Below are 144,179 nucleotides of genomic sequence, written 5' to 3' on the forward strand. Positions count from 1 at the left end.
TGTAAGGCTGTCAGCAACAATTAACATCACTGTCCTCAGGGCCTTGCCTCACATCCCTCTGCTGCCACAATTGTAATAGACCAAACTGAAACTTAACAAATTAATCACTGGTCTGGCCGGGATTTGAACTCAGCCCCTCACGTTCATACGCGCGCACGTTACCACTGAGCCAAAGAGCGGGTCCTTCGTTTTGCCTCTAAGCAACGTGGACATTTATAAACCCATTTCACGTAGTGCACAGCAGGAGTTGTACGTGTCCAGGTAGGGGGCAAAGGGTCAGTAGGGATGGGAGTGACAAGATCAGCACGGTACTGACGGGATCTCAACAAGAAAGCTGGAGAGGACAATTGAGTGCCGAACGAATTCTTTTTAGCCAGGATGCCAGGCCTGGCACGTGAGTATGCCGGACCCAATCTAGGTGAGTGGAATTTGAGAGAATGTCAACCAGTCGGGAGGAAAAGGATGAAGCAGGAGACGTAAATGTGGTCAGACACTGTGTGGCAAAGCAGACTCCAAGCATATGAATGCGATCGATGATGGGACACAGACTGAGTTCATGGAGCATGTTGACTACTCTGGCAGACCTGGGGCAGCGGAGGATGAGACGCATCACCCGATTTTGTACCACTTCAAGTGGTCGGAGCTGTGCTGGGGGTACAAGGGAGAGAGGGATGGCATGATAATCAAGAAATGAGAGAAAATGTAACAGGTAAAATGATAGAGCGACGAAGATGCTAACACTATGCGAATCACAAGTGAGCGTGCCAAGGAGTTTAAGTCTGCGGTGAAGGCGGGTGCAGATAGTGGAGACATAGTGGGAGTGGTTAAAGAGGGAAGAAAGGGGAATTCCGAGATATGTATAATTCTGCACTACCTCAAGATGAGAGTCGAGGAGGGTTATGGTTGTGCAAGCAAGCCTATGAGTGAGGGATCGTGTAAACAGTTTGGTTTTGGCAGTGTTGATAATCAGCCCACAAGCAGATGCAGCTTGGCCGAACTTAACTAGGAAATGTTGAAGAGTGACAGGAGAAGGGGAGTGGATGCAGATATCATCAGCATAGGTTACGATCAGTGAAGAGTCAGGTATAGGACCTAAAAGACGGAGGAGTCTATTCATGAGGAGATAGAAGAGAAAGAGGCTAAGTACCTCACCCAACAGTACGTGCAAGCAATACGTGCTAGCCTGTTTCCGCTAGCAGCCGAGAGGCGAGCCTTGATGGGGAGAAGGCAGGGAAGTCAGCTGAGATTGGGTGGACCATTTGTCAACTATAAGGATGTGGTGGAGAGGAGGGGAAGGGGACTGGCGTAACTGAACAGTTCTGTTAACAAGCCGTCAAGCCTTAGATCGAGGAGTGTGTGCTTTAATATGCTGGAGAAAGTCATGCCAATACTCTTGGCGAACACTGTTTGAGGTAACGGGAGGACCTGGGTGCGGTGAGATAGCAGTGGAGGTTGTCAGCGGTGCGGTCAGAGCGGTACACAACCGGCGCTCGCCGCACGTCCTCCTCACTGTCATGTAGACGACGATCCCATATACCCACTACCCAGCCTGGTAGGCAGAGGATTTCGTGTGGTTGACTTGCAGCTCACAATGATCATAGAAGGTTTGTACTACGGTAACAAGGGAGGTGTAAAGTTCAGTTGATGTGGTGAACGAATGACTGGCAAACCAGGTGGTTAGCATGTCCTTGAAAGTGGGATATTAATCTTTTTCCTGACATGGCGATGCTGGAAGTGTAGTATGGGAATGGAATATGTGGCAAGGATGGCACTGTGGTCGGAGATAAGAGTAGGGACAATGTCAACAGTGACAGCATGTTGTACCACGCTGCTACCAAGGACGAGATCGAGATAGCCTCCCCCTACATGAGCAGGATGAGGAGTGGGGAATGTATACAGATGATGGTTATTGACAAAGTCATGGAGACGATGACCAACAGGAGAAACACAGGAAACGCCAAATGACAGATGAGAGGCATTAAAATCGCCCAGGTAAAAGATAAATGAGTGGAGCGTAGGTAAAGTGGTGCGGTCAAACCCAGTTGCACTGAGATAGACGTTACATATATACACTGTTACATAGCCTATGATTTCATCATCCTTTGTGTAATTTTAACGCACAGTTGCTGCATGTTTGATCACGAGCGTGTTCTGCCTCAGTCCCCCCCTTCTACCGTTATAGTAGAGTAAGTCGTTCTCTCTGTTATTCAGAGCGGGATTTTCAGCTTTTTGTCCCCATGGCTTCATTTGCGCGTCCTTCTTACAAGTTGTATCAAGCTCTCCTGGCCCCTATATAATGAGCTCAGTCTCTGCATCATTGCCACTTAGATCTGCTCCTCATTTTGTTCACATCTCTGTCCTCCCCTGTACAGATATTATTATTGTGAGTGCTCAAGAAATCTCCAAACATCTAGCAGCTGTGTGTAATTTGAGTATGAGTGTTATTGCATTTTTTCTTGTACTGTGTAGCATGGGGTTGGTTCTTGGGCCTAGTGAGGTTTTTGATTGATGTTGGGTTTTATGTCAGTCATTTTTGATAATAGTTTGTATCTGTAATAATTTATCTGGCATTCACTGAGTATTATCTGGTATCTCATTTTATCAGGGCTGACTTAGATAAATTTACTCTTGCTAATTTCGTGTTAATAGAGGCTATTGCAGTTAACCATATATTTAACCTGTTTATTTGCCATTACATTATCCTTATGAGTCCTGAATGTTTTGTTGTTAGTTTGAGCATTAAACTTTAACTTGTAATTTTACCTAACTCTTTTGTTTTGAACCTGGAACTTTACGGGACAGTAGTGATTTTTAGTATTCCCACTTAAAGTGTACATTATCTTTCTCTGTTCCGTAACATAAATTTGGCGACCTCTTATCAGGATATTCAGGATATTATCATAAGGATATTGCTTGATATTTTGTGACTGTTACTTATTCATGATGTCTACTATTACTACACTTGATGAAGCCAAAGATTTTTTGTCAAATGTGCAAACAGTGTGTGATATAGAAAACAGAACAAAGAATGAACTTAAGCTCGTTGCTCAACAATTGGGAATTGCTGTTCGCTCTCATCATTCTAAAGATCAAATTGTTGACAAGATTAATGAAAGCTTGTTTAATGTAACTCCTCCAAATGAGCAAACGCAGATTGAATTAGCTAAGTTACAGCTAGCCCTGCAGGAGGCTAAGGCTAAGGAGGCGGAGGCTCGTGTTAATGAGGCAAATGCTCGTATTCAAGAGGCACAGGTACAGGCTCAGGCACAAATTGAACTTGCTAGGATTCAGGCAGACCATGAGTATCGCATGAAACAAGGTGGAACTGGATCATCTAGCTCTGATGATTTTGATGTGGCTAAAAATGTTAAACTTGTCCCTCCTTTTAATGAATCTGATTTAACAAAGTATTTTCAGTTGTTTGAGAGGGTAGCTACAGGTTTTAGTTGGCCCAAGGAGTATTGGCCAGTACTCCTTCAAACTGTTCTCACCGGTAAAGCTCAAGTAACTTATGCATCTTTGCCTCAGGATCAATCTGATAATTATGATGTAGTTAAGAGCTTGATTCTTAAGGCCTATGAGCTTGTTCCTGAAGCCTATAGAGTAAAATTTAGGACAACTTACAAGCAAGATAAGCAAGCCCATGTTGAGTATGGAAAAATCAAAGAAGATCTGTTAGAGCAGTGGTTAAATTCTAAGAATGTGGGTTCTGATTTTGACAAATTTAAGCAGATGATTTTGCTGGAGGACTTCAAGAGGTGTATTTATAAAGATGTAAGCCTATATCTTGATGAGAAAAGAATAGATAATTTGTCTGATGCTGCAGTTTTAGCTGATGAATATGTTCTCACTCACAAGAGATATTCTAAAGAAAAAGGGAAAGCTGAGAGTAAGTACGTTGCCTCTACTCAGAGTACAGGTAACAGGAAAGAGAATAAAGATGATGTTTCTCAGGAAGTAAATACCAGCTTCACCTCTAGATTTCAGAAAAGTAAATGTACTTATTGTAGTAAGCTTGGTCATACTACGGAGAAATGTTTCAGGAGACAGCGTGATGTGAACAAAAAGGAGTCTTTAAATATTCAGTCAATTGGTCTAGTGTCCACTCTTGAGAGTTCCCAGAATTCTTTAACTGAGTTAACTGAACCTGCTTTGAGGGGTAACTTAAATTCTCATGATGGAGCTCCTCTTTTGAGTAGTAACGTGGGTGACACTCTCAAGAGTTCATGTGCTAATTTTCTGTCTGATGGTTTTGTCAGTCCTGTGGACAGTAATGACAGGAAATCAGTTAAAATATATCGTGATACAGGTGCTTGCCAATCCCTTATGCTGACCAGTGTTCTAGGCTCTAATGTTAATTCCTCTGATGAAACTGTAATCTTACAAGGTGTAGGGAATAATTATTTCTCTGTCCCTCTGTGCAGAGTGAATTCAGAGTCTGGTTTTGTTAATGGTTCCGTTATGGTTGGGTTGGTTGAGACACTCCCAATGTCAGGTGTAACTTTCTTACTTGGAAATGATATTGGTGGAAGTCAAGTGTGTCCTGCTCCTCAGTTGTCTAGTGAGCCAGTGGCTGCGTCCCAGGATTGTGATGTCCCTGATGTGTTCCCTGCATGTGCTGTCACTAGGGCTAAGTCTAAAGTTACTGGTGATTTAGAGGATAATGATGATGATGATGTTATCCTAGCTGACACTTTTCTTGCTAATTTGGACCACTCGCCAGATGAGGTAGTACCCCGTAGTGTTGATAATTTGTCTCGTCACGAGTTGGTTGAGTTGCAGGTTGCTGACCCTGAGCTGAAAGGTCTAGCTAACTCTGCTTACAGTGAAGAAGAGTCAGCCGGTGCTTCTACTTGTTATTATGTAAAGTCAGGAGTACTTATGAGGAAGTGGAGACCTCCAACAGCATCAGCCGACTGTGAATGGGAGGTTGTACATCAAGTTGTCATCCCTCGTGTTTGTAGGCAGGATATCATTAGAGTGGCTCATGATTCCAGTTTGGCAGGACACCTTGGAGTGAGGAAGACTGTGGCACGCATTTTGAAACACTTCTACTGGCCAGGTATCTTCAGGGATGTTTCCTGGTATTGTAAGTCTTGTCACACCTGTCAAGTTGTGGGGAAGTGTAATCAGACCGAAAAGGTTGCACCTCTAGTTCCCATTCCTCCTTTTGAGGCGCCTTTCACCCGTGTGTTGGTGGATATTGTGGGCCCTCTTCCTAAGACTTCTTCAGGATTTTCTTATGTGTTGACCCTGATTGATATGGCTACTCGTTATCCTGAAGCCATTCCACTTAGAAATATCTCAGCAAAGAACGTGGCTAAGGAAATGTTAGGGTTCTTCACAAAGTTTGGTCTGCCCAAGGAGGTACAGTCAGACCGGGGAAGTAATTTCATGTCAAATGTTTTCAAGCAGTCTCTGAAAGAGTTGGGCATCACCCAGATCACGTCTTCAGCTTACCATCCCCAGACCCAAGAAGTGTTGGAGAGATATCAAACACTCAAATCGATGCTCAAGAAATACTGTTTGGAACATCAGAAAGACTGGGACAAAGGTCTTCCATTTGTTGTATTTGCCGCAAGAGAATCTCCAAATGAATCACTGGGCTTCTCACCTTTTGAACTACTGTTTGGCCATGAAGTAAGAGGACCCCTTAAGTTACTCAAGGAATGCTGGCTGTCGGAGGAAGATGATGTCAACCTGCTGGAGTATGTGATGAAGTTCAAAGAACGGCTGTCCACTGCTTTACAGCTGGCGAGAGAGAATTTAGGAGCTGCTCAGGAGAAGATGAAGACTTGGTATGATAAGAAGTCCAGGTTACGCCACTTTCAGCCAGGAGATCAAGTTTTGATTCTGCTACCAGTACATGGGCAACCTCTTCAAGCCAAGTTTAGTGGTCCTTATTTCGTGGAGAAGAAACTCAGTGATGTCAACTATGTCATCGCCACACCAGATCGTAGAAAGAACAAGCAACTTTGTCACATCAACATGCTAAAGTTATATCATAAGCGGGACGAAAATAATCCAGTCTGCACTGTAGCTGTTCCACCCGAGTCTGCAAGTGAAGCTCTCCCATGCAGTATGAGCCTGAGTGATAGTTTGGGGAAGAATCCTGATATCATGAATGATCTCCAGACTAAGCTTTCTCATCTACCTCCCAAGGAAAGGCAGGAGTTTTCGGCATTACTGCAGGAGTACCCGCAAGTGTTCCGTGCCACTCCAGGAAGAACCACTGTGTTGATGCATGATGTCGATGTTGGAGACGCAAAGCCAATTAAACTGCCTCCTTACCGTGTGAACCCAGTGAAAGTTCCTCTCATCCAGAAGGAGCTTGGTTACCTGTTGGACCACAAGATGATTGAGCCCTGTCAGAGCGAGTGGAGTTCTCCTGTCACTTTAGTCCCTAAGCCAGGTGGGTCACAGCGGCTTTGCATCGACTACAGACGTGTTAATCAGATAACCAAAACAGACACTTACCCTCTCCCTCGCGTGGAAGATTGCATAGACAAGATCGGAAAGGCTAGGTACATAAGTAAGTTTGATTTGTTAAAGGGATACTGGCAAGTACCTATGACTGAACGTGCTAGGGAGATCTCATGTTTTGTAACATTAGGAAAGGCTTTTGCATGTTCTGTAATGCCATATACAGATTGTTTTAGAGTAATAAGAAATTTCCTTTGTAAATTTCTTTTTCTTTGTGGGGAGGTGTTACATAGCCTATGATTTCATCATCCTTTGTGTAATTTTAACGCACAGTTGCTGCATGTTTGATCACGAGCGTGTTCTGCCTCAGTCCCCCCTTCTACCGTTATAGTAGAGTAAGTCGTTCTCTCTGTTATTCAGAGCGGGATTTTCAGCTTTTTGTCCCCATGGCTTCATTTGCGCGTCCTTCTTACAAGTTGTATCAAGCTCTCCTGGCCCCTATATAATGAGCTCAGTCTCTGCATCATTGCCACTTAGATCTGCTCCTCATTTTGTTCACATCTCTGTCCTCCCCTGTACAGATATTATTATTGTGAGTGCTCAAGAAATCTCCAAACATCTAGCAGCTGTGTGTAATTTGAGTATGAGTGTTATTGCATTTTTTCTTGTACTGTATAGCATGGGGTTGGTTCTTGGGCCTAGTGAGGTTTTTGATTGATGTTGGGTTTTATGTCAGTCATATTTGATAATAGTTTGTATCTGTAATAATTTATCTGGCATTCACTGAGTATTATCTGGTATCTCATTTTATCAGGGCTGACTTAGATAAATTTACTCTTGCTAATTTCGTGTTAATAGAGGCTATTGCAGTTAACCATATATTTAACCTGTTTATTTGCCATTACGTTATCCTTATGAGTCCTGAATGTTTTGTTGTTAGTTTGAGCATTAAACTTTAACTTGTAATTTTACCTAACTCTTTTGTTTTGAACCTGGAACTTTACGGGACAGTAGTGATTTTTTAGTATTCTCACTTAAAGTGTACATTATCTTTCTCTGTTCCGTAACAACACAAAGAGGCATCATTGCCAGTGAAGGGAAATAAGTGAAAGAGGGAGGGGTGAGAAGAAGTAGGGTTCATTTATATTTGGGACAAATGTTTTACCTAGTTTTTTCTTTTCACATTCTATGATACCAACGTCACAGAAAATGTATGCATTAGGTAACTGACGTAGTTTTTGACGGCACACTTAAGTGAAAAGTAGTGACTGAGTGAAAGGTTAAATGTTGTAAAGGTATTCAGATGCGCACATACAACAAAAGGAGGTGGTGGGTCTTGCCACATACTTCCTTCAGCAAAACAGTTATGCACAATCAGTGGTTACAAACTTGCGCACAATTAAAAAAAAAAAAAAGTGAGTCTTGCCACACACCCCGTCAGGAAATCGAGATGTAGTGACAAATTTAGCATATCTAATGAGTAGTATAAAAGTACAGCAGCACTTGCCAGAGCTTGGGACGATGACATCACACCGTCTTATCTCCGGGTCGTATGGGGTCAGAGGATGATGGCAAAAAACACATACTCTCTCTTAATTTTATATTTTACATGACCTTAATTGGTACACTGTTGTGCGTACTTAACAGTATCTTGAGTAGTATAAGTATTGTTACAGACGTAGGATCGGTAAAGAGAATTCTTTGCCTCTAACTATAGCGGTATCAACAGCATCAACGTGTACTATAACATTCGAGGTTATTTCTGCTATCTGCGGGTGATTTTCTTAATGTGATGAAAAATCGGAGGCATTATAGCCGTTAAAATCCACACGATTGTAATTTGGGCCAAGAGTAAAACGTATATCATAGGCCTATTGTACTGTAGATAACAAGAGACGATTTTTTTTTCAGCTCATTAAGAAGAAAAATGCAGCTAACCTATCACTGCTTTACAGAGCTTAACACCTCATATTGTCTCTTAAGTGACTCCTGCTTATGAATAAAAGAATGAAAGGTAGCAATATGGAGGAAATAAGACGTGTTTATTGAAGGACGAATGATAAATAAAAGAATAAAGGAGGCAAATCTGATGCGCTTAATGAAAGGTGAATGGAGTTATCAGAATACAGGTGCGCATATCGTACATATTTTGTTTGCATCCAACCAATAGCACATTGCCACCGGCGGCAGCGTCAGATGGGTTTTGTTTACATCGTGTAGAAGTGTCACTACAACCCATCACCACACATGACCCTCACATTCTCACACTAAAATAAGACCCATAAGCTTCCAGGTGACCGTAGAGGATAGTGGGGAGGGAGTGAGGTGACACGACGCCGCCTCCCATGCCGACATTGTGAGGCAAGTCGCAGTTCTGTTGCTACGCTACGAGGGAAGTGGTGCTTGCAGTCACACATGCACCACATATTTTCAGACTAGAGAAAGATTCATAAGTAACCAGGTATTGGGAAAACAGTGAAAAGGTGACATATCACTGCCTCCCATGGTGGTACTGTGAGACAGGTCCGAGTTGGTACAGTACGAGGGAAGTAGTGCTTGCAGTCACACATGCACCACGTATTTTCATATAATAAGGTCCATAAGTATTCAGGTAAGGGTAGGTGATAGTAAGGTGATACAAAACGACTCTCATGCCGGCTTTATGAGGCAAGTGCCACTTCTGTTGGTACAATGATAGAATATTTTTTGCAGCGTAGGCCTGCGGTCGTACGGTATATGTAATGGCAAATATTTACAAAATCATAATACCAGATTCCTTAGAAATAGTAACATGAATTAACTTGGTGCACAGTTCTAAGTCAGTTTTCTTCTGTGATATTTCTTCTGCAGATACAAAATAAGCAAGATATTGTGAGGTCTTTAATGTGGTATTAAGGCTAGGTAAACAATAACCCCAACCCAGGTTTTTTGTTTTCTCAATGGCTAAAATAAGAAAACCAATAAATTTCTAGCTACTATAGGCCATGGTACCCAAACACTTCTTAACCTAACCTAGATGCATGTGATACAAGCCTGACCAAGACCACTTTTCAATCTTATCCTAAGTACAGTATCATAAGAGTCTATCTTGACCCTGATTTCAAATTTGAAAGCATGCAAAAGACCCACTCTAGCCCTCTGATTGGCTGAATTAAAACCATAATACTGTACACCAACAAAAAAGCATACCACCTATAACGACTTCAACACCAAGAAACAAAAGCACATGGCTCAGTGGTAGAGCGCCAGACTAGAGACCGAAGGGTTGAAAGTTCGCACCCCTCCCGAACCACGCTGCTGGGAGAGGTAGTGTTCTCCCCTCACCCGAGCGGTATAGCAGCCATGGCTCATTGGGTTAGAGCGCTTTGCTCTGGCCGAAGGGTCGGAGGTTCGAGTCCCCCCAAAGGTCATTGGTAGATGTCAGGAAGAGCATCCAGTCTTAAAGTGCTACACGCTCCAAACCTAAGTCCTCTAGGTACTCAGGGGCAATGCCGTAGCCCTTATTAAAAGCAGTGGACACTATAAAAAACAAGTAAAAAAAATAAAAATAAAGCAAACCACCAGCACAGGCACACATTACAGATCCCACAATATCTTACCGTAAACTGGGGTGAATTCGGACTCGGGGCGAATTCGGATATTATTGCAATAAAAAGTTATTTAAATTAATTAATAATTAATGAATAAACATATTAGAAATCTGTTTGCTCCCAATTGTTTGTAATTCTTTACTGATAGGAGGCTGCCCTATCAGTGGGTGTATAATGGCGGGATAGTTGCAGTGCCAAGACGCGCTTGGAGGGTGTCCCTGCAGCTGTCCTGGCAGGGTGCCCCGAGGCCACTACCACAGCCACTGGTAAGCTGGTGGGCTAGGGGTCCCAGATCCATTGCCTGGACCTGGGATTGTGCGGTGAGTGGGACCTGTGCTGTGTCTGTCCCCATTTATTAATACTGAAGATGACAAAACAAAAAAGGTTTCAAAGCAAGCCTGAGGACAGTAAATCACCCATGGGGATGAGGGTGGGTTCATGGAATGTGGGAAGTTTGAGGGGAAGAGCAGGGGAAGTCGTTGAGGCATTCAGTAGGAGGTGGGTGGACGTGGCGTGTTTGCAGGAAGTCCGGTACAGGGGTGGATCAGCCAGAAAGATTGTTGGGAAGGACTGTTGCTATAAGTTGTTTTGGCAGGGGAGGACAGACGGATATGGAGGTGTTGGTGTGATGGTTGCGGAGAAATGGGTGGAATATGTTATGAATGTTTTGAGAGTAAGCGATAGGATATTGGTTGTGAAAATTGTTGGGAAGAAAGATAGCTGTGATTATATCGGCATATGCTCCACAGGCAGGATTGGATGAATCAGAGAAAGATAGATTTTGGGATGATTTAATACGTGTAGTGGGTGGTATGCGGGATGATGAGATAGTGATTTTGGGAGGGGACTTAAATGGTCATGTAGGTGAAGCAGCCCAAGGTTATGAAGGAGTGCATGGGGGATGTGCATATGGTCTAAGGAATGCAGAAGGGGAAAGGATACTCGAGTTTGGGGAGGCAACGGACATGATTGTGTGCAACACATATTTTAGGAAAAGAGACAGTAGGTTAATTACGTATGAGTCTGGGGGAAATAGCAGTCAGATAGATTATTTTCTGGTTAGGAGGGCCGATAGGAGGTTAGTGAGGGATGTTAAAGTTATAGGAAGTGAGGACGGTGTGCAGCAGCACAAACTATTGATTTGTGATATGGTGCTTAAAGAACAAATGATGAAAAAGAGGACTTATGTACCTAGGAGGAAACTATGGAAGCTGAAAAACCAAGTAGTAAGGGATGCCTTCTATAGCGAGTTGAGGAGAGTGGTGGCTGAACAGGGAGCTGTAGACAGAGGCGTTAATGAACAGTACAGAGTCCTCAAGAACAATTTCTTGAGAGTTACTGATGTAACATGCGGCTGACAAGAGGACCACCAAGACATAAAGTAACTTGGTGGTGGGATGAGGGTGTAGAAGCTGCAATTAAGGAGAAAAGAAGGCTTTTCCGGGAATGGAAGAAGGGTGGTAGCAAAGAGGAATATTTGGCTGCCAAGCGTAGGGCTAGGAGAGAGGTATACAGGGCAAAGTCTGAGTCACAGAGACAATTACTTGATAACCTAAATCATGGGGAAAGGAAAAATATATTTAGGGTGGCAGGTCAGGTGAAGAGGGATAATCGGGATATCATAGGTGAGCAGTGTGTGAAGAATGATGAAGGAAGGGTAGTGGTGAACAGTGAGGATATTAAAGATGCATGGAGAGAGCATTATAACCGGTTGTTGAATGAGGAGTTTGACTGGGACAGGGAAGGTTTGGAGCCAGCAGATCCAGTGTCTGGCCCTTGGCCTTTGATTGATACTGCTACTGTGAGTGAGACAATAGGCAGGATGAGGGTGGGGAAGGCAGCAGGTGTGTCTGGGTTGACTGCCGAAATGTTGAAGGCCTCAGGCGATATAGGGGTGAGTTTAGTCACTGACCTGATTAATAGGATTATTTATGAGTGTGTTGTCCCAGATGATTGGCTGAAGAGTGTAATTGTAAATGTGTATAAAGGGAAGGGTGATGCCCTGGAAAGAGGGAATTATAGAGGTATAAAGCTTTTAGATCAGATAATGAAGGTAATGGAGAGAGTTTTAGAAGGTATGATTAGAGAAAGAGTGAATATTGATGAGATGCAGTTTGGGTTTATGCCAGGTAGGGGGACCACTGATGCCATATTCATTGTTCGACAGCTTCAGGAAAAATATATTGGTAGGAGAAGGGATCTTTATTTTGTTTTTGTTGATTTGGAAAAGGCCTTTGACAGAGTCCCTAGAGAGGTGGTGAAGTGGGCAATGAGAAAGCTTGGCTTGGAGGAGTGGCTGGTTAGGGTGGTTATGGCCATGTATGTGGGTGCTCACACCCAGGTGAGAGTGAATGGAGATTTGAGTGATGAGTTTTCCGTGAATGTTGGTGTGCATCAGGGGTCAGTCTTGAGTCCCATGTTGTTTATCATGGTACTTGAAGCCCTTTCACGTGACTTTAGAAACGGACTCGTGGGAGTTGTTGTATGCTGATGATTTGGTGTTGATTGCAGAGAATGAAAGGGAGGCGGAGGAAAAGTTTAGGAAGTGGAGAGATGGTATGGGGCAAAAAGGGTTTAAGGGTAAATGCAGATAAAACAAAAGTGATGATATCTAGGGTTGGTGGCGGTACTGTCAAAGACGAGGGAGAGTGGCCATGTGCAGTTTGCCACAAGGGCGTGGGAAGTAATTCCATCTTGTGCGGTGTGTGTGATAAATGGGTGCATAAGAGATGTAGTGGTATCAGAGGTAGACTGCGAGATAATGCTGATTTTATGTGTACGGCGTGCCGGGGTGAGCAGGTGGAGATCGTCAGACGTGAAAGAATTGAACTTGCTGGTGAATCTCTTGAGTGTGTGGAAGAGTTTTGTTATTTAGGAGACATGTTGTGTGCTGGAGGTGGGGCTGGAGCTAGCTCTGTGGCTAGGGTGAGAAGTGGTTGGAAGAAGTTCAGGGAGCTCTTGCCTCTCCTGACATTGAGGGGGCTCTCCTTACGTGCTAAGGGGTCTTTGTATGCAGCATGTGTTAGGAGTGTAATGCTGTATGGCAGTGAGACCTGGGCAGTGAAGGAGGAAGACATTCGCCGGCTCAGACGTACAGAAATGACAATGATTAGGTGGATGTGCAGTGCGTCCCTGCGTCCAAGGCCTGGAGGGGCTGGGTTTACAATGGAAGAGTTGAGAGGTAGGATGGGACTGGAGTGTATTGGTGTTGTGATGAGGAGAGGTAGATTGAGGTGGTTTGGACATGTGGAGAGGATGGGGGATGATAGTTGGGTGAGGAAGGTGAGAAGTGTTAATATTGGGGGTGGGGTTATGAGGGGTAGACCGAGAAAGACATGGGATGAGGTCATTAAGTGTGACCTTAGGGTTAAGGGACTGAACAGGGAGGCTGCAGTGGATCGTGCAGCATGGAGAGCCGCCATTAGGTGACCAAGGCCGACACATGCAAGCATGTTGGAGCCTTTAAAAAAAACGAAAACGAAAACGAAAAACGAAACGAAAAACGAAAACTTTCGTGTAAAAAGATACAGTATTTAATATATCACGTGACATATACCAAATATATACTAAAAAGGAAACATATGTAAAAAGAATAAAATTTGTAACATTGGCAAACTTTCTTTGGCAGAAATGTTAATGAATAGATGCAGGAAAATCTTCGGTGCCCGGTTGTACTTTCATGCGTAGTGTGAAAGTGCAAAGTAAGTAATTGGCGTTATCTTCTTAATTAATCTCTTAACTGGGCATTTAATGAAATTTTTAAAAATTTTAATGCAAATTGGAGTCAGTTCGGACATGGGGTGAATTTGGACAGGGATAGTATGAACGAAAAATAACACTTTTTACAACATACAATTGCTTATAATTTGCCAGATGTGGATATTGTGCGTAATTGGGTTCATATGTATCATTTACAGGTATACTCTTGAGCTTTTATGGTACCACCTGTTTAGGCAAGGTCACCCAGTGACTCGAACATTTAAGAAGAGAACTGGTGGAGATCAAGGTCCTTATTGTAGTGAAAAAGGCAAGCAAAAAATTGGTAAAATTGGTAAAGCCAAATAATCATGTTAAATATCACCTTTAACTAATTTTTCATTAGTCTTCCAAAAAATTATTAGTCAAGAAGTGATTGTTAAGTATATACAGTACAGTACTAAGGTTGGTAGCTAGATCTATATTATGTACATGTTCTAAAATGTTTTATTTAAACCAAGGAAAAAAATAAAATTGCTGTTGTGTTCATATCTCATTATAGTCATTAGCTTATTTTGTCATGGAGTGGTATTATTTTTGTCTATCTATCTGTCTATTGCCTGATGCCATAATCCCGTTAGGGGTGGCCATTTGACTCTGAGTTATTTGTTTTACAGGAAGGGGCACTAACCCTCCACCAACCCACTTGATGACACGTAGGGAGCACGTAATTGTTTGGTTATATGGTTACCACCCAGCGTTGTAAATGGCTTCTTGGCATACAGGAAACCATTAGGCTTGTCACTCAATGTAAAGCCACCTGTAAAGGAAAGAAAAGCAATAAGAAGTGACACGAAAGATGGGAGAAACAGGAAGAGTGGAGTGGTATTATTTTTGTACTGGAAGAAAATTTTTTTAAAAAGCCCCAGAACATCCGAAATGGCCCCATATACGGCTGAGACTAAACTGGGAACCCAGGGTAGTCATATGCATTCATTTTTTATTTATGTACGAATTTATACAGTGTGTCCGAATTCACCAAAGTTTGAGTACAAATTTGGACACTCATTACTATATTTGCTATAATTATATATGAAACATTTTAAATTTTTTACTGCTATGTTTCGATACCCTAGTGGACCAGCTCCACATACAGTACTTAAGATCTTGGACTGAATTAAAAACTAGATTACATGGCACAAAAAAACGAAATAATCGTCCGAATTCACCCCAGTTTACAGTACTCTTAATTTGTGAAACAAACTACAGACAAAATTTGACTTTGAATTGTGCTACTGTACGACATGATTGGCATTATTTCTTAGGAATTTGGTGTTCAGGTTTTATATATATTATCCCATGTAGGCCTATTTTCAAATTATGTTAAGATCCATAAGCATCCAGGTAACAGTAAAAGAAAGTAACATAATACATCACAATCTTCCATCGTGAGGCAGATCCCACATGAACTCACATTTTCAGATTAGAAGATCCATAACCATCCAGATAACAGTATGGTACATGCTGGAGTATGGTGCAGTGACACAAGTGCTGCTGCCACCTGTGAAAAACGTCCCTGTTCAGTTGATGTCGGTAGTAAAAAACGGTTGTGTGGCAAGTGGGGTTGGTGGAGGATTAGTGCCCCTCCCTGTAAAACAATTAACTCTAAGCCATTGGCCACCCCGTCTGGGATACATGGCGTCTGGCAATGAATGAATGAATAAAATACTGAATCGGCACTTTTAATTGGAAAATGTAATTTTTAGTACTGTTTAGGTTCATACACATCAGATTATGTGAAATCTGGTAAAAAGGATGTGTTTAACTTAATAAAATATTAGGGTTGAGAGCAGAAACTTACCAAAATTAGCAGAAGTGACATGTCAGCAAGTGGGTTGGTGGAGGGTTAGTGCACCTCCCCGTAAAACAAATACTGGTAACTCAAAGTCAAATGGCCACCCCTTGCTGGATTATGGCGTCTGGCAATAGATAGATAGTTACATAGTTTTGCCTTAGCTCAAAACTTGCCTTGACAGACATCTACATTCTATCTATCTATCTATCTATAGCCCGACGCCCTAATCCCGCAAAGGGTGGCCGCAGACAAAACGCCTCCAAGTCGCTCTGTCACCCACCATTTGACTACCCTCCCCCCAACTCACCCCCCCCTTCATATACCTCTCAACTCCATCCCTCCACATCTACATTCAATAAATAATTATTTAACATACCGTTCAAATCCATTTATTTGCACTGTAAATCAATGGTTATACAGAACAGAAGTCTGTCAAGATGTGTTGGCAATTGAAAGGGGAAATACCTGTAACTTCAGCGCATTTTTGTTGTGAATCCTGATTTTTCATTAATAGTTAAGCACAATTTTTTTTACAGGATTTCATATTATTTGGTGTGTACAAACCAGTATGATGATAGATGCAGTACATTCCTATTAACAGTGCCTGTTTGGTAAATGTCCACCGATTCGGTATTTCGTCACACTGCATAACCAAGACTATATCTGGACTGATTCAAACATCCATGAGCACTATGCCTTGCTGTGATTGATTGAAATCAGTTGGTTGATTTTGATTGGTTGAAAGCAGTTTGTTGATCTTTCAATAGAAGTGAATAGCAAAACCATTGAAAATAAAAGTAAAACCTTTGGAAAAAAATTATGTTTAAAAATTCAGCTGTTATGCACAAGTAAACATTTGCCATAAAGAGGACTTGATAGAATTGCTTTTTTAATGGCACTTCTCTTTTGGTTTTTATTTATTCTATTTATGTTTGTTTATTTTTTCAGTAACCAGATCTGGCCCAAAGTGTTACTGTAATTCTTTCACCTCATTGCACTTTACTTGCTGCTTATCACCAAATTTAAGTTTAAAAATAAGTTTCTGGCTTACCTGAATTGGTAGTTACCGGTATTTCACTTAATTGCACTTCACTTGCTGCGTACCACCAGTTGTAATACTGGTACTAAAACTGAATACCAAGTATCCAGCTCTGTTGGTAGGTAGTTTATTTCACTGTACTTCACTTGCTGCTGGAACATCAGCATCACACTACTGGTCTGTCCATGACATTAACACACCCCTGATGGTGACCATTTTCACATACTATCTTGGAACAAACAAATGACTCTTGGCTTGCTCGTCAGTAATCATATAAGTGAAAATAGTGATCATACATTAACCAGTGAGCCAATGTTCAGGATAATAATGATCCCTTAAGCGAAAATGAGAATGTATATTGAAAAAGGTCCCAAAGTCTTATTGATTTTATAAGTGAATGATCACATGCTGAGCAGTCATAGTGATGGTGTACCGGTACCTTACGAAAGGCAATATACAACGAGGACTTACTGTACGTTGGGTCTGGTTAGTACTTGGATGGGTGACCGCCTGGGAACACCAGATGCTGTTGGCATCCCTACGTGTCAAGTGGGGTTGGTGGAGGATTAGTGCCCCTCCCTGTAAAACAATTAACTCTAAGCCCTTGGCCACCCCGTCTGGGATACATGGCGTCTGGCAATGAATGAATGAATGAACTTACTGTACAGATTTTGATTTAATTTAGTATTTTTATTTTGCCTGTATGTGTTTTTCTGTCCATCTGTCTATAGCCAGGCACCATAATTCCGTAAGAGTTGGCCCTCTTTGAGCTGCCATTGATGCTTTGCGGGAATGATCACTAACCCTCCGCCAACCCACTTGCTGACAAGTAGGGAACACATGTAGGTTGGTTATGTGGCTACCACCCAGCATTGTAAGTGGTTTCCTGGCTTGGAGGAAACTATTTGGCTAGTCACTCAAGCCACCCCCCCCAAAAAAAAAAAAAAAAAAAAAAAAGTAATAAAAAGTAACAGGAAAGATGGAAGAAATAGGAAGAGAGAGGGCAGACACAATGTTTGTGATTTTTATTTGTTATGACTATTAGCTGCTATTCTCTGCTAAGTTAGTTATATGTCATTTTTTATTTCTCTCTCTCTCTCTCTCCCCCCAGCTCACACACACTGCCAGGATCACGATGGGGCGAACACAGGCTAAATCTAGTCCGGGCATGTCCAGCCCACTAGGGGTTAAGAGTTTGCTGGTGTTTACGGTGCTACTGTTGGCGTGGCTGGCGGGCTTCCTATCCAGGTTGTTTGCTGTCATACGCTTTGAGAGCATCATTCACGAGTTTGACCCATGGTAAGCTGCACCTCATACCTGCACTTTGTCTTTTATTAGTACTGTATATACTGTATTTTATAATCTAATTCTGAGGGTTTGAATGGTGAGTGGATAAATATATGACCCTTTTCATTGGTCATGCTCTTGATTCATTGCCCCTCTGATGTCTCTTTTCTTGCCCTCTGACCCTTGTCTTACAACATTCTCGGATGGGAAAAAGAGATCATGTTGATGAAAATAATCTGAGAGCTGTGTTGCTCTTACATTTTTGAATTATATTGTGGAAATGTATTTATCAACTTGTAAATTTTTTATAAAAGAGCTAATTTTGGTGAAAATAAGCTGAGAGCTGTGTCACACTCTCCAGTGTGGTAGATATAGTTTGTTCTTAGGGGTTGAGTGTTCAGCAAGGATCATGTTTGACAATGTGTATGTCCTGTGAAAGAATAGAGGTTATGTTCCCCAGACGTGGAAAGAGGGGTTCATGGTTCGCAAAATCATATTTTGAAAGCTAAATACATGATTAAAGGCGCATAGTTACAATATTTACTCAGTACAGGTATTATAGAGGTGTTCAGGTGCACATTTTTCTTGAAAACTATACTATTTTTAACTGGTCATAACTTGTAAGTAAAGAAAAAGTCTATCGGTAGTTTTACTCAGAATTTAACATGTAGCACTGCGGCATGTTAACCTTCCAAAACAGCTGACTGCTATACTGTATAGTATTCTTGCTCAGATTATGGAGAAATATCTTGTTACGTGACACACTTACCAGAATGTAAACAGTCATTAGCAGTACCACTTAATTGTGAAGCTTGGCTTGGCTCAGCTCACCTAACCAAGGTTTGTATTTATGAAGTCTTACAATGAGTAGAGCTAATATTAAATTGAAATACTACTGTTTAAGAAAAAATAAAATGTCTTGTAATAGTCAGCTCATTAACACACATTTAGCCTTTTTATTCTGCTAAGCAACGTTGGGTCTGGTTAGTACTTGGGTGGGTGACCGCCTGGGAACGCCAGATGCTGTTGGCATCCCTACGTGTCAAGTGGGGTTGGTGGAGGATTAGTGCCCCTCCCTGTAAAACAATTAACTCTAAGCCCTTGGTCACCCCGTTTGGGATACATGGCGTCTGGCAATGAATGAATGAATGAAAATACCTGATAATGCTCAATATGAAAATATCTGATAATGCTTCATAAATTGCTTTCTTTTCCAGTCACCTTACAACCTCCCTGGGTGTATGCATCATACTTTACTCACTTGTGAAATATCTGGGTGGATATAAGTAAAGAAGGTAGATTTTTATTTGGTTGGGATAATAAGTCAGAATAAAGGGACATATTGCTAGAATTATTTTCGTAAAATAATATAAAATGTTCGCAGGATTATGAGAATTTTTATTTTCACGTGGATAGAAATAGATCGTTGAGTATACGGTATTAATTCTTCAGTTAGGCAGAGGGAGAACGGTAAGGAATACTCATGCTGAATAATACATGAAAGAAAGTTCTGTAATAGTAATCAGTGTAAAAATTTTATTTTATTTTTTTTTTATACACAAAAAGACACATTGTAGTCTCACACTTTTGTCATAGCACTTCTTTGTATAAAGTATTATTAGAGTCTGTTTTTACAACACAGCAACCATAATGAGAGGGCAATTTCAGGTCCGGTTGGAGTAAAAAGGGGCATTCTTCATTTTAGTTGACGAAAGTTTGATGGGCTTCGTGGCATCCGTTAAATCCAATACAGTATCCACTATACTGGGGTCCATTGTATGAGGGTCTGCTGTAGTCATCAATATGCCAGTGTGTGTGCACGGGTTTTGTGTTGGAGGGGGGTCAACTGTAGTTCTTGTGAATGTTGGTATCTTTGGCAAAAACTTATTTGGGGATGAATATGTCTATACCCCATGCTCTGCCTAACCTAGCTTGATGAGACAAAGCTGCAACTAACCATTAGAAAAACTACAATATCCATCTTAGCTTGGTTTAATACTTCTAATCTAACCCAACAACACCATCCATAATGCACTCAATGAGATAGAATTAACCCCTTGACTCTGGGTGGTGTCATTTTTTGTACTTGTACTGTATTCTTGTTGATGCCGGATTATTTAGTTCAGACTATGAGGTGCCTCCTTCTAAAGTGACTGACTATGACCACCACCTTGGTGGCTGAATGGTTACCACTGCTTACCTGCCAGCCCAGTAGTGCAAGGATTCAAATCCTGGGGTGGGCAGCTGGCATCACTCAACTCAGGTGTCCATTTTTTTGGATTGGTAGGTAAAATGAAAACATAGGGCAACACCTAGGGATGGAAATGGTGGTAACTGGATGATGCTGTGGCCTTGTACCGCAGAGTAGTGATTGGATAATCTCCTTAGGCTCAGATGTCCAAGTTAAGAAAATGATCACTGCAACTAAACACCTTATGGTGTCTGCCCCACCTTTACCATTTTACTTTTTTAAGTTTGTATCTAAACCCCCTCAGTTTGGAAAGCCTAGTTGAAACTGAGAATGAAAATAAATGGACAGATTCCTGGGCTGAGATGGTTTATGTTAGTTGCAGTGTTGTGACGGTTGATTAACGATGGTTGTTCAGTGCAGGTGACGAGCAAGTGATGTTACCATATCAGTGATTTTTAGAGCTTAATTTTCTCCTCATTGATAATGATCTTATAGTTTCCATTATTTAACCCTTGCTGCACTGATTCTTTGTGGAGTAGTTTATATCCCCTGAGTCATTGTTTTTCTCTTCTGCCCATGGGTGACTTTACACTCCCTCTTCTGTCTTTCTTTCCTTCATTCTTTCCTCTTCCTTCTGCCTGTGGGTGACTTTACACTCCCTCATCTGTCTTTCTTTCCTTCACTCTTTCCTCTTCCCTTCTGCCTGTGGGTGACTCTACACTGAGTGACAAGCCAAATGGTTTCCTGTACACCAGGAAACCATTTACTATGCTGGGTGGTAACCATATAACCAAATTATGGCACCTGGTGGTTTAGTGGGTAATTATGGCGCTCCAGTCGGATTTAGCCGGTGAAGGTTTATATCCAAGGGGTGGTTGGGGTTTATTGCTCACATAATGCCACCCGGGGATGAATGAGGCTAGTCACTGTCAGCTTAAATGTCAGGACCAACTTGCCTAGCCCCGGGCTCCTACACACCTCGTGGGGCAACATAGGATTGGATGATGGATGGATGGAGTCATTGTTTTATAGCCCTTGTAAATTGTTCCTCCTTTGAGGCTTGCATCGTGGCCCATGCAGACTTTCATTGTGCCCTGTATGAAGTCTGCAGCTCAGCAAGGGATAACTCCTTGAGTGTGGTGATGTGTTTTATTGATTTATTCTTGTTATCTTCACATGATTTTATTGAGCTTTGTGTAGAGTTCTTCAGGTGGAGGAGTTGTTGACCTTGATCCAGGCTAATCTGAAGTGTGAACTTGGTGGACTGCAGGCTGTAGTTGCCCTTCTTATGTAGTCCTTAATCCTTCTTTTGGGGAACAGGGAGGGAGCTGAGGGATATTTGTATTATTGTGTAATGGAGCTGCCTAGTCATATCAGTACCACCACCTGAAGGTTGTATGAACACTTATCTGCTTGAAAGTCTCCATTTCTGCATAACATTATCTGGAGATGGTAAGAATATACCTGTATTTTTTTTTATTTTTTTTTTTTTTCCAGAGCATAAAGTCGAATACTTTCTGAACAGATGTCATGTAATCTGATATTTTGAGAATGGAGCAGCATTTTTCTTGTGCTTTTCTCGGAGCCGCCATGTACCGTATGTTACGGGGTTTTTAAGATTATACAATATTAAAGGATAATTTTCAATAATACTGATTTCAGGACAATGAATCGTCTTGCTAAAAATCAAGCAATGATTACTTTATGCTGGCTTGCTTCGCCAATTCTCTAAGAACGAGAATTTATAAACTTTCTCAACAGTACACAGCAAAGACTAATTACTAACAAATGCTCTTTATTAGTACTGTTGGCCTCTGGAGAAAGTGACTTCACCCTTGACAATCAATAACTAATACTATTAATGATATCAGGTTCTTGCTGATGCATTAACTCCTAGATGGCACAGTGGATTTTAATACGAAAGGACTGGCCTAAATACCAGTTATGAATAGCAAAGCGTTTATGCAAGCTAGGAGCTATAAGTGAAATAAGCTCAATGGAGGAATGAAACACGAGTTTACATTACATTAAGCTCAAAGAAAAGGAACCGTTAATTTATTGATTACAATAAAATAAATTAACGTTACATGAGTCTCAAGAGATCGCACTCACTCGCTCACTCAAAAGCTAACTCTTAAGCCTAGGAAAACGAAAAGAAATACTGGTCAGAAAAGTGGACAAAGCAGATGACTGGGCGTCGTTACTGGAAGGACACTGCACTTGCTGTCTCGCCTATCACACTATGTGGAAATTCAGGAATGACGGCACTACAAGCTCTGGCCCTACCTGCTTTCGTGACGCTCAAACCTCCACTGACTAAATCGTGGGAAAGAGGGGAGCGTTGTGGCCGCATTACCAATGGCTAGAATGAGCGAAACATGCCCACAACAAATCGCTCAGCGGAAGCGCTAATGTCTTGCACAAAGACGATCACTTATGACACATTGAAAAATTGCCTTAAAAACACTCCCGACTGGGTGAGCGGTTAACTGAACGATAAACACTGGGATTCTACTAGAGTTCGCGATTTCCCACTAAATTTAATGTCACGAGCCGACTCGTGACGCCATACAGTGGTAGCTCACTATAATAAAATAATCGAGTGCTGTGTGTGTGTGTGTGTGTGTGTGTGTGTGTGTGCGTGTGTGCAGTACTTTATGGTAAGGTAGCATGGGCAATAATAAAGGGAGATGTTTGCAGAATCAGGCAAAATGAAATGATAAGTTTGAGGTGAATGTTTAGTGTCACACTGGGGAATGGGATTGTGTATTCAGAATTAAGAGGGCACTTGGGCTATGAGAATACTGGTGAGTTGATTTGCACAGATAAGGTGAGGTGGTCTGGACGTGTTAGAAAGTAATTAGATGAACCATCGTGAAAATCTGAATGTGAAGTGAATAGCTCATTCTGGAAGATGATGTCTTGAGGAATGACTTATTGGGAATACTATAGTAGACCATGCTGCTTGAAAAGCATCTTTAGGTGAAAAATGGTTGACCCATACAAACATAGAACACTGTCATACAGAAAAATGTATGTCATGTGTATGAGTTCAGAACTTTACCCACTCCTTTTATAAAGTAAGAAGCTGGGATGTTGTGGTGACAATTGTCCTGTAATTATTATTTCTGATTACTTTATCTTTGGGTTCAGCCACAGAGCCATAGTGCACATGGTCAGAAATGAGTACTACAACTCCCATAACTCCCTCTGTCTCACTCTCCTTTTTCCGTCACTTTTTGTCTCTTGCTGTTACTATCAAATTGCAATTTTCCTCCTCAGGTTCAACTACAGAGCCACAGCACACATGGTCAAACATGGGTACTACAATTTCCTCAACTGGTTCGACGAGCGTGCGTGGTACCCGCTTGGGAGGATTGTTGGAGGCACAGTGTATCCAGGCCTTATGCTTACCTCTGGCAGTATACACTACATCCTTAATATGCTCAACATACCAGTACACATTCGGGATATTTGTGTGTTTTTAGCCCCAGTTTTCAGGTGAGAGGCTCTATTACATTCAGTTTCCCCATTTAAATTCTTCTTGATGTGATCAGTAGATCTGCCCACCTATGTCAGGCAGGTGCAGGTTGGCGGTTATGATACATAAATAATGCAGGCGCGCAGCACCCATCCAACTAAACACTTATCCACTTTATCCAACACATTTATGTGGGAGTTTGCTGGTACTGTGTCTTCATACAGTATACACAGCAGGTCAGCTGTGGAATTGTCTTAGTCAGTCTTTCCCACTGCATAATGAATAACCCCCAGTCTTCCAGTACTGTGTGCTCAGGCATCATAGGATGAACAAACTTTGATGTTAGCTTTCTTTTTGTTCGGTATTCTAAGGAAGGAACAAGTACAGTATTGCAGGCTCTCAGCCCAGGGTGTTTCTTTTTTCTTATTAAAAAAAAATCCATATCATATCTTTGCGATCTTTCATTTTATTCAGGTAAAGAAGAGAGATCCTTCTTTGTGATGGGATAGAATCACTTTTCATGAAGCATTTTATTTTGGTGACACCTTTTTGAAATTCGTTTGGATTTCCTGCATGTAAACAGAATCTTTTGGTCTTAACCAAAATACAGTTCCTAGGTGTACAGGTAGCTGAGAAAGATTATTCAGGGTAGTATTTAAAACCATTGGCTGCTAGGATTTCTGGCAGATGAACAAAATGTGTTAGTGTTAGTTTAAATAAAATATGAGATGACCAAGTGCATTGAGAGGGCAGATGCCTTGCCTCCTGTCATCAGATGATTTAATTATATGTAGGGAAGACAGGATAATGAAACTGTCCAGCATATCCTCTGTATGAGTTGTTTCTGTATATGGTTCTGTAATATTCTCTTCTGTGCTATTCTTGTGTAACAAAATTGGTGTGTGCTTAAAAACATGGAACTTTCAGTTTGATCTATATTTTTAGATGTACTTTATGCACTGGAAATATAGAAGTACTGTTGCAGTATGTAACCACCACGATCATCATCATCTAATATATTACCACTATGCCAGGAATCGAACCCGGGACTCTTAGGTGAGAGCCAGGCAGCATACCACTACACCTATGAGTCACCGGTTCGATTCCCAGCATATTGGTAATGTATTGGATGATTTTTCCTGTGTACAGTACAGGTTTCTGTCATCATCATCATCATCTAGACCTTAAACCCACCCCAGGATGGGGTGATGTAAGGCTCATGGAGTCAGAAAGAAGATGATAGAATGTTAGTACTGGTACCAGTGCATAAACAGCACAGTATTGACCTATCTGTATAATTTATCTGGCTTCCCCCTTGCTTCCCCTTGATAACTGAATGCACACTGGATGCCACTGACACGTGGCTATATGATCTTTATCAATTCATCTTTCCTTACATTTATGTCTTGCTAACCCAAAATCTCTAGCTAACACCCACGTAAGAGATGAGTGACAAGAGAACCAGAGGCAGAAAAGTATAACTATTATACACCCATTTCTCTTGTTTTGGCAGTCATTCCTTGCTGTGTTAATTCCTCAGTCATTTTCCCAATCGTGATTCCCTTCAAAGACATATGAATATAGGAACAGTTGTATGAAAGCAAAAAAGTAGAATTATTTAACAAACAAGTGGCCAGTGATATAGACCACATAATCATTCAGACATTGTTCAAACTTTCAAAATCATGTCTCAACCTTACAAACAAAAACAATCCTTACAGTTTTTGTGCTTCATAATTTTTGGAAATACACCTGGACAGAAGCAACAGAATGCTTTAGTCTTTTTTTTTACTTGACAAAGATCTGCAGTCGCTTTTTACCTCAGTTGATGATAAGATGTAGTCACATTAGAGAGTTAATTTGACTAGTAACCACGGATGCTTTTTTGCACATTACAACTAAAACTCTTGAAATATGCAGTCATGACCTGATATTCAAGTTGTTAGAGTATATAGTGCATATACAGTACTGTACAGTAATTGACTCCCAAAATGTCAGTCATGTCTGGCCATAAAGGGAGTGTGTTGCTTTTCAGCCCATGATTATACAAAACTATTGCAACCTCAAGCCTCTGTACAATGTACCTTGAAGGGGGGGAAATGGGTTTGGTTAACTTTTTTATATCATGGGATGCTAGTGACAGAGCAGTTGACGTGCTGTTTGATCTACACACATTACTGATTCTTTCATAGCCATTCATGCTTTTGCTAACTTGTTTACCGATCACTTGTTTACTAACCTTTCCTTTTGTTGCTGGCGAATGCTTTTATTTATTTATTTTTTCAATACAGTATCACTGCTTCTGTTAAATAGATCAGATATTTCTCATTTTACAGTGGTTTATCATCTCTGTAAATCTGATTTTAAATGGAATTACTATACAGTGAGCCCTTATATTTCGCATGATGTGGGTTCACGAATTTACCTTTCGCAGAAAAGACCAAAATTTCCAAGAACTTACGTCTCACGATCAAGAATTCACCTTTCGCGTCAGTATATGAGGTTCCGGTGGTCAAGACGATTGTCAGTTGTTGTCTGCCGTGTTGTTTTCACAGTTCCCGCCAGCTGTCAGACTGTGGATGTGGTGCACTGGTAGTGATCGCAGCCGTGGTAACTTTTTTTTTTTTTTTTTTTTGCCTTTCCCTTCATTCAGCTATTGTTCTTGTGTGGCCTACCTGTACTGTGTTGTGGCTTCCTCTTTGTACATTGTAGGACCAGGTAATAGTGGTGATGGTGAAATGCCAGAAAGTTCAAAGGATGGAGGCAAGAAGAGAAAAGAACGTTGTGAGTATCGAGTCAGTGTGAAGAAGAAAAGTATTCAGTAGAGGATAAGACAAAGATTTTTCGGGCTGGTGTTCCATTTATTTAATGTTTCTTAACATTTTTATCATATTCATGTGGTTGTCAGTAATTCTGGTATCCTGTTTTATGAGAATTATATCTCAAAAGTGAGAAAAAGCTTGGCTCTAGGAGAGGCTCTGGAACTAGTTTAATTTTTTACCATTGAATTAATACTTTTCAGTTCGCGAAATTCAGGTTTCACACAAACCTCATGGTACCAATTGGATACGAAACTTAGGGGCTCACTGCATATTGAACTGGTTATAATGTAGGTTTAATTGAGAGTCTTTACTCTGTACTCCAACTTTTTTTTTTTTTTTTTTTTAGTACAAATTTCAGTAACAGAGATGGAAACAGAATGTTTTATTGTGTCCAAGCCTTGCATAAATTTTAGTTTGTTATGAAATAAATTATTTACGGTGGCATTTGAGAAAGGTAAGAGTCAAATGGGATATTGCTATGAGTTAGAAGGAACTGGTGGGGTGAAGCAGGGTGGTGGCCATGATGATTTTCATGTATGAAAATATCTTCTTGTGTTTGTTACAAATGGCCTCTGTCAAGTCTAAGCCTTGCTAAAATTATGCTGTGGTGTGCAGTGGACTGTTTATAGTTTTATTTGAGAGAATAACTTGGACTAAGAGGTAAATATGACTGGCTACTGCTGCGAGTCAGAAGGAACCTGGCTATTTACACGTAAACATACATCGCGAGTTTGACAATAATCGAGTTTAATGTGGTACGGCCCAAATAAGGCAAACACTAAACTTAGGTACCCACTGTATTAAGGTGATACTGTGTTGCACCAAGTATTTAACTGCTTCAGTCCTGTTGTGTAATTTTTAGTCTATTCTTGCTTCTAAAGACTTACTCAGCTTTAGACATGTCAAACATGAAAGGTTAGATAGAACCATCACTGATCCCTTCACCACTACATCACCCTCTTAAGCTGAATAAGAAAAACTGGTCACAGCAAGAATGAAATATATGTGGTATACTTGGAGTGAAGTGATCCATAGCCTAAGTTTAAGTGTTTGATTATGTAGGTTGATGGCCATTGCAGCATCTTTATAGTGTTGTTCTGTTTCAGTTTTCATTTAGATCTTGTGTATTAAAGCAAGTTTCAGAAGTAGTCTCAGTTATTAACCTGAATTTTTTGTCTGTGCAGTGAGTTACAATCATTTCCAGGTCTTTATTACGTTGTTGTGTGAGAGCGTATGTGTGGAAGAGAGAGAGAAAAAAATGTTGCATTAAGTCTTAGGAACTTAAATAGCTTGAATTTTCTTTATACAGTGGGTTGACAGCCATTGCAACCTACTTCCTAACAAAAGAGGTGTGGTCGAGTGGGGCAGGGCTGTTTGCGGCGTGCTTCATCGCAGTGGTGCCTGGCTACATCAGTAGATCTGTCGCAGGGAGCTATGACAACGAGGGCATTGCCATCTTTGCACTCATGTTCACCTACTTCCTTTGGGTATGTCCATGTGCCTTATAAGTTTAGTGAAGGAAAGTGTGAAATTATTAAAGTGGATGTTATTGTAGTCAGCACCAGATCATTTGTTCACCTCAGAGCTACAAACAAAGAGAGCATTGCCACTTGCCCTCATGTTCACCTGCATCAAATAGGTATGTACTCAGTGTCTTTTTAGTGGCTAGGCCCCCTTAGTTCAGAACATTTTTCCTTCAGTCAGGTGATGTACAGTATTAGTATTCCATCATTTAGTCTTGCTTCTTCCAGGCAGTTTTAAGGAAATATTTCATTCTTAAATGGTTAATGAATACCAGTGACAATCATCACAATTTGACAAGTCTCCTCAAAGCCAAAAGAAACTGTCTGGAAATAGCAAAAATGAAATTCAGGATGTCATTTAACTGGAGAATTTGAGGTAGAAAATTTAAATATTTCATATCATGTACTGTGATGATTCTTTGTTAAATATTGTTAATGTTTTGCAGGTTAAGTCAGTGAAAACAGGGAGTCTGTTTTGGGCATCAATGGCATCCTTGTCATACTTCTATATGGTGAGTGCGTGGGGAGGCTACGTCTTCATCATCAACCTCATCCCTCTCCATGTCTTTGCTCTCCTCCTAATGGGCCGCTTCTCTCATCGCATCTACACAGCCTACAATACCTTTTATATCCTTGGCCTCATATGCTCCATGCAGATTCCCTTCGTCGGATTTCAGCCAATTCGGACCTCAGAACACATGGCTGCTGCTGGTAAGTAGAGTATGATGTTATACTCCTGTAGACTATTATGGATTGTTCAGGGCAGAATTTTTATTTCTGTATCTATCTGAGTTAATTCATATGTAAGCAGAATTTATATTTCTGTATCTCTCTGAGATAATTCATATGCAAGTCTTTAGTATGAGGCTGTCATAAAAGTTTATATGTACCGGTAATTCACATCATACACAAGATGGTGCATGCGTATCAGTAGTATCAAATGACAGGAGAGAAGGTGCAGACAGGCTTATGGAGGATTTATAAGAGCTTACTGGGGAAGCCAATTTTTTCTCATGTACTGTATCTTCCATAATACGGATTTCCATAACACAGTTCAAATCTTTATCAATATAATAATTTAAAAAGTGCATTTTTTTTTTTTCTTTTTGTATAAACAGTCTTTGCCAGTGTAAGAAGAAAAAGGTGGGGATCCCATCGTCTGTTCACTTGATGTATCACTGCCTCTAGGGGTTTTGCCAGAATTAAATATTGTGGATCTTTGGTATTTATTGTCTTTTTATATTTCAACTTCACAGGTATGTTTGCATTGCTAAATGCATGGGCGGTGCTGAAGTACCTGCAGAGCGTGTTGTCAAGAGCAGAGTTCCGTCATTTCTTCCTTGTGGCGGCCACTACAGCTGTTGGTGTGGTGTTTATGGTGGTGGTGGGGCTGACTTGGCTCGGGGTTGTGGCACCATGGAGTGGAAGGTGGGACAGACATTTACTATTACCTTACACCTCTGATAGGTGGTGGCACCTATCATCCACTCACTTTAGATAATGCTGGCTACTTTTTCCTTCACCTTTATCATCCTTTTTCTCAGTCTGCCCTCCTCTCTTCCTATTTCTTCCAGCTTTCCTATCACTTTTTATTACTTTTCTTTCCTTTTCAGGTGGCTTTACATTGAGTGACAAGCCTACTGGTTTCCTGTAAACCGGGAAACCATTTACAGTGCTGGGTGGTAACCATATAACCAACCCACATGTGTTCCCTATGTGCCAACAAGTGGGTTGCCAGAGGATTAGTGCCCCTCCCAATAAAACAGTTAACTCAAAGATAATTGGTCACTCCTTAAGAGATTATGGCATCCGGCCATAATGTGGACATTGGGTGTGTTAGTGCCTTAGTGGTGACTTGTGGAGGTGGAGGTGTATGGTATGTAGGACTACTGGGCCTTGGGAACAGGTTGTGGCACCTATGCCCAGAGTTGAACACGCAAAAAAATTTAAAATAGTACCCTTTTAGACATATGCTTAATAAACCATAAATTGTGAAATGGAATGCAAGCCCTAATTTTTAAAGATATTTTCGGATGCTTGTTAAGACGTTAAAGTGATATGTTTTGTTTCCTGACTGAAATGTAATGTGGGAGGCAGACTGATCAGATCTGCTGACCATTAGCATTCTGTAAATAACTGTCAAGTGAATAGGAATCGTGTACATGTTCATAATTACAGGTCGAAGCATATGGTCATAAATTTCAGTGCTAGAAATTGATTAAATCTAAGACATACATCATCATCATCATCTTCTGGACCTCCATTCCCACCCTAGAGCTGGATGAGTAGCAGCAGCATCCAGACACATACCCATGTATGGATTTTTTTTTTTTTTTTTTTTTTCTAATAGAAAATACAGGAGTTTTGATCTGGCTTGGACTCTTTCCTTCAGAGGGTCTAAATTGAACCAAAACTGTTGTATTTTCACAGTATGCACAGTTTGCATATATAAGGGGCAAGTGCCATTTTTCATTTCTCATATCTATGTTAGGAGTAGTCTATAGTAACAGTAGTCCTGCAGATTCAGCCATTAACATTATTGCATGCATACAATAGAACCTTGTGTTCAGTAAATCATTTGCTGACACTTTGAAAGTGTATTAATCCAGTTTCCATATATCCATTTTCATTATATAATTATATGTATGTGAAATATGTACAGTAATAAATATTTTGTTAAAAAAAAAAGTCCAAATCAGTATTGTGTCTTTACAGATTCTATTCCCTATGGGACACTGGGTATGCCAAAATCCACATCCCTATTATTGCCTCTGTATCAGAGCATCAGCCAACTACATGGTTTAGCTTCTTCTTTGACCTACATATCCTGGTGGCCACGTTCCCTGTCGGCCTCTGGTACTGCATCAAGAACATCAATGACGAGAGAGTCTTCAGTAAGTTAGAACTATAGTCTCACCAATCTAAAACCTAGGTTTGGGTGGAGTCTAGCCGGGGATTTCCCGGCGTACAGCGTTGCCTTGTTTCCTATACTCTCATTGGCTAGTGGCTGACCTGACACCGTTAGAGTTCGTCCGCTCCCATCTCGCCACCTGGCCTGACATGACTTCACCCACTTCTGTGTGTGTGTGTGTGTGTGTGTGTGTGTGTGTGTGTGTGTTTGTGTATGTGTGTGTGTGTAAAGACAAACTAGTTTAAGTTATAAATATAATCAAAATAATGAATTTAAAAGTCGCATTCTCTCTCTCTCATATAATTTATGATTTTTTACCTGGTTATAGCCTTTAAATTACACTCTACATATTAAAACTTAGACTTTCTTTCCACACCACCCAAGAGGTAAAAGTCACGGCGCGTTTTTTTTTTTTTTTTTTTTTTTTTGAGGTTTCCCCGATAGGCCTATTCCTCTTCTCTTACAGCATGTAAGAAATTATCATGAATCCTCCTCATCAGAAGAGGTGAGAGTGATTTTCTTGGGAGACGTAAACTCTGGAGAGTTGTTTTCTTCATTATCTCTTGCTTCTCTGCGTATTGCTTCAATCCTGCTCTTGCTAAGTCCTGTTGCTGCAGCTGTTCGATGAATTGCCCTTGACACATCATCGAAAATTCCTCCGTACTGCTTCTCCTGCAGAAAATACTGGCTTACGTTGAAGGCCATTTCTTTGGCTTGACTATGTAGATGCAAGCGAGTTGGCGTAGCTGCCATTGTGTCTGCATCAACATAGAAAGTGAATAGTGGAAGCACCTGACAGAAGCTTAAATCTCCCTCCAATGGATTAACTCCCAGTATGGGCCTGGTGTTGCCGCTCGTGAGTGTTTTAACTTATTTATTTCTATTAAGAAAATAGCGTATGTTCTACTGATTCCTTCAAATTATATTATAAACGTAATTGTTACATTACTTACCCAACTTAGAACTACCGTGAAAGTCGGTAAAAGTAACTACATTTTTTTCAGCACCACTGTAAAATATGTATGCCACGTTTCTTTATTGATGTACAAGAGCCATATGCATTACACGTTTACCTTCCTTTTATATGCTAGAATACTTACGTTTATATTGTATTAGTATGTGTGTACCTATCTGTGATGCCTATTACATATATAACAGAATCTACTCATCGCTCGTTTAGGAAGTATGGCATGGCTGCACCCAGCGCCAGACTCCACCCAAACCTGGGTTTAAGATTGGTGAGACTATAGTGGGAGTTTCATTTTCAGAGACCTTCCCTGTGTGGAGTATGATTGTCTGAGAGTAGCTGGTGATGAAAAGAAACAAAGATGGTATTGAAGGTGTTTATGGAGATTGTTTGAAACCCACTCACTTGAATGTGTCTTTGTTTAAGTGATTCATTGGTGCAGAACAAGAAAATAGAAAATTTCACATACATGGCAGATTTTATCAGAAAAGGTTTTTGAAAAGTAAAATGCAAGTATCATGCTCATATGTAATAAAAGTAATCCCTCTAGTATTCGAACGCCCAATATCCGAACATCCCCACTAACCGGACATAATCGTCCTGGGATCCAATATTCCCAGAATGGTCCAAAAATCTCAAAAAAAAATTGAAAAAAAAAAAAAAAAAAAAAAAAAAAAAACCCGCCCGTAATTTGAACTTGCCGCACGCGGCATGGGACAGCTTTGTTGTGGCGCGTCATTCCTCCCACGTCTAATAGAGCACCCCTGCATCCTCCCCACTTTCCTCCTGTCTCTCGCCGCGAGTGCACGCTCGTCGTCATGGCTGCCCACGTGCTTGCTTTTGTGGTGGTTCCTTACCTGCTGCAGGCACTCCTGCTGCTCTCGGGCCCCTTATTAGTGTGTGTGATGATGGCCCCTCCACCTGAGAAGAGGAAGAGAGTGGTGTTGACTCTGGAGAAGAAAGGGAGATATTGGAGAAAGTAGATGCGGGGTGGTCTTCTTCCCGCATCCTCCGCGAGTTCAACCTGGCCCGATCTACTCTGTTCGATATCAAGAGATCCCAAGACAAACTCATGCAGTACACGGCTGACTTCTCATCGGGAAGCAAACGCAACGTGGAGAGGAAGGTGATGTTTACTCCCAAGTTTGCTGAAATCGACCGCTCCACGTTGATTTGGTATCGACAACAACGTGCTGCTAGTGTTATGGTATGTGGTACGGAGCTGAAGGCTGCTGCTGAGAAGTTCGCCAGGCTTCACGACACCCTAGACTTCAAGGCATCCGAGGGTTGCCTCTTCATGTTCAAGTTACGGCATGGCCTTACCAACCGTAAAGCTCATGGCGAAGCTTTGGACGGTAACGAGGATGGAGTTGACGAGTTTCGGCACAAGGTGAAGGGCTTGATCGAGAGGGAGGGCCTCACTCTCGGTCAAGTCTACAATGCTGACTATCTATCTGTCTATATACCTACAGTGCTCGTCAGAAGTATGGGGCGCCCTGCGTCCCTCCTGAGAAACAAACCTTTCAACATTGAAAAAACATATAAATAATGCATTTTATTTACCTTTAGTGCTTCGTAGGGTAGCCTTTACGTTTCTTCACGGACCTGAGACGTCTTGGAAGTGAAAGGGCGAGGCTCCTGAGGTGCTGGAGGGGTATTTTGTCCCAGGAGTCACGAATGGCGGCTTCCAGCTTAGGCAGAGAGCTCACGTCCTTCCCTTGGAGACTCTTCTTTACGAGGTACCAGAGGTTTTCAATCGGGTTGAGGTCTGGGCTATTTCCTGGCCAGTCTGTCATGAATGATACCTCGCAGTCACGAAGCCAATTGGTGACCGATTTGGCCTTGTGAGCAGGTGCACCGTCCTGCTGAAACACTCGTGCACCTGTTAGCTCGAAGGAGTCTGGTAAATGATCACACAGAAGCTCCAGGTAAACATCCTGATTCACTCTGAGGTTCTTGGGAAGTACAACAAGCTTCCCCAAACCCTTCCCTGAAAAACAACCCCATACCATGAGTGAATCAGGATGTTTAACTGTGCTTTCTACATACCGTGGGTCAAGTGGGTCACTACCTTTGCATGCTCCTCTGTTACAGGTAACACTAAACGTTGCCTCATCAGACCACAACACTGACAACCATTGCTCCTCACCCCAATTTAGATATTTATTAGCAAAGGCAAGCCTACGAATTCTCTGGCTGCTAGAGAGAAGAGGCTTTTTCACAGTCCTGTGACTTGTGTAACCAAGCTCATGCACCCTACGAGACACTGTTCTCACTGACACCTCACCAAACACTTCTGGGTTGCTCTCCTTAATTTTCCTTGCACTCACACAAGGATTAAACTCCACTGCACGTTTTAAAACATTAACAGACCTTGGGGAAGTTTTCCTAGGCCTACCAGACCTCGGTTTCTTTGTGGGAACTTCACCACTGTTTTCCTCCCGAAACCGCGCACACCAACGACGCACTGTCGATCGTCCCACACCAACCAATTCACTAATTTCCTTTGTCTGGTGGCCTGCCCTTTTTAGAGCAATGATCTGGGATATGATTTCACTCGATAGTTCACGGATAGGTGCCATAACAAAGTTTTGAAGGCCAAAACACTGCGGGACACTCGGTAAAAAATGGCGCAATTTGAGAGGGACACTCGGCGGAGTTCCTCTCTCTCAGGCAGCCCGTGGGCAACTGAGGCGGGAACCAACCAGCGCGTCAGAAGGCCTCAGGCTACCGTGACGTCATGCTTGGAGCTCAAACTTGTGGCTCAATTCTTACCCCCAAAAATGGGTGATTCTTTTTGGGCCATAAGTATTGCGCGCCCGGCGGACATCGCTGAATACTTCTGACGAGCACTGTAGGCTGCTTCCCCCAAGGAAAGGGAGGTAGCCGAGACAGGACAACACACTCCCCATTTACTCATCCATTCAAACACATTCATTCGCATCTTAGCCCCAAAGGGGAGAACGGACAGATCCTCACTGCACCACACTGCACAAGGGTCAACTGCGCAATGCAATCAGTGACATCCGCAGCAGGGCCTGACAGCAGAACTGGTTTACCCCTGCCACATCATAACAGACCCATCCCCTTACCCGCACCTGACCTGACTAGCTTATCAGACCAAATGCGGGAGAATATCCCCTCAGGGCTGCGTCATCACTTATTCATTCACAATTTCCCTCCATTTATTTCTGTCACGCACAGCCACTCTTCCTTGCTCAACAGACATCCCTCTTGCATCCAACGCTCTCTTCACACTGTCCATCCATCCTATTCGTGGTCTTCCTCTCAGCCTTACACCTCTCACATCAGATCTAGTTATCTTTTTCACCAATCGCTCATTATCCATTCTCTCCATATGCCCAAACCATCGCAACACCCTCTGCTCAACTCTACCAGCCATCTCCCGAACAACTCCAGTTCTCCTTCGCACTTCATCATTTCGCACCGGATCCATACGCGTCACTCCACACATACTCATCAGACACCTCATCTCCATTACATTCAAACTTTTCCTCTCTGCTACACCCATATTCCATGTTTCAGCCCCATATAATGCAGTCGGTACCACAACACCCTCATACAGCCTTCTCTTTACATCCATTCTAAGCGAACGACATTTAAACACTTTTTTCATTCCTCCCAGCACCTTTCCTACTTCATTTATTCTAAACTTCACTTCTGCATCTATTCTTCCATCCACAGCAACATGTGACCCTAGATATTGCTGTGGATGGAAGAATTGATGCAGAAACTGGTTTATTCTATGGCTCTTTGCCAACGAACACTCTAGCTGAGGAGACGGAGAAGCGTGTACCTGGCCGCAAACTCTCCAAGCAACGGATATCTGCTTTGTGTTGTGCCAATGCTAATGTCATGCACCGGCTTAAGCCCGTTATTGTTGGCCGTGCAAAGTAGCCTAGGTGTCTTCGTGGGGTGATGGATGTCCTTCCTGTCGTCTGGTACCATTCTTTGAAGGCATGGTTTACAGCCCAGATCTTCAGAGACTGGTTCCACCGCCACTTCGTCAAGGAGGTCATCAATTACCAGACGAAGACACTGGGAATCCTGCGCGACCAGGTAAAGGCCCTCCTTCTCCTCGACAATGCACCTACCCACCCGTGTGACGAAGACTTGGTGGCTGAGAATGGCCGGATTAGGTGCATGTTTCTGCCACCTAATACGACTGCTCTCATCCAACCAATGGACCAAGGAGTGATCGTGGCAACAAAGCGCCTATACCGCTGGAAGTTCCTGGACGAGGTGATGGTTTTTCTCGAGGACGAGGACGAGCGCAGGGAGGGACGGGACACGTGAGGCCAGCGGACTTTGGAAAACCTTCGCTGCTACAACATCAAGTCTGCAATCTACAACTGGGCCAGTGCATGGAAGGAAGTCCCTGTCAAGACTCTAGAAAATGGTTGGTCTCGTCTGCTTCTCGGAACGGATGTGGAGTACAGTTTTCTAGGGTTTGACGTGGATGACTTCCATGCACGGCTACGTACGCATGGCGACGATGTTGATGTGGACGATGTGCGTGAGTGGTTGGATGACGACGAGGGCGATCCTGGGTATCAGACATTGTCTGATATCGAGATCGCATCTTCAGTTGCAGGTGTCAGTACCCAGCTTGAAGATTCTGACGAGGACGGCGATGATGTTGCGGACTCCTCTCAGCATGACACTACTCCAGCTATCTCCAAGCTGAGCGCACTCCGGGAACACCTAGAGTTCATTCTCGACTACCTGGAACACCCGGACTGCAACAGGGAGATGGGGCCCTTGGGACTTGTGGAGGAAGTGCGTGCTTTCAGGCAGCGCATCATCAATCGTCAGAATCGTCGGTCCTTGCATCAATCAACAATTGACAGTTTTTTCAGGCCCGTGACCCCTGCTGTGCCCAGCCCTGGCTCCGCTCCATTGCCTCCCCAAGACAGGCCCTCATGCTCCGAGCCACAGCCCAGCACATCAGCCACGGTGGAGTCACCGCTAGACGTGAGTTTGCGTCTATCTTCAGAGTTGTCTACAGTGGGTATGCCATCACCACGACCCAGCGATGCACCCCTAGGTCACCTGCCAGTGATACTCTTGGACTCTGACAGTGATTAAACAGCAAGAACTTCTCCACTAGGCCACACGGGAATTTACAGTGTTGTGCAGTGAAAAAACAATGTGTTGTGTTAAGGATTTACAGTTGTGAGTGAAAAGACAAGTTTGGAACAAAATTTAACATAAATAGACTTGTTTGTTTTTGCTCTAGAAAATGGTTAGAAGAGTGGGAAAAGTTAAAGTGCAGAGTGCAACACTTAGTAAGTTACAATGGAGCATAAGTTAGACAAGATTGTGCGCTGTGAAGAGAACGGACTTCTGAGTGCGATTGACTAAGTTCAGTGCAAGACTTCATGAACAGTGTACTGGAAGTGCTTCAGGAAATCCTTCTTACTGTCAGAGTCCGAGAGGAGGCGGTTATTCATCGAGATGGCCATGGACTTGCTGTAAGTAGGCAGAATGTTTCATACTGTACGGTACTTTTTTCCATACTATACTTACCTCAAACACCTCATTTCACTCTTTAATGTCCTTTATTGGTGTGAATAGGGTGTTAGGAGCTATGCATGTGCAGTAGGAAGGTGTTTTTCTGAGTTAGGCTAGGTTAGGATCCATAGGTACCAGTCCAGGAGCCAGTAACCAGAATGTTTAGTATTGTATGAACCTACCTCAAAACCCTCATTTTATGCTTCTTTTGCATTTATTTCAGTCATTTTTGTGCTTTATTGGTGTGATTTGGGTCTTAAATAGGTGCTATGCATGTCGAGAGGGAGTTGTATAGGTGTTTCTCTGAGTTAGGGTCCATAAGTACAAGTCCTTAAGCTGGGGCCCAATATCCGGACAGAACCACTATCCGGACCTGCCTATGGCCTTACGTCGGATATTGGAAGGATTAATTTCTGTTTCATTCGTAATGGTAACTTTGCGTGAATAAATAATACAGTGTATTTTTCAGTTTCCAGAAGTTGAAATTTTTCATTAATCTATCCATCCATCATCCAATCTTACATTGCCCCACAAGGAGCGTAGGTGCCCTGGGCTAGGCAAGTTGGTCCTGACATTTAAGTTTCTCATAATAGAACTTCAAATGTTTTAAATTTATTTCATGCTCACTGTTGCTGATTAGTTTTAAGGCTTTTAATGCTCAGTAATTTTTAGGGTCAGATTGTTGTTGTTGTTGCACAACCCCAGTCTGTCTGAATTAGCAGACCCAATGACTGCAGGTAAGTAACTTCCCAACTGAGGTTGTCACGTACATTCTGTACATTGTTAATATTGTTCGTGTGTTTTAGTGTTTCTGATCAAGCAGACACATCGACCACAAGCCAGCAACTGCCCCTGTGGGGTTGTCCCTTGGTTCCCAACACCATTGATGTTGTGTCTGCATTGTAATGTGCATGTGCTATACAGTGCTCCTTTATGCGTGTTATGTTGTGTGGGCCTATTCTACAAGCTGGCCCAGGGCGATCTGTGATTCCACCCAACCCAAATCTAAGCTGGTGCGAGGAGGGTTAGGTGATGTCCCGCTCTAAGCCCAGCTAGGTGAAGTCAGTCATATCTGTTTATGGACACCTCTGATGAGTGGATGTTAGGAGGGCAGGGGCTTGAATTATGGTGCTATGATAAAGGTGTTGTACTGCCATGCATGCATAGTGAGTATGTTGGTGCTTTTTCATTGCTAGTGTTGAAATTTCTGGAGGTGGGATATTGTTGTAGAGGGTTTGATGATGTTTGTCTGTTGATTGTTTTATTTGCCTAGGTGTGTTGTATGTCTCTGTTATGTACTGACAGAGGTGTTGTGTGTTGGCACAGGCTGCTGCATAGAACTGTGTGCCTCTTATATAAAGGTAGTCTCTGGCAGGGAGAACTCTTACTGTGGAGTGTGAGCTGTGGGAGTAGTATGTTGTATCCATTGTTGATGTCTAGGGTGTTGTTCTGTATGATTTAAATGTTGTAGTGAATATTAGATAATAGAGGAGTACATTTTAGGGAGGCTTAGGACATCACTGATTTATTGTATTGTTTGTAGAGTAAGGAGATTGTTTCTTATTTTTGCCAAATGTTTGTCTCTGTAGTTTCCGTGAGTGTAGTGAGTCTTGGGGTGCAGCACCTCCTGATGTCTTGTACTTGGTCCTTGAAGGTGAGTTGAATGTCAAGTGTCACTCCAAGGTGCGTGGCACACGTACATTGTTAAATGTGTTATGGGGATGTTCCTGTGTTCATTTTTATTGTTGGTGATGAGTGTGGTGGTGGAGTTGACTGGGCCAATTGTTAGCCTGTAGTCCTCAATCCAAGTCTGCAGTTTGTTGAGGTAGTCCTGTTGCAGTGTGCAGGTTTTGTCTACAGTCTCATCTTAAATGTCAGGACCAACCTGCCTGGCCCTGGGTTCCCACGCTCTTTATAGGGTGACATAGGATTGGACGATGGATGGATTGATGTTATGTGGAGGGGGAAGAGGAAGGAGGAGGCCAAAGATGAGATGGAGGGATGGAGTGGAGAGGTATATTGAGGGAGGGGGGTGTGAGCTGGGAGCAGGGCAGTGAAATGGCAGGGGACAGGGTGACATGGAGGCAATTTTTTTGTGGCCACCCCTTACGGGATCAAGGCATCTGGCAATAGATAGATAGATAGATAGCTGTGTGGTTGTTAAGGTGATGTCTGCTGCAACTGAGGAAGTATTTGTGGGTGGTTAGGATATGGGAATTTCATGCATGTATTCGTGGTAGATGGAGGCGCTTACCATCCACTCACTTGATGTAGTGCTGCTGTCAGGTGTCTGCCCTTTCCTCTCCATCCTTCTTTCCTTCCATCCTCTTTTGTCTTCCTTTCCTTCATTCTTTCCTTGTCCTTCTGCCAGCGGGTTCCTTTACACTCCCTCTTCTGTCTTTCCTTCATTCTTCCCTCTTCCTTCTGCCTGTGGGTGACTCTACACTGTGTGATAAGCCAAATGGTTTCCTGTACACCAGGAAACTATTTACTGTGCTTGGTGGTAACCATATAACCAAATTTTGGCACTTGGTGGTTTAATGGGTAATTATTGCGCTTCAGTCAGATTGAGCCGGTGAAAGTTTATATCCAAAGGGTGGTTGGGGTTGATTGCTCATGTAATGCCACTCAGGGATGAGTGAGGCTGGTCACTCTCATCTTAAATGTCGAGACCAACTGCCTAGCCCCGGGCTCCAACACTCCTCATAGGGCAATATAGGATTGGATGATGGATGGATTATTATTATAGTTCAGAAGTGTGGGTGAGAGAATGGAGCCCTATGGAACTCTTTATGGAAATGTCAAGTTTGTGATGACTTGCCCAGGAATATAACATGGCTTGTCTGCTAGGTAAATAGTTGGCAAACCAGCATTTGCTGTTGTTCTTTATAATTGTGTTGCTCTTGGTGATCAGTTTGTGTCGGGGGATAGCATCGAAGGCTTAAGTAAAGTCTGTTGTTGTGAGAAGTGTATGCTGAGTGGGTGTTGTGAAATTGACATCCAGTGCTTATTTTGTGAGATTAGTCAGTAAGGTGCTTGTAGAGTGCAGTGCTCCAAATCCATGTTGTGAAAAAGCAAGAGGGTCAAGTAAAGATGTTAAATCATTGTGATGTATTGCATCAGTACCTTTACTCAATTGCTTTTCATCCATCCATCCATTCAACATATTTTTATTCTCCCATCTGTCGCAGTTTTATGGTCAATGTTTAAAATATACATTTTTTTTAACTATAAAGAATTCTGTTTAGATGATGATGATGATAAAAATACAGTATACTGAAGTTAACGATGTGTGAAAGATTTTGTGGAACATTTCACTGAATGTGCTGTTGATAGTAGTTCTCCCACATTTGTACCATTTCTTTTCATGTTTCTTATTGTTTTCTGGGTCATGTATTAGTGGTGAATGTGGTGTACTGGATCTGTTATTAGTGGTGAATTTGGTGTACTTTGCAGGGATGGTGTGACTCATCATATTTTCCCCCAGTTAGGTATAGTATGGCTGGGTTTAGATGTTGGGTATAGCAAGGTTTAGATACTGAGTATGGCTGTGTTTAGATGTTGGGAATGACTAGGTTTAGATATTGAGTATGGCTAGGTTTAGATGTTGGGTATGGCTAGGTTTAGATGTTGGGTATGGCTAGGTTTAGATGTTGGGAATGACTAGGTTTAAATGGTGATACTAAAGTTAGGTATTCATTGTATTGCAGTTGTCTTGTTTGCGGTGAGTGCTGTGTACTTTGCTGGTGTGATGGTACGACTCATGCTCACACTCACCCCAGTCGTCTGTGTCCTTGGCGGCATCGCATTCTCGAGGCTCTTTGAAGTTTATCTGAAGGTATGGTTTCAGATTTTTTAATGTGTTTGAGTTTGGTATCAGCTCATTTCTCTGACTTACTTGGATATTTGGGTTGGGTCTTTTTTACTGCCATCAGTTTCCACAAACCTTAATGGAATTGCCTGGCAGTAGCAAAAATATAATAGCTACATCAGATGTCTTGCTGAAGGGATTAAATTTGTATGTATTGCAGCCTAATATTGATGTATTGCAATTATTATTATTTTTTATTTTTTTTAGCTTAATGTTTACCAGGAGACTTAGTTCAATTAACAGATTTTCTTTTCACTTGTTGTTTTACATGGAATAGTATTTTACAGGAAGGGTGTTTAGATGAAAGAAGAGAATACATTGATACTAAGAAGCATATGAAGAGTTTAGTAAAGAGGAAAAAGAAGAAGATAAATGATGATCTTAGAAGAAAAAGTAATGCACATGACTCTGTATGTAGGAAACTATTCAGGAAACAGGTATGAAAATGTTGGAAAAAAGTGTAGAAGTGTGAGGGATGAAAGTGAATGAATATTAATTAATGGAAATAAAATAAGGAGCAGATGGTAAGAATATTTTGAACGTCTGTTGAGTGGAAGTGGCGAGAGCAGAGTGTTTGTAACCATAATTGGTTGTGATGGTGTGCAGAGAAGGAAGTTGGTGCCAGGAAACCTAACATTGGGGACGCTCACCATCCACTCACTCGTTGTAGTGCTGCTCTCGGTTGGCTTCCCTTTCCTCTCTTCCATCCTTCTTTCCTTCCATCCTCTTCTGTCTTTCTTTCCTTCATTCTTTCCTTGTCCTTCTGCCTACGGGTGACTTTACACTCCCTCTTCTGTCTTTCTTTCCTTCATTCTTTCCTTTTCTTTCTGCCTGTGGGTGACTCTACACTGAGTAACAAGCCAAATGGTTTCCTGTATACCAGGAATCCATTTACTACGCTGGGTGGTAACCATATAACCAAATTTTGGCACCTGGTGGTTTAGTGGGTAATTATTGTGCTCCAGTCAGATTGAGCCGGTGAAGGTTTATATCCAAAGGGTGGTTGGGGTTGATTGCTCATGTAATACCACTCATGGATGAGTGAGGCTGGTCACTCTCATCTTAAATGTCGAGACCAACTGCCTAGCCCTGGGTTCCTACGCTCCTCATGTGACAATGTAGGATTGGATGATGGATGGATGGATGGAAGAAGTATTAAATGCCGTGATGTGACTAGAGAATGGGAAAGCAGCTGATGTTGATGAGTTAAATGCTGAGATGATTAAGTGCAGTGGAGAGAGTGGAATGAAGTGTTTGTTCAAGATTTGTAAGATAGCTTGGATAAGTGGATCTGTACCCTTATAGCCTTGCAGGAATAAAGGTGAGCTAAGTGCACGCAAATATTACTGAGGCATAAATCTCTTGAGTGCAGTAGGAAGAGTACGTGGAAGAATTATCATAGAGAAAGTAAGGGACATACTTGATTGCCTGGTGAGTGACAAATAGGATGGCTTTAGAAGTGGTAAAGGAAATGTGGTTCAGGAATATGCAGTGAGACAGATAGTAAGAAGCCTTGTGAAAAGAACTGTAAGATATTTATGGCAGTTGTGAATTCGGAAATGCACGTAACAAGATAAATAGGGATTATGGAAATTTTTTGCATGTGTATGATGTGAATTGTAGGCTGCTGAATGCCATGAAGAGTTCTCATGATAGTAGTGAAGCATGCTGAAGGGTATGTGGGCTTATAAGTTGATGGTTTAAGATCAGTGTTGTGTGTTGTCCCCATGACTGTCCATTATACAGAGTGTCCCACGAGTTGACTGAAGGAGGTGATTCGTGACATCATTCTAAAACATAAATGCTCTGTAAACATTCATATTTGCATCTGGTGTAGAGTACAGGGCATTTAAATTTCTGCAGTGGTAGTGAGAAAAATTATCTGTTTTCACTGTGTGTTCCCATCCTTCATACTTTTTATCAGCTGCATTGAAAATAACCCAAATAATGAACTGATATATTAATAACAGTTAAGCAAAAAATTCCAGTGATATTACACAGGATGTAAACACAGAGTAGAAACAGATAGTTTCTCCCATCGCTGCCATTCAGTTTAAATGCATTGTACTCTATAACTGTTTTGAATCTGATTTATTTTCGTAAAATATTTATGTCAAAGAATGTCCTCAGGAATTGCTAGGTGTCTGAGAGCATGAAAGTAAATGTAGGTAAGATTTAAAGTGATGGTTGTTGAGAGAAGGTGATTCCCAGTTGTAATAGTAGTAGTACCATAGTACTTGTCACCCCAGGTTCATCTAAAATGTGAACCCAGTAGACTGCAGACAGAAGTTACCTCCATCCTGAAGCCCATCATCCCCCTGTCAGGAGATAAGTAGAAATTTTAGGAGTGTTTGCATAACCAGGCAATAGAGTTACCCAGTTATGTCATTGCCACCACACAAAGATGCCCTTCTTCTAGTGTGATACTACAGTGAATGGAGAAAGATTTGAAATGGCTAGGGTGTTAAGTGTCAAGGTTTAGTGATAGGGAAGAGAGGTAATTGCACGTAAGTGGAAGTAGAGTGGCATAGGGAAGGAAAGTGGCTGGTGTTTTGAAGGCATTGATAAGAAGCCGATGTCTGAATATGGTGACTGCGAGGAACATGCATGAGATTTAGTGCCTGCTCTAACATGTGTGTGAGAGATTACAGTGTAGCATGAAAAAAAAAAAGTTAATAGTAAGACCAGTGGAAATGGCGCTGTTGAAGAATGGGTGTAGAGTGCAGAGTGGAGAGGATGTGGAATAATGTGCTTCATTAAGGATGTGGCCTAAGGGGGTAGTGTATATCAAAATGTGCTTAAATGGTATGGTCATGTGGAGAGAATTGTTGTGAATAGCAAGTTCTGAGGTGGGTGAAAGTGTGGCAGGACAAGAAAATAAATAGATATAAATGAGTATGTGCAAAAGTGAGGCTTGAGAGAGTAGTGAAGCTAGGGAACCTTTAGTGAATCAGGTGGGCTGGAAGAATTTTGTATGGTGAAGTGTATGTTGGATTTGGCACCCCTGATGTGTTCCAGTAAAGTGTTAGTCTTCAAAGTGGCTTTAGCTGATGGATGGTATGAAATGTGAATGTGTGCTTGTTTTAGCCTGTGAGGTGGAGCCAGGGTCCTTGGGGGCTTGAATGGTGAGTGAAGACAGGTGTGGCCCATTGAACACACACACACACACACACACACACACACACACACACACACACACACACACACACACACAGTCTCACCTTATCCTAGGGTTGGAGAAGAGGTTTGGTTGTTGATAATGATGATGACAGTCTTGTGAGTTTATTGCATTTATTGTTTGAGATTTTGGATAGATTTTATATGCATAGTAGTTACATGTAATAAGTGCTTCAGGTGATTTATTTATTAATTCCACTGATGTAAGGTGTATATAAATCATCAGTATTTTTAGGCAGCCAATTTCGGTAAATATGTGATGAGAGTATTTTGTGTGAATGTGTTGCCAATTTCACTTTGTTCTTCATTGATAGTTCTGTTTTGTACTTTTTATTAATTAATTAATTTATTTTTATTTTCTGTTTTTTTATTCTACACAGGGTTATTATAGTTAGAAGTTAGGCTGGAATGTTGGATTTTGATTGCAGATCTGTCTTAAAGAAGTATTTTTGATGAACATTTGTTGATTACCCTCACAGATTAAAATGTTTTCAAATAACAGACATTCCTTAACAACTGTTATCTGAATATATATTAAGGATATTCTGAAAACAGAATGATGTATGAATTGTTTATGGCTAATTTCAGAGGGTTCATTGTAGATATTGTTACCAGTATGTTCTAAATTATAACCTTTGTTTGTGGTCCTACCGATTTTATTATTGATAAGGTGGATAATGTTAATGATGATGATGATAATTTGTGATAAATGTGTTGTTAGGAGGAGGAGCCATCACGCCCTCAGAGTGGAGACTCGAGTGAGGATGAAGATGATGGAGAAAAGAATAACAAATATGACAAAGCTGGTAAACTACGCAAGATGAAGCATGAGCAACAGGTCAGTTCTTTGATGACACAGTCTTCACATATATAGTACTTCATTGCTGTCATCTTTCTTTCAGTGCACTGTGCCGACATTATACTGAGACAATATGTATTGATTTCTCTTTGTTCCCTGCACCCAATCTTGCCCCTTCCTTTGACTGGAAAAAAGGTCTGGCTGGTGGTGGTAGCAGTGGCAGCGTCATACTGCAACTATTTTATCCACACATTCCCTATCACTTCTAACACTACCCAATTCATCACTTTCCTGGCTCAGATATTTGTTTTTCTTTATGCCTTTCCTATAATATTTAACTTGTCCATTCTTTGGTAAGTCTTTGATATTTGTTTTCCTATATGGCTTTCCTATACAGTATTGTTTAACATACGAGGTCTGACCTTTATCTGGTGAGGGGGGGGGGAAAGCTTATTGAGTTCAAACTTTAATCATCTTTAAAGTATTCCCCTTGGGACTCAACACAGCCCAGAGGTTCTTCCATTGCTGGAAACGTTTTGTAAAGTCAGTTCTTGGGATCGCCAATAAGATCTTTGTTGCATTTTTCTTTATCTCATTTGTGTCCTCAAATCTCGAACCTTTCAGCGGCATCTTTAGTTTAGGAAGTAGCCAAAAATCACAGGGAGCCATGTCAGGAGAGTGGGGAGCCTGCCAGACCTGAGTGGTCTTGTGTTTGTCCAAAAAATCCACAAGGGATAAAGAGTTGTGGGATGCAGAAGACTGGCAGCTCCACCACAGCAAGGCTCTAGCTCATTCATCCCGTCTCATCCAGGATTTTTTTTTGGCCAAACACAGGATCACACAGGTCTGTCAAGCTCCTAACTCTCCTGACATAGCCCCCTGTAGCTTTTGGCTATTTCCTAAACTGAAGATGCCATCCCAGAAATTAACTTTACAAAATGTTTCCAACAGTGGAAGGACCACTGGGCTAAGTGTGTTTGATTCCCAAGAGGCATACATTAAAGGGGACCAAAGTCTAAACTCAGTAAGTTAGCTTGTTCTCCCACACCACTAGCTAAAGGTCGGATACTTACAGACCAGTATCTGTTCCATGGTAAGTTTTGCTCTCCTCACTTACGACGTTTGTACAGAGGCACTGTTACTGCTTCCACTGGTACAACTTACCTCGTCTGGACTCTTTGGTATATTGCCCACAAATTGTTCTTTCCATATATACATATTCTTGTCAGTCAGGAATGTATTTTGTAATAAGTGAAGGCTGTTCAGTTTTATAGCTAACAATGTAAATTTAGTAGACATGTTTTTTCTTTATTCTCATTTTGTGTAAACTTTTTAACAAAGAAGTATGTCAGAAAAGGTTGACAGTAATGAAGACTTACTATACAGTAGTTTCTCAAAAAAAAAAAAAAAAAAAAAAAAAAAAAAAAGTTTTATCTTCAGGATTCAGTACTACACAGCATTTCATTTTTGTTCCCGATAATGTTCATGATTTCCCCAACAATTTGGTAATCTCTCATTCTTGATACCATGCCTATATCTATGTTTACTTACAGGCAAGCAATGATGGGCTGGGTGTGAACATCCGGTCCATGGTGATCGTGGCGGTGCTGATGATCCTCATGATGTTTTCCGTCCATTGCACCTGGGTCACCTCCAATGCTTACTCCTCACCCTCCATTGTTCTTGCATCATATGGCCAAGATGGGTACGTTTGCCATTTTTAGTACTGTCCTGTCAGAAGCATAGGAACCCAGGGCTAGACCACTTGGTCTAGACATTTGAGGCATATCTGACCAGTGGTATAGCACAAGCAAGAAACCCCACCACCCGTCAAACCATTCCAGTTATTGGTGTTAACCGCTGGAGACCAAGGATGAGATGGAGGGATGGAGTGGAGAGGTATACGAGAGAGGGGGTTGTGAGCTGGGAGCAGGGCAATGAAATGGCGGGGGACAGGGCAACATGGAGGCGATTTGTTTGTGGCCACCTCATATGGGATTAAGGCGTCTGGCAATAGGTAGATAGATAGAACTGCTCATATGTCTCCTGGTAGAATAATACCTATTTTTGGGAATGTTATTTATAGATACAATGGTTCCAGCCCAGTGTTTCCCAGTTCATTTTTCTAACATCTTGGATCAGAATGTGTTTGTTCACAGCTTTCTTTATGTGAAATATGGTGATACTATAGTTTGTAGCTCCAAGTTTACTTCATAGATAAGACATGGTGATATTAATATGTAATTAGTTGATGGCTCTGCTTTTGTGCTTTCTCGGTGGGAAGTAGTCTTGGGACAGTGATAATGACAAATGTGACAAGGATTTTGATGATTATAACAACTGTAGATGTTTACCTTTTCGCTGTTACTGGTAACAGTGGAGGGAAGCTGTATATTTTTACTCTTTTAACCTCATGTGTATGCACTCCATTGTTTGCATTCTTTGACAGCAGTTTTCTGTATTATGGTGATAGCATAAAACATTTTTCTTTTTACAGTCTCCAGTAACAACAGAATCCCATATAAGTCTTGTTTATTATATCCAGGTCTTGTGTTTAACTTCTTCAGTGTGATGACATGTTCATTTTCTTTCCTTTATAAAGGCTCCAACATCCTTGCATGCATCCACCATGGTCACCTGATAGCCGCTCTCCATGCTGCTCAGTCCCTGGCAGCCTCCCTATTCAGTCCCATATCCCTGAGGTCAAACTCAGTGTCCTCGTCCCGGGTCTTTTTCGGTCTGCCTCTTGCATCCCTACCCCCAGTGTTCACACTTCTCACTTTTTCCCCCCAATTATATATCCCCCAGCCTCTCCACATGCTCAGACCATCTCAGTGTACCACTCCTCATCACAGTACCAATATACTCCAGTCCCATCCTACCTCTTGACTCATGCATTGTAAACCTAGCCCCAGGCCTTGCATTCAAGGATGCACTGCACATCCACTAACTATTGTCATTTCTGTATGTTTGAGCCTGCAAATATCCCCATCCTTTACATCCCAGGTCTTGCTACCATACAGCATTACACCTAACACATGCCACATACAAAGAAATCATAGCACAGAGGGAGAGCTCTCACATTGTCAGGAGAGGCAACAGCTCTCTGAACTTATTCCAACCACTCCTCACTCTACCCACTCCAGCCCCACCTCCAGCACATGACTCGTCTCCCAAGTAACCTTTGCCTGGCATAAACCCAAACTGCATCTCATCAATATTCATTCTTTCTCTAATCATACCTTTACAGGACCCGTCAGATTCTCGATGACTTCCGAGAGGCGTACTACTGGCTGGCCCAGAACACAGCCAGTGATGCCCGAGTGATGTCTTGGTGGGACTACGGATACCAGATAGCAGGGATGGCCAACCGCACAACCCTAGTAGACAACAACACATGGAACAACTCACACATAGCGCTGGTAGGGAAGGCCATGTCCTCCAACGAGACAGCCGCATACGACATCATGACTGCACTGGATGTCGATTATGTGCTTGTCATTTTTGGGGGTGTCATTGGTTACTCCGGTGATGACATCAACAAGTTCTTGTGGATGGTCAGAATCGCTGAGGGAGAACATCCAAAAGACATTAAGGTGTGTGTTGTACAGTATTTCATTTTCTTATATTGCATTTACAGTGTTGGGTGGTAACTATATAACCAAACCATATGTGCCCTCTACGTGTCAGCAAGTGGGTTGGTGGAAGGTTAGTGCCCCTTTCCGTAAAACAAATAACTCAAAGTCAAATGGCCACCCCTTACGGGATTATGGTGTCTGGCAATAGATAGATAGATAGTATTTTTATTTGGCGGGGGACAGGGCAACTTGGAGGCAATTTATTTGTTTGTGGCCGCCCCTTACGGGATTAAGGTGTCTGGAAATAGATAAATAGGTTGATAGATAGCATTTTTATTTTAACTTCATATTCAACTTAAGACAGATTTCTCATTCTGATTGAGTTAAACTGATTAAAACTTTAACAGTGACAACAGTAAAAGAAAAAAATGGCAAATCCTGTATTACCCTTTTTGGGCTTAGGAGGGCCTAAAGCTAAGCTACCATATTATAGATCATTTGAGCCATAAGAGGCCATTTTACATCTCTGGCATTATTATACATTATGGAAGACCTGCATTGCAGTTAAGATCTATGAGGTGACTAAATTATTTGTCTTGAAAATGGTTCAGGGACAGGGTGGTCTCCTATTAGCATAATTAATTGGAAGTATGATTGTTGAGTGCTGTGAAGAGTATGTACGAAGAAGCTAGGGCTCCGGTGCGAGTGGATGGTGAGCTGAGTGAGTTCTTTGATCTCATTGTGGGACAGAAACAGGGTTGTGTGATGTCTCCATGGCTGTTTAATATATACATGGATGGGGTTGTAAAGGAGATACAAGGTAGGGCAGTGGATGTGTTGAGTGAAGATGATTGGGAGTTGCAAGGTTTGGTGAATGAATTTGGGACAGTGTGTAGGAAGAGGAATGTCAGAGTTAATGTAAACAAGAGTAAAGTTATGGAGTTTGAGAGGAATGAAGTCACAGAATGCATGGTGAGGTTGGATGGCAAGGATATGGAGAATGTGAGTGCATTCGAGTACTTGGGTAGTGTGATGAGTAAGGATGGAACCTTGGGGGATGAAGTGCGTGAAAGGGTACAGCAGGGAAGGAAGGTTGTTGGTTCACTGAAAGCAGTGATGAGTAATAAGGAGGTGAGTATGGAAGTTAAGAAGTCACTGCTTGATAGTATTGTGATCCCTACCCTGGCGTATGGAAGCAAGGCATGGACCTTGCAAGAGGGGAACAAGTCAAGAGTGAGAGCAGTGGAAATGAGCTGCTTGAGAGGAGCATGTGGAGTGACACGGAGGGACAGGTTGACGAATGAAGAAGTGAAAGAACATTGTGGGGTGGATGTAGATGTGGTTGAGAAGATTAGGAGAAATACACTGAGGTGGTTTGGACATGTGGAGAGAATGGAGAATGAAAGACTGACTAAGAGGGTGTATGTAGGTGAGGTGGAGGGAGGGACAGGGAGACTGAAAAGATTGGGAGAATATTGTGACCTTCAGCCCATTCAGTAAGATAACAATTGTAATATAATGTTTTTGTGTTACCTCTAAGATTTAATTAAATTAAGGAAAGGGTTGTTATACTGGAGGGGCCAGAATTACTTCCTGTAATCCTGTCAGTACGATAATGATATCATTATATTTTACCCTTGCTAGTGCCTGATGATTTGTGTTTTATTGGTACTTATCCAATTTCAGTAGCCTGCCTGTTAGTGCAGTAGTTGTTTCTTGTTTGTGGTTCTTTTTTTCTTATATTGTGAAGCCTACCTAACCATCCTTAGGCGAGACAAAAAAGGTTAGGATGATGATCCATTCCATTAGAATAACTGCTTAGTAGACATTTCGTATTTTCTCATTCCTTGTTTTATTAACTGTACCTCAGTCTTTCTTATAAGGGGCTAAAAGGTGATGATGATGATGATGATGGGGATACTTTCTTTCAGAATACCTGCCCAACTTAAATTATGATTTCGAGATTTCATCTTTGCTCTCAGGAAAGTGATTATTTCACTTTACACCTGCTACTGCCAAATAACATTACCTTACCTAGCTAGGAAAGAACCATAAGCCAATTTAAGGCAAGAGAATACTGATTTATATATTTGATGTCATCTTGCCCTATCCTTAAATGGGAATTAAGGTCAGGTGATGATGGTGATGATGATACTTGTAGAATAGTTATTGAACTATCATTACACTTCAAAATTCAATCTTTATGTTTGGTTTCAGGAGAGTGATTACTTCACAGACCGAGGAGAGTTTCGGGTAGACTCTCAGGGCTCCTCAATTCTACTGAACTGCCTCATGTACAAATTGTCCTACTACAGATTTGGGGAATTGAAGGTAAGTAGTTTTGTCACTGGCCCTGGGTAGTTTTTTTTTTTTTTTTTTTTTTTTTTTTTTTTTTAATAAATATTGCTGGGGCCCAAGGCTGTGGTGGTGTTATGGGAGGCTCATCCATCTATAAGTCTGACAGTTAGTGATATATAATCTCTCTCTCTCTCTCTCTCTCTCTCTCTCTCTCTCTTCTTAGGTGGCTGGTTACCTTAGACCCTGGGATTTACATTCTGAGACAAAAATTTGCTTAATGTTTCACTGCTTTGCTTCTCACCTTCTTCTGTCTAATATTCCTATGCTGAGAGCGGCTTGGTATATTTCTCTGCCACTTTGATAGGATCTGTCAGAGAGGAAGGTGACAGACATGACTTAAGTGTGAAGTAGGTGCAGTTAAATCTAGTTGATCTTTTTTCTCTGACATTACTGCCGTAATTGGTATATGGCTAAGCTTAGTAACCATGCATACATTTATTATGAATGTAGCATCTGAACTGTATACTATTACTGTATTAAGCTTGTGAAGTGGAGTCAGGATTCTGGGGCTTTGAATAATGTGTGAATAATTGTCTGACCCACATCACCAGACATGCTGTTGGTAGTTCTTCGGGTTTTGTATTTTTTCATTGTTTCTGGATCTTAACAAATCCATCTTTTAATGAAAAACCAATCAGTATTTTGGTGATGATGGTGATGTGTTCATATAGTTTCAGTATAGGATCATTATGCTAATAAAGGCGTATCACTATTACACATAGATTTCTGGACACATTCCTCATAATATTTTGCTTTTACTTGAGTAATTGATCCATTGTACTGAGCAAACTGTCAATAGTTTATACTTTCTCTTTCTTCACTTATGCATCAGACCTCACCCAATCCTTTACCCTTGCCGAACTGCAGACCTCATGTAAGGCGCGGTGAAAGTCCATAAGCCATGCTGCACATTTCATGTAAGGAAAAATATTCAGACTCATTGAAAGAAATTGGCCTCTCTACCTCAAAATACAACAGCAAGGAATGACCTGTTTCATTGCAGTGTGTACCATGCTAACAGCTTGATTTCTGTCTGGTGACATCTGGCTTCCCTCTAGGCTTGCTTCAAATAAACTCTGTGTTTAGGCCTAATTCAAGTCACCCACTAGCTGAGCTATGGGGTAGTATTGCAGATTTCACTCGTAGCCAGAGCCCTTGGATATTGCTTTTTGCTGTATTTGATGTTATTGTGTGCACTTTGTTGATAAGCTTAAGGGTGCTATGAATCTAAATAATGAGGAAAATGCTCGTATTCTTGCCTGGAAGCAGGAGAACATCCCACCCAAAAGAAACAGCACAGTGAACCAGATGGTCAGTCAGAATGATCGATGAGGAAAGTGCTTTTAGCCTCTCACCAAATGTTGTTCTGTCAGGCTCATCCAGGATGGCAGCATAAGATAACAAAGGCTACAGGCAATCTCCTAAGGTATGAGGTGCTTAAAACTCATAATATTATGGCTGTACAACTCAAAAGTTAACCATCTCAAACCCAAGGTGCCTCTGTCCACACCATACAACACCTGCTGCTGAAGAACCTGAACTTTCCATCATGCATGCCAACCAAGAAACCACTTCTGACCAAACAGATGTGCCAGAAATGGCTTGATTTTGCAAGAAAATAAAAATATTGGACCTCAGAAGTCTGGAGGAAGGTGATGTTCTCTGATCAGAGCACCTGTGGTTTTTCATCCTTGTACCTGTATTAGGCAGGTAAGGAGGCCTCACATGGTCAGTCGCCATGACCCACCCTACACATAGAAGACTGTCAAGCACAGTGATAGCATAATGATGTGGGGTTGTTTTAGCAGAGAAGTGGGCAGGAGAGGCCTTTACTTCCTTTGTAAAAACACGACAATGAATGCTGACCAGTGCCTGGAGGTGCAGGACAACCATCTGCAATTTTATATTAAAGGTTACACACTGTTTATGCAGGAGTCTGCCCCATGCCACAAGGCAAAGGAAATTATGAAATTCCTCTTAGATAAATACATTAAAGTGCTGTATTCCAGATCACTCTCTGGATTTGAATTGCATCGAAAACACATGGAATTACAGTATATGAAGAGTAAGCCTACAAATTTACACCGTGCAACACCTCATCATTGCATCACCATATGGATGAGATTCACAACCTGTGGCTCAAGAAGGTGAATGCAGAATACTTTCAAAATTTAGCAGACAGCATGCCCAAATGCTTCCAGATTGTAATTGAGGCCAAAGGCAACATGACCAAGTATTAGGATGCATTTACTGTATGCAGCATAGTTTTATCTGTCTCATTAGCTTATTCCCTGGAGTGTGATTTTTGTGTACATTATGCCCTGTGCAGTCAGTTTCTTTTATGGAGTCTATACATTGGTTGTAATACAGTAACTTGGAAGGTAAACTACCGTGCAAAGAATCAGCCCAGCTGGAGTTAAGAGGGGGATTAAAATAATGTTGATAGTGATTATTTTCATCTATTTTTCTATGATGTTAGTGATGTTTATTTGTGTTTTTATAGTGATGATAGAAATGATTTGTGTGTATGTATGTAACCAAGCACATGGTCAGTGTTTTAATGAAAGGGTATTAATGTTACAGTTAGATTTCCGAACCCCGCCTGGGTTCGACCGGACCCGCAATGCTGTGATTGGAAACAAGGACTTCAAGCTGACCTATTTGGAGGAGGCCTACACTACAGAGCACTGGCTCGTCCGTGTATACAGGTCAGTACAGGCTTTTTTAAATATATACAGGTAGGTGGGGGTGCTCACCATCCACTGACTCGGTGTAGTGCTTCTCTTGGGTGTCTGCCCTTTCCTCTCCTACATCCTTCTTTCCATCCATCCTCTTTTGTGTTTCTTTCCTTCATTCTTTCCTCATCCTTCTGCCTATGGGTGACTTTAGACTCTTTCTTTTGTCTTTCTTTCCTTCATTCTTTCCTATTCCTTCTGCATGTGGGTGACTCTGCACTGAGTGACAAGCTGAATGGTTTCCTGTACACCAGGAAACCATTTACTATGCTGGGTGGTAGCCATATAACCAAATTTTGGCACCTGGTGGTTTAGTGGGTAATTCTGGTGCTCCAATCATATTGAGCCGGTGAAGGTTTGTATCCAAGGGGTGGGGTTTATTGCGCACATAATGCCACTCAGGGATGATTGAGGCTGGCCACTCTAATCTTAAATGCCAGGACCAACTTGCCTAGCCCTGGGCTCCTACGCTTCTCATGGGGCAACGTAGGATTGGATGATGAATGATGAATGAATGAATATACAGAGTGATTCCCTGTAATGCACTGCTTTAATTTCAACATCACTTTGTAGTCGTTACTAGACAAAAAAAAAGAATGTCTGTTATATCGTTTTTCCAGATCCATGATATATATACATTTTTTTCTCTCCAGCAGCCTAGATAGATAGATAGATTTTTCTCCAGCATAGAGGATAAGCACTTTGAAAGGTCATGGAGGCTAAGATTTCACAAATTTTTTCCTACAAGTGCTGCTTTAAATTTGGGGAAAACTGGTTAATTATATGCATAGGCAGCAATGAAACTATAATAGGAAAGCCATGTTTAATTTAACCTGGGATTATATAGCTCAGAAAGTCTTCAGGAAAGGTAGCTTTTAAGATGAACTTGCTGTAACGGTACTTCCATCATACTGGATTTTGTGTGGTGGTTTGGAGGTGGAGTTAGCTGTGTACTGCTTGGCTTAAAATTGCTCTCCCTCCATCATGAATGAGTTGTAACAAAATAACACCACCAGAATATGATGCTGGTCACAAAAAAAAAGGTGTTATGAAGAGGTTGTGGAGCCATAGCACTGTCCTTCATTGCCCTTGAACTATGTGAAATAAGCTGCAAAAGGATGAAAATCTGACCCAGGTTAAGGTGAAATGGGTATAGCAGGGATTGTGTGTGTGTGTGTGTGTGAGAGAGAGAGAGAGAGAGAGAGAGAAAGAGACTGAAGGCAATTTCCTGTACTCCCTGAACACACATTGATGACCCCTACATTCTCTCACTCTCTCTAAATTGGAAGTTAATGATGATAACAAAAAAAGTAGTCTTGAAAATGCTTGGATAAGATGAGGTTTAAGGCATATTAATTTTATTCAATGACTTTCTACTCCAGGGTGAAGAAACCAGACGAGTTCAACAGACCTCGTATTGGTGTATCACAGAGGAAAGTCAAAAGGAGGAATGTCTACCTCACGAAAAAGGTAGGTAATATTTAGTCCTAAGTATTTATGCATGATGATCTCTATCTGTCTATCTATTGCCAGACGCCTCAATCCCGTTTGGGGTGGCCACAAACAAATCGCCTCCAAGTCGCCCTGTCCCCCGCCATTTCACTGCCCTGCTCCCAACTTACACCCCCCTATCTCATATACCTCTCCACCCCATCCCTCCATCTCATCCTTGGCCTCCCCCTCCCTCTTTCCCCCTCCACCTCACTCATATACACTCTCTTCGTCAGTCTTTCACCCTCCATCCTCTCCACATGGCCAAACCACCTCAGTGTATTCCTCATAACGCTTCCTATCACATCCACATCCACACCACAACGTTCCTTTATATCCTCATTCGTCAGCCTGTCTCTCCACGTGACTCCACAGGCTCCTCTTAAATAACTCATTTCCACTGCTCTCACTCTTGACTTGTGTCCTTCCAACAATGTCCAAGCTTCACTTCCGTACGTTAGAGTTGGTATCACAATACTGTCATGTAGTAACTTTTTCACTTCCATGCTCACTTCCCTGTTTCTTATCACTGCTTTCAAGAAACCAGCAACCTTTCTTCCCTGCTGTACCCTTTCAAGCACTTCACCCTCCTTACTCCATCCTTACTCATGATGATGATGATAATTTGAGCTGGGATAGAAATGTATGGAGGTAAAAGTTGGTGCTGTCCTTCTTGGGATGTGGCATTAGCAATAGATAAATAATGCTTTAGGCAGAGACAGATAGATAAATAGATAGATATTGAAGGTATTTGCATAGATTAGTTAGTTAGATAGGGGACTTGAGCTTCTTACTTTGAAGAGAACAGTACATTTTACACAGATTTCCTTTATATTTTTAAATATACTTCCTGCTTTGTCATAGATTTTTATGTTCTTGTGTTACCTTCTACATTTAATCCTCCCAGTTATATTTCCAGGAATCCTGTTGATACAGTACTTGGAGTTTGAATTGTCTTGGATTTTGTATAATTTGTAGTATACCATGCTAAAGCTTCTTAATGTTGTAGGGATGTCAAAGAGGACACCTCCATGTGGTGGCACTGATGTAACCTGCCTGGTTACACAAATGCATTTCATTTCCCTCCTTATCATGTGAAAGGAAGATGGTGAGCTACAGTAGGGCAACTCCAGCCTGCAGATCACTGGGTTTTCATCCAGCTTAGCCTTGGGACACAACAATGATAATAACAGTCATTCTCATAGGAAATACAGCTTTTCAGAGAAACGAAGAAGCATTTTCACTGACCATGCACAAAACGGTTTCCTTTTTATTGTGGCTCTTGTGCTGTCATTTCATGCATTACTGCAATAGGTTAGCTGCTGGGTCCATGTAGATGATTTTTTTTTTTTATTATTATTATTTTTTTTTTCAATATTTTATTCACCTAAGTTGCAGGATGTCATTGTTTTGCAGTTACAAGAGTATTTATTCATTTTAGGAATCTCCTCTCTTTTTGAAGAGTTTATTAAAGGCTGTATCTTACCCTTCTTGTTCAAAAATCATCTGATAAACTAAAAAAGGTAGTATGGTGGTAGAAAGAACAGAATTGAAGGGATCATCTTAGTGAAGATTTTAATAATGAGGATGATTAATCCATGCACTATACATACTCAAGTCTTGCTGCTGATACACTAAACACTGGGTGCTGAAGTTAGTATATAATTTCTTTTAGTGTAACATGCTGTATGCCAGTGATGCAGTAGTACTTGCAAATACCGGACAAGAACTTGGTAGACTAGTGCAGAGTTTTTAATGTGACATCGTCCGGATTGACTCTATCAGATATGTTTATGTGAAGCCGCAGAATGTGGTGAATGTTTGTGGCGTATCAGATAGAGTCTATTCCAGGGGCTTGAATTGTGAGTGAATGGAAGCGTGACCCATTGGATTGGGCAAATATGGGCTGTCTGGATATTGCTACTCCTCACCCTGCCATAGGATGGGAAAGGAGGTCTGGATGATGATGATGATGATTTTTTTTTTTTTTTTCTTTTTTTTACAAAATTGGCCTTCCAAGAAATCTCTCTTCTTTAATAAAATCTGTACTTCATCAGGGTAAATGCTGAGGGATTTTGAAAGATATTTTTGTATGGAATGAGTGGAAGTTGTTGAATGTTGTTAAAAATTTTAATTAGGGTAGTGAAACATGTGTAAGGGTGATTTGGTGTCCAAATGAGTAGTTTAATATCAGTGTTGGAGTGAGACAAGGATATGTAATAGCCCCATACCTATGTGTGTGTGTGTTTGTGTGTGTGTGTTTGTGTGTGTGTGTGTGTGTGTGTGTGTAGTTATGAGGGAGGTAAAAACTTACGGAGAGAAGGATGAGGATAGTAATAAGTGGTGAAAGGTGGAGTATTACAAATATGGTGTATGCAGTTGATTCTGTACAACTTTCTGATAGTGAACAAGAGCTTTTCAGACTGGTTCAGAGTTTTGTTGGTGTTTGTGGGCATTGTTTTGAAAGAAAATGTAGATGAGAGTAACATGATGGTTGTTGAGGAGTTTGAATTTCCCAGGGGTGACTGGAAAATTTTCTGTTCTTTCTTAGGGGTGACAGGAAATTCTTCTGTGCATTCTTAGGGATGACTGGAGATTTTTCTGTGCATTCTTAGGGATGACTGGAGATTTTTCTGTGCATTCTTAGAGATGACTGGAGATTTTGCTGTGCATTCTTAGGGGTGACTGGAGATTTTTCTGTGCATTCTTAGGAGTGACTGGAGATTTTTCTGTGCATTCTTAGGGGTGACTGGAGATTTTTCTGTGCATTCTTAGGGGTGACTGGAGATTTTTCTTTGCATTCTTAGGGGTGACTGGAGATTTTTCTTTGCATTCTTAGGGGTGACTGGAGATTTTTCTGTATATTCCCTGGATGGTTGGGGATTTTTTGTGCAATACTGTAAAATGTAGTTAAGGATGTTTGTCATAGTTCTACCCTTCAACACTTCTGTATGATGAAGTATTAATCACGTTATTGGTCCAGATAGTTGCATTGAACTAGGGAGGGAAGAATTGTTAATATTATTTATTAAAGTACTTTACCAACACTGATCCCGCTAAACGTTGAATAAAATTGTATGGAAGAAGCAAGAGTAAAATAATAAATACAGTAAGTCCAGAAGGCTGCACTGAATTGAGGAGGCAGGATTTATTACAGCATTTGTTAAACCACTTAACCACTAGTGATCCCTCTGAACATTGAATAAAATTGTATGGCAGAAGCAAAAGGAAAATAATGAATAAAGTAGATCATATATGTGATTGGATTAAATGTTGTGGACTGTGGTAGCCTTGACTAAGGTCCCTGTTCCTTGAAGGGGTTAGTATGGGATGACCAGGTACCAGTTATAGTTTTATGTTTGGTGGCAATGTATTTTAGCTACTTGAGTCCAGGTGACATCCTTTCCAATGTATGATTACTCCTGCCAGATGTGATTTAGCTTAATCCCTTCAGTACAGCAACACCTTTTTATTTTTCTTCTGGCTACCCAAAACAGATGATTGGATGCAGCTTAGGGAGACATTCTGTTGTGTAGTAGTTAATGAAGGCTTTATCAAACTCCCGGTTGAACAGTGTCTCATAAACTTAATGAAATTGACTGGTGATACCAAGAATGAAATAGAAAGAACACATTGTAAGGATGGGGTTAACTCCATGAATCTCCTGATATGTTTTTTATTATACTATTGTTATTGAAAGATCTGATTTGGCTCAGGAGAGGTCTTGTATTAACGCTGCCAGCAAAGGTATACTTAGCTTCTCCAGTTCGGAAAGTCTCTCTAGTGCTAAATAAAGTCACATGGAGGTAGCTGTGAAGTACATCATGGGAGTGAAGTAGTTAAATAAGAACTCTGGTATTCTTGGGGTTTATTAATGCCTCTTCTAACTCCATGAATTTGAAAAGTCTGTCATGAGTTGAATTAATTTATCAGTTGGTGGCAAGTATGAAATGAAAAAAAACTGTACTGTTTAGTGGATTAATTTCTGATTTATCTCAGACTTTTCTAGTGAAATATTTGGTTGACTTGAAAATCTGTTATATTATTTGTATAAGACCTAATAACTAGGAGATTAAAACTACAAAATGCCAAAATGAATGCTCACCATTCTTTCATTGGCATGTTATTTACAGTAGGGTTGTATTCCTAGTCCCCATGCTTCTCATGGGGTGACACTGGATCAGATGGTGAATGAATGGTTTTCCTAGTAGCTTTGGAGATTTTGTAGCACCTCAGTTAGTATATTTTGCATATTATACCTAAGTATCCTCTTGCATGTTATTAGTGCCAACCATGTCAGTGCAAAACCAATATATAACATAAACAGAGGGTACCGGGATGTAGTAACCCACCTTAATCACTAACAAAGACTTGCTACAAAGCCAGGTACTGCATGTTATTATTGCCAACCATGTCAGTGCTGAACCCATATATAAAGAGAGGGTACTGAGATGGAGTAACCCAACTTAATCGCTAATGAAGACTTGCTACAAATCCTCATATAATACCCAGACTGCAGCAATAGTTCCAGTGTCACAAGAAGAGGCTGGAATGTAACTGCAGTGCACTCTTTCCTCTGAATTATGTTCCAGAAAAGATCAGGGAACATTCTTAACGGGTAATATGCTGAAGGTGATCATGCAGCTGGCAGTGATATTGGTGATAGGTTTTGTGAAGGTGATTGTGATTGTGATGATAGATTTGGTAAAGGTGATTGTGAGGTTTGGAGAAGGTGACTGGGAAGGTGATTGGGATGATGATAATGGTGATCGATTTGGTAAGGGTAAGGGTTAGGTTTGGTGAAGGTGACTGTGATGATAATTTTGATCAGGAGGAGACAAATAGTTGAATATACAGTACAAGTGTAAATACAGGTGCATGATATTGGTTTTGCTGTATAGACAAAACAGTTCTTGGTAGTTAGATAAGTGAAATTGATTATGCATATGATGGATGGTACAGTTCTTACTTATAGTGGCTTATAGCTGTTGTCAATATTTTTTTGTTACTTAGTCTCATGATTTAAGTTTGTATGCTGGTTTGAATCCCCAAGAGGCATCCACCAGGGAGATGGACTTGTCCCCTACCTTTAAATGTTATGAACTATGGTAGCCTGTCCTTGGGTCTGTACACCTCAAAGGGGTTAATAAAGGACTGACTGTATATTTTTTTCACACCCATAACCAGATTATTTCAAGCAGATCATTAGACACCAAGAGCCACTGGAAATTCTATACCCCTAAGCATTATCCATTAATATTTAGCAGTACTTTACCCTTTAATATCTGTCATATATCATCATAATCTGGTAATACTAGTCTGGTAGTATTAGCGGAAGTATGTTCCTGCATTTTTCTTGCCCAACACTTGCTCATTTTGGTTGCTAACTTTATGATTCACTTGCAAAACACATGATATATTACAAAGTGTAGTCTCACCATAGTTTTGACTCACCTTCTGATTCTTTCCTTGACTGGATGTAGGTTGTAGCCATGGTTTTACATTAAACAGTAACCTGTTGTCCAGTGTTGTTGTGGTAGTTTAAAATTTTGCTGGATGGCACAAGAAACAGTTTGCAATGATGCTGTTACTTTTGCAGTCCAGAAAAGCTTCAAACCAAATAACAATTCATTTGATGTTAAATCCTGGGTACAGTTCCTTCCAGCCAGGGATAGACTTAGGGGATGATCAGAAGCTGTGGCTCATGATTGCACTCACAGTAACCCCTTCACTTTGATATATTTTTTATTTTTGTCTTGCCACCACTGGACATATTTTTTACTTTTGTTGTTGCCACCACTGGACAATTTTATTTAACTGTGGAGAGACTTCAGACTGGAGGAGGTATATACAGCCATCAACAACTCTACTAGAAGAGATCCTCATGAGCTGAATAAAATAGTCTTTAGGTGGCAAGAGGTGCCATGAAGGGGCCAAGTAATATAATACAAAGTTACAGCCTAACCATGTCCGTAATTGGCAGGGTATCTTATCAATATAGCAATATACCTTACAGTTATAAGTCCCTAATAGGCAATTTTCTCCTTCCCACACTGACCAGGAGCCGTATAGTGATCATGATGTAAGTAAATGCTAGTATTCTAGGTTATCATTGTGGTAGTGTATTTTTGTGCCGTGATTTTACAGTTGATTGTTTAAATGGAAGAATTTTACCCACTTACTGAAATTATGTTTTACTGTGATTCTGAGGACTGAATGATTATGTACCTCATTTCACTCGGCTTGCTGTTGGTAGTTCTTCCACTTTCTTACTGTATTGAAATTATATTTTTGATCTGTGGGCTTGAATAATGTGTGTGAATGATTGTATGGCACATTTCACAGGGCATGCCTGTGATAGTTTGTCCACTCTCATACTGTATCAGAATTGTGCTTTTGATTAGGGCTTTAATGATGTGTGAATGTTTGTGTGAGCCATTTCATTAGACATCATTCTGCTCTTCCACTTTCAAGCTGTACCAGAATTGTTTTGTAGTACTGGGACTTTGGATGATAATGTGATTGTGCACCGCATTTCACTTGGCATGTTATTGATAGTTTTTTTCATTTTTGTACAGTCGTGGCCATAAATAATCACCTATCCTCCTGTGCCCCGTGCCTCAGGCTGGTTCCCTTACTCGCGGCAAGTCACACGGGAGTAAGAGGGGCTGAGAGGGAGGGGCCAGAGAGAGAAGGGAAGGTGGGTGGGGGGACGAGCGATGGTGGTTAGGTGGAGTGAGGGAGGGGAGGGAGGGTAAGTAGGGGAGGAAGAATGAAATGCGAAGTTGTGGCCACATAATTTGTCAATTTTCTTTCATTCAGAGCATCATATAAAGGAGTTAATATTCGGTAGATAAAGCTGCATTACACCATGTATAGCGGCGCAGATAACAAGCTTTAGATAGGTGGTGATATCAAGGGCTGGCTCGCGAGAGAAATATACTGACATGACAGATCAAATATTAGTGCAGAGCCATCGAGATTGTGTGGGTCCAGATTGTCAACGCGTGGATAAGGCGACAGAGTCCCGCCTTCCGGCAGGACAGTCCCGCTTTTTTTTTTTTTTTTTTTTTTTAGTCTCCCGCTTTTTTTAATTGTGACTAAAATGTCCTGCTTTTTGTGCAAATTATCTAAAATGTCCTGTTTTTAGAAAATTACCATTACATTAGATATAATATGACCTTTTATGAAATTATGGTGAATGAGTAAAATTATGCATTATCCAAACCCAATGAAATACGAAATTATTAATATAAAATCTGTAATACTAACTGGTAACTTTGGTCGGGCCATTCACCGTACCGTACTGTGTATTGGTCATTGGAGTTCATTTGAGACGCTAGTGTTTGATTAGCAACCTCTGGGTGAGGTGTTGCGTAGCAGCCGTCGCTGTCACTCGCATAAGTCTCTCTCTCTCTCTCTCTCTCTCTCTCTCTCTCTCTCTATGTACACACACACACACACACACACACACACACACACACACACACACACACACACACACACACACACACGTGACAATGTCCCACCTTTCTATCTATCTGTCTATTGCCAGACGCCATAATCCCATGATGGGTGGCCATTTGACTCTGAGTTATTTTGCTTTTAACTCCAGTAAATCTGGTCACCTTACGCGTGGAAGCCAGAGAACGAGAGGACACGGGTCCGCCTCCTCCAGATCACCAAAGACGAGTGGGAGCTGTTCAAATGAAACCAGCAAACCATCAACAACATTGTTTCCCTGGTGCCTAGACGCCTGCTTGAGGTTTTTAAGGCATGAGGCCACTGGACTACTTACTAAGGCTTTCCTGGTTGCTTTGGCTTGGCCAATGTCGGTAAACACTGACATAGATATATTTTTGGAGTTTGGGTAGGATTCTGTTTCATTTTCCCTCTAACAGGTAATGAGAGATACCGCTACCATATCCACCCATGAGCACAAACATCAAATTTATTTACCTTTTATGCACGATTATTTTAAATAGCCTTTCCATATAGAGAATGTCATTAAATAATTATTGAACTGACATTATGGTGACTGTATAGAAGGAGTGTATACAGAGAGGGTGATCATATTTACTGTGGATAGAGCTATGTCAAAGGTTGCATATAATGTTTTGTTCCAAATATTAATTACATATAAGGGTAGAGGACGTTTCTTACACAAACATTACAGAAGTCAAAGCCGTCTAGATTCCATTCTGCATCTGATGTCAAAATACACGGATAAACACAAATATCTGGCTCCGCACAAATGTCTGATCTGTCACTTCAGTATATTTCTTTCACGAGCCAGTCCTTGATATCACCACCTATCTAAAGCTTGTTATCTGACGCCGCTGTACAAGGTGTAATGCAGCATTATCTACCAAATAATAACTCCTTTATATGATATTCCGAATGAAAGAAAATAGACAAATTATGTGGCCACAACTTCGCATTTCATTCTCCCTCCCCTACATACCCTCCCTTCCCTCCCTCACTCCACCCCAGCACCATCGCTCTTCCCCCCACCCGCCTTCCTTTCTCCCTCTGGCCCCCTCCCTCTCATCCCTTCTTACTCCAGTGTGACTTGCCGCGCATAAAGGAACCAGTCTGAGGAGCGGGGCACAGGATGATAGGTGATTATTTATGGCCACGACTGTACATATCGTAATTGTTGTTTATTATCGGTATTCTTGGGGCTTCAATGATGTATGAATGGTTGTTCTGTATGGTCCATTTTACTGTTCATTCTGTTGATAGGTGTCCTATTTTGTGTTTATTTCACATTATCCTTGGTTTCTTACAAGGAGCACATATACATATCTACTGAAATTATAGGTGGTAGAAGGGGGTGCCCATCATCCACTCACTTGATGTAGTGGTGTCTGCTTCTTGATGTTTATCATTCTTTTCCTGTTTCTTGTCCTCTCTTCCTATTTTTCCCCCTCCTTTTTGTCACTATTTATAACTCATCTTTCCACTACAGGTGGCTCTACACGAGTTACGAGCCAAATGGTTTCTTGTAACTCCGGAAATCATTTACAACGCTGGGTGGTAACCACATTGCCAGATAATGGGGTGATGTGGAGCCTGCTATGGTGCCATTGTTAACTGAGTGGAGTTACGCAAATGTGACGTCCACCCAGGAACCAAACTTCCACATGCATCCCCATGCCTCACTGTGGCAAGCCACTGTCACCTGTATGGTAACATCGGTTCACTGCACGGGACAACACTGTAGGGTTGGTTGCCTGCCTGTGTTGATGGGTTTGCTCAGACAGGCAGACTAGGGTAGTGCAACAACAACAGCTGAAATTGTTCGTGACTGTGGTTGCTTGAATTGTGTGTGGATGGTTGTATGGTACATTTCACTAGGCATGCTGTTCTTAGTTCTTCCATTTTTGAAGTGTTCAGGTTACTTTTTCTTGCTGCTAAATTCATAGCACGTTTCAGAAAGTTGCTTGTAAACATTCCATTGCCACCAAAGAAATTGATTTGCTAGGTTTTCCACAGTTTACACTACAGCATTCAGTGGGTATATGGACATTTTTATACTTAATAAAAAACTGCTGGTACTTTCCAAAATGTATCCTTGTTTGTGGATCCTAGCTTAGCCAGTCTTTTGGTTGGAATATGAGTCAGGACAATGATGATGATGATGACAACAATGATGGTGGTGGTGGTAGTGATGATGATGACAGCAGTGATGGTGGTAGTGGTGATGATGATGATGGTGATGGTGATATGCAGATACAAAAGTTTTACCCGTACTCTTATTGCTTTGTCTCATAATAAACACAGTTTTAGTACAAGCATTCCTAGCAGCATGATATTGACAACAACGTGCAATGTCAAACCATTGCACAGGAGACGAGAGAGAGAGAGAGAGGAGCCCTTAGAGTGAATATTGACCGCATAGATAAAAATCAGGCGGTAAGCCGTTAATGAGGACTTAATGTGTAGAGTATGGATGGATATGAAGAGGTAAGTTAGACCAAAATTTTGTGTTTTCACATTAAGCACAATTTAAGTATGTGGGTTTAATTCTTCCAGTTGATTTTGTATTGATTGTAGAGAGATTAGTACTGTACAGTCCGTGTATTGTTGTTCTGGTAGGAACCTGTGTAAGGCTATGATTGTGCATGGGTAGCTGTAATTGAAAAGGTGAATCAGTAGGTGCATCATACACTGGAGTTCATGTGGCTATTTGAGTCCTGTAGTTAGATGAAAAATGGAGTGGATATGTGTCAGAGGGTGGAGTATATGTGGCTGTTTTAGTCCTTTAGTTATATAGCTTGGCAGACAAAGTATAACCCTACATGTGTTGGTCTAGCTGTATCGTTATGTAGCTGGCAGACAAGATATTATACTACATGTTTCTGTTGTAGCCCAGTAATTGTGTAGCTTGGCTGACAAAAGATAACCTGTGTCCATTTTAGCCCTGTAGTTGTATTGTGTGGCAGACAGATTTCCCTACATGTGTCTGTTTTAATTAGTTTTGTTCCCTGGCAGACCAAAAATTGTGTTTGTTTTAGCCTTGTAGTTTTGCAGCCTGGAAGAACAACGTATGTCTGTTTCAGTCCTGTAGTTATGTAGCATGGCAGATGAAAATTACCCTACATGTGTGTTTGTTTTACCCCAGTAGTTATGTAGCCTTGCAAACAAAAGATTACCCTGTATGTCAGCCCTGTAGTTATGTTGCCTGTCAGACAAAGGAATACCCATCTTTGTTTTATGTCATTGATGTTTTCCAGAAATCACCATGTTTTCCATATGACTCGCACAGTAAATTGCAGCTTTTTTTTTTTTTTTTTTTTTTTTTTTTAACATGTACTATAAGTTGGGGAAATAGGTGAATTATTATTTTAGATATCAGTGGAACTTTAATATGCAATCAACTTTAGCATGCATCATTTAATATTTTACTGTAGACAGTAGGTAAATAGTGTCAAAAAGGGTGACTTAACTAGAACATATTGTACAATATTGCTCTTACAGGAGGATCCCCTGTCGTGTTAGGATTATGCATGGGTACTGTTAACTGGGTGCTGGAGAGGAGAGGAGATGCCTTCACATGGTGACATTGGAATACATGGACAGTAGATTTGCACAGTTGTACAAATGTGTCTTACTCTCCTCCCTGTTTGCCAAAAGGAATATAATGGACTACAGGAAAGGGGCAGCTTTAGCTTGCAGTCTGCTGGGTTGATGTGCAATTGAGCCTGGGATTGCAATGGCTGCTTCTAATACCACTACTGATATTAGCTAAAAAATGAAGTTAGTTGATATGTCATATGCAGGCAAACTTGTGTCCATAGTTATGTAGCTTTGACTGAAATGATTACCCCAGTTGCCAGAACAGTAATTCCATGTTATATGTTATGTTGTGTTCCAAAATACAACATTTTTTCCTTATTTTAAATACCAGGTATACTGTACTCACTTTACTTTAACTTGGCATGAAATTGCCGTCTTTCCATCTTCAATGCTGAGCCATAAGAAGAGATAAACACTAGAAATGATGCTAGTTACAAAGAAGTCTCAGGAAAAAGATGCAGGGCCATAGTATTGTATTTTTTTTGCCAATCAGCTATGGTATATAGGACAAAAATCTCGCCTAGTTTAAGTGAATGAACTGTAGGCAGAAATTTTCTTCCCTTTGCAGCCAATATCCTGTAGCTCAGTGGCAGAATAAGACAGTAATAGAAATTCATGACCAGCACCATATCCTATTGTTAGTCTACAGTTCAGTGTACAGCATATGATGAGAGATGCCAATTTTATTCCTTGTTAAAGTAAGGAGAGTATAGTTAGCCAGTATGTAATATGACAGACAAAAAATTACCCAAGTACCAGGACAGTTATAACCCTTGGTAGGTTCAGTAAGAAAAATTTTTGTTGCATCTTTTGAATCCTATGGCTTTGTTTTCATCACAAGATGTTCTGTTGCACCTCATCCTTAAGTGTTTATATCAGCATATGACATAAAAATTCTCTTGTACAGAATGATTTTCCATAGTGTTGATATTTAAAAGACATAATCCAAAGAAATTGCTTATATACGTTAGTCAGCATAAACTGTTAAGGAAGAGTTGCTGGAAGTCCTCCCAATTAGAGAGTATGTATCCTAGAATTACAGGACATGTTATAGTATGTGGTTGAACAATGTGTGGGGTTTATGTTCATTTCTTTAGGTATAGCTTGATCTTCCTAACTAAGATTTTCCAGTTTGGGAGCTACATGTCAACTACGGTATTTCCTTTAATTCTAGATGTATATTTATTCTGTCTTTCAGGAGATGTCAAAATTGTTGCAAGGAATAGAGAATCAACAGACTTTTACCCGGTTACGTAGATTTGTATAGGAAGGAGAATTGTATCCAAATGAGGTATGATTGAACAGCCCCAGTATAGTTAATGCTCTGTTACAGTTCTCATATACAGTACAAGGAATGTATGCTGAGTGCTTTGCAATTGTATATTACATTTGGATGTTGCCAACTTTGGACCTAGCCACAGTAGGTCATTCCTTCAGATCCAGTTGTCCATTCCTTGACACTCATTAGTCCATTACACAACAACTGGCACCACAGACCTTTACATGTCACCACTTGGGTGGTAATGCTGTATTGTCTCTACTGAAACATGCTGGAGTATCTCATTCAGAGCTAATATTGTTCAGGTATTAGCTTATCTATCTATCTGTTGCCAGACACCTTAATCCCGTAAGGGGAGGCCACAGAGAAATCGCCTCCATGTTGCCCTGTCCCCTGCTATTTCACTGCCCTGCTTTCAATTCACACCCCCCTCTCTTTTATACCTCTCCACTCCATCCCTACATCTCATCCTTGGCCTTCCCCTCCCTCTCCCCCCTTCCACTTCACTCACATACTCTTTCCTCGTCGGTCTCTCATTCTCCATCCTCTCCACATGGCCAAACCACCTCAGTGTGTTTATCCTAACGCTTCCTGTCACATCCACATCCACACTACAATGCTCCTTCCCTTCCTCATTTCTCAGTCTCTCTCTCTCCATGTGACTCCACACGCTCCTCTCAAATATCTCATTTCCACTGCTTTCACTCTTGACTTGTGTCCCTCCAACAAGGTCCAAGCTTTACTTCCATACGTTAGAGTTGGTATGACAATACTGTCATGTAGTACCTTTTTCACTTCCATGCTCGCTTCCCTGTTTCTTATCATTGCTTTCAAGGAATCAGCAGCCTTTCTTCCATGCTGTACCCTTTCCAGCCCTTCACCCTCTAAACTTCCATCCTTGCTCATTACACAACCCAATTACTTAAATGCACTCACATTTTCCATTTCCTCCTCATCCATCTTCACTGTTCATTCACTGACTTCACTTCTTTCGAAGAGCATAACTTTACTCTTCCCTACATTCACCTTTAGATTCCATTCTTACACAGTTTCCCAAACTCATCCACCAAGCCTTGCAGCTCTTTTTCGTCTTCACTTAACAACACAGTATCATCTGCAAACAACAGTACAGGGAGTTTCCAAACATGCTCTCTCTCGTTAGGGCCACTCCAACGTCTGCTGCCCTACCTTGTATCTATTTTATAACCCCATCCATATACAGATTGAACAGCCATGGTGACATGACACATCCTTGTTTCGATCCAACATTCAGATAGAAAAATTCACTCAGTTCGCTATCCACACGCACTGCAACCTTAGCACCCCCATACATACTCCTCACGGCATTCAGCAACTTTCTGTCTACTCCATATATTCTTAATACTTTCCACAATCCTTGTCTATCCACCCTGTCATATGCTTTCTCCAAACCCATGCAGGCCGCATACAACTTCTTTCCCTTCTCTGGAAACTTTTCCACTAAAGATCTAAGAATGAATATCTGATCTACACAACCTCCTACCTTCCTAAAGCCTCCCTGTTCTTCTCTGACTAATTCCTCTGTTATTTCCCTAACTTGGTTAATACCATATACTTTTCCTGTTACACTAAGAAGACAAATGCCCCTATGATTACCACACACTTCTTTTTCCCTTTTTCTTTTGTACAGGGGAATACCTGTAATTATACCTGACTTCCAATCCTCTGCATATCTTCCACATTCATTCTACTGCTGTCTCTCCCCCATGCTTCAGCATTTCACCACACCCTCCTTCAATTCCTGGGGCTTTCCCCATGTTAACTTTTTCTTTGCATCCACAACTTCCATCTTACTGTATTAGTAATTTTGTTTTATGACATGTAAGTGGGTCCTGTGGATGATCATTTGCAGCTGTTTTAAGGAATTTCAGATCCTCAAACCTTTCCCTTACCAACCTGCAATTAATCATCAGGTGTCTCAGTGGGCAGTCCACTTTCCTGCCACTTTGACCCCTTTAGGTCACTAGAGTATGCTTGGAACCTCATCAGTATACACTCATCACAACATACACAGCCTCACACCACATTCACCTTTATATGCTTTGAACCTTATCAGTGTATAGTCATTACAACATACACAGCCTCACACCACATTCATCTTGCTATATATGCACCAGTTTTCTTTTTGGTCTCGTGTACATTATTACACATACCCTGTAGCACTTAATGTAAATTTTACCATTATTTGTTAGTTGATCTGGTTGAGATGTAATGATGCAGGTTGGTTTGTAGTTTCATCCCGTGGACTGTCCGGGCTTGGTTTTGTGTTGTCCTTGCTCTGGATAAATGAGAGCACCAAACTTTTCCAGGAGTTACAGACAATTATGGCACTGACGAGAATCCTTCATGTGGTGGCACTGTGCACCCTGGATGCAGCAGCTGCAGCATCCACCCAGGAGCCAAAACCTCATATTTTCCTTCACCGTGCCATGGGAAGGACCCTGGTCCAACTTACGTGAAGCAACCTACCACAGAGGAGTGCTGGATCTTTATTTGGTGTATGTACTGTACTGTTTCTAAAGGATGGGCGCGAAGAAGTACCCATCATTGCTTACCTGATGTTGATCAGTCTGCTCAGCCAGACAGACTGGAGTTTACCAACAGCTTAGTGTTCTTACACCTCTAAGCTTAATTTCTTCTTTGGGCATTGACTAGGAGTTGTGCTGAACAGGAGTTTGGGTCTTTTACAGGAAATCTTAGTTACAGTATATAACCCATTTTCACATAATATTTTGCAACTAAATTCACTATAAATTACAGAAAGAATGCTTAGTAAAGTTTCATTGCTACTGTAGAGCTGAATTGCTAGTTCTACCAGTTCCTGCAGTTCCAGTTGTGTAAAGAAAGTTAATATTTTGGAACATTTCTTTTACTTATAATACAACTGCCTTTATCCAGTATATAACAGTAATATCAGGCTGGGTATTTGATGCTTTGGTAAGCACGACAATAGTTGTCAGGATCATGACAGTGGAGGAGATGGTAATGGGTACTTCCTGGTTTATCTTAAGGAATTCTATATTGGTAGAATTTTCTTTGAGTAGATCGTTATATATATTACTTATACAGAGCATGATAAGAATGCACTGTGCTCAGAAACTTATATATACATTGTGTATTGTCTGGCTCATTTCATTGGGCATGCTGTTGATAATTCCCTTGCATTTGTACTTTGTCCTTCCTGGTTTCTGAATCCTACCTTAATGCATCCTTAGGTGGAGAAAAAGGTCATGGTGATGATGATGTGTAGTACCTGAGGTTTGTATTGATGAAAGAATGATATGTGTATTGTATTTTGCTTGACATTGAAGAACTGTAGTTGAAAGAACAATGTTTTGGTTATGAATGGATCATTATTCCAAGGAGTTTGAATCCATCATGTTCTACTCATATCATTTGCCTGTTAATAATCCACCATCTATTGTTGCATGGGTCTCTCTCCTAAGAGAAGTATTTTTTTTTTTTTTTTTTTTTTTTTTTTTTTTAGAATGTCATGCATGAAGTATTATGTACAGTATTTTGATTGTAAAACTGTATCTGATTTACTTATGCTGTACAGTATAAACTTGTAAATTGGCATGCAGTCACTGTCTTGAGGGCAGATATGGAGTGCAGTGATTCTTACTTGGTTGGATATGTACGGAGGAAGATGTGACGGGGGTCCCCTTCCCCCCACACACACATGCCTCTATGAAAAAATAAGTGCCCAGTAAAATATGTGTGCATGGTAAGGCTGCTGAGGTGGAGAAAGGATTCCAGGGACTTTTAGCTTGTGAAAGATTCCGTGACCCATTATACAAGGCATGCTGTTGATAGTTTACTCCCCCACCCCCCTTTGTGTGTGTGTGTGTGTGCGTGTGCATGTGTGTGCGTGTGCGTGTGTGCGTGTGTGTGTGTGTGTGTGCGTGCGTGCATGCTTGTGTGTGCATGCTTCCTCACCCCATCCTGAATTGGAAAAACAGTGATGATGATGGTTGAATGAGTCTTGATTGAGTGCCTATGCCTGTATTACGTTGCCTGGAAAGTGGAGCTGTGAGATTTTGAAAACTTAATGTTGGCTGAATTGGCTAGTTGACCCTCTTCACTGGGCATTCTGTTGATAGTTGTTTGACTTTTAGGCCCTCCTATTCATGCAGTTGGATCTTACTCACTCCTATCAGTGATGAATATGGTGACAGTGACGAGGTGGTGGTGATGGTGGTGGTGACAGTGGTGTTGGTAGTGATGATGAATTTTCTTTTAATTAACCAGCTGAAGATGATAGTGACAGCAAAGATGCAGAAGATGAAGAAAAAAATTTACAACAGCAGCAATAGTACTGATGATGACATTATTAAATCTTACCATATTTTTTCATTAACAGACGAGCAAGAGGAGGCGGGGCACCATCAAGAACCGGCCTACGGTGGTGAAAGGCCAACGTCCTCGCTCCAAACAAACCTAGGACTTGGCCGATTCCTACCCCCCACCCCTTACCCATCCCCCTCCTACTAAGGTTTGTACCCCCCATCCCCTCCCTAACCTCCCCATAACCCATTGAACCTGGTTATGTCTTCTTCATTGTATTCTTTCCATTTTCAGATTATTTTGGTTAAGTTAGGAGACAGTTTTCTGACAGGAGGGGTTAGAGGGGGACTTTATTATCCCCTTTGATATGAGAGGCCTTTCCTAAGTTGATTAAAATAGTCTGGTAGCAGGAAGACTAAAGTAAAAAGGACATCAGCCAGATTCAGTGGGTTAACATCAACACAACAACACACTAGAACTGTATTGGGTCATCTTTCGTTTCTTAGCCCCTTCAGTATGGGGGATGTCTCCTTGTTTGACTGGAGTAGACTTATGACTTGATTTACTGAAGGGTTGGATGGATTTTGTTTCTAAATGACTTGATTGTACTGAAGGGTTGGATGGATTTTGTTTCTAAATTACTTGATTGTACTGAAGGGTTGAATGGATTTTGCTTCTAGCCCTTTCACCACAAAGGGTCTCTCCTAAGCTGAATAAAATCATCTGGTTGCAGAGAGAATGGATATAAAACTGTTGCAAGGCATGGATTAATGGAGATTGTTTCTATTTTATTTATATAAGGGATATTACCCAAAACTGCATAAAATGTTTCTATTTTATTTATATAAGGGATATTACCCAAAACTGCATAAAAGTGTTTGTCTCTACAGGTACCAGCATTGAAATAAGATGGCATTATACTGAAGTGCTTTACAACCACTATAACTGCATCACTTCATGAGGTCTCTCCTAAGCAGAATACAACTCTGACTGTACCAACATTAGAAAAAAAAAAAGATGTATCTAATAAAGGAGATATATTTTTTATTGAAATGGTACTATCCTAAACAGAGTAAAACCATCTGGCTGTACGGTACCAGTATTAGAATAAAGTTGATGATTTATTGTCGGGGGAGTATCTAAAATAAAGAGGATGTATTTGGAGGGTAATATCCTGAACAGAGTAAAACCATGTGGCTGTAAGTAAAATAGGATAAAGAAGACAGCTGCATACTGAGAGGGTTAACATCCTCAGCAGAACATATGACTGCAACAAATTAGACATCAAAGAAAACAGTACTGAGGGGGATAACATACTATTTGTAACTCTGATTCTCCAATTGTATACGTGTGTTGTTTGATGAGTAAATTTGGGTGCTTGAGGAGTGACGGACTTCAAGGATATTGTGTGTAGGACAGTGGGCCTTCATTATCAATCATGTTTTGTAATATCTATTTGCCATTAAATGACACATTGTTAATGAGCAACTTAAAGATCAGTTGGGAAATGATGACAATGGTAATTTGATGTATAAGGGGAGATTGGGGTGGTATGGATGTGTGAGAAAATGGAGGATGAAAATTGGGTGAGTACATCTGAGTGTGAGTGCAGAGGGTGGGGCACTAAGATTAATTTGATTTGATTAATTTATTACGCCCAAAGGCGACAAACCTAGTACAGTGCCATAAGGTAGACCTGAGAGAACTGAGGTCCTACCATAAGACCTCAGGGTTAAGGCATTGCTGAGATCATGTAACATGGAGATCTGCCATCCATTGAACAAGGCTGAGACATACAAACATTTGCAAAGTTTGTCAACGAAATAAAAGTTCCATTGTTAGCTATAAAGCTGGTTTGTGAGTTTCATCTACTGTATATTTCCACATGCATTTCTCACATTGCAGTATAATAGCATTTCACACCCAGTGTATATAGCCTTTCACACCCAGTGTATACCTGTATGTGAAATATGTGGGGGAGGGGAAGTTACTTTTCCATTGACAAAGTGGTGTAACTCAGCTCCATAGATCAGTTGGCCTTCAGGATCAGTAAAACACTGTGTAAACCTGTATAACAAACCTACCAATATCAGGCAGGTGTAAACCTTGCACAAGTAGTGTACCAGTTGTATGGAAAAGGTTGAGATATTTTTAAAAACATTCGTGACTACCGTACTAACGAGAGGACCTCTTATTGTGTGTGTGTATGTGGGTTTGTGTAATGATATGTACATTGTTCAAGTGGCCCCCTAAACCCAAGAGTTTGTTTTTTATTTTGTTCTTGTTAGCATTAGATGAGTTTACTTAGCTGAAGGAGAGATGTTTACCAGTAGAGAAGGGGATAGATACAAACGTCATTAACCTTTAAACTCTGACAGATTCTTCCAAAGCTTAGCATCCAGAATTAGATAGAAGAGAGATTCTTGAGCTGAAGGAGTTAAGGGATTATCATTAAATTTTTTCAACTGCAAATAACTGAAAAAAAGAAAAAGAAATAGAGGAGCAATGGAAGTCTGAAGCAGCTGAAATGATCTTCATTTAAAGGAATTACCTATTTATTGTAGTCTACAGTAAATCCATGTTACAAGTTGCATTATTTATTTTATTGTTATGTGCAGTGCCACAAAAAAATTACCCTTGAATCTGAGTGACCTTTTTCGTTTATTCTTACTATGGCCAGATGGTATTATTCATCCTGAGAAAATCCTTTTGTAATGAGAGAGGTCATTGAGACTGTGTCTAACCTGTCCCTCTTCAAAAATGTCTCCCAGGCTGAGTAAAATCGTCCTATGGTGAGAATAAAATAAGACATCCCTGGCTTAGTGGATTAACCCTTTGACACTGGTGACATGGTTTAGTTTATGCCCTGTTTTTCAGCCAAGGAAATGGTTTCCTGTACACCAGGAAACCATTTACTATGCTGGGTGGTAACCATATAACCAAATTTTGGCGCCTGGTGGTTTAGTGAGTAATTATTGCGCTCCAATCGGATTGATCCGGTGAAGGTTTATATCCAAGGGATGGTTGGGGTTGATTGCTCATGTAATGCCACTCAGGGATGAGTGAGGCTGGTCACTCTCATCTTAATTGTCGGGACCAATTGCTTAGCCCCGGGCTCCTACGCTCCTCCTGGGGCAATGTAGGATTGGATGATGGATTGATGAATGGAGAGATTTTTCAAACTGGGCGGCTAAATAGAGTCTTCATTAAACCCTTCAGGATGAGAGGCCTTTCTTGAGTTGAATCACCTGCAAGTACCAAGAATAAAGTAAAAATGAATTATGTGGTGTGAGGTGAGAAGAGAAGGAGGGTGAGAGGAATGAGAAAGGACAGAGACAGGAGAGAGAAAAAAAAAGTGGTCACCAGATTCAGTGAGCCAGGGTTTTATATAAACCTATAAAGCTGTTTTCCCAGTTCCCCCAAGTATACAGTACCACATGTATGGAAAAAAGTTATATTTTTTAACATGTTCCTTGCTTATAAAGAGGATAGCTCATATACTGGAGTGCTTCATGAGGTAATCAACTTCCATATAATGTTATGGAGCTGAAGAGAGAGAGAGAGTGTGTGTGTGTGTGTGTGTGTGTGTGTGTGTGTGTGTGTGTGTGTGTGTGTGTGTGTGCGCGCGTGCGCCAGCTCCTGCCTTAGCTTTGCTGTGAAAGGTACTGATTTTTTGGAGACTGAATTGGTCAGATGCATAAAGCTTAAATCATGAAGAAAAAGGTAAGCCATCAATTTATGACTGTCATGTGTGGAACACATTTAAGTGTTAAGTCTCATCAGCCTTACAACAAATGGGCACCTGGTGGTCTGGTGGGTAAATGCATCAGTCAAGTGTAAGTCCAAGGGGTAGTTAGGGATTATTGCTTGGATAATGTTGCTTAGAAGTAAGCTACTGAATAATGTTACTTAGAAGTGAGCTGCGGGTCATTCTCACCCATGTAATAGGAGCTGACTAACCTAGCCCCAGACTCTTGTTGTGGTGGGACAAGAAAGGATTGGATGGATGGATGATCAGCCATGAATGTGTGGACTGTGTAGCCTAACCCCAGGCCTTTGTGCTCCTGATGGGACAAAAAAGGATCAGATGGATGGATGGATTAATCAGTCAGCAGTGATGCAGAAAGGTCAGACATGCTCTACCATTGTCACGTGCTCTAGAAATTACTGTTAAAAATTAGGGATATGTCTTGCCCTTCACTGTTGAAAGTCAAAACATATAGCCTTGAATGTGTGAAAGTGTAAGTTCATAATTTTATATAATTATTTATAGAAGGTCAGTTGTAAGGTGTGGCTTGCCTGCATCCTATTTTAATGATTGTGCTCAAGTATAATATAGAGAAACCAAGGCATGTTCCAATTTTCAGGTGCTTCAGAAACTATTGTAAAAAGCTGGGGCTTGCCATTGTCTTTGCAATTAGGTTTAACGAATCCATTGACTTACTGATCATTTCATTCTTCCTGTATACAGATGATTGTATTGTGCTTGTGAGAGACTTCCAAGTGGAGGAGGTAAATGTAGTCCTTGTTAACTCTTGTAATACCATCAACCTCCCTAAGGTGAATGAAACTATTTGAAGATAACAGGAATAAAAGAAAAAAATGTCATTATAGTGAAGGGGTTAAGTCTAAAACCCAAAGAGTGTAATTTATATTCTGATCCTCACATCATGCTGCTTGATAGTTGTTCCTTTAGCAGCTAAACTTATGTAGTTAAAATGTATCAAAATATTGTGTTAGTGTATGGATATATTGCCAGTTTCAACATTATATAGTTTGAGATGTTCACTATGGATTATATCATTCACTATTACAGTAAGTCTTTGTTATATGTTACCTTTCTTTTTGTCCTTTTGGTAACCATATAACCAAATGGAGTGCCTAGTTGTTTAGTGGTTAAGGCACTGCAGTTGGATGTGGTCTATATGGGTTTATATCCAAGAGATGGTTGAAATTTATTGCTTATGTCATACTATTTAAGGGTGAGTTATTGGTTAATCTCACCTTAAATGTTTGAAGTGAGTAACTTTGCCACAGGCCCTTACGATTGTGATGGAGCAATAAAAGACTGGGTTATGGATAGATTTTGCAGTAGAATGTACAGTTACTTACCAGAAGATTGTCTATATAATTTCGTCACTACTTGTAAAGCCAGTTCCCTATTATCCCTTTATTTTTTAATCCTGGTTATCATCATATATTGGAAGACATCCCAGACATATAACAAGGACTTACTGGTCTTGTTTTGTGTTTGCTTTCTACGGTATATACTGTACACTGAACGTCTTTTTGCTGGCATTAGGAAGCTAATATTTATACTGTATAGTCAAAGATCAAACTGCTCTGTCTAGAAGTTTCATCGTGATTATCGCATGAAGAATATCATTTCAGATTCTTTGTTGGAAAGTATCCTATATTGATGACTTAGTAGGCTACTTAACCCTCTGGCTGTGATAGGTTTCTGAGCTGAATAAAATTGTCTGTGAGTGGCTGGAATAAACAGCTAGGTTCGTCCTTCTGGGGCAAGATTTTATCCGAGATGGTTTATGGACTTTTTGTTGTGGTTGGTTTCTTTGTGTTCAGTAAGGTTGTCTGATGTTAGCAGGAATAAAATGCATACACTTAACTCCTTTTTTATAATTATTTGATCGCTAAGTTGCTGATGGATTTAACACCTTTTATTTATTTCGCCCCTCCCCCCTCCTTAAAGTATCTTGTGATTTGTAAAGTTGTTTTGAAGTAAAAAAAAATCACAGGAATTTATTTTATTTCTTTTTACCCCACAGATCATTGTCACACTTTGTTCCACTTAAAACAGCATTTTGTGAGCACACATTCTTGACTTTAAATGAGAACTGATTATTGTTTATTGCAGCCAAAGGGTTAAGGTTTTGTGTAATCAGTATTTTCATTGATGCTTCAAAGTTCTACCATTATTCTTTGTGACAGCATTACCTCAGGTGTATAAATAACCATAGGAACTGCATAGTGTTTGTGGGGAATCCAGATCACATAATGGTGGATTTTATTTCTTACTCTAATCAGGCAACAGATTTGCAATGCAGAGGAAAAACTTGGTGATTTAAGGAGTTGTATTATGTTTTGTTGCTTTCTGTGTGTGTGTGTGTGTGTGTGTGTGTGTGTGTGTGTGTGTATTATTAGTGTGTGTGTTTGTATGTACATACAGGCATTAAAGGTGATGTACTATTCCACTGCTTCTGCTTCATGCTTAAAGTATGTCCGTCGCTGTTGACAGATATGGTTTATAGCAAGCCTCTCCCAGCTCAAGATTGTCAGCCTGCAGAGCAAAGTGAGAAGCAGAAGTAGTGAAATATTAGGCAAACTTTTATCCCAGACAACATGCAGGCTTCTGTGTATGTGTTCATTTTTCTGCATTTGCGTGTGCCTATGTATGTGTATGCCTGCATATGTGCATGCTCTTGTGGCTGTGTGTATGTGTACCTGTGTGGATTTGAAGGTATGTACTGCAGGACTGTACTAAACCAAGGCTTCACCCTAGCATATCAAGAGCAAGGTTAAATATGGTACGTGTGTTGATTGCAGTGATATGTATAGAGTTTTATGTAAATGTTTTTTCCTCAGTTGTTTGTACTTGTTGAAGGAGAATAGTCTATTGTATCAGGTTTTCTTATTTTACCTTTCTTGTATGGTAATTATGGTAGTTTTCTGAGTAGCTCTTTATATAATACAGTATATTCAGTTTTACTTTTTGGGTCATAGTTATTTTTGGTTAGAGGGATTTCTAGCACCACTTAGAGAATCACAGCACTTTATATACAGGTACACCATCAAATTTCCAGCACCTTTGGTTCCAGAGCCTTGCTGGATTAACTGTTTTGCTGGACAAATGGAGGCCACATATGTCACACGCCCTTTAATAATTCAGCAGGGTCCAGCAGAGGTCACATATAATAATTCGGCAATACACCTCTGACCCACTATCCTTCAGTGTAATATGTCACATAATTGAACAGGGCCAACGAAGGTCGCATATAATAATTCAGCAATACACCTCTGACCCACTATCCTACAGTGTAATCACACTTATGCTCTAATTTAAGTTCTTGTGGAGTAGCTGAACCTTTTACCAGTTTGACAACAGTAAATATTTATCGGTGCATTTAACACCACAAAACAGCTAAAGCATTTTGTTGTTTTTGTTTTTCACATAATGTCATACTGTCACTTCTTATTGCTTTTCTTTCCTTTACAGGTGGCTTTACATTAACTGACAAGCCAATGGTTTCCTGTAAGCCAAGAAACCATTTACAACGCTGGGTGGTAACCAAATAACCAAACCATACGTGCTCCCTACGTGTCAACAAATGGGTTAGTGGAGGGTTATTGCTCCTCCCCGTAAAACAACTAACTCAAAGTCAAATGGCCACCCCTTACGGGATTATGGCGTCTGGCAATAGATAGATAGATAGATCATACTGCGTAAAATTCCCCCAAACATCTGTTAATTCATCATTCTGGCGAAATGAGTGAGTGAAAATGCATGTCAAGATATGGGTGGCCAGCACGGTAGGTCACTGAGTAGTTACATATCGGTTACTATGGTAGCAGCGTGCCTCTTGACGACTGACTTCCACATACAACAACCCCAAAATGTAATAACGCTTTGTGCACTCCACACTCGTGTATAAAGTATCTTGGTAAAGACCAGTGATGGAAATAAGCTGTGGTTTGACTGTGGTAGTAATTCAGAGTAAACTGTATTGGTGATATAGTGTTTAAGGGTAAATGTAACTAAAAGAACGATAAATGTTATGAGAAGTGTCGTATTCTTTAGAACAGATTGATGGTTAGGAATGGTTAATTATGAGAATTTCATATTCGCAGACAAAATACGTTGAAAATAATGCTGGCTTACAGAGTGAGTTAGATGTATTAGAGAAAAGGGTCATTTGATTCACAATTGAGAGTAGCAGAATCAGTGTATACATTGCTGATCCAGTTCCTCAAGTCTTGTTAAGGGTTATTATTCAGATATTAGGCAAAAACATAAGTGTAAACTTATGGGACCAGAGCCAGTTATGTTTATTACCATTTTTGCTTTATATGGTTATTGCAGATTTTCATCTTTGTGGTAGTTTGGTAAACCAGGTAACCAAGATCAAGGTTTGGCTGTTTTGAAATAGACTGGTGTTTGCACTTAACACCACCGCTAATCCAGTGATACTAGCATCTCTTCTATCTTTCTTAGAAGCCATAGCTTGGGTTCATGTAAGTAAAATAAACTAAGAATTGGACAAAATACAGGGATCACCACCAAGACATGCTGTGTAAGAGATCAGAGTGAGCACAGCCTGCACTCAGTGCCATCTGTGGCTACCAGGCAAACTGGTCTGGCAGGCTTGGCAGTTTCAAGTGCCCTCTCGTAATTTTGTCCATATTAAAAGAGGTGCCAGATCTGATGCTGGAAAATTGGTGGTTTACATGTAATAGGTGGTATTGTTCTGTTTTATTGTATCTATGTCTTTTTAGTGTGGACTGGGGGCTAAGATTATGATTGAAGAGTTGAGAGGCAGGACAGGACTGTCATGTATTGGTGTTGTGATGAGAGGTAGATTGATATGGTTTGGGCATGGGGGTTGACATTTAGGTGCAGAAGGTGAGAAGTGTTAACACTGGGGGTGGGATTGCGAGAGCCAGACCAAAAAAGACCTGGGACAAGGTCATAGAGTGTGACCTCAAGGATAAGGGACTGAATAGGGAGGCTGCCAGAGATCAAGCAGCATGGACAGCTGTGATTAGGTGACCAAGGCAGATGCATGCAAGCATGTTGAAGCCTTTATAAACTAAACAAATTGTCGAGGTCATAGAGTGTGGCTTCAGAGATAAGGGACTGAATAGGGAAGCTGCCAGAGATCGAGCAGTATTGAGAGCCACCATTAGGTGACCAAGGCCTACACATGCAAAATGTTGGAGCCTTTATAAACTATACAGATGATACGACATAGATATCTGTATCAGCTGGCATGGGTGTAGAGTGCATAGGGTAAACAACGTAAAAGAGAACATTAATATGTCATTTGTAGACACAAACTTTTATGGGAAGAGGTGCTATAGAGCTTCCTTACAGGGATAGGACTTTTGACACCAAGGGTTTGTATTAGTTGGACTACATTGATTTGTTTTAGCTTATATATAATACCCCAGAGCATGATTACCTGCAAAATGAATATTTACTCTTTCCCCCATGATTGTGAGGATTTCTCTCAGCTGACCATAATTTTCAGGTCTTGAGTAATGTACAGTCAAATGCAAAATACATTTGTCTCTTGTGCCCTTCTCATGGCTGGAGTTGTAACTGGTTGAATAGGATATAGAGGACATGGCTGTGTATTATCATCCACAGATATTTACTAACCAGTTATGAAAGTGTGATAGGAGAGGTCAATGGAGAACTTGGCTGTGTATTATCACCCACAGATAGATTATATGTACCTCAGTTCACTAACCAGTGGTGAAAGAGTGACAGGAGAGGTAAATGGAGGACATGGCTGTGTATTATCACCCACAGATAGGTGATGATAAGTACCTCAGTTCACTATGTTTCATTTAAGCATTCTTGAGACCGGTGATGAGAGAGACAGACAGGAGAGGTAAATAGACTTTTGTTGTTGACTGTACTGTCATGGTCAAGAGTTTGTCTACTATTGCACTGTGCCTCCTTTGCTCTTAGAGAATGTCTATTGCATTCCTCCCTGTTGCATATCTATGAACAGGAAAACATACCAATCCTGTCTCAGATTAGCAATATTAGCCAGCAGAGGAATGGTTGCTTTCCTTTCTGATGCATATCAAAGAGTATCATGTACAGTATGAACAGGAAAACATACCAAGCCTGTCTTAGATTAGCAGTATTAACCAGCAGAGGAATGGTTGCCTTCCCCCCTGATCCATATCAAAGAGTATCATCTGTGAACAGAAAAATATACCAAAGTTGTCTCAGATTAGCAATATTAACCAGCAGAGGGAAGTGACAAGTACAATGGGTGAAGTATGAGGCAAACTTTTGTCCACAAATGTAGGGCAACCTGAGAGAATTCATATATGAAACATATGCAACTTCTTTTTATTGATTTTATTCCTTCTAATGTCAAGTGAATTAACCAGCTAAGGGGAGACCCGTAGTTGTGAAGGAGTTAGAAAGTCTACATTAACCCCCATACCCATGGAAAGACCCCCGGAGGTGAAGTAAAATGGGCTGGAGACAGAAGAAACAGTTGAATGATATAAAAATTGTCTTATTGTTGAAGGGTTTAATGGAGCTCAGGTATTGTACTCTGCTATTGTATATGCAATAGTTAAAATTTCAGTCCCATTTTTCAAACACATTACTTATGGAAGATCATGCCCCTTATTTTCGGTAGTCATATTGTAACCCTTACCTTTTACTCCTTGAGTGTGGGCATCATCCTATGTGTGTTATTTTTGCTGCAACCAGATGATTTTATTCAACTTGGTAAAGGTGTATCATACTGAAGAGGTTTATGAAGGCCATATGTAACCCTTCAGTTCAGAAATTGTATCATGCTGATATTGTCAGATGGCCAGACCAATTAACTCAGCCCAGTATCAGTACACTCCTGGTGGGACAGTACAGGAGCTGATAATGGGTGGATGGATTTTTTTTTCTGGAAAACATGGATAAAACGTGTTCTGACCATGTACTTCATAGTTGGCTACACTTTCACACAACTCATCTTGCTCTCACTCACCCACAGTCATGTCACTCATTCTTTCACCTTCAATATCACGCTGTCTCCCACTAACTCTCGCTCTTACTTTCATTTATTGATGCACATATTCACCCTTACATTCATTCTACCCTTGCAAGTAGGCAAATCACATCATGTACTCAAAGGTGTTCCATAAATAACCATAAACTTCAAGACTTGCTTACACCTTTCTATTTTCATTTTTAAGATGATTTGGTGGCCTATTCATAAAACTGTGATTTTGAAGAAAGCATATACAGTATACATATACTATAAATTATGATTGGATGATGATGATGATGATGACAATAAACTAAGCCACTTACTAGGATAAACAAGTCTCCGTAACACTTAAATATTATTACGGATTGCTTTTAATCCAGTGTGACGAGTGATAAGTTGGGTGGGAAGAATACACAGGGTATCCTCCCCCCTCCCTCCCAGCTACAGAGAAATGCTCTGTTTGTGTCTCCTTCCCACCCAGCATATCCAAGGTTTGTTAAGGTTTTCATATATTGTCTTTTAAATATTCACAATGATTTACTTGTTAAGTGATTGGCAGCAGTTTAAGTGAAGACATGCATACACAAAAAATTTTATGCATAACTTATGCTAAGGAGAGTTTATAGATATAACTCCTGGTCCCTTACTAGTCAGTAGTTTTTTTATGCATTACATACTGAGACCGAATCATGTTTGGTCTGACTACAGAACAAGCCAGTCATGAATATTCTTGTTACCAGGTGTTTTTGGTCTAGCTAGGAGAGCACCCAAGTAGTGATAGTAGAAGAACAGTAGTTGTAGCCCCAAGTTCATCTGAAACATGAAGCCAGGGGATTGCAGGCTGAAGCTGCCCTTCTCTGTCACTGCACCATCCTCCTTTTGTGAGTAGGGAGAGAGTTGATGAATATTTGGATGACCAAGCAGAGGAGCCACTTGGTTATATTGATGCCACCACATGAAGGAACCTAGTAGTGAAAGATCGCTTTGTCTAAAACACCTTCAGTTCAAAAAGGATCCCTAAAACTGAGTAAAACTGTGTGGAGCTGACAGAGATAGATGGTGCTGTCTTAGGAAAGGGGAATCGTCAGTAATACAGGACGTTCATTCCCTCTCACGGTGGAAGGTTTGTTTGGCAGAACAAAATAACGTGCAAAGATTCTACACATTCCTTTCCCTGCCCTTCCTATAAGAAAAAGAAAAAATGATGGTTACAGCAACAAAATTACATATATAATATTCAATAGCCATTCTGTATTGCTATGAGTTACCTTGTTCAGCGAGCTTCATTGTTGTCTGTCTGTAGCATCACCCTCCATGAGCCCAGCATCTCACATCTTTCCGAACCACGTCACTTCACCAGATTCATTGCCTTCATATAGAGCTTCCTTCTACCAGCCTTCTTCATGCAGTGAAATGACATACATTCCAGATCAGTCTCCTCATAGTTAATAGTTGTTTTTCCAGGATGAACAAATGGCATGGAAAGATTTTACCGGTACACGTTCTGTTCCTTGTCCTTTATACAAAAATGAATCATTTATGACAGGGAATGGGTTGTGGGTTTGTTTTGATAATCTGTGCCCCAGTAATTTGTGTTTCCAAGAAGAATAAGAGACACTGAAAGGCTTTGTGCTTTCTTTCCATAGTCCATCCCGCAAAACTTAATCATGGTTTGATAAGGTACAGTATTTGGTCCTAAGCTTGTTAAGAAAATATAGACCCTGGTAATAAAGTTGTGTTTATTCCCAGAAGAACAAACATGGAAAGATTCTGCACTTACCACATCTTTAATACAAAACAAATAATAGTTATTCAGGAAATTGTTTTAAAAGAAAAGATCAAAACATTGAATTGGTGAATTCCTTCATTCAGGTGTTTTTTTGTTAGTTTATTTTTGCTACCCTTTGATAATTTGATACATAAGTGTTTTCAGATTGAAGGGGTTAGATGCAGCCTTAACAAACCCCCAGATTATGTTAGTCTTCCTAAGTTGAATGAGATGATGTGGAAGCAACAAGAATAAACAAAGATTATGTGAGTCTTTTCCTAAGTTAAATAAGATGATTTGGAAGCAAGAAGAAAACTGTTGTAAATATTTAGAACTTGGTTATGTCAGACACCTGGTGTTGTGCTATGTTTAGGCAGTCTAACCAATTCTTGTCCATAGAGTTGAAGTCCAGGGGATGATTGGAGGTAATTGCTCACATAAAGTTACTCAAGAATGAGCAGCTGATCACTCTTGCCTTAAATGTCTGGATTGACTAGCCTAGCCCTGGGCCCCTATACTCCTGATGGGGTAGTAAAGGGTGAGTGATGATGATGGTGAAGAGCTTCTCTCACTTTTGTGTTGTCTTTCATATTTCTGGATAATTTCTCACACTATGTTCTAATATATATATATGGAATTTATCTGTGCCAGTAACTATACTGTAATGTGGAATTTGGCTAGGATGATAATTAATGATTGTAATTGGTAAGATAGAAAGCTGCACCTAAACTTAGCTCAGGAATTAAATATAGATTTCTCAAGACCTGGAAGGGTTAGTGGAGACTGATTTGTTCTCACTTCATCTAAAATTATCGCTGAACTGAAAATGGTTGTCTGGCATTAGCTGCGTAGAATAAAATAAACAGTTCATTCAGAAACTGAAAATGGTTAATAAAGACTACTAGTATCACTTTTCTCTCCACTTCAGGTGACTGTGCACTGATTGACAATTCTGTTGGTTTCTGGTAACCCAGGAAACCATTTACAGTGCCAGGTGGTAGCCATATAACCAAATACAGTAAATGTGATGTGGAGCCTACTATGATGCCCCTTTTAACTGGGTGGAGAAACATAAATGCTGCACCCATCTGGAACCAAACCACCTCACTGTTTCCAACACCTTTTCTGTGGTGATGTCTGTCTGCCACAAAGAAACATAGGTTCTCTGCATGGGATGACCTTGCAGGGGCGGTTGCTGGCCTGCGGTTGATGGGTCTTCTCGACCAGATAGACCAGTGTTACTCAACACCAACAATTTATTACCTCTTCAGCATAAAAATCTTTCAGGCTAAATATAATGATCTGGCACTGCTGTGTACACAAATCACTTGGTTATTGCACATAATTGGTTCCGAGCATGGCGTATGATAACAGAATTGCACACTATTAGATAGGAAAACCCATGGAATTTATCCTAATTGGTACCAGGCATTCCAAGTACCTCAAATTTTCCCTTTTATGAAATTTTAGACCCACTAGATATATTGTTATGGTAAATTCCAGAAACACAGAGACATGGATAGGTAAATAGAGATTGATGAAAAAGACACAATGAAGAAGAAGCACATACCAGAGAGAGAGAACATGGGCTTGAGGTAAAGGGTTTTAAGGCTAGGAAATGAAGAGTTGATGGTCTCCACCACCTGGGATTAACTCTGAGTAGGTCTTCATCGTTGAAATTCTTGAAGTCATCAGGAACCACAGACACTGCATCACCATTGTCAGCAGAAACCAGTTAAGGCATGCAATAATGGTGTTTCTTAGCCAAAGTGCACAGTAACAGCAGGAGTGCAGTTTTCCTCTGGCAGTAATAACAAAACTGCTGTAACCAAGGGATCACTGTACAGCACGTGTAGTGTTTTTGGTTTGTGTATTTATGACTCGCTTAACTTGAATACTAAATCATGGGTATTTGAAATTCAGTGAGCCTTAATGATGAGGTGAGAATGAATCATCATTTGTTACTAGTCAAATTCACCTTCCAGCCTGGTAGCACTTGGTCAGCAGCTGAGCTATATGGGGTTAGGCATCTTTGTCAGGTGAGAAAAAAATGCACAATAGCCAAAGTAGTGCATGGTATGTTCATTGGTTGAAAGGGTAAATCTTAGAGGATGAGAAGCCAGTCTTAGGATCAGTTAAAGTATCTGTCATTAACAAGAATATAATAATTAAAATATGAATGGATGCTAACAGTTAAAGAGGATGTGTGTAACTGATCTATCTGTCTGTTTCTAGCCAGATATCATAATCCCATAAGGGGTGGTCATTTGTTTGAGCTGTTTTATCAGGAGGGGCACTAACCCTCTGCCAACTCACTTCCTGGCACATAGGGAACATGTATGGGTTGGTTAAATGGTTGCCACTCAGCACTGTAAGTGGTTTCCTGGCATACAGGAAACCATTAGGCTTGTCATTTAATGGAAAGTCACTTGAAAAGGAAAGAGTAATAAAAGGTGACAGGAAAGATGGGAGAAGTAGGAAGAGAGAGGGCAGCCACAGAAAAAGTGATGAAGGTGAAGGAGGAAGTAGGCAGCAGTACATCAAGTGAGTGAATGATGGTCACCACCACCAACCACCTTGCTTCATAAATGTCATTCAGTTAGTGTTAACGATTGGAGGAAACAGGGTCAATTTATTTTATTTTTAGCATTTTTGCCATATTTTCAGTAATGGCAGTAGAGTTTGCAGTGTCTCTATATATTTCACTATCAGTTAAAGAGCAGAGTTTGAGAATAAACCACTTGGCATGAGTGCCTGCCGTTTTGTAAGTTGATTTATTATCGATATCTTGGATCTACTTTAAAGTAGTTTTCTTGAGTGATTTCACAGCTCTGTTAATCAAGGATATTTGCTGTTTCTTAACCTGTTTATTGTTATGGAAAAAAATAATAATTGAAAGTCTTACAACTGATAGGTCTTTTTACTGAATGTTTGCTTTACTGTGATACAAATGTTGACTATATTAGTGTTGATGCTGGAAAATGTTGTTCAGCATGATCACCCATTTCACCATGATGAACACCATTTTTATTCTATTCTTGTTGCCTGTAGCTGATTTTAGTTTAGTTTGCAGTAAACCTATACTAAGGGGAGTAATTAAGTTTTCAGTACCGGTAAATCTACCTCTCCCAGTTCAGGGGAGAAAAAAAAAAAATGAAATAAGCTGCTCTATCTATCTATCTATCTATAGCCAGATGCCCTAATCCCGCAAAGGGTGGCCGCAGACAAAACGCCTCCAAGTCGCTCTGTCACCCACCATTTGACTACCCTCCCCCCAACTCACTCCCCTCTCCCTCATATACCTCTCAACTTCATCCCTCCACATCATCCTCGGTCTACCCCTCCCTCTTCCTACCTCCACCTCACCTACAACCCTCTTAGTCAGTCTTTCATTCTCCATTCTCTTCACATGTCCAAACCACCTCACTGTATTTCTCTTTATCTTTTTAACCACATCCACGTCCACCCCACAACGTTCCTTCACTTCTTCATTCGTCAACCTGTCCCTCCATGTCACTCCACATGCTGGTGCAGCAAAAATAACAATAAAAGGCACAGTTATGGTGAAGAGGATATGGGGATATCCTTGATGTGGTTTGAAATGTACTGTACTTTGCTCACAACGTGACCGATTTCTTGTCAAGTCAGGAGACTCTCTGGCTCCTCTTCGTTAATCATTTATTTGCTTATTACAGCTTACCAGTCTCATGTATTTTATTTATATCTCATGTATCAACAGACATTGCATAAACAACACACAAGAGTATATTAACATAATGTACAGTAGTTGGTTTGCTTTCACCAGACAGAACTGGGCCACTCACAGATACAGTACTATGCTGTGGTTGTATGAAATTTGATGAGCATTACTTATGGAGCACTGTAGAAATTTGTCTCCTTTGTTAATAGTCAAAGCAGCCTTCCAGTCTGGTTACACTTGGCCATCAGCAGAACTGAAAAGAGTCTGGGATCTTCATCAGAGTGTAGTAAGTGAGTCATAGATGCATGAATAAGTCCTGCAAGGAAAAGGTAAGGGGCCTTCTTAATTGATGAGAATATGGAACAAGGACCAAACAGATAAAAACACAGCTCTGTAGATTTGAAACTCACAGGAGGCAGGAGCTTTTCAGTGTCTCTCTCTCCCAGTCTTTCCCAGCTTGCCCTCTGCCGCTCCACAGATCTCTGTTTAAGTCTTTGTGCTTGTGTTCTCATTGAGTGCTGGAGCATCTTGATTGCTGGTGCTGGGAACTGAGGAGTTATAGTCCATGTGTTTTTATCAGACGGAATTTTTTCACTCCCTTAACTTCAATACTGTGTGATGTTTGGATGAATTTAGAAGAGCTTTAGTTATGGGATAGGAATAAAATAAAAAAGACATCACTGGCTCTGTGGACTATAACTGTCTAGGTTATCAGTTAAGTCTGGTCATTCCTTATGATACGGTACAGAGTGGTGCAGTATAGCCATCTCACAAATCATCATTGAAGTAAATACGGTGTTTTTTCTAAACCTTGTGGCCATGAAGGTCTAATACTGATAGTTGTTGGGTTAAATTGGTCACATAATGCTGCTAAGGTGATAGTACCTGATACCCTTCTCCATAAATGCCTGGACTGAGTAGCCATGTCCCAGGCCCTTACAGTCCTAATGGGGGAATATTGTACTGAACTGAAAGATGGATAGATGGATGTCAAACAGCATTAATTAAGTGCAAGGTACTTCAGAAAAGTTAATTCCTTGTATCAGGTGACTTTTTTTTTTTTTTTCCTTTTTTTTTCAGTTTATTGTTCCTATTTCAGATATTTTTCTTTAGCATAGGAGAGACTTCAAAAGGGAGAGGTTTCATTACATTCTTCATTAAAACCTTCACTATTAGAGGTCAGAACTGCTCCAATGTTTTATTTTTCATTTTAATCCTGCATCCCCCATGTAAATTTTTTGTGTTTTAAGACATTTATTTAAGACTTAAACTGGAGGGATTAAATGTAACATTTACTGATCCTTGCAAATCATTTCCGAGGTTGAATATATTGACAGTAGCAAGAGTAAACCAATAAAATACATCTCCAGTGTCAAGGAGTTTACTTGAATGAAACAGTTTAATGACTGAGTAAAAATAAGAAAAAGATATCACAGTGAAGGGGTTAAGCCTAAATACCTGGGCCAAGATCCACAAACACAGTTATGATGAAATACATTATAACTAATTCTTTTTCCAACATATATAAGGAAGGGAAACTGCAAAAGCTTCACAATAAAAATCTCAGTTAAGTCGGAGTTTACTGTAAGATTGTTTGTGGATTTGGACTTAGCTTCACAGTTCTTTCATACATGTCCTGACCACATCAATCCTAAATATGACTTTCACTGTTGCAAACCCAAATGGTGTGCCTCAACTTTTTGCTTTATTGGATTATTAACTCCCCAGCCAATATGTACCAAAAATATAATTGCAGCACTAACAGCAGCATTGGATATGACTGTGAAACCCAAACTTAAGAGAAAAGCAGGCATCAGATAATAGAAACTGAAAAACTGGCTCAGTGCCATATCATCATCCTAGAATATACATTGCATGAATCTTTCAAGTTGAGTTGCCTGCCTGTGTCAGAGCCTGAATTCATAAACAAATTTATGATCACTTCCTTATTCTATCTTTGATGTACTTTTGTAGAAGCAATAAGTGGGAATATTCTGTGCACTCCCTTCCCTTCCATATACTACTATACCTGGAAAAACAAATCTTAGTAACACAATTTTCCCTTGGTAACTAAGCATTTGTTTTGCTGGATGGAGAAGGAGAACTGTATGCAGAATCTTTCCATGTTTCTTTATCTTCATTTAAATAAAAATGTCATATATGTGCGGGAGCTGATCATAACTGCATATGTGAAACTTGGTCCAGATATGTTTTCAGCTGGTCACTACAACTAGTTCTTTCATACCCAACTCTTGTCATGTCCAAGACATCAGCACAGCTGTTACTAAATTATATCCTGTACAGGGTGACCTGAAAAAAGAAAAAAGTAATTATGTAGGTTCCAGAGTGACATAGTAATGTTTGGCTACTGTTTGGGACTCTTTGAGATGGGTCCTCATTGTTTGCTGATTTTTTTGTATTTGTGGGTGTGTCTGTTCCCTAACACACACACACGCGCGCACGTGCATGCCCCCCCCCCCCACACACACACAAGGATGAGGGGATTTTCTTGTTAATATTAAAAAAGATCGAAGTTTGTATTGTGGTGGGTAAGTTGTGTATTGTACTTGAAATTTACAGATTAGACATGCTGTATTACTATATTGGCTTGACACATTAACCCCTTCAGTCCTGTTTTATAGTTCTATACATACTATAAGTACTGGAGTGGGATGTCTTTATGTGGTAGCACTGATATAACCAGGCACCTCCACTGCCTGGTTATACAAATGTCCGTCAACTATGGTGGACTGCAGAAGGGATTTAAGCCTGTAGGTCACCAGGTTCACACTTCACACGAGCCTGAGGTCACAACAATAACAAAAACACTCATGCCATCTCCAGACAGTTTTAATCAGCTGTGTGGAGACATTCTGTAGTGAAGGGGTTAATGAAGGCTGTATCTAATTTGTCCAGTTCAAAACATTGGCTTCATTGGTTTATCTCTGCCACCTCCAGATGATTGACTCAGCTTTGAGGAGCTCTCTTGTTGTGAAGGGATAAAGGAAGGCCATATTTAACACCTCTATTTCAATAATTCTCTCCCAGGTGAAATAGTATGGTGTGCATGTAGCAAGAATAGAATAAAAAAGATGGCATCAAAGGCTAAGTTGAATGTTTAAAGCAAGAATATAATACAAGCCACATCCTTGGGTTGCATGGGGTAATTGGTTGTTCTGTGGGTAATGGATGCATTTATTAAACCAAAATAACTTTTAAAACTCAGGTTCTTTTGACTCGTTTTTAGCTGGATAAATTCATCTGGCATTGGCTGAAATTGAAAAATAGAGTTGAGCTGACTATGAGAGGGTTAATAGCACTAGTATCAATGATGTTAGACTTTGTGACTTATTCCCAGCTGAATCCAATCATCTGGCATCAGCTGCTAGAATACAAGAGTTGTGCAAACCATGAGAGAGTTAATGGTACTGTTATTAACACACACAACTGCCTGAAATAGCCAACCATGAGAGAGTTAATGGCACTGTTATTAACACTCACAGCCACTTGAGATAGAATAACAGAGTTGTGCCAACCATGAGAGAGTTAATTGTACTGTTATTAACACACACAGCTACCTGAAATAGAATACAAGAGTTGTGCCAACCATGAGAGAATTAGTGGCACTGTTATTAATCCACACAGCCACCTATGACTTGGCTGAGTAAAATCTGGCCATAGCTGAGATAGAATATTAGAGTTGTCCCAACCATGAGGCAGTTAACAGAAACAGGGTTTAGTACTGTATTTATTTGTGTATAAAAGTACATAATTTCTCAAGAAAATACAGGCTGGTGCATAAACAACACTCCACTAGACACCCAACTGGTGGTGTTTGTTGTGGGTATGGCTGAGTCTGCTGGTGTGGGCCTGGCTGTGGCATTAGGAGTAAGAAAGAAACAAGTGATTCGGGGTAGACAGAGATAACTGTGACAGAGCCGTACCAGAAACACATGAGATGCTGATGAGGAATGGTATTTTGGGCCACTGTCTGTCACACATACAGTATGGTGTGTATTGATGCATTGAGCCACAAGAGTGAAATTTTTAGAGATGCAAAATTGAGTGTGACTTATTCTGACTATATACAGTAGTTTGTTTTGTAAAGTGTTCCCTATATTGATTTTTTGTTTGTGATTTTATAAGGAAATTGTTATGGCATAATATCTGCTTTAACTCTTTCAGTGTAGTGATATCTTTTATAACATATACTAACCATCTCCAGCAGATAGTGTTCAGCTTAAGAGAGATTTTCTGTACACTGGAGCGGTTATGTATAGTTTTCATTTACCTCTTCAGTAATGGTGAGGGACACCTTCATGGGGTGGCACTGATATGAGTTGCTCCAGTGCCTGGATATACAAACGTCCCTCATTCCTTCCTACCCCACAAAATGAGTGGACTGCAGGAGGAGGACATCTATAGCCTGCAGTCCATTGGGTTCATGTTCAGTTGAGATGGGGTTGCAAGTATTATTACATTTACCTCTTCAGTACAATACAAGTCTCATCATCTGGAGGTAACAAGAATAAACTGAGAATTATATCACTAAACTGAAAGGATTTAAGCCCTAATTCTTCAACAGTAGAGGCAATAGTGTACTGAACATGTTATTTATAAATGAAGAAGGTATTTTCCATACTAGATGATGTGGTAAGGGAATTGGAAGTTTATTCAAAGTGTGTTAGAAGGAAGAAACAAATACAGGTTATTGAGATGTATTGCTTTGTGTTAGTTGAGTCCTATTTATGGTAATATCTGTACACGTCCCTTCAGTTTAGTTGGTCATCATCATCATCAGTACCATCAGTAAGTCATCATCATTATCACCATCAGTGTTGGCATTTCTGGTGTACCATGAACATTGTCAGTGTCATCATCGTCACATAGTCATTGTTAACCCATTTCTCATATCCTCACTCCCCCCCTTTTTGTACTTTTTCCTCTTCGTCCGAAAATCGAGACAGATCTGTACTCAACTATCTTGCTTGGCCACTGGAATCAGGGGTGAACAATAAAGTGATCTTAGTTGGGCATCCATTTCTGGCTACTTAGTCGCACTGGTTGCTGCCAAAGACTTGAACTGTTCTTAGGCCATCATGCCAGCAACCGCAGGTCCAGTGTCACTCATGTACAGCACTCAAGCTAGTGACTTCCAGCCACGCACACATATTCTATATATATATATATATATATATATCATCAGCCGTTTGAGTGGCCACTGCAGAACCGACCAATCCCTACCGAAGTGGGGACGTTACAGCCAATGTATCTCTACCAAGTGGCTTAGGCTGTCTAGTAGAGATTGTAGGCTATGTAGGGTGAGAAGTGCCTGTTAGTGTAATTGTTGTGTTGGAGTGGCTTTGGATGTGTGTGTAGTCTGTGAACCAAATGTAATCGGCCCGCGCAAGCCAACTGGGTGCAAGCATACTTTATAGTATGCGACACTGGTTCAACCACAGGACCCCGTATGTCCGCCAAGCAGTACGTGGCCAGGAGAACGCTCTCAAAGTTTATTACCCTGGCGGGGCACGAACCCTCATTCTTCAGTGTACGAAAACGTACACTTTACCACTGTACCACGGAGTCTCTCTCTCTCTTTTTTTTCTCTCTCTCTCTCTCTCTCTCTCTCTCTCTCCATCATCCAATCCTATGGTGCCCCATAATGAGCGTAGGAGCCCGGGGCTAGGCAAGTTGGTCCTGACATTTAAGATGAGAGTGACCAGCCTCACTCATCCCTGAGTGGTATTATGTGAGCAGTAAACCTCAACCACCCCTTGAATATAAGCCTACACCGGCTCAATCCGATTAAAGTGCCGTTATTACCCACTAAACCACCAGGCGACAAAATCTGGTTACATGGTTACCATCCAGTGTAGTAAATGGTTTCCTGGTGTACGGGAAACCATTTGCTTGTACCTCAGCGTAGAGTCACCCACAGGCAGAAGGAAGAGGAAAGAATGAAGGAAAGACAGAAAAGGGAGTGTACAGTCACCCGTAGGCAGAAGGACGTGGAAAGAACGAAGGAAAGAAAGACAGAAGAGGATGGAAGAAAAGAAGGATGGAGGAGAGGAAAGGGCAGACACCCGAGAGCAGCGTATATAATTAAAGTCGTGCAAGGGAGACCAAAAGACGGCGCAATGTGGTAAGGGGGGTGTCGCGACGCCGGTGACCCAGACCCTGTGCGTATGAAACGGCCATTTTTGTTTTATTTTTTCCATATACTGTGGAACGGGCACAAAGTTGGGTCAGAGTAAAAGGTGTTTAGAGTGTAAATGTGATGCACATGTGATCCCTTAATCGTCTCGCCAAGGCGGGGTCACAATAAACCAAAAAACTAAAACAACCATGGAAACTCCGGTCACATTTGCATCACATCCACACTCTCAACACCGTAATACGTTTTACAGTATTTAAATCTGTAATTATTAAATTACAGTAAAGCCGTATATATTGCAAGACTGTCGATAGTTCATATCTTGCCGTGTATTATCCCTCCTCCAACAACAGACTCTGCCATGGGAACTAGAGGAGAAATGCTTCTCATCTGTAAAGATGGCTCTGCTCCATAAGTCATCATCCTGCTCAACATGGAGCTGTGCAAAAGCCAGTCTTCCTGTACAGTGCTGGTCCGTCAGGTGTTCCTTCTGAGCTGGGGTACGATGGTGTATTCCAGCGCGATGTAACCTTCTCTTTACGGTTCTGGCTTATTGCCGCTGCGTTGGTAAGGGGGTTAGCTTCCGCTGCCGCAATAATGATCCTCCCTAGGGCTCCTGTTCTCTCTAAGAAAAGGAGTTTGCTGTAAAGCCAACGAGGTTGTGATGCATTTATTGAGGTGTTCCCAAACGTTAGCCTACTGCTATAGTTTGCGTGGGTCTTTCCTAAGAACTATGTAAGGTTTTAATGCATCCGTCCGACTCCGTGAACCCTGAACGGTCTGCATATGCAGTATCTTTTCACGGGGTGAACGTCACTCTCACATTGTCAGAGCCACTCAGCAGTGAGATGTTGCCATATGCAGGTCGCTTAGTTGTATCAGTCTGGGCGAATGGACTACGTTACTGCTTCATGTGCTAACACTGTCACCTCCATAGAATCCACGAAAGTTTGACAACACATTAACCAGTTTGACAAGTTCCTTATTGATATTACCGACAGAGGAACGTGATGAACAGGACTGTTTGTATTATTCTATACACCCATATATTTTCTCCTCATCCTTTATCTGTTTTATCAATGCTCATCCCTATTTCGCTAACACTGGTGGAAGAGGAATCACGTAACATAGATATGTCGCATAATACGAATCTTTTTGTAATGTTAATGGATCCTAAATGTAATCGATAATTTAATCACTAGCTGTGCTTAATGTGTAAAACAATGATATGGATTTGTAGTTAAAGGGTATGTGGAAAAACTAATCATCTTTGCATTTCATATAACATGGTCATTTGAGAACAGGAGGGTGGGAGAGATGATAAGGTTATCGGAAGACTAAAGAGGAAGCCAGAGCTATAATGCGTTTTGCTCACGTCTTTGCTACAGCCAGGTTCGGATGCACTAAATAAATATAGATAACATGTAAATATGAACTACTGCTGTACTATAATGTTACTGTAAGTCATACATTACCGTGAACAACAGTTAACCATCATAACACGCTGAACAGCTTAATTAACACAGATCCTTCTTTACTCCAACTCCATTACTGACAGGACCTCTGACACTGTTATGCTGAGTGTTTTTAGGTCGACTCCTCGTACTAAAAACACTAGCAACTGAGCGGGGTCCTCTTTCCGGACCGGAAGTAAAGCACCAACAAAGGAACAGGACATATATATATATATATATATATATATATATATATATATATATATATATATATATATATATATATATATATATATATGGAGATACCCGTATTTCATTTAAACCCAAAATATATATGCACTTGATGACAAGGGGATTAAACAAGTTTAAGACTCCATGGGGGGAATATTACTATAAAGAAGGCAGGGTGCGGATCACGTCACTCGACACACTGGTCGCGGCGACACTTTACGCAAGCTTTTGATTCTCCCGCGTACCCTGATCGTCATTCACAATTACGGGAAGTTCTTTTATTCTGGGGCAGGTGTAATTACTCTACTTTCTATGATTGGGGGTCTAAGTATTTTCTACTCTGCTGGGTATGTAATTCTTTTGGGTTAATAACAATAGTCACTGGTTTGACATTAATCACACTCTGTCACTGTTCTTCTTCCCCGGGCTTATTTTCGGTATAAGGGGCGTCACTTATTTACCCGTGTTTCCTGGGTTGTTTCACTCTGTCGTCGGGCGTGAGGGGAGGACCTCAGGGGGACTCTGCCTGTAACGGGCAACACACTACCCGCAGGGGAGTCACTGCCCGGGTCGCGAAATTTTTTTTCCTGCCCAGTTCCGTCACTTTGCACATATGGCATCGTTGCCCTGTGTTTAGTTTGGCACCGCCGCGCAGCAGTGAGCCATATCGGATGCCAGGTTTAGTATTCATCACAATTATTTACTTTTTTTATGCTTGACTATAAATATAATACCTGACTATCTATATTTTACATGGATTGAAAGAATAATAGAGACATAGAGGTCATATAGTTTTCGCTGCCTTAGCTTAAATAAATATAAAAAGGGGCCATACCACTGTCTTTACTTCGTCACTCGTCTGCTGAGAAAGAGAGAGAGAGAGAGAGAGAGAGAGAAGATACTCTCTACACTTTGCTAAAATTAGTTATATGTTGATTTAATGAAAATGCGGTACGTCTTAGGGGTGGTACATGACTGCTCGTTGAGAACACTTATCAGTAACATGTTGTAGGCCTATACTACTTTCCCTGTCATTTCTTGTCATTGCTCCCAGACGTACGGTTCAATCAGCTGTGTTTACAATCGGCAATGGCGCTTGCCTATGGTAGATGGGTCAGTTGCACAGACTGTCTGAGATTATTCACGAACAACAAAGTAGACCCTTAATATGACAACAATAATTGCTTATTTTCCAATCATTATTTTACATTCAGTCCCTCACTGAAGATCAGCAAATGTGTTCCCAGCCCAATGCTATTACCAAATAGAATATATTGAGTTTATTTTTTTAATTCCTTGTTTCTCTTGATTTACTTATTTTGCACACAATGGTCTATAATGTCTCATGTCTGACCCAATGCCTGTCATCAGCACATGGGAAATAGCATATGGTGCCTGGTGCTGTGTAATATTTAATAAAGATTATACCGTAACAAATATAGCTTTGCATTTCATCCAATACAAAAACCCTTCAAGCATACTTAACATGAAATAAAAGACATGAGAACATGAAAATAATCTGAAATGTAACCTGACATATGATTTTACTAATATACCTAAGAAAAACAAGAAAATAATCTGAAATGTAACCTGACAAATGATTTTACTAATATACCTAAGAAAAACAAGAAAATAATCTGAAATGTAACCTGACAAATGATTTTACTAATATACCTAAGAAAAACAAGAAAATAATCTGAAATCTAACCTGACAAATGATTTTACTAATATACCTAAGAAAAACAAGAAAATAATCTGAAATCTAACCTGACATATATACCTAACAAAATGTCTAATGAAACATTGATATTCAGGCATCATTGATACCAATATTTCCCAGCTTACAGCAGAAATTACCAAGGTTAACCCTTAAGAATGATCATGAAAAGCGTTTTAGGTGATAAAATATTATGGGTCATTAACCTCTCTCTCTCTCTCTCTCTCTCTCTCTCTCTCTCTCTCTCTCTCTCCTGTAAACACAGCTGATTGAATCGTACGTCTGGGAGCAATGACAAGAAATGACAGGTAAAGTAGTATAGGCCTACAACATATGTTACTGATAATAAGTGTTCTCAACGAACAGTCATGTACCACCCCTAAGACGTACCGCATTTTCATTAAATCAACATATAACTAATTTTAGCAAAGTGTAGAGAGTATCTTCCTTGCATACTCACTTTTTATTGATGACCCTGCATGTTATTATTTTATACTGTTTCAATCTCTCTCTCTCTCTCTCTCTCTCTCTCTCTCTCTCTCTCAGCAGACGAGTGACGAAGTAAAGACAGTGGTATGGCCCCTTTTTATATTTATTTAAGCTAAGGCAGCGAAAACTATATGACCTCTATGTCTCTATTATTCTTTCAATCCATGTAAAATATAGATAGTCAGGTATTATATTTATAGTCCAGCATAAAAAAGGTGAGCTGCGCGGCGTTGCCAAACTAAACACAGGGCAACGATGTGCCGTATGTGCAAAGTGACGGAACTGGGCAGGAAAAAAAATTTCGCGCCCGGGTCCGGACCGTCGGTGAGGTGCAGGGAGGCCCTCCTGTCTGGGGCCTCGACGTGAAGGGAGGCCCTTACCTCGGGGTCTCGTTGGTGGGGTGCAGGGAGGCCCTCCTGTCTGGGGGCCTCGACCTGAGAGGTGGCCCTCGGGACTGGGGCCAAACAGCTGGAGGAGGCCGGCCTGGCATCGGTGGCTCCGCGGGGTGAGGGAGTCGGGGTTGCCCTCGCCTATAGTCTGCTGGCCTCGCCTGGGGGTCCTGGGGGTTTGGTCGTCTGCCAGGGGACGCGCCGTCAGGGTTGGACTGCGGCCTCGTCTCCTGCTGGTGCCTGTGAAGGACAGATTTCCCTGGAGTGGGAGGCAGGTCCGGTCTCGGACTTTGCCTCCACTCTGGCGACACTTCCGGGGCAACACTCCTGGGTGGTGACGAGCAGTTCCCGCAGGGGAACGAGGTAGGCTGAGTGTACACGGAGACCGTGTCCTCTCCTACATACAGGGAGGGACGCACAGAGGCGACTCTCTCTCCTGGGTCTGTCACAGCCGTGGCTCCAGGTCTGTTTACCCTGGGACCCACTTTTAGCTGTCTGCTAGGGCCTCCTGCCCTTGGAGTGGCTGAGGGTACTAACACCTCGGTGCACACTATTGGGTCTCCTGCCCTGGACGTGGCTGAGGGCACTGACACCTCGGTGCACACTATTGGGCCTCCTGCCCTGGACGTGGCTGAGGGCACTGACACCTCGGTGCACACTCTAGGCCGTAGCCTTAGGCCTCCTGCCCTTGAGGGGGTAACTATGGCCGTCGCCAAAACGTTACTTGGGACTGAAACCTGTTCAGTCCCACCCCACTGCTGACGATGGTTGTCCCGCCTGCAAGGTCGTTGCCGATTTGTTCACCTGGTGTCGGGGCAGTTGCGGGGAAGAGGGGCGCAGGTCAGTAGTGGATGGGTGACCCTTTTGCCCTGGGTCACTAGCCCCCCCGTTGTGTCTTCCTGGGGTGGTGGTGTGGCGGTGGCCCGTTGGGGGGGGGGAGGTGGCGGGGGTGGTGGTCAGGCGGCGGGCATTTTAGATACCCTACACTACCCCATCACCAACCAGTAATGCAGGTCACAAGACAATTGTTGATGGTTGTAGATGTAACCGCAGACAATGTGTATTTTCGTAGAAAATGAATATCTATATATTGAAAATTTCAGTATCATAACTGTAACCTCATAGGTAAAATATTTAAAATAGTTCTCATACACTATATCTTATGTATACTGGCATGGGCGTCCGGAGGAGGGGGGGCGGTTGCCCCCCCGCTTTGGAATTCGACGGCTTCAGTTCTTGTTCCAGGATGATTGAGTGATTTGAGTCGATTCAAGCATTCTGTCACTATGCATTTGATGTAAGTCATGTAACTCATGTAAGTGTATGCCTTTGCCTATATGGTGTGTGTATTTTGATATAACCGCACATATATGTATAATTTATTTTGCCCCCCCTTAAAAAAAAAAATTGCGGACGCCCCTGTGTACTCCTACTATAACAAATCCAAGTATGCACATAGAACTTAAAGACCTTACGTAGGTCGTTTATGTTGCCGTTGGTGTTGCACCTCGTAATCCACTTGGCAACCGTCCTTGGTGCCGGGCAAAGTCGCTGAGCGATACCACGTATAGACAGCCCACTACCGCGCAGAGCGATGCTGCTGCCTCCAGGGTTATGATTAAAATCAAATGATTGAAATCAGAGTGAAAAAATCATGATTAAAATCAAAATTGATTTTTTTAATATAAACACAGCAAAAATAAAGAAGACAAAGTCTGCTTGGCCTGTACTCTTCCTGTACTGATCTTGATCAAGTCAGGCGCAAGTGATTGCCTTTTGTTACAAGGCAAATATTAAACAACAGAGGAAAGAAGGCTCTTTGATAATAATAAATGCTCCGGTTAGGAACCCCTTTAATGCATCATGTCTTTTCAAGTTGCATGGCATCTTTTGGGTAATAAATGTATGGTACCAAAATATGATTTCATTTAACATTGGTAAAGGCTTAGTGCAAAAAAAAAAAGTTCATAAAAGTGAAAAAAAAAATCCAAATAAGTAAAACAATCAATTTAAATTTAAGAATCTGATTTAAATAAAGTATTATATATATATATATATATATATATATATATATATATATATATATATATATATATATATATATATATATAATATATATATTGTTACATATGATTTCATCATGCTTTGTATAATTCTAACGTACAGTATGCTGCATGTTTGATCATGATTCGCCTCGTGGCTTCCACAGTGACCAGGCTAGCGTGTTTTACCTCCCTCCCCCCTTCTCCCCTTATAGTAGAGTAAGTCGTTCTTTCTGTTGTTCAGAGCAGGAGTGTCAACTCTTTGTCCCCTATGGCTTCATTTGCGCATCCTCCTTACAAGTTGTATCAAGCTCTGCCGGCCCCTATATAATGAGCTCAGTCTCTGCATTAATTGCCACTTAGATCTACTCCTCATTTTGTTCACATCTCTGTCCTTCCCTGTACAGTTGTTATTATTTTTGTGAGTGCTCTGGAAGTCTCCAACCATCTAGCAGCTGTGTAATTTGAGTATGAGTGTTATTAAATATTTTTCTTAAGCTGTGTAGCATAAGGTGTTAATTCGTGGGCCTGGTGAGCTTTTTGTGATTGGTGTGGAGTTTTTGCTGTCAGCCAGTAGTAATAATATTTTGTATCTGTAATAATATATCTTGCATTCACTGAGCATTATCCGGTTTTCTCATTTTATCAGGGCTGACTTAGATAAATTTACACTTGCTAATTTCGTGTTAATAGAGGCTATTGCAGTTAACCATATATTTAACCTGTTTTTTGCCATTACATTATCCTTATGAGTCCTGAATGTTTAGTTGTTAGTTTGAGCATTAAACTTTAACTTGTAATTTTACCTAACCCTTTTGTTTTGAACCTGGACCTTTACGGGACAGTAGTGATTTTTAGTATTCTCACTTAAAGTGTACATTATCTTTCTCTGTTCCGTAACATAAGTTTGGCGACCTCATATCAGGATATTCAGGATATTGTGATAAGGATATTGCTTGATATTTTGTGACTGTGATTTATTCATGATGTCTACTATTACTACGCTTGATGAAGCCAAAGATTTTTTGTCAAATGTGCAAACAGTGTGTGATGTAGAAAACAGAACAAAGAATGAACTTAAGTTTGTTGCTCAACAATTGGGAATTGCTGTTCGCTCTCATCATTCTAAAGATCAAATTGTTGACATGATTAATGAAAGCTTGTTTAATGTAACTCCTCCAAATGAGCAAATGCAGATTGAAATAGCTAAGTTACAGCCAGCCCTGCAGGAAGCTCGTGCTAAGGAGGCTGAGTTTCAGGCAAATGCTAAGGAGGCTGAGTTTCAGGCAAAAGCTAAGGAGGTTGAGTTTCAGGCTCGTGCTAAGGAGGCTGAGGCACAATTCGAACTTGCTAGGATTCAGGCAGACCATGAGTATCGCATGAAACAATGTGGAACTGGATCATCTAGCTCTGATTATTTTGATGTGGCTAAAAATGTTAAACTTGTCCCTCCTTTTAATGAATCTGATTTAACAAAGTATTTTCAGTTGTTTGAGAGGGTAGCTACAGGTTTTAATTGGCCCAAAAAGTATTGGCCAGTACTCCTTCAAACTGTTCTCACCGGTAAAGCTCAAGTAACTTATGCATCTTTGCCTCAGGATCAATCTGATAATTATGATGTAGTTAAGAGCTTGATTCTTAAGGCCTATGAGCTTGTTCCTGAAGCCTATAGAGTAAAATTTAGGACAACTTATAAGCAGCATAAGCAATCCCATGTTGAGTATGCAAAAATCAAAGAAGATCTGTTAGAGCAGTGGTTAAATTCTAAGAATGTTGATTCTGATTTTGGTAAATTTAAGCAGATGATTTTGCTGGAGGACTTCAAAAGGTGTAAGCCTATATCTTGATGAGAGAAGAATAGATAATTTGTCTGATGCTGCAGATTTAGCTGATGAATATGTTCTCACTCACAAGAGATATTATAAAGAAAAAAGGAAAGCTGAGAGTAAGTACGTTGCCTCTACTCAGAGTACAGGTAACAGGAAAGAGAATAAAGATGATGTTTCTCAGGTAGTAAATACCAGCTTCACCTCTAGATTTCAGAAAAGTAAATGTACTTATTGTAGTAAGCTTGGTCATACTACGGAGAAATGTTTCAGGAGACAGCGTGATGTGAACAAAAAGGAGTCTTTAAATATTCAGTCAGTCTAGTGTCCACCCTTGAGAGTTCCCAGATTTCTTTAACCGTGTTAGCTGAACCTGCTTTGAGGGGTAAATTAAATTCTCATGATGAAGCTCCTCTTTTGAGCAGTAACGTGGGTGACACCTTCAAGAGTTCATGTGCTAATTTCCTGTCTGATGGTTTTGTCAGTCCTCTGGACAGTAATGAGAGGAAATCAGTTAAAATATATCGTGATACAGGTGCTTGCCAATCCCTTATGCTGACCAGTGTTCTAGGCTCTAATGTTAATTCCTCTGATGAAACTGTAATCTTACAAGGTGTAGGGAATAATTACTTCTCTGTCCCTCTGTGCAGAGTGAATTTAGAGTCTGGTTTTGTTAATGGTTCCGTTATGGTTGGGTTGGTTGAGACACTCCCAATGTCAGGTGTAACTTTCTTACTTGGAAATGATATTGGTGGAAGTCAAGTGTGTCCAGCTCCTCAGTTGTCTAGTGAGCCAGTGGCTGCGGCCCAGGATTGTGGTGTCCCTGATGTGTTCTCTGCATGTGCTGTCACTAGGGCTAAGTGTAAAGTTACTGGTGACTTAGAGGATAATGATGATGATGATGTTATCCTAGCTGACACTTTTCTTGCTAATTTAGACCACTCACCAGATGAGGCAGTACCCCGTAGTGTTGATAATTTGTCTCGTCAAGAGTTGGTTGAGTTGCAGGTTGCTGACCCTGAGTTGAAAGGTCTAGCTAACTTTGCTTGCAGTGAGGAAGAGTCAGGCGGTGCTTCTACTTGTTATTCTATAAAGTCATGAGTACTTATGAGGAAGTGGAGACCCCCACCAGCATCAGCCGACTGTGAATGGGAGGTTGTACATCAATTTGTCATCCCTCGTGTTTGTAGGCAGGATATCATTAGAGTGGCTCATGATTCCAGTTTGGCAGGACACCTTGGAGTGAGGAAGACTGTGGCACGCATTTTGAAACACTTCTACTGGCCAGGTATCTTCAGGGATGTTTCCTGGTATTGTAAGTCTTGTCACACCTGTCAATTTGTGGGGAAGTGTAATCAGACCGAAAAGGTTGCACCTCTAGTTCCCATTCCTCCTTTTGAGGCGCCATTCACCCGTGTGTTGGTGGATATTGTGGGCTCTCTTCCTAAGACTTCTTCAGGATTTTCTTATGTGTTTACCCTGATTGATATGGCTACTCGTTATCCTGAAGCCATTCCACTTAGAAATATCTCAGCAAAGAACGTGGTTAAGGAAATGCTAGGGTTCTTCACAAAGTTTGGTCTGCCCAAGGAGGTACAGTCAGACCGGGGAAGTAATTTCATGTCAAATGTTTTCAAGCAGTCTCTGAAAGAGTTGGGCATCACCCAGATCACGTCTTCAGCTTACCATCCCCAGACCCAAGGAGCGTTGGAGAGATATCATCAAACACTCAAATCGATGCTCAAGAAATACTGTTTGGAACATCAGAAAGACTGGGATAAAGGTCTTCCATTCGTTGTATTTGCCGCAAGAGAATCTCCAAATGAATCACTGGGCTTCTCACCCTTTGAACTACTGTTTGGCCATGAAGTAAGAGGACCCCTTAAGCTACTCAAGGAATGCTGGCTGTCGGAGGAAGATGACGTCAACCTGCTGGAGTATGTGATGAAGTTCAAAGAACGGCTGTCCACTGCTTTACAGCTGGCGAGAGAGAATTTAGGAGCTGCTCAGAAGATGAAGACTTGGTATGATAAGAAGTCCAGGTTACGCCACTTTCAGCCAGGAGGTCAGGTTTTGATTCTGCTACCGGTGCATGGGCAACCTCTTCAAGCCAAGTTTAGTGGTCCTTATTTCGTGGAGAAGAAACTCAGTGATGTCAATTATGTCATCGCCACACCAGATCGTAGAAAGAAAAAGTAACTTTGTCACATCAACATGCTAAAGTTATATCACAGGCGGGACGAAAATAACCCAGTCCACCCGAGTCTGCAAGTGAAGTTCTCCCACGCAGCATGAGCCTGAGTGATAGTTTGGGGAAAAATCCTGATATCATGAATGATCTCCAGACTAAGCTTTCTCATCTAGCTCCCGAGGAAAGACAGGAGTTTTCGGCATTACTGCAGGAGTACCCGCAAGTGTTCCGTGCCACTCCAGGAAGAACCACTGTGTTGATGCATGATGTCGATGTTGGAGACGCAAAGCCAATTAAACTGCCTCCTTACTGTGTGAACCCAGTGAAAGTTCCTCTCATCCAGAAGGAGCTTGGCTACCTGTTGGACCACAAGATGATTGAGCCCTGTCAGAGTGAGTGGAGTTCTCCTGTCACTCTAGTCCCTAAGCCAGGTGGGTCACAGCGGCTTTGCATCGACTACAGACGTGTTAATCAGATAACCAAAACAGACACTTACCCTCTCCCTCACGTGGAAGATTGCATAGACAAGATCGGAAAGGCTAGGTACATAAGTAAGTTTGATTTGTTAAAGGGATACTGGCAAGTACCTATGACTGAACGTGCTAGGGATATCTCATGTTTTGTAACACTAGGAAAGACTTTTGCATGTTCTGTAATGCCATATGGTATGAAGAATGCACCAGCCACATTTCAGAAGCTCATGAATGTTGTAACAGAGGGTTTGGCAGGGTGTGTTGTTTATATTGATGATGTATTAATCTTCAGTGAGAACTGGAAAGATCACCTATGCCATGTCAGTAAATTTCTTGAGCGTTTGGTTCAGGCTAATCTTGTAGCTAATTTTTCAAAGTGTGAGTTTGGTCAAGCTAAAGTTCAGTACCTTGGGTACGTAATTGGTGATGGACATGTTGCACCACCAGGAGCTAAGGTTCAGGTTGTAAGTGATCTTCCCAGACCTAAAAGTAGGAAAGAGCTACAAAGATTTTTGGGAATGGTAGGTTATTACAGGAGATTTGTTCTTAACTTTTCAATTCTTGTATCACCACTTACAGACCTACTGAAAAAGGGAGTTAAATTTGTCTGGACCGATAACTGTGAATCCTCTTTCAGCCAGCTTAAAGCTATCCTATTAAGTCAGCCAGTGCTCGCTACTCCAAATTTTGCTAAGCCTTTTAAGATGGCTGTTGACGTAAGTGATACAGGAGCTGGGGCTGTTTTGCTGCAAGAGGATGATCAGGGTATTGAACACCCTGTATCTTATTACAGTAAGAAGTTCACTCCACCTCAAAAGAACTACTCAACTATTGAGAAAGAGCTTTTGGCCTTGATTTTGGGTTTACAGCATTTTTCATTTTATTTGTGTTCTGGTTTTGACCCCATAGTCATTTATACCGATCATAACCCACTGAAATTTCTTAGTAAGTTTAAAGATAAAAATCAGAGATTGACAAGATGGAGTCTACTTCTTCAGGAGTATTCATTAGACATACAACATGTCAAGGGGAAAGAAAATGTTATTGCAGATTGCTTATCTAGACTTTAGACAGATTGTTTTAGAGTAATAAGAAGTTTCCTTTGTAATTTTTTTTTTTTTTTTTTGTGGGGAGGTGTTACATAGCCTATGATTTCATCATGCTTTGTATAATTCTAACGTACAGTATGCTGCATGTTTGATCATGATTCGCCTCGTGGCTTCCATAGTGACCAGGCTAGCGTGTTTTACCTCCCTCCCCCCTTCTCCCCTTATAGTAGAGTAAGTCGTTCTTTCTGTTGTTCAGAGCAGGAGTGTCAACTCTTTGCCCCCTATGGCTTCATATGCGCGTCCTTCTTACAAGTTGTATCAAGCTCTGTCGGCCCCTATATAATGAGCTCAGTTTCTGCATTAATTGCCACTTAGATCTACTCCTTATTTTGTTCACATCTCTGTCCTCCCCTGTACAGTTGTTATTATTTTTTTGAGTGCTCTGGTAGTCTCCAACCACTAGCTGCTGTGTAATTTGAGTATGAGTGTTATTACATATTTTTCTTGTGCTGTGTAGCATAAGGTGTTAATTCGTGGGCCTGGTGAGCTTTTTGTGATTGGTGTGGAGTTTTTGCTGTCAGCCAATAGTAATAGTATTTTGTATCTGTAATAATATATCTTGCATTCACTGAGCATTATCCGGTTTTCTCATTTTATCAGGGCTGACTTAGATAAATTTACACTTGCTAATTTCGTGTTCATAGAGGCTATTGCAGTTAACCATATATTTAACCTGTTTTTTGCCATTACATTATCCTTATGAGTCCTGAATGTTTAGTTGTTAGTTTGGGCATTAAACTTTAACTTGTAATTTTACCTAACTCTTTTGTTTTGAACCTGGAACTTTGCGGGACAGTAGTGATTTTTAGTATTCTCACTTAAAGTGTTCATTATCTCTCTCTGTTCCGTAACAATATATATATATATATATATATATATATATATATATATATATATATATATATATATATATATGCCATTTTTTCCAACCCTGAATGTGAGTAACCTTCCCCATACCAAGTAGTGCTAGCCTGTGGTGCTCTGCCTTACTCCTACTTCCCATTAACATTTTTTATTTTCAATTTTGTAAGTCTGTTTATTTGAACAGTGATTTATAATCATGCCTAATGGATGCATTGCAGCAAGTGGGAGGGAAAAATGGCCCACTATGGTACTCTTCTGACAGAATTCCCGAAGGCACAAAGTTGGGGAAAAAAATCATAGATTAAAAGAAAAAACCTTAAAAAAAAAAAAAAAAAAATCCGGTTAAAAAAAAATAATTTTTTCGATTTAAAAAAAATCGGTGATTTTTTCCAACACTCGCTGCCTCTCAACTCCAGGTTTTCCTCCTACCTGTCCATACCGTATTTTCCCAGGGACTGGTAACCCCTAGACCCGTATGATACAAAGAAATCTCGGATGATTTCCTCCCTCCTTCCCTCTCTCTCAGTGTCAGACACTTGATTCGAAATTCTTGATCTGATGGAAACGTTTGTGGCATCAGTGATGCGGAGGCTACAGAGAATGATTGAGAAAAATGGTAATAGTAAATATCAGAGCAATTGAGTCTTTCATCCCTTTCAGTGTTTATTATTACGATTATAATATTATTAAGAGAGAAAACAATATATTGATTTCACTTTACTAATCATAATTTAAAATAAGACGCTTATCCACGTTCTGGTCGCATCCGTCACTTATGTGATTAACCTGTAGCTTAGACAAAATGTCAGGAGACCCGACCATCCGTGTGTTTCATAACTTACTCACGGGACACAGGTGTGCTATACTTTCATCATCTATTTAACTACACAAGTGTAGTTTGAAATTAAAACGTCAATTGCAATGGGCAAGGCACATTATAAAATGTTACTTGTCAGTGTTTCCTAGCTATGACTATGCAATCATAGGATGTATTCTGGGTTAATGTAATACTGTGTTGCCTAACCACATTAATTCATGTGACATGGGAATAACGTAATAATAAAATCGCTAGTATTTTACATATATAGAAGTATGTGGATTACATATTTCATAGAAATATTGGTCGTGACTGCATTGAGATAGGGAGACGCTTCGTCAACGTCCATTACCATGCCTTAGGTGTATACTCTCTCTCTCTCTCCCCCCCTCTCTCTCTCTCTCTCTCTCTCTCTCTCTCTCTCTCTCTCTTTGTGTGTGTGTGTGTGTGTGTGTGTGTGTGTGAAAGCTATAATCAAGTAGTGTGTGTGTGTGTGTGTGTGTGTGTGTGTGTGTGTGTGTGTGTGAAAGCTATAATCAAGTAGAAATAGTAGTAGTAGCAGTAGTAGACCCTACCTCAACACTGTGCCTGTGGCACTGTCTTTGATGCATACCATGCAATGGTGTGCAAGAAGGGAGGCTGTGTATGCAATGGACATGATGAAGTACGCGACGTCACTGCCAAAATGCTGCAGGAAATATGCCATGATGTCACCACAGAGCCAGCTGTGCTGTCCCTAGACGGCGAGCACTTCACCCACACAGCAGCAAACACATCAAATGATGCCAGAGTGGATGTCAGTGCTCGAGGTGTGTGGACACGTGGGCAGAAGGCTTTCTTCGAAATCAGGGGCAGCATATCATCGTGAACTGTCTGTCGAGGCTGCACACAAGAGGAATGAGCAAAAAAAAAAAAAAAAAAAAAAAAACTATCAACAAAGAATCCAACATGTGCACCGCGTTGGATTCACTGCCATTGTGTTCACATCAGGTGGGACAGGTCCAGAGGCGAGCAGATTCTCTCGAGACTGGCAGAGATTCTTTCTAAGAAGCGTCAACGTTAGAGTTCCGTTATGGCCTGGATGAGGTGTCAACTGTCCTACTTCCTGGTGAGGTGTGCACTGCTATGCCTCAGGGGCACAAGACCATCAGCCCTCAGGCCTGTCTCTCTGGCAGGTATGGATTACGAAGCTACTGTGACTGAGTCACATTGACCAGCAACTCCAATAGATTAATGTTTTTGTTGACACTGTAATAATAAAAAATCTAGTAGTTATCAAGTCTTTTGTGGTTGGTGGTGCACTCTCCATCCACCCACTCGATGTAGTGCTGTTCTCGGATGTCTGCCCTTTCCTCTTTTCCTTTGTTCTTTCTATCTTTCCTCATCTGTCTTTTTTTCCTTCATTCTTTTCTCTTCCTTCTGTCTTCGGGTGATTATACATTGAGTGACAAGCCAAATGGTTTCCTGTACACCAGGAAACCATTTGCTAAGCTGGGTGGTAACTATATAACCAAATTATGGCGCCTGATGGTTTAGTGGGCAATTAAGGCGCTCCAATCGGATTGAGCCGGTGCAGGTTTATATCCAAGGGATAATTAGAGTTTACTGCTCAAGTAATGTCACTCAGGGATGAGTGAGGCTGGTCATTCTCATCATAAATGTCAGGATCAATTTGCCTAGCTCCAGGCTCCTATGCTCCTCATGGGGCAACACAGGATTAGATGATGAATGAATGAATGAATGATGATAAAGTTTTGGCATATGGTTGGTAAGGACAGTGGCTGGTGTGTTTGGGGCCAACAGATTGTATTATGGTTAGTGATAACCTTCACATTACAACTCCAATGGTGAATGTATTATGAGGCTGGCTGCTGAGCTTCACAATATATGGAGGTGATTTGCTTATTGTACGATATTATTTTTCAAAAGTGTAGTTGTATTAACAGTAGATTTTTTTTTTTTTTTTTTTTAATCAGAAGATGCACTCAGCAGATTGGTGATGACTGGCTGAATGCAACACGTCCAAAGAACATCATTGTATTTCAAATAATTACCAGTAATTCTCAGAAATACCATGTTTTTTGGACATGTTGCATTCAGTCAGCACCAGCCTATCAAGTGCATCTTTGCCTCGATTTAAAAAATAAAATGAGTATAGTAGTAGTTGGAGTAACAGCAGTTGTAGTAGCTGTAGCAGTAGCAGTAGCAACAGCACCAGCAGCCGTAGTATCAGCATCATCATCAGTAGTAGTAGTAGTAGCCCATCCAGTACCGTAATATATAAACCACCCTACATAAACACCCCACCCAAATCCATACCCATTTTAGGAGACAGAAACACATCTAAGTTGTGTATATTTGTTTCAGCATTTATAATAATTTCTTCTCAATTATTTGGGCTAACAATAGATAATTTGACCCAGTGAAAATACGTTATATTTCAGTATTAATTGCCACGGAAATTACTCTTGCCCAGTCCCCTCGGGTGAAAACAAAGATGGAAATAACTCGTCTTTTTACATGCTGAAATCCAATATTTTTCCTTCCTCTTGTCCAGTTCCTTTGTATGAAAACAATGGATATTTAAGCCACTTATTTGTATTCAAGCATATATAATTTGAGAGGAGCATGTGGAATTACATGGAGAGACAGACTGACAAATGAGGAAGTGAAGGAGCGTTGAGGTGTGGATGTGGATGTGATAGGAAGCGTTAGGAGAAAGAATGAGGTGGTTTGGCCATGTGGAAAGGGTGGAGAGTGCGAGACTAACGAGGAGAGTGTATGTGAGGAGCATGTGGAGTTACATGGAGAGACAGACTGACAAATGAGGAAGTGAAGGAGCGTTGTGCTGTGGCTGTGGATGTGATAGGAAGCGTTAGGAGAAACACACTGAGGTGATTTGGCCGTGTGGAGAGGGTGGAGAGTGCGAGACTAACGAGGAGAGTGTATATGAGTGAGGTGGAGCGGGGAAGAGGGAGAGGGAGGCTGAGGATGAGATGGAGGGACGGAGTGGAGAGGTATATGAGAGAGGGGGTGTGAGCTGGAAGTAGGGCAGTGAAATGGCAGGGGACAGGGCGACATGGAGGCGATTTGTTTGTGGCCACCCCTTACAGGATTAAGGCGTCTGGGAATAGATAAATATATAATATGTCTCCTACCTTACTTTGGCTAATAATCGTTTATATTTCACAAACAATTCTTTTCCATATTATACCATAGTAATTACACTTCTTGCCCAGTTCCACCGCGTGAAAAAAGAGAATGAAATATGCGCCTAGTAACCAAGGAGACTCATTATAATCCACCCTCATCAGATAAAAACAATATATTGAATAGTAACCAAGGAGACTCATTATAATCCACCCCATCAGATAAAAACAGTAGATATTTGAATAGTAACCAAGGAGACTCAGTGGAACACAATCGGGGAGCCTGGACCCATTAAACCACCAGTTATGTGAAAAGCTAGTCACGAAGAAGTGCAGGGGGATATCAAGTGAACCATTCTCAGTAGCTGACAGCCTAAACCCACTGAACCACCAGCCATGGGTAGGAAAATGCTGGTCACGAAGAAGTGCAAGGAGTATAGCAGTCTCCACCCACCCCTACTGAACCTAAACTAACAGCCTAAATCCACTAACCCCCCCCCCCCCCCGCCCGGGACTAGGCAAGTTAGTCCTGACATTTAAGATGAGTGACCAGCCTCGCATATCCCTGAGTGGCATTACATGAGCAATAAACCCCAACCACCCCTTGGATATAAACAAAGCCTAAAATGCACTCAGTTAACTACTACATGTGTTTTGATTGTAGTTCTCAGGGATGATTCTCTCTCTCTCTCTCTCTCTCTCTCTCTCTCTCTCTCCCGATGCTGGAGTTTGAATATATAGTGTTAATATACTGATAGTTTCCACTGAATATTTAAGTGTCTTGATATTAAATAAAAAAAAGACAAGACAGGTTGGTAGGTAGATAGGCAGGCTGGCAGGTAGATAGGCAGGCAGGCTGGCAGGTAGGTAGGCAGACAGGTAGGCAGGGAGGCAGGCAGGTAGGTAGGCTGGCAATTGGAAGGCTGGTAGGTAGACAGGGAGGCTGGTAGGTAGACAGGCAGATAGGCAGGCAGGCAAGCACAACCTTATTACCTTAACCTGTCCTATCACTCCGGTACGGCCTGTGGACCCTCCAGGAAAACGTCGTCTGTGGCATTTTGGAGCCGCGGACTGGGAGGCCCTCAGGCAGTACTTCTTTGATTTTCCCTGGAATGATTATTGCTTCCATGGCCGGGAGCCATCTGAGTGTGCCTTGCGCATTACGGAGGATATTCTCTCTGGCATGGAAGCATACATTCCTTTCTCATATCCTTTGACTAACGCAAGAAAGCCTTGGTTTAATCACGCTTGTTCTAATGCTGTCCGCAACAAGGAGAGGGCCTACAAAAGGTATCGGAGCCAACCCACCCCTAAATCACATCATCTTTACGTTTCTGCCCGGAATCGTGCTAAGTCTGTTCTTCGCTCTACTAAAAATAATTTCATCCATACTAAATGCTCTCAACTCTCCAACTCGAATTCTTCCCGCTCCTTCTGGCACCTTGCCAAAAATCTTTCTAACAACTTTACCTCATCATCCTTCCCTCCTCTTTTCTACTCTGATGGTTCTGTAGCTATTTCTTCTACTGATAAAGCAGATCTCTTCGCACAGATTTTCTCCTCCAATAACGAACAGGGAATCTTTATTGAAGCGAAGGGAAATGTTGTCAGAGCCGAACGATTTAGACTCGTTAAGATGTTTAATAGTTAGAATCACCGTATCTGTGTCAATGGGATGGGGCCGGAAGTGCGAGGCTGCGCTATTTATATTTATTTCATTTTCACTTTCGACCGTGCTTTGGCTGTCTTGTAGGCAGCGCTGGGTTTTGTCATAGGTATTTTTTCCCACGTTAGCAAAGTAGGTATTAAAATCATCGGCTTTGTTTTGTTCGTTTTCTGCTATGCATATCCTGGATTTGAGTTTGGGGGAAGGAATTATGTCTTTTACTATTTTACAGGTTGAGGAAGTGTTTTTGGAGTTTATAAGTTGACTGATAATACTTTTTCTTTGTTATATATACCAGTCTTTTAACCTGGTTCTTTAAATCTTTATATTAACTCTGTAATATCGGATTTAGTCGATCCGTTTTTAAGTTTTTCTGGGCTTCATTTCTGTTTTTCATTGCTTCACATATTTCGTCAGTCGTCCAAGGGGCGGGGGATCGGCGTATCTTCTTGGTAACTATAGGGGCACAAAACTCTAAATTTCTGGTAATGATTGATGTTAATGTACTTACTTGTTCGTTTACGTTATCTGTGTTCAATATTTTATTTAGGTTATTGGTATCATTGAGAATTTGCGAGCAGCAGGTGTCCTTATCATACTGGCGTAAGTCTCGAAAAGTGTGTAGGGTGGGGGGGTCGTTTTGTCTTGCTAATATTAACTATAGTAGTTATAAGATCGTGGTCTGCAACAGGATGAGGGATTACGTCGGAGTTCAGTACCAAGTCGGGTTTGCTAGTAATAATTACGTCGAGTTGGGTGGCTGCGATAGGTGTGATTCGGGTGGGTTTATTTATGAGTTGTGATAATTTGTTGTTTCTGATAATACGATGTAATTTACTATTATTCTGAAGAAGATCATCATTTAGGTCGCCAAGGAAAAGAAACCAAACACAGAAAGTGGTTTCGATCTCGGGTCCTCACTAAAGAGACCAGTTATCTACCAGTGTTGGCTGCTGTGGCTTCAAATGAACCCTGAAAGACGATCACTGGTTTCGATCTCAGGTATCACTAACCAGACTCACTGATGGACATGAGTTGTCTGTGCTGTCTTCCCATAAAAAGGAAGTATTAAGATGGCAAGGTTTGAACTTGGCACACCTGTAGCAGAGTCCCAGACAGCTCCACCTCACTTGATCTACCCTCGTTGTTGGGTGGGGTGTACCTAGGTTAGGTGGCCGGTAGGGGGTTGGGTGGGGTGTACTTGGGTGGGGTGAGGTGTAGGGGGGTAGCCTGGAGTTTAGAGAGTTGGATGGGATGTAGGGGGGTTTGGTGGGATGCAGTGGAGTAGGATCGGGGTTGGGTGGGGTGTAGAGGGGAAGTGTGGAGTGTAAAGGGGTTGAGTGGGGTGTATGGGGGTAGGATGGGGTGTTGGGGGTTGTAGTCGGGTAGGATCGGTTTTGGTTGTGGTGTAGGGTGGTTCAGTGGGGTGTGGGGGGTTGGGCGGGGTTTCGGGGGGTTGGGTGAGGAGCAGTGAAGTTGAATCAGGGTTGGCTGGGGTGTAGGGGGGTTGGTAGGGATGTAGGGGGGTGCAGTGGGGTGGGATCTGTGTTGGGTGGGGTGTAGGGGGGTTGGGTGGGGTGTTGGAGTTTTGGGTGGGATGTAGGGCGATTGGGTGGGGTGTATGGGGGTGGGTGGGGTGTAGGGGGGGTTTGGTGGGTAGTAGGGGGTTGGGTGGGGTGGAGTGGATTGCAATCGGGGTCAGGTGGGGTTTAGGGGGTTGTATGTGGTGAAGAAGGGTTCCGTGGGGTGTAGGGGGGCTAGGTGGGGTGTATGAGGGTTGGGTGGGGTGTAGTGCGGTGCAGTGGGGAAGGATCGGTGTTGTGGGTGAGGTCTGCAGGGGTTGGGTCGGGTGTAGGGGGGGTGCTTGGGGTGTAGGGGGGTTGGGTGGGATGTGGAGAGGTTAGGTGGGGTGTAGGGGGTTGAGTGGGGTGTAATTGGGTTGGTTGGGGTGTAGGGGGTGCAGTGGGGTAGGATCGATGCTGGGTGGGGTGTAGGGGGGTTGGGTGGGGTGTAGGGGGGATGGGTGGGGTGTAGGGGGGTGCCGTGGGGTAGGATCGGTGCTGGGTGGGGTGTAGGGGTGTTGGGTGGGGTGTTGGGGGTTTGGGTGGGATGTAGGGCGGTTGGGTGGGGTGTACGGGAGTGAGTCGGGTGTATAGGGGTTGAGTGGGGTATTGGGGGGTTTGGTGGGGAGTATGGGGGTTGGGTGGGGTGGAGTGGAGTGCAATCGGTGTCGGGTGGGGTGTAGGGGGGATGGGTGGGGTGTTGGGGGGTTGGATGAGATGTAGGGGGGTTGGATGGGGTATTGGACGGTTGGGTGGGGTGTAGAGGGGTTTTGTGGGGTGTTGAGGTTTTGGGTGGGGTGTAAGTTGGGTTGGGTGGGGTGGAGGTGGGTTGGCTGGGGTGCAGAGGGGTGGGTGGGGTGTAGGATGATTCGGTGGGTTGTAGTGGGGTTGGGTGGGGTGTGGAGGGGTTGGTTGAAGTGTATGGGGGTTGGATGGGGTGCAGAGGGGTTGGGTGGGGTGTAGGAGGTGCAGTGGTGTAGGATCGGTGTTGGGTGGGGTGTATGGAGGTTGGGTGGGGTGTAGGAGGGATGGCTGGAGTGTAGGGGGGATGAGTGCGGTGTAGGGGGAATGGTGGGGTGTAGGGGGAGTTGGGTGGGGTGTACGGGGGATGGGTGGGGTGTTTGGGGGATGGGTGAGATGTTGGGGGGTTGGATGGAGTATAGGATGGTTGAGTGTGGTGTAGAAGGGTTTTGTGGTGTATAGGGGTTTTGGGAGGGGTGAAGGTTGGGTTGGGTAGGGTGGAGTTGGGTTGGCTGAGGAGTGGTGGGTTGGGTGGAGTGTAGAGGGGTTGGTTGGAGTGTATGGGGGTTGGATGGGGTGTGGAGGGGTTGGGTGGGTGTAGGGGGTGCAGTGGCATAGGATCGGTGTTGGGTGGGGTGTATGTGGGTTGGGTGGGATGTAGGAGGGATGGGTGGGGTGTAGGGGGGATGGGTGGGGTGTAGTGGGGTACGGTGAGGTAGGATCGGTGTTGAGTGGGGTGCAGAGAGGTAGGATCGGTGTTGAGTGGGGTGTATTGGGGTTGGGTGGGGTGTTGGGGTGTTGGGTGGGGTGTGGGGGGGTAGGGTAGGATGTTGTTGGGTTGGATGAGGTGAAAGGGGGGTTGGGTGGAGTGTAGGAGGGTTGGGTGGGGTGTGAAGGGATTGAGTTCGGTGTATGTGGGTTGGGTGGGATGTGCGGGGGTTGGATAGGGTGTTGGGGAGTTGGGTGGGGTGTAGGGGGGCTGGGCTGCGTGTAGTGTGGTAGGATCGTGGCTGGGTCGAGTGTAGGGTGGTTGGCTGGGGTGTAGGGGGTTGGCTGGGGTGTAGGGGGTTGGGTGGGGTTTAGGGGGTAGGGACGGGGTTGGCTAGGGTGTAGGGGGGTCTGGTTGGGTGTAGGAAGGTTCGTATCGTCTCTGGGTGGGGGTAGCGAGGTTGGGTGGCGTGTAGAAGGGTTGGGTGGGATGTAGAGGAGTGCAGTGGGATGTAGGGGGGTGCAGTGGAATAGGATCGGTATTGGGTGGGGTATAAGGGGTTGGGTGGGGTGTTGTGGAGTTCAGTGGGATGTAGGGGGGTTGGGTGGGGAGCAGTGCAGTAGGATCGGGGTTGGGCGAGGTGTAGGGAGGTTGGGTGGTGTGTAGGGGGTTTCAGTGGAATGTAGGGGGGTGCAATGGAGAAGAATCGGTATTGGGTGGGATGTAAGGGGTTGGGTAGGGTGTAGTGGGGTTGGGTGGGGTGTAGGGGAGTTAGGTGAGGTGTAGTATAATTGGGTGGGGCGCAGGGGGTTTGGGTGTGGTGTAGTGGAGTGAGATCGGGGTTAGGTGAGGGGTAGGGGGGTTGGGTGGAGTGTACAGGGGTTGGGTGAGGTGTAGGAGGATTAGACGAGGTGTAGGGGGTTGGGTGAGGTGTAGGGGAGTTGGGTGGGGTGCAGGAGGGTGCAGTGGAGTGTAGGGTGGTGCAATGGGGTACGATCGGTGTTCGGAGGGGTGTACGGTGGTTGGATGGGGTGTAGTGGGGTTCTGTGAGGTGTAAGGGGGCTGAGTGGAATGTAAGGGGGGTTGGGTGTGATGTAGGGGGGCTTGGTACGGTGGAAGGGGCTTGGGAGTGATGTAGAGGGGTTTGTTACGGTGTAGGGGTGTTGGGCGGGGTGGATCGGAGTGGGATCGAAGTTAGGTGGGTTGTAGAGGGGTTGGATGGGGCGTAGGAGGGTTTAGTGGGGTGTATGGGGGTTGGGTGGTGTGTAAGGAGGTGTAGTGGGGTAGGATCGGTGTTGGGTGGGGTGTATGGGGTTGGCGTGGAGTACTCGTATCGGATGGTTGGGTTGGGTGTTGAGGGGTACAGTCGGGTAGTTTCGGTGTTGGATGGGGTGCAGGGGGGTTTGGTGGGGTATACGGGGGTTGGATGGGGTGCAGGGGGGTTTGGTGGGGTATACGGGGGTTGGATGGGGTGCATGGGGGTGCTGTGGGGTAGGATCGGCGTTCGATGAGATGAATGGGGGTGCGTGGGGTGTAGGGGGTTGGGTGGATTATAGGGTGGTTGGGTGGTGTGTTAAGAGGTTGGGTGGGGTGTAGAAGGGGTTCAGTGGGGTGTAGGGGGTTGGATCGGGGTTGGGTGGGGTGAACGGGAGTTGGATGGGGTGCTTGGGGGTTGGGTGGGATGTATGAGGGTTGGATGGGATGAAGGGAGGTTGAGTGGTGTGTAGGAGGTAGTGTGAAATGTAGGGGGGTTTGGTGGGGAGTTGGGGGTTGGGTAGGGTGTCGGGGGGGTTGGGAGAGATTTAGAGGGGTTGGGTGGGGTGTACTGGGGTTCGGTGGGGTGTAGGGGGGTTGGGTGATGTGTAGGAGATAGGATTGGGGTTGTGTGGGGTGGAGTAGGGAATGACTGGGATTCGGTGGGGTGCAGTGCGGTGTTGTGGGGTTGGGTGGGGTACATTTGGGCTGGGTAGGGTGCAGTGGAGTAGGATTAGGCTTGGGTGACATGCTGTGGCGTAGGATTGGGATTGTGTGGGGTGCAGTGGGGTAGGATTGGGGTTGAGTGGGGTGATGTGGGGTGTAGGGGGGTTGGGTGGTGTGCAGTGGGGTAGGATTGGGGTTGCGTGGGGTGCAGTGGGGTGGGATCGGGATTCAGTGGGGTTTGGGGGGTTGGGTGGGGTGTCGTGGGGTTGGGTGGGGTGTCGTGGGGTTGGATGGGATGTTAGGGGGTTGGATGGGATGTAGGGGGGTTTGGTGAAATGTAGGGGGGTTGGGTGGGTTGTAGGGAGCTCGGGTGGGGTGTAGGGGGGTTGTGAGGGATGTAGGGGGTTGGGTGGGGTGTTTGGGGTTGAGTGGGGTGTAGAGGGGTTGGGTGAGGTGTAGGGGGGTTGGGTGGGGTGTAGTTGGGTTGTGTAGGGTGTTGGGGGGTTGAGTGGGGTTTATGGGTGTTGGGTGGGGAGTAGGGAGGTTGGGTGTTGTGTGCGGGGTAGGAATGGACTTGGGTGGGGTGCAGTGTGGTACGATTGGGGTTCAGTGGGGTGCCGTGGGGAATGATTGGGGTCGGGTCAGGTGCAGTGGGGTGTAATGGGGTAGGTGGGTTACAGTGGGGTAAGATTGGGGCTGGGTGGAGTGCTATGGGGTAGGAATGGGGTTGGGTGGGGTATAGGGTTTGAGATTGTTATTGAGTGGGGTGCAGTGGGGTTGGATTGGGGTTGGGTGGGGTGCAGTCGGGTAAGACTGGGGCTGGGTGGAGTGCAGTGGGTTAGGATTGGGGTTGGGCGAGGTGCAATTGGGTGGAATCGGGATTGGGTGGGGTGTAGGGGGGTTGGGTGGGGTGTAAGGGGATTGGGAGGAGTGCAGGAAGTAGGATTGGGGTTGTCGGGGTGGAGTGGAGTATGATTGGGGTTCGGTGGGGTACAGTGGGGTGTAGTGGGGTTGGGTGGGGTTCATTTGGCTTGGGTGGAGTTTAGTAGGGTAGGATTCGGATTGGGTAAGGTTCTGTGGGGTCGGATTGGGGTTGGGTGAGGTGCAATTGGGTGGGATCGGGATAGGGTGGGGTGTAAGGTGGTTGGGTGGGGTGTAGATGAGTAGGATCGAGGCTGGGTGGGTGTAGGGGGGTTCGGTGGGGTGCCCGGGGGAATGGTAGGGTGTAGGGGGTAGGACTGGGGTTAGGTGGGGTGCAGTGGTGTGTAGGGGGATGGGTGGTGTGATGTTGAGTGGGATAGGGGTTGGGTGGGGTGTAGGGGGGTTGGGCTGCGTATATTGGGGTAGGATCGTGCCTGGGCCGGGTGCATTGTGGTTGGGTGGGGTGTAGGGTGGTAGGGTCGGGGTTGGGTTAGGTGTAGGGGGGATGGCTGGGCTGTAGTGGGGGTAGGATCGTGGTTGGGGTGGGTGCAGCGAGGTTGAGTGGCTGGAAAGGGGATTGGGTGGGGTGTACGGGGGTGGGTTGTGGTGTTGGGGGATTGGGTGGAGTTTAGGGAGTTGGGTGGGATGTAGGGGGGTTTGATGGAGTGCAGTGGAGTGGGATTGGGGTTGGTGGGGTGTAGGGGGGAAATGTGGGGTGTAAAGGGGTTGAGTGGGGTATATTGGGGTAGCGTGGGGTGTTGTCGGGTAGGATCGGTATTGGTTGGGGTGTAGTGTGGTTGAGTGGGGTGTATGGGGATTGGGTGAGGTTTAAAGGCGTTTGGTGGGGTGTAGAGGGGTTGAGTGGGGTGTAGGGGGTTGGCTGGGATGTAGGGTGGTTTGGTGTGATGTAGGGGGGTTGGTTCGTTTGCAATGGAATGGGATCGGGGTTGGGTTGGGTGTAGGGGGGTTGGATGTGGTGTAGGAGGGTTGGGTGAGGTGTAGGGGGTTATAGTGGGGTAGGATCGGTGTTGGGTGGGGTATAGGGGGGTTGAGTTAGGTGTAGTGGGGTTGTGTGGTGTTTAGGGGGGTTGGGTGGGATGTCGGGGGATTGGGTGAGGTGTAGGGGGGTTCGGTGAGGTGTATGGGGGTCGGGTGAGGTGTAGAGGCGTGCAGTGGGGTAGGATCGGTGTTGGGTGGGGTGTAGGGGCATTGGGTGGGGTGTAGTGACGTAGGATCTTGGTTGGATGGATGTAGGTGGGTTGTGTGTAGTGTAGTGGGGTAAGGTGGGGTGTATGGGGGTAGGATAGGGGTTGGGTGGGGAGCAGTGGGGTGTAGAAGGTTTGGGTGGGGTGTAAGGGAGTTGGGTGGGGTGTCGTAGGGTTGGATATTGGCTCAGTGGGGTTTAGAGGGGTAAGGTCGGGGTTTGATGGGGTATAGGGGGTTGGGTGGAGTGTAGGGGGGTTGGGTGCGGTGTATGGGGATTTGGTGGGATGTAGGGGGGGTTGGGTGGGGTGCAGTGGAGTAGAATCGTGGTTGGGTGAGGTGTAGGTGGCTTGGATGGGGTGTAAGAGGGTTGGGTGGAGTGTACTTGGGTTGGGTGGGGTTTCGGGGGGTTGGGTGGGGTGTATGGGGGATTTGTGGGGTGTTGGGGGTGCAGTTGGGTAGTATCGGAGTTGGGTGGTGTGTAAGGTGGTTGTGTGGGGTGTAGGGGGGTTTGGTGGGGTGTATGGGGGCTTGGTGGGATGTAAGGGGGTTGGGTGCGGTGTGGGAGAGTTGGTTGGGGTGCAGTGGAGTGGGATGGGGGTTGGGTGAGGAGTAGGGGGGTTGGGTGGGGTGTCGGAGGGTTGGGTGGGGTGTAGGGGGGTTGGGTGGGGTGTAGGGGGGTTGGGTGGGGTGTTTGAGGGTTTGGTGGGGTTTAGGGGGGTTGGGTGTGATGTAGGGGGGTTGATTGGGGTGTATGGGGGTGCAGTGGGGTGGGATCGGCGTTGGGTTAGGTTTAGGGGGGGTTGAGTGGGATGTTGAGGGATTGGGTGGGGTGTATGGGGGGTGCATAGGGGTTGGGTGGGGTGTAGGAGGGTTGGGTGGGGTGTAGGAGGGTTGGGTGGGGTGCAGTGGAGTAAGATAGGGGTTGGGTGAGGAGTAGGGGGGTTGCATGGGGTGTCGGAGGGTTGGGTGGGGTATAGGGGGATTGTGTGGGGTGTATGTTGGTTGGATGGGGTGTAGTGGGGTGAAATTGGGTAGGATCCCTGTTGTTGGGCAGGTGCATGGGGGTTGGATGGTGTTGGGTGGTTGGGTAGTTTGCTGGGGGGTTGGGTGGGATGTAAGGGGGTTGGATGGGGTGTAGGAGGGTTGGATGGGGTGTAGGAGGGTTGGATGGGGTGCAGTGGAGTGGGATCGGCTTTGGGTGAGGAGTTGGGGGGTTGGGTGGTGTGTAGGGGGATTGGGTGGGATGTAATAGGGTTGGATGGGGTGTTGGGGGTTATGTGGGGTTCAATGGAATGGTATCGGGGTTGGGTGAGGTTTAGGGGAGTTGGATGGGGTTTTGAAGGTTTGTTGGGGTGTTGGGGGTTCTGTGGGGTCGGATCGGTGTTGCGTAGGGTGTAGAGGGGTTGGGTGGGGTGTTGGGGGGTTGGGTTGGGTGTAGGGTTTGGATGGGGTGTTGGGGGGGTTAGATGGGGTTCAGGAGGGTTTTGTGGGGCGTATGGGGGTTGGGTGGGGTGCAGTGTAGTGGGATCGGGGTTTGGTGGGGTGTGGGGGGGTTGGATGTGGTGCTGGAGGGTTGGGTGGGGTTTAGGGGGGTTTGGTGTGGTGCATGGGGGTTGGGTGGGGTGTAGTGGGGTGCAGTGGAGTAGGATCGTTGTTGTGGGTGAGGTGTAGGGGGGTTGGGTGGGATGTTGGGGGAATAGTTGGGGTGTTGGGGGGTTGGCTGGGGTGTCGGGGGTTTGGTGGGGTATAGGGGTTTTGTGTGGGATGTAGGGGGTGCAGTGGGGTGGGATCGGTTTTGAGTGGGGTGTATGGGGGATCGGTGGGGTGTAGTGGGATTGGGTCGGGTGTAGGGGGTTGGGTGTGGTGTAGGAGGGATGGATCTGGTTTAGGGGGTAGGACTGGGGTTGTGTGGGGTGTACTGGGATTGAGTGGGGTGTAGGAGGGTGCAGTGGGGTAAGATGGGTGTTGGGTGGGGTGCAGAGGGGTAGGGTTGGGTGTAGTGGGGTTGCGTTGGATGTTGGGATGTTGGGTGGGGTGTAGGTGGTTGGGTGGGATGTAGGGGGGCTGAGAGGGATGTATGGGGGTTGGGTGGGGTGCAGTGGAGTGGGATCGGGGATGGGTCGGGTGTAGGGGGGTTGGATGGGTTGTAGGAGGGTTGGGTGGGGTATAGTGGGGTTGGGTGAGGTGTAAGGGGGTGCAGTGGTGTAGGATCGGTGTTGGGTGAGGAGTCGAGGGGTTGGGTGGGGTGCCGGGGGTTGGGTGGGGTGCAGTGGAGTGTAATAGGGGTAGGGTGAGGAGTCGGGGGGTTGGGTGGTGTGTAGGGGGGTTGGGTGAGATGTAGGGGTGTGCATTGGGGTAGGACGGGTTTTGGGTGGGGTGTAGGGGGGTTCGGTGGGGTGTAGGGGGTTGAGTGAGGTGTAGAGGAGTTGGGTGGGGTGTAAGGGGGTTGGGTGGGGTGTAGGTGGTTGTTTGGGGTGTAGGGGATGCAATGGGGTAGGATCGGTGTTGGGTGGGTTGTAGGAGGGTTGAGTGGGGTGTAGGGAGGTTGGATGGGGAGTTGGGGGGTTGGGTGGGGTGCAGTGAAGTGCGATCGTGGTTGGATGGGGTGTAGGGGGGTTGGATGAGGTGTAGGATGGTTGCGTGGGGTGTAGAGAGGTTGGGTGAGGTATATGAGGGTTTGGTAGGTTTTAGTGGGGTTGGGTGGGGTGTGGGGGAGTTAGGTGGGGTGTAGGAGGGGTTGGGTGGGGTTTAGGAGGGTTTGGTGGTGTGTACAGGGGTTTGGGTGAAATGTAGGGGGGTGGGTGGGGTGTTGCGGGGTTGGGTGGGGTGTAGAAGAGTTGAGAGGGATATAGGGGGATTGAGTGGGGTGTACGGGGGTTGGGTGGGGTGTATGGGGATTGGGTGAGGTGTGGGGGGATTGGGAGGGGTGTAGTGGGGTTGAGTGGGGTGTAGGGGGTTTAGGTTGGGTGTATGAGGTTATGTGGGGTGTAGGGGGTTGGGTGGGGTGTAGAGTGTAGGTTTGCGGTTGGGTGGGGTGCAGTAAGGTAGGATCGATGTTTGGTGGGGTGCAGTGGGGTAAGATCGATGTTGGGTGGGGTGTAGGGGGGTGCAGTCGGGTAGTTTTGGGTGTTGGATGGGGTCCAGGGGGGTTTGGTGGCGTGTAGGGGGGGTTCAGTTGGGTAGGATTGGTGTTGGGAGGGGGTGAAGGGCGGTTGGGTGGGGTGTAGGGGATTGGGCGGGGTGTATAAGGGTTGAGTGGGGTGTCGGGGGGGTTGGATGGGGTGTACGGGGCAGGATCGGGGTTGGGTGGTTTGTAGGGGTATTGGGTGGGGTGTTAGGGGGTTGGGAGGGATGTAGAAGCGTTGGGTGAGGTGAAATGGGGTTGGGTGGGTTGTAATGAGGTTGGGTGGGGTGTAGAGGGGTGTTTTCGGGTAGGATCGGTGTTGGGTGGGGTGTAGAGGGGTTGAGTGGGATGTAAGGGGGTTGGGTGGGGTGTAGGGGGGTTGGGTGTGGAGCAGTGGAGTGAGATCGGGGTTAGGCCAGGTGTGGGAGAGTTGGGTGGGGTGCAGGGGGATGCAGTGGGGTGTATGGGGGTTGGGTGGCGTGTAGTGGGGTGCAGTGGGGTAGGATCAATGTTGTGGGTGAGGTGTAGGGGGTTGGGTGGGGTGTTGGGGATCGTTGGGGTGTAGGGGGGTTGGGTGGGATGAAGGAGGTTGGGTGGGGTGTAGGGGGTTGGGTGGGGTGTAGGGCGGTTGGTTGGGATGTAGGGGGGTTTGATGGGGTGCAGGGGGGTTGGATGGTATGCAGTGGAGTGGGATCGGGCTTGAGTGAGCTGTAGTGGGGTTGGGTGGGGTGTAGGATGGTTGGGAGGGGTGTAGGGTGGTTTGGTGGGGTGTAGGGTTTTTTTGGGTGGGATGTAGGGGGGTGCAGTGGGATAGGATCGGTTGTGGGTGAGGTGTAGGGGGGATCGGTGGGGTGTTGGGGGTTGGGTGGGGTGGAGGGGATGGATGGGGTTTAGGGGGTAGGATCTGGGTTGTGTGGGGTGTACTTGGATTGAGTGAGGTGTAGGGGGGTGCAGTGGGGTAGGATTGGTGTTGGGTGGGGTGCAGGGGAGTTGGGTGGGGTGTAGGCGGGTTTCGTGGGATGTATGGATGTTGGGTGGGGTGTAGGGGATTGGGTGGGGTGTGGGGGGGTTGAGAGGGATGTATGGGAATTGAGTGGGGTTCAGTGGAGTGGGATCGGGGTTGGATGTGGTGTAGAGCTGTTGGGAGGGGTGTTGTGGTGTTGGGTGGGGTGTATGGGGGAGCAGTGGTGTAGGATCGGTGTTGGGTGAGGTGTAGAGGGGTTAGGTGGGGTGTCGGGGGGTTGGGTTGGATGCAGTGGAGTGTGATCGGGGTAGGGTGAGGTGTAGGGGGGTTGGGTGGCGTGTAGGGGGGTTGGGTGGGATGTAGAGTGTTGTGTGGGGTGTAGAGGAGTTGGGTGGCGTGTAGTGGTGTTGGGTGGAGTGTGATTTAGGGGGGTTTGTTGGGGTGTAGGGGTGTTGGTTCGGTTGCAGTGGTATGAGATCGGGGTTAGGTGGGATGTAGGGGGGTTGATTCGGTTGCAGTGGTATGAGATCGGGGTTAGGTGGGATGTAGGGGGGTTGGAAGGCTTGTAGGAGGGTTGGGTGGGGCGTAGAGGGGTAGGGTGGGGTGTAACGGGGTTGAGTGCGGTGTATGGGGGTTGGGTGGGGTGAACGGGGTGTAGTGCGGTAGGATCGGTGTTGGGTGGGGTGTTGGGCGGGTTATGTGGGGTATAGAGGAGTGCACTGGGATGTTAGGAGGGTTGGATGGGGTGTAGGTGGGTAGGGTGGGGTGTAAAGGGGTTGAGTGGAGTGTATGGGGATTGGGTGGGCTGAAGAGGGGTTTAGTGGGGTAGGATGGGTGTTGGGTGGGGTGTAGGGGAGTTGAGTGGGGTAGGATAGGTGTTGGGAGGGATGTAGGGGGGTTGTGTGAGGTGTACAGGGGTTGGCTGGGGAGCAGTGGAGTGGGATCGAGGTTGGGCGAGGTGTAGCGGGGTTGTGTGGGGTTTAGGGAGGTTGTGTGGGGTGTAAGGGGTTTGAGTGGAGTGTAGGGTGGTGCAGCTGGGTAGGATCAGTGTTTGGTGAGGCGTTGGGCGGGTTGGGTGGGGTGTAGGGGGGTGCATTGGGATTAGGGGGGGTTGGGTGGGGAGCTGTGGAGTAGGATAGGTGCTGGGCAAGGGTAGGGGGTTGGGTGGGATGTAAGGGGGGTAGGATGGGGTGTAGAGGGGTGTAGTGGGGTGTAGTGGGGTTGGGTGGAGTTTAGGGGGGTTGGGTGGCATGTAAGGGGGGTTTGGTCGGGTGTAGGGGGTTTGGATGGGGTGGAGTGAGATTTTGGTTAGGTGATGTGTAGGGGGGTTGAATGGGGTGAAGTGGAGTGAGATTGGGGTTACGTGAGGTGTAGGGGGGTTGAATGGGGTGTATTAGGGCTGGGTGAGGTGTAGGGGGGTAGGGTGGGGTGTAAGGCTGTTGAGTGGGGTGTAGGGGGGTGCAGTTGGGTAGGCTCGGTGTTGGGTGGGTTGTAGGGGGTGTTGAGAGGGATGTAGGGGGGTTGGATGGGGTTTAGGGAGGTAGGGTGGGGTTTGGGAGGGTTGGGTTAGGTGTAGGGGGTTTGAGTGGGGTGTATTGGGGTTGGGTGGGGTGTAGGGGGGTTGGGTTCGGTGTATGGGGGCAGAGTAAGGTGTTGGGGTGTTGAGTGGGGTGTAAGGGGTAGGGCTGGGGTTGGGTGGATTGCAGTGGGGTAGCATTGGTGTTGGGTGGGGTGCAGTGTGGTAGGATTGGGTTGGGTGGGGTGCAGTGGGGTAGAATTGGGGCTGGGTGGAGTGTAGTGGGATAGGATTGGGTTTGAGTGGGGTGTAGTGGGTAGGATTGGGGTTGGGTGGGGTGCAGTGGGGTAGGAGTGGGGTTGCGTGGGGTTCAATGGGGCAGGATTTGGGTTGGGTGGTGTGCAGTGGTGAGCGATTTGGGTTGGATGGGGTGCACTGTGGTAAGATTGGGGTTGGGTGGGGTAGGATTGGGATTGGGTGGGATGCAGTGGGGTTTATGGGGGTTGGCTGGGGTGCAGTGGGGTAGGATTTGAGTTGGGTGGGGAACAATGGGTGTTGGGGATTGGGTGGGGTGTAGTGGGGTAGGATTGGCTTTGGGTAGGGTGTAGTGGGGTAGGACTGGGGTTGGTTGGGGTGCAGTGGGGTGTGGGGGGTTGGGTGGGGTGTAGGGGGGGTTGGGTGGGGTGTAGGGGTGTTGGGTGGGGTGTAGGGGTGTTGGGTGGGGTGCAAGGGGGTGCAGTGGAGTTGGATCGGTGTTGGTTGTTTTTTTGGGGGGGTTGGGTTGGATGTAGGGTGGTTGGGTGGGGTATGGGGGGGTTGGGTGGGGTACCTTGGGGTTGGAATGGGGTTGGGTAGGGTGTGATATTTGTTTGAAAAAATTTAACAAGTCGTTCTCTGTCTGGGAGTTAATGAAGACTCTTCTGTCCCATCATCTTGAGAAGGTTTTCTTAAAAATATCTTTCATGTCTATCTATCTATTTATCTATCTGTAAAGTGTCCTAAACCTACCAGACCAAAACTGATTTACTTTTACTAACTCCCCTACCCTACCGTACCCTACCGTACCCTACCCTACACAACTCTACCCTACACTATTCTATCCTATCCAACACTACCCTTCCCTACCCTACCCTACCTTACCCTACTCTAGGGGGGTCGGGGGGTGGGGGATAGGGGGTTTTGGGGGGTGGGATGGTTGGAGGGTGGGGGTAGGGGGTTTTGGGGGATGGGAGGGTAGGAGGGTGAGGGGTGGGGAGGGGTGGTGTGGTGATGGCGTGGTGTTGTGTGGTGTGGTGGTGGTGTGGTGGTGTGGTGTGGTGTGGTGTGGTGTGGTGGTGGTGTGGTGTGATGTGGTGTCTTACCCTGCCTGCTGTGTTTACCCTGCTGCCTTGCAAGACTGGTTGTGCCGTGGGTTTGGTCTCATTCCCTGCCGTGAGGAGCCTGGTGGTGGTGTGATCTACCTTACCGTGTGGACTGACCCGTAAACAAGAGGACAATTATACGTGTGTTGCAGCATCACTACTATACCCTGTTCTCTCTAGCTTGGCATAAAATTGCAATCTCTTTCTTACATTGTGTGTTGTGACAAGGGGTTAACACTAGAATAGTGCTAGTCACGAAGAAGTGGTATGGAAATGATGTAGAGCTGTAAGTTTGTCTAGTTCTTTCACTGAACTACAGGAAATCATCTGCAAAAGAACGACTATCTCGGTCTAGTTAATATGAGAACAAAAAAATATATATATATACTTTGTGTGTGTGTGTGTGTGTGTGTGTGTGTGTGTGTGTGTGTGTGCGCGCTTCAGGACAAAATAATTTACATACAATATTTTTGTTCCCATCATATTGTCCCTCTGAGATCTGAAACTAACTTATCTGTTTACATTCAGGTCCCAGACTGTACAGTGTAGGGGAGGGGGGAGGAGGGCAGGGTAGTGTAAGGCAGGGTAGATTTGGGTAGGGAAGGGTATGGTAAAGTAGTGCAGGGTAGGGTAGGCAGTTTGTTACACACTGATAGACGCACACAGTAAAATACGCACACAGAGCACGCACACAATAAGTACCCTCACACAGAGAACGTACACAATAAACACACACACATTGAATACGCACACAATGAACACGCACACACTGGACACGCAGACACTTAATACGCACACACTGAACACGCACGCACTGAACACGGACACACTGAACACGCACGCACTGGCCACACACGCACTAGACACGCACACACTGGACACACACGCGCTAGACACGCACACACTGGACACACACGCACTAGACACGCACACACTGGACACACACGCACTAGACACGCACACACTGGACACACACGCACTAGATACGCACACACTGGACACACACGCACTAGACACGCACACACTGGACACACACGCACTAGACACGCACACACTGGACACACACGCACTAGACACGCACACACTGGACACACACGCACTAGACACGCACACACTGGACACACACGCACTAGATACGCACACACTGGACACACACGCACTAGACACGCACACACTGGACACACACGCACTAGACACGCACACACTGGACACACACGCACTAGACACGCACACACTGGACACACACGCACTAGATACGCACACACTGGACACACACGCACTAGACACGCACACACTGGACACACACGCACTAGATACGCACACACTGGACACACACGCACTAGACACGCACACACTGGACACACACGCACTAGACACGCACACACTGGACACACACGCACTAGACACGCACACACTGGACACACACGCACTAGACACGCACACACTGGACACACACGCACTAGACACGCACACACTGGACACACACGCACTAGACACGCACACACTGGACACACACGCACTAGACACGCACACACTGAATACGTATAGACTGAATACTCAAACACTGAATACTAACACACTGAATACACACTCTGAAAACGCAATCTCTGAAGAAGCACACACACACACACACACACACACACACACACACACACACACACACACACACACACACACACACACACACACACACAGTGAACACGTACCCACAGTGAACACGCAAGCAATGGACACGCACGAACTGGACATACACACATTGGACATGCAAACACTGGACACACAATACACTGGACACACAAAACACTGGGGACGCAAACATTGGACACGCAAACACTGGACACGCAAACACTGGACACGCAAACACTGGACACGCAAACATTGGACACGCACACATTGAACACGCACACATTGAACACGCACACATTGAACACGCACACATTGAACACGCACACATTGAACACGCACACATTGAACACGCACACATTGAACACCAACACACTGAACACAAACACACAGTGAACTCATACACTGAGCACGCACACAGTGAGCACGTACACACTTACCAGGCACACATTGGATAACCACACACACTAAATGAACACACTGAACGTGTAGAAACTCAGCACGTAAACACTGATGCACGCACACACCAATGCACGCACACACCGATGCACACACACGCTGCGGCATGTACGCATTATACACGTACACACGGAGCAGGCATACACTACTGCACGCACATATTCATTCACGCAAACAATTTTACAAGCACTGATCAGCGAATGCACGCACACTAATACACGCAGGCACTAATAGGCACAGATACACGCAGGCACTGATACACACAGGCATTGATACACACAGGCACTGATACACACAGGCACTGATACACACAGGCACTGATACACACAGGCACTGATACACGCACACTCAGATACGAGCACATATATACACGTGCAGAATGATGCACACACACACACACACACACACACACACACACACACACACACACACACACACACACACACACACACACACACACACACACACACACACACACACACACACACACAGATGAATGGACTCAGTGATGGTCGGAAATATTAATGCACGCACGCATTTACGTATGTGGACATGTAATTTCTCTCTCTCTCTCTCTCTCTCTCTCTCTCTCTGACACACACACACACACACACACACACACACACACCTGCACATCGCTGCACTTCCACACAGCTATAGTTCCACAAAGTCTCCAAAGTCACATGCAGTAGAATATGACACAGAAAACTGGTTGATTTGATTATTAACCCAACGAATCATTGGTCACATTTTCATTTTATTCTTACTATCTCAAGACGATTTAATTTAACATAACAAAGATCTGTGGCAGTGACGGTTAACAAAGATATCAATCCATTCGCAGGGGTGACGAGCGGCCAGTAACAGGAGCAGCTATTTCCTTACTGCAGTGTGTCACCATATCCCACCTCACACCACCACACATCCCCGCCAGTCCCTTTCTACTCACCAGTCTTCGAAACGACCTAACATAATCTTTCCAAAGCCACGAAGTGTAGATGTTGATACAAATAAACGTGAAATACAATACCGTCTGAGTTTCTCTTCTAACCCGAGCATATCATCAAATAAATAACTATTTACATGTGTAATTTTCCTCTTTTGATATTAACAGGCTGAAATATTAGCCGTAAATAACAAGTCTAAATAGATAAGCACCCTGTGAAAAGCTCTGAGTACATAATGGGTTAACTAAGGACACCAGAATTTAAGAACAAACCAAAGAAAAGCCAGCGAACTCAGACATGACCAAAACCACCCCACATGGCCTCCCTAGCACTGGAGTACTGGATATGTTGGTACTCCACTATCTGTGTTAGTCATGGAGGCTCAGTAGCACCCTTAAGACAAACTACTATATGAAAATCTGGTTGGAAAACTGTGAAAGCTTAGAAGTGCAAAGATACCAAGAGCTGAAATAATGCCCAAAATGTCGTCTATCGAATTAAAAGGAACCGATTAAGTCAGACACTGATCAGGTGTCGTATCTCTACCGGACAATTCAAGCCTGAAGGTTCCATAATATTCGTCAATGAAATCTGGAATGCTGATATCTCAGACTACTACTACTACTACTACTGCTACTACTGCTACTACTACTATTACTACTACTACCAGTACCACTACTACTACTACTATAGTAAACTTCCAGCCCAAAAGCAGTCAAGATGCATAGCGTTCACAACCCCTACATCACTTCAAAACCTCTTTACCTAAAATCTCGTGGCCGATGACATGCAAGATTTTCGCATAATACTCTGTACGTAGAGCGAATAACATGCTAGTTTATGGAATACAGGAGTCTGCCACAACTCTCCATTTGTGGAAAAGAATGGTTATAGAAAAAAACGTAGACTGAGGCGAATGGGAGAAGGCTGTGGTATTAGACTGTTGGGGGTACTGATGATATTTTCACTGCCTTTTTCCTTCATATTGAAACTGAAACTAAAGCTTTATTAATCCCCAAATACGCACATCATTGTTAACTGACGTGATCTGGTACGAGTATGGCTGAACACAAAATGTGTAATATGAGAAGCGACCAGAAAAAAAAAAAAGTCTGCTACTAGGGGGTGTTATTACAGCCAACCGAGAAAGCCCGATGAAGCCACGTGTTTGGCCAGGTTTATATATCTGTCTATCAGTCCGTCTCCCTGCCTGCCTACCTGCCTGCCTGTCTGTCTGCCTGCCTGTCTGTTATCCAGATTATCGGAAAAAAGTCAGCAGATTATCCTATTTTTTAAATTATATTTTGAATGAACCATTCCGTACAAGCCCTTACAATCTGGGGAACGTTGTTGTTGGAAGCCGAGCTGGAAGAGTCAGCAGACAGTGACTAATTTTTCGCAGTTACCCATCCATTTGTTGCTGCTTTTCTCTGAAGAGAAAGCCCACCCCGACTTAATCTGTGACGTAACAAAAGGTGCGTGGGGAAGTCAAGCGAGCAGATCATCTCTGTCATTGGACACTGAATTAGGTTATGATGAAGTTATTCTTTTTTTTATAGCATTCAGTAAAAGGTCAGGGGTACAAGACAAGGATAAAGATTCAGCCAGCCGTCATGTCCGAGTGAGAGGCTCATCAATCTCGAAGCACTGTGACGAACAAGCAATAAACAGTAGGTCAGAGGCAGACTCCGTGGAGAGAGTGCATCAGTACATCACGTCTACACGAATATTTTATTTTCTGTTTTCATACTTCAGAACCACAGGTGTTTATTGATGAAGTGGACGGGCGTTTGAACCGATTATGAGGCGCGAAGTTTTGGTGTCACTTCACAAGCTGGAGGTTAGATTTTGCTGGATTTTCCCTTCATTGTCCTCCTGCCTGCGATCTGTTGCCTTGCTCCCACTGCACCCACCAAAGGTATGCTGTTTGACTTTATTCTGTACCCATTTTACTCTGACTTGGTTTTAAGTTTCCATCTCTCCAACCTGAATACTGAGTTGTGGCAATAGATTAATACTAGAACATGTAAGTCACAAAAAAGTTCCATTGAAGAGCCGTAGCGCTGCCCTTTTCTGCCAATGACCCATGTGAAGTAAGCGGCAAAAGGGCGAAAATCTGGGTCAAGTTACCCTGAAAAAAATAGTATAATGCAGGATACTATGATATTCTAGGAAGTTGTAGACAGTTGAGAGTTGTTTGTGGTTTGCAAGAGCGAGACAGGCAGAAAGAAAGAAACACAGACAGAGGACAGACAGACGCAAGGCAAGGAGACAGGAAAGGGGAGAAGAAGCGTGGCGTTGTTTTGAGTAAAGTTGACTTCATAGCACATTACATTATATTTGTGCCGCAACTTAATAGCATGTCTTTTATGTATAAACAAGGTCTTTTGACGAGTAGTGAGCTAACACACACACACACACGCAATACTCTCTAACGGAAGTTGGTGTGGGGAAACGTGTGTATGTAACTGTGGAGGTGTGGGGAGGTTGCCATGGTAACACACTGGCCGCACACACACACACACACACACACACACACACACACACACACACACACCAAACCAAACCAAACACTCCCCATCTCCCCGCCCACACAACACATCCACCCACACACCCAAGCACACACACACACACACACACACACACACACACACACACACACACACACACACAACTAACGGAAGTTGGTGGCGGGGAAATGTGTGTATGTAACTGTGGTGGTGCGGGGAGGTTGCCATTGTAATACACTGCCCCCTCACACACACACAAAGATTTCCTTAACGATATATTTTTGGATAAAGCTGGTTAATATCGTTTTGTTCGTTCTTTTATGCGGAGTATGGCAAAGTTTGAATGATTTTTACAGTCAAGTAGTAGAGTAAGATGTAATAAGCAAAATAAATCGCTAAGAAGAGGTGCTAAGGAGTTGTGGAATGAGTTTATAGCCGTAATTTCTATCAGAGCGTTCCATTAAGCTGTATGTATTGCTTGTCAGACTTAACATGGCTGAGATCTTATATTTGCTGCTTATTTCTCATAGCATAATTACAGGCAAAAGAAGACGATAACAGGGCTCTACATATCTTCAACAGCACTTTTTCGTGATTAGCATCATATTCTAATGTCAGGCTCTTGTTACAGCTCAGCATTCAAGATGGAGAGATGGCAATTTTAGGCTAAGTTAAAGTGAAGTTCTATATCCATTCCATAACATCTTTTCGTGACTATACAGTTCTTCCTCTAACACGGATCAGATTTCCATCCTTGTGTAGGTCATTTTACTCATTTCACGTAGCCCAGTGCCAGGAAATGACAATGGTATGGCTCTGCATCCTTGACATAGCACTTCTTCGTGACTGTCATCATGTTTTGGTGTTCATCTATTGTTACAACTCAGCATTCAAGATGGAGAGATGGTAATTTTAGGTCTAGTTAGGGAAAAGATAGTATTGTTCTATATTCTAGTGTTACTGTATCCTTACAGCTCAGCATTTAAGGTGAGGAGATGGCAATATTAGGCAAAGTGAAAGTGAATAGAGTATGGTAAACATCTAAGAATAATTTCTGACTTTGTTTGCTACGGTCTCTGATGCTTCCTCTACGACGGTTTTCTCTTATGTCCTCAGGCTCCTATGACCCAATCCCAGCTGAATGAAATCGTCTGGAGTCTAATAATAAAGTACTAGAGTTGTCACGATCATTGGAGGGTTAATATTTACAGCATGAACGCTCTCAGACACTGATAAATTGCTAACAGGTGCATAATAGCCTCTTGTATTAGCTAGAATAAAATACTAGAGTTACCCTGACGATGAGAGGGCCTCCGTGCCCTCTAGGGGTTGTAAAAGTAGTTGGGTAAAGTTTCACACGAGTTTCTGGGCTGGACAAGCATGGCATTCCGTTGGCCAGTCAGTTGCCGTCGGACGATAAGAGGGTGAGGCTGTGTCGGCTCCGTCTCTTGATGTAAGTGTTAAATTTTACTGTTTTGGGGTTAAATTTCGCTGTTTTTGCCATTAAGATGATTCAGATAGGACATAGAGGTATCTTGCTACTAACCAGGAAGTGTCATAGGTCAAACGAATTCAACAGATGAGGGCAATAGACGCCGTTCTGCTGGTTAGGGGGTAGTGATGGTGTGTAGGCTTCTCCTCTTGCTGCAAGTGTTGGGTTTTGCTGTTTTTGCCATTAAGGTAACTAAATTAGGACACGGGGATATCTTACGGTCAGCCAGGAAGCGTTGTAGGCCAAAGAAATTGTAGAAAAAAAGGGAAATTGATGTAATTTTAATAGTCGTGTATCGTCACCTATAGCGATAGCCCTAATTGTCTACTTATCTATAGCCAGACGCCTTAAACCCGTAAGGAGTGGCCAGAGACGAATCGTCTCCATGTCGTCCTGTACACTGCCATTTCGCTGCCCTCCCCCCATCGTACATCCTCTCTCTCTTATACCTCTCTACTCCATCCCTCCATCTCATCCCCTTCACTTGGCCTAAAATTGCGATCTCTTTATCTCGAATGCTGAGTTGTAACAACAGAATATTATGTTAGTCACGAAAATGTGCTGTTTCAAAGACGCAATTGAGACACGTGAAAAGCTGCAAATGGACGAAAATTTGGGCCAAGTTAAGGTGAAAGGAGTAAAGTACAGAATCCTCCTTGATAACAAAAGTTTCCGGATTAAAAAGAACTAGAAAAATCATCATCATCATCATCATCATCATCATCATCATCATCGCCATCATCATCGTCATCGTCATCGTCATTAAATTTTTTCATACCTTCACTCTTACAAACATGCAGACAGTTTGTTACACACTGGTATACGCACACAGTAAATACGCACACAGCACGCACACAAGTACGCACACACTGAGAACTCACACAATAAACACGCATACATTGAATACGCACGCACTGAACACGCACGCACTAAACACGCACGCACTAAACACGCACGCACTAAACACACACGCACTGAACACGCACGCACTATACACGCACTCAATAAACACGCACACTCTGAACACGTACACACTGAATACGCACACACTGAACACGTACACACTGAACACGCACACACTGAACACGCACAATTTGACTACGTGCACACTTAGCACGTACACACTGATGCACGCGCACACCGATGTACGCACACGCTGCGGCATGTACGCACTAGACACGCGCACATAGAGCAGATACGCACTAATGCACGCACATATTCATTCACGCAGACACTGATACAAGCACTGATCAGCACACACACACACACACACACACACACTGATACACACAGGAACTGATACACACAGGCATTGATACACGCACACTTAGATACGAGCACATAGATACACGCACACAATGATGTACACGCACACAGGTTCACACACACACACACACACACACACACACACACACACACACACACACACACATGTGGTGGATCATTTTCAGCTGACGTGCTGGATTCGGGGATAGAGACAGACAGATAGGAAAGAGAGAGAGAGAGAGAGAGAGAGAGAGAGAGAGAGGGAGGGAGGGAGAGGGGGAGGGAGGGGAGGGGGGGAGGGGCATGAGGTAAGTCAGGCAGGGAGGAGGAGGGTAGATTGTTGTTGTTCGTGTTCCTCCTCCAAATTCCCCTATCCGTCAACGCGATAGGATGGCCGGGGATACTGTAGAGATGGAAGGGAAAAGTGGCAGGAGATAAATTATATAAAATGGTGATCCCTGAACCTCACCTGTATCGAATCGATCGTATCGTATCTTTTATAAAGAATCTTACATGCTTGCATGTGTCGTCGGCCTTGGTCACATAATGGCGGCTCTCCACACTGCACAATCTTTTGCAGCCTCCCTATTCACTCCCTTATCCCTGAAGTCACACACTGTGACCTCGTCCCAGGCCTTTTCCTGTCTGCCTCTCGCAGCCCTACCTCCGACGTTCACACCTCTCTCTCCTCACCCAGTTGTTATCCTCCATTCTCTCCACGTGTTCTAACCATCTCAATCTATCCTTCCTCATCACAACAATACACTTTTGCCCCATCCCTCCTCTTAATTCGTAAATAGTAAACCTAGCCCCGCCCCAAACCCAGGCCTAGCATTTAAGTAAGAACTACACGTCCATCTAATCATTGTTATTTCTGTACGAAATGTGTTGACTACGTAAACCTTGGTTAGGTAAAGATTCGTTTATTCCCCTGAACCAGAGTGACATCATTCTTATTTTATTCTTATTGTTATGAAGTGATTTTATTCAGCTTACGAGCAGCCTCCCGTACTAAAGATTTTATTAGTACTGTATCTGACTCCTTCAGTTTGAAAAGTGTACCCTAAGCTGAATAAAATCATCAGGCTGTTGCAAGAATAAAATGAACGACGTTTCCTGGCTGAATGGGTTAACACTAACATGATCATTTGCCCCGACATTATCCGATTTATTCACCTTCTCGATAACTGACTGAAATTTTGGTAGTCGTCATCGGTGATAGGATGGGGCTTTGACCATAATGGCTTTCAGGTTCTCTCTCATGACTGTACCGTTCACATATTTGCATAAAGATTGTGATTTACATCCTTCCTTGATCAGGGCATGCGTTCTGACGTCGTGCGTTGTGTGAACTACGGGGGGAGGGGGTGAAGATTGTCTGTACCCCCACCCCCCCAAGAAATTACTTAAAAGAAATAATGCGTGTACTCTATCGGATGACGTGGATGTGGACGTATCATAACTACATATTTACACGGTACAGTAATTCCACTATGACACGAGCTGTTGACAATGCTGGTGCTCTTGGGTCTAAAGAAGCTATTTTTTTTCGATGACAGTCTGTACTAAAAAATGAGTTCATTATTCACACACCCGTCCGGCAAGGGAGATACAATAATCCTGGTTAACAGCTGTTTATTTCAAAGGTGCCCTGAGGTTTATGAAAAGTCCCATACACTCCTTGCTAATTAAACAGCCAATGGAAAAATGTTAAATATCTTTGTTAAATTTGCCAACATTTACAAACAACCACACTGATATATTTCCAGAGGAAGATTTTTGTGTTTTGGCGTCGTAGCAGTGGCTAATTATACACAGCATCTCTAAACTGTCACCTTCTCTATGCCCGCTACTCCAGTCCCCCTTCCCTACCCCCTCACCTCTTCCCTACCCCCTCACCTCTTCCCTACCCCCTCACCTCTTCCCTACCCCCTCACCTCTTCCCTACCCCCTCAACATTTCCCTCTACCCCCTCACCTCTTCCCTCAACCCTCTCCCCTCTTCCCTCAACCCTCTCCCCTCTTCCCTATCCCCACATCTCTTCCCTACCCCCTCACCTCTTCCCTACCCCCTCATCTCTTCCCTACCCCCTTACCTCTTCCCTACCCCCTCCCCTCTTCCATACCCCCTCACGTCTTCCCTCAACCCTCTCCCCCCTTCCCTACCCCCTCACCCCTTCCCTACCCCCTCATCTCTTCCCTACCCCCTCACCTCTTCCCTACCCCCTCATCTCTTCCCTACCCCCTTACCTCTTCCCTACCCCCTCATCTCTTCCCTACCCCCTCACCTCTTCCCTCTACCCCCTCCCCTCTTCCCTCTACCCCCTCCCCTCTTCCCTCTACCCCCCTCCCCTCTTCCCTTAACCTCTCTCACCTCTTTCCTCTACCCCCTCAGCTCTTCCCTACCCCTTCAGCTCTTCCCTACCCCTTCACCCCTTCCCTCTACCCCCTCACCCCTTCCCTCTACCCCCTCACCCCTTCCCTCTACCCCCTCATCCCTTCCCTCTACCCCCTCCCCTCCTCCCTACCCCCTTACCTTTTCCCTACCCCCTCACCTCTTCCCTCTACCCCTCTCACCTCTTCCCTACCCCCTCACCTCTTCCCTCTACCCCCCTCACCTCTTCCCTCTACCCCCCTCACCTCTTTCCTCTACCCCCCTCACCTCTTCCCTACCCCCCTCACCTCTTCCCTCTACCCCCCTCACCTCTTCCCTACCCCCTCACCTCTTCCCTACCCCCTCACTCTTCCTTCTACCCCACCTCCCATCTCCCTGCCACCAGTCAAACCTCCCCTACCCTCACACCTCTGCTCTCCACCTCTCAGGTTGAATTTTTCCATTGACACGAAGAAAGAAGAGGATTTTCGCACGATCAAGCAGGCAGAGGATATTTACACGGCCAGGCAAGCAAAGGATATTTACACGGCCAGGCAAGCAAAGGATATTTACACCGACACGACAGACGACAGGCGTGGGAAATAATCGCTTTCTCCCCAAGTAAAAGGTATTTGAACCATTTTTTAAATTTTTTGAAATTTGAAATATTTTTTTCTGAGCTTTTCTCACATCGTACACTTAGTCATGCATTTTGTTTATTGTTAAAAGAGTTGTTTTCACACACACACACACACACACACACACACACACACACACACACACACACACACACACACACACACACACACACACACACACACACACACACACACACACACACACACACACACACACACACACACACACACACACACACACACACACACACACACACACACACACACACACACACACACACACACACACACACACACACACACACACGTCTCTCTCTCTCTCTCTCTGACAAATTTTGCACTAGAGCACTGATAGCTGTGTGGTGGTTGTGACGGTGGTGATGTCAGTGGTGTTGGTGGTGGTGGTGTGTGGTTGTGATGGTGGTGGTAGTATGTGGTTGTGGTAGTGGTGATAATGTTATGCTGGTGGTTGTGATCGAGTGTGGTTGTGGTGGTGGTGGTGGTAGTGTGGGTGTGGTGATGGTACAGTATGGCTGTGAAGAACTTAAAGGAAGGATGTGTGGGATGGGAAGGAATTGGGTGACAAGATGGGGTTAGAAGACATTGACGTAAGTTTGCAATATAATGTTGGTGTTATGAAAAATAAATCTCTCAGGGAAATGCGCTACGAAGCCTCCTATGCCACCCAGAATACGGACATAGGCTCAGCAGTAGCATATAGTGCGTACTTTGGCCTAATTGATATTTGCTCCACAGAAAACGATGGAAACGCCGAAGGACGAGATGTCAACCCTGGCCAGCGAGATGGCACTTGCAGGCGAGGGGGAAGGGGAAGCTGCAGCCTCAGAAGACGAGATGGCAACCTCAGAAGACGAGATGGCAACCTCAGAAGACATGGCAACCTCAAAAGACATGGCAACCTCAGAAGAAGGGGTGGCAACTACGGAAGAAATGGCAGCTGTAGACGACGAGATGGCCGCTCGAGAACATGGCAAGCCCTGCAGAGGAACTGGTGCAGCGTGTGTTGTAGCTTGTACTGATAGGTGATGTGGTAGGGAGGGTAGCAGCAGCTGTGGCGGCACCTGTATAGCGTTACTCTGGTAGGCATTGCATTCCTTAGGCACCTTTGATGTTCCTGTATTTCCCCAGGCGATGCAGAGACGGCTGCGAGGGAGAGACGAGACGGCCGAGAGACCAGGAGAGACCGGAGAGCCTGCAGGGAGATCGGAGCGCCGGACAGGACAGGTAACAGGTTGTATTTTTCTTTGTATTTTCCTTTAGGGTGTGATTGTGTGTGCGTTTGTGTGTGTGTGTGTGTGTGTGTGTGTGTGTGTGTGTGTGTGTGTGTGTGTGTGTGTGTGTGTGTGTGTGTTTAGTTCCCAGCATACTAGGCTGGGTGTGGCAGGTAGGTGGGTCTGGGGAGGGAGGTGGGGTGGGGGGAGGCGGGAAAGGGGGGACTTCCTTCCACTTCCATCTTCCTCTCCGTCTGTCCTGTCTGCCTGTCTGCCTGTCCTCAGCGCAGCCGAACGTGCTGGGATGGTGTGTCTGTTAGTGTCTGTCTGCTTTAGTGCTTCTTTCTCTTCCCCACCTTTACTTTTTTATGCGCTTTTTCTTTTTCTGTCGTTCTAGAGTGAACGTGATGGAGAGAGGGTAGAGGGGCGAGTAGGAGCGAGGGAGCGAGTTGGAGATAGACATAGGACCTACTACTTAATATTAATTGCTAAAGGTATCTTGGCCGTATTTAACTGATATACTTTGATAATACTTGAAACATTTGCTCTAGTCCAATACTTTTGTGATATACTTTGAGATACTTTAATATATAAAATCTTCTGCCAGAGTAACCTAACACCTGCTGCCATTGCCACTTGTATACTTTGTAAATGTATTGTAATTGTAAACTCTTGTAAAACACTAAAGATAATAAAAGAATCAGCTGTATATCAACTTTACTTTGCCCTTTATGGTATTACAAATGACTAAAATACAATATCACAGAAAAAGTAAAGTATGCAAAGAAAGCATACAATGCTATACTCTAGTTCCCAAAGACATGGAACAGAGTACACAGTAGACTCCAGCACAAGTTAACTTGCTGGTATAAACTCTTGGGTATAAAACCCCACAATTCAACTTGGACTTTATACCAGTGCCACCATCTCGAAAAATCCTAAGTCCAAAAAGCACTCCAATTTGGACTTAGGATTTTTTCGAGTGACTGGATCTGGTATAAGTCTTAAGGGCACCAAAACCCTTACTTCGGACTTAGACTTTATACCCACCAGAGAAGTGGGTATAAAGTCTAGGGATATAAAAGCCCTACTTCAACTTAGAAACTGCCTTACCCGTATCACATGGTATAGTAACACCTCCATCTACCCCACACGACTTATTCTTTACCTTTTTGTTGTCTCTGTCCTCTTCTTCATCACTCGCTTCCCTCTCGCTGCCGCGTATCATCCTCTTTCTCTTCTCTCTTGTACTGATGACCTCCGTAAACCCGGTATCCATATCTATTTCTTCCTCGTTGTCACCCAAGAGGGCCTCCCTTCCCTCGTTCATGGCCATGGCACTAGCCATTTCAGGGGTCGTTGGTTTTGTAGTGCATCCGATCAGTTTCAACTCAGTTGTTCAATTACTGTGTGATGAAGCGCTCTGGGAAGCACGTCTGCCTGCCGCGGAGGTCAAGGACAGAATGAAGAGGGTGTATGTAGGTGAAGTGGAGGGAGGGAGAGGGAGGGGTAGACCGAGGATGAGGTGGAGGGATGGAGTTGAGAGGTATATGAGGGGGGGGGGTGAGTTGGGGGGAGGGTAGTCAAATGGTGGGTGACAGAGCGACTTGGAGGCGTTTTGTCTGCGGCCACTCTTTGCGGGATTAGGGGGTCGGGCTATAGATAGACAGATCTATCGGTGGATAAATCAATAATTATATGGTGTCACGGTAGGGTCAGGCTCCATATCACCTCACCCTTACCAGCTTACTTCGGCATTTGTCAGGTTAATATACATAATACATTCACTGTTATGTCCATCCATCTCTCTCATTCTCCTCATCTCACCCTGTTTACTCTCCTCTCATCATCATCATCATCATCATCATCATCATCATATTTCCCAGTTCTGTATTATATAACAATCTTTTTTTTTTTTTTTTTACATACTACATAAATGTAAGATGTGTTGTACTTCATGAATATAGGATATGGCTGTTGCAAGTAATGGTGTGTGTGTGTGTGTGTGTGTGTGTGTGTGTGTGTGTGTGTGTGTGTGTGTGTAATTCACCGGGTCGGTCAGGATCACTTGATGGTCGTGATCGTCAGCTTTTACCCTCCCGGAAGGGAGCTGAGAGCTCATATAGTCCGATCTAAGGGCAAGGCTGTGACCACACACGGACACACCAGTCCCCTTGCTCAAGGGGGACAGTAACCACCCACTTCGTCAGTGAAACTTTTCGCAACGTGTGTGTGTGTGTGTGTGTGTGTGTGTGTGTGTGTGTGTGTAAACTTAACCCATTAGCTGTGGTGGCTTCTCTTCAGTTAACATAAAATCGCTTACTGTATCCTGAAGTATATATACTGTTACGGAACAGAGAAAGATAATGTACACCTTAAGTGAGAACACCAAGAGTCACCACTGTCCCGTAAAGTTCCAGGTTCAAAACAAAAGAGTTAGGTAAAATTACAATTTAAGGTTTAATGCTCAAACTAACAACAAAACATTCAGGACTCATAAGGATAATGTAATGGCAAAAAAAGGCTAAATATATGGTTAACTGCAATAGCCTCTATTAACATGAAATTAGCAAGAGTAAATTTACCTAAGTCAGCCCTGATAAAATGAAAATACACTGGGTAATGCTCAGTTAATGCAAGAGAAATTATTACAGATACAAAATAGTATTTAAACTGGCTGACAAAATGAATCCTACATAAATTACAAAAAAACCTCACTAGGCCTAAGAATTAACCCTATGCTACACAGCACAAGAAAAAATGCAACAACAGTTATACTCAAATTACACAGCTGCTAGATGGTTGGAGACTTCCTGAGCACTCACAACAATAACTGTACAGGGGAGGACAGAGATGTGAACAAAATGAGGAGTAGATCTAAGTGGCAATTAATGTAGAGACTGAGCTCATTATATAGGGGCCGGCAGAGCTTGATACAACTTGTAAGAAGGATGCGCAAATGAAGCCATAGGGACAAAGAGTTGACAATCCCGCTCTGAACAACAGAAAGGACGACTTACTCTACTATAACGGTAGAAGGGGGGAACTGAGGCAGAACACGCTCGTGATCAAACATGCAGCATACTGTGCGTTAAAATTACACAAAGGATGATGAAATCATAGGCTATGTAACACCTCCCCACAAAGAAAAAGAAATTTACAAAGGAAATTTCTTATTACTCTAAAACAATCTGTCTAAAGTCTAGATAAGCAATCTGCAATAACATTTTCTTTCCCCTTGACATGTTGTATGTCTAATGAATACTCCTGAAGAAGTAGACTCCATCTTGTCAATCTCTAATTTTTATCTTTAAACTTACTAAGGAATTTCAGTGGGTTATCATTGGTATAAATGACTATGGGGTCAAAACCAGAACACAAATAAAATGAAAAATGCTGTAAACCCAAAATCAAGGCCAAAAGCTCTTTCTCAATAGTTGAGTAGTTCTTTTGAGGTGGAGTGAACTTCTTACTGTAATAAGATACAGGGTGTTCAATACCCTGATCATCCTCTTGCAGCAAAACAGCCCCAGCTCCTGTATCACTTGCATCAACAGCCATCTTAAAAGGCTTAGCAAAATTTGGAGTAGCGAGCACTGGCTGACTTAATAGAATAGCTTTAAGTTTGTTGAAAGAGGATTCACAGTTATCGGTCCAGACAAATTTAACTCCCTTTTTCAGTAGGTCTGTAAGTGGTGATACAAGAATTGAAAAGTTAAGAACAAATCTCCGGTAATAACCTACCATTCCCAAAAATCTTTGTAGCTCTTTCCTACTTTTAGGTCTGGGAAGATCACTTATAACCTGAACCTTAGCTCCTGGTGGTGCAACATGTCCATCACCAATTACGTACCTGAGGTACTGAACTTTAGCTTGACCAAACTCACACTTTGATAAATTAGCTACAAGATTAACCTGAACCAAACGCTCAAGAAATTTACTGACATGGCATAGGTGATCTTTCCAGTTGTCACTGAAGATTAATACATCATCAATATAAACAACACACCCTGCCAAACCCTCTGTTACAACATTCATGAGCTTCTGAAATGTGGCTGGTGCATTCTTCATACCTTATGGCATTACGGAACATGCAAAAGTTTTTCCTAGTGTTATAAAACATGAGATCTCCCTAGCACGTTCAGTCATAGGTACTTGCCAGTATCCCTTTAACAAATCAAACTTACTTATGTACCTAGCCTTTCCGATCTTGTCTATGCAATCTTCCACTTGAGGGAGAGGGTAAGTGTCTGTTTTGGTTATCTGATTAACACGTCTGTAATCAATGCAAAGCCGCTGTGACCCACCTGGCTTAGGGACTAGAGTGACAGGAGAACTCCACTCACTCTGACAGGGCTCAATCATCTTGTGGTCCAACAGGTAGCCAAGCTCCTTCTGGATGAGAGGAACTTTCACTGGGTTCACACGGTAAGGAGGCAATTTAATTGGCTTTGCGTCTCCAACATCGACATCATGCATCAACACAGTGGTTCTTCCTGGAGTGGCACGGAACACTTGTGGGTACTCCTGCAGTAATGCCGAAAACTCCTGCCTTTCCTTGGGAGGTAGATGAGAAAGCTTAGTCTGGAGATCATTCATGATATCAGGATTCTTCCCCAAACTATCACTCAGGCACATACTGCATGGGAGAGCTTCACTTGCAGACTCGGGTGGAACAGCTACAGTGCAGACTGGATTATTTTCGTCCCGCCTGTGATATAACTTTAGCATGTTGATGTGACATAGTTGCTTGCTCTTTCTACGATCTGGTGTGGCGATGACATAGTTGACATCACTGAGTTT

The 144,179-nt window shown here is 43.2% G+C and overlaps 1 protein-coding gene across 1 annotated transcript; it reads left to right on the top strand.

Moving 5' to 3' along the window:
- Nucleotides 1-17,718: 17,718 nt before the first annotated feature.
- Stt3B (catalytic subunit 3B of the oligosaccharyltransferase complex) lies at nucleotides 17,719-72,942 on the top strand. The gene is made up of 16 exons (XM_080281281.1): nucleotides 17,719-17,902; nucleotides 23,364-23,582; nucleotides 27,694-27,871; nucleotides 28,354-28,618; nucleotides 29,164-29,335; nucleotides 30,623-30,801; nucleotides 41,031-41,158; nucleotides 45,090-45,206; nucleotides 46,721-46,872; nucleotides 48,418-48,763; nucleotides 50,963-51,076; nucleotides 53,687-53,811; nucleotides 55,221-55,308; nucleotides 72,093-72,588; nucleotides 72,631-72,843; nucleotides 72,892-72,942. The coding sequence occupies exons 1-14, from the start codon at nucleotides 17,739-17,741 to the stop codon at nucleotides 72,171-72,173; spliced, it is 2,328 nt and encodes a 775-aa protein (XP_080137407.1). The 5' UTR covers nucleotides 17,719-17,738; the 3' UTR covers nucleotides 72,174-72,588; nucleotides 72,631-72,843; nucleotides 72,892-72,942.
- The last annotated feature ends 71,237 nt before the right edge of the window (nucleotides 72,943-144,179 follow it).

The sequence above is a fragment of the Coenobita brevimanus genome, chromosome 11 (genome assembly GCF_032717465.1).
Source record: "Coenobita brevimanus isolate Jiangsu-jjx chromosome 11, ASM3271746v2, whole genome shotgun sequence".
Taxonomy (NCBI): Eukaryota; Metazoa; Arthropoda; class Malacostraca; order Decapoda; family Coenobitidae; genus Coenobita; species Coenobita brevimanus.

Bases quoted from the DNA above. Each gene is read 5' to 3' on its own strand.
- Stt3B (XM_080281281.1), top strand. From the start codon at position 17,739: ATGGGGCGAACACAGGCTAAATCTAGTCCGGGCATGTCCAGCCCACTA. The intron at 17,903-23,363 runs GTAAGCTGCACC...TTTCCTCCTCAG, and splicing joins ATTCACGAGTTTGACCCATG to GTTCAACTACAGAGCCACAG. The intron at 51,077-53,686 runs GTAAGTAGTTTT...TTAATGTTACAG, and splicing joins ACAGATTTGGGGAATTGAAG to TTAGATTTCCGAACCCCGCC.